Source organism: Paralichthys olivaceus, chromosome 6 (genome assembly GCF_024713975.1).
Source record: "Paralichthys olivaceus isolate ysfri-2021 chromosome 6, ASM2471397v2, whole genome shotgun sequence".
In the NCBI taxonomy this organism is placed as follows: domain Eukaryota; kingdom Metazoa; phylum Chordata; class Actinopteri; order Pleuronectiformes; family Paralichthyidae; genus Paralichthys; species Paralichthys olivaceus.
In genome coordinates, this window is record NC_091098.1 from 23,225,504 (window position 1) to 23,369,682 (window position 144,179).

Here is a 144,179-nt window from a genome sequence, read left to right on the forward strand (position 1 = left end):
CATGGAGCAGGATAAAGAGAATCTGAAGTGAATCTTTTCTCTGAACAACTTCAGTTTGTGTTGTCATACAGTTGTGTTAATAAATGTACAGTAGTCAGAAAGAAGAGCTGAAATAATAAGTGAGTGAAAGAAAACTAAGGTAAAGAACTTTGATAACTGATTTCTTTTATCAATTCCAGACATTTACACATTTTTTTCAAATAATGTATTGAAGAGTTATAAGTTCCAGCTTTTAACCTTAAATTATGATTATTATTATGATTATTATTATTATTATTGTCTATGTACATCTATTCAAGCCCTGAAGATATTATTATATTTGAGTATATCAGATATTATTATGATTGTTATTGTTCAACAAACAATGCACAAATACAAACAATACATAATATTAAAAACAATCAAACACCTTCCGAGGAAATTAAAAATCACCTTAACAGCACCAGCTACATTCATAATTATGAAAGTTGTCTGTTGAGCTCAAATCACTGGTTCTGTATTGTTTATAGAGTCTCACTTTTTTTAATTGTTGATTGTCAACCTTGTTTTTCCTTCTCTCTTCTTTCACGTAGAAACCTGAGCCACACCATCAGTGTCCCGACCATGAGGTAAAACACTGTGACTGCTTGTCCCCGCGTTTCCTTTCATTACTGTTACATGCTGTCAAACCATCAAGAAGTGTACTGTCTAATTGGTCTTTATATATTTCTCTGCAGACACTCTTCTACTTTCAAGTCCTTCGAGGAAATGGTCGGCAGTGTGAAGGTGAGTTTAATTAAAGCAGCAGCAGGCAACAAAGTTTTCTTTCCGTGTGAGTATTGATGTGTTGTTTTGTGTCTGAATCCCACAGGACAAGGTGACGAATAACGGAGACAATTCCGGGTTTGAAAGAAGATCCTCACGCCACAGCACATGAGAAACACACCACAGTTCATTATTTTTCATACCTTCAAGAAAACATTTTATTTTACCTTCTCGTCCGTGTTTAAATTGTCTGCTGTTATTTCTCAGTCTGGATTAACACACAATGACAGATAGAATGGATTAAATTTGTAATGTCACCTTGTTTTAACCTCAAACATCAAAATAATATTTGAATAGGTTTTTAATAGGTTTCAAAAATGCATTTTTGTGTATTTTGAGATTTGAGTACAGCAAACCAATATTCTGAAGTATCTGCAATATGCACCCACTGACATCAGTTGACATGTAATTAAATACAAGTATTTTTGTACTTGATTTTTAGTTAAAGTACATTGGATGGTATATGTGTGTGTGTGTTTTTTTTGTATTGAATGGTCTTAAGTATAATTTATGAATTGTATTATTATTCCTGAATTCCTCCAGGGGACCCAATGAAGTGATGAGCCTGACTGTCGTTCAATGCTTCGTGAAGTTTCATCACCACTGACGAGAAGTCAGGTTCAATAACAGGTTCATCACTTTTTTTGATGTCCCCTGGAACAGATGAAGTTGTTTTCTTAATTTGCAGTGAGTTGAGCTCGGACACAGAACGTTAGGGGGCGCTAGCGACGTCTTGATGAATCTGGACTGGTTTTGACTGTGTCATGAATCAAACCCAGAGATCATGTTTCTACCATAGACTTTACATAAAGAGGTTTCTACATGAGAGAAGGTGAAGTTCTGATCCTAAACCTGAAAACATAAAGAACTAAAGGAGAAAAAACAGAGTTCCCTGACCGGGAATCGAACCCGGGCCGCGGCGGTGAGAGCGCCGAATCCTAACCACTAGACCACCAAGGAAGGATGCGCAAAGAGAAATCTGAGTGTACAAAATGTCCCTTGTACGTCTTCTGCACAATTAAGTCACCAACCATGTAAAAACGAACTTGTCAGTAATAAAACATTGTGAAAAGAGATCATGTCTGATTGTTCCTCTTTCATTCAGTGTTTCATGAAGAAGCTAAAGATTTAACAGACACTAACAAGCTAATGGCTCTTTTTGGTTTTACACATGATGAACGTTCGCTCTCAAGTTTAACAACACAGTGTAAAAGAGAAATCGTCATCGTGGACCATCATGTGAAATACAGGGGAGAGAGGAAATGTGTGTGTGGCCCCGGGGCCCCGTGAGATGAGAGGAGTTCATGTCCACTAAGTGACTTTGTTGAAGGACAGTGTCTCTGTGTCCTCCTCGTCTCTGACACACTCATCAGTTGTCAGGACCTGATCGGGACATGAAGTAACTTGGTGTTTGTTTGATTCCAGAGTTTATGAAGCTGCGTTTAAACCTGATTCAAAGTGAATACTGATTTTGTGAACTGGCTCAGCACTGGACTGTAGAATGTAGGTGACAGGTCAACGTGACTCATGTTGTTACCAAAATAACCTGAATCTAAACTCTGACCTGAAACGTGGGTCTCCAATAATACTGCCACGTGATGGTGGTGTTCTTCAGAGGGTGAGCTAAAGCCTTCTTTTTATCAACATGTTCTATGTCTGTTCTATATGTTGTCTATGTGTGTTCTATGTCTGTTCTGTCTGTTCTATATGTGTTATATGTGTGTTCTATCTGTTCTATACGTGTTCTATACATGTTCTATGTCTATTCTACCTGTGAGCTATGTGTTCTATGTGTGTTCTGTCTGTTCTATATGTGTTCTATATGTTGTCTATCTCTGTTCTGTGTGTTCAATGTGTTCTATACATGTTCTATGTCTGTTCTACGTGTTCTATGTGTGTTCTGTTCAGTACACCACAGCACGTTCTGATTCCTAGGGCTGCCACAGGCCACACCCCCTGTTCAGTTGCTATTAAAGCGTCTCCGCAGTCTGAGCTGAGTCAGTGACACCAGCAGCTTGTTGACCAGCAGCTTGTTGACGGCTCCTCTCACAGAATTCATCCACAGATGAGACTCAGCCACGACCTGCAGCTTTTTCTTCATTCAAGCTCCCGAGAACCTGGTTCCATCAGCAGCATCTCACAGGTAAGAGAGAAACACTGTCACACACTCATTTCAACTCTCTGGTCTCGTTCGCCCTCGTCTGTTCTGCCTGTGGGTTGAATATGACAACTTCACTGGAAACACTTCAGTGCCTCAGGTTCATGTTCCTCACATTGGTGTCACAGCAGCTGAACGCAGAGGAAGTGTCTGCATCAGTGTTGTTTGTGTGTCAGTTACAGAATATCTGAAAGGTCACACATTCAGCTCATACATTTTATTCTAAGGTCTAATTCTCCTTCTGGCCACAGTGTGAGATGTTTGTGTTTATCTGGGCTGTGAAGTGCTTCTTGAAATCCTCTAACCCATCTGCTGTTCACCTGGAGTTAAGCTTTACAGCCTCCGACTGGTTCTCAGGCTCCGAACACACTCCACTTTCAAGTGGCTGATATGAAACCTGCACAAACACCAATCAGAAATTCGATTTGCTGCACTTTCAGTACAATTTCTTAGAATTTCAGAACTTATTTTTGGAAGACATGTGGAATATGAAATGCTGCACAAACACAAATACTATTTTTTTTGCGTTTGGCTCTGAACTCTGCCGTCTACAGTTTCCACCTGTTTGTCCCCCTGTTTGACTCTGTCACGGAGCCAACTCATGCACCATCTTATCTGAGTTTAGCTGGACAAGTGGTCACGTTCCCACACACGCACACTCGCACACACACACGGTCCAGTTATTTGAGCCATGGGAAACGAGATTCCCAGAGGCAGCTGTCTCCACTTTGTCACTCCGCTGAAGGAATGGAGGCAGCTTCCCTGAAATGCACCCTGAGTGACATGTACTTCTGTCAGTGCAGATGTGCTTCCTCATGTCTCAACAGGCCAAACACAGGGTGCATGCAACTCCTTTTGAAATAACATGGAAAAGAAAGGAAATGGAATAACATCATCCTTTTTCCTTCTCTTTTAGATCCATTCAAATAATCTACCTCTGCCATTTATTTCCCCTTGTCTCTTGTGCAGGTCACCATTTTCCAACTTTGAGCGGTTTCCACCTGAGGTCGGAGAAAATGGCAGCAATTCCATCAACCGGCTCTCTCATCGCCACCCATGATTACTACAGAAGTGAGTCAGACCTGTCTGCATTTATATTGTATTCATTTGAGTGGATGGTAAAAATACCAGATGCCTTGTTTGGGTGGTTGTGTTCTTTTCCTGTTTATGTCTTTGATAAGATTTCCTTGAGTTTATCATCTATTGTGTTGTCGCAGGACGGATCGGCTCCACGTCCAGCAACAGCTCCTGTGGCAGTGCTGAGCACACGGGAGAGGTCATCCCACACCACCCAGGTACGGGAGAGGAGGACGTTTCATTTTAAGTGTGAAAACGTGGCGAAAAACAACATCCTAAAATAAAGCTATGTTGTTCCCTTCAGGACTTCCAAGGCAAGACTCTGGCCACTGGTGGACTTCGTTTTTCTTTGCAAAGCAGAACCAGCCCGGCATGCAGAACGGACCTGAGAGTCAAAAGTGAGTGAACGACCACACTTTCTGTCTTTCTGTTTGTTTTGGTTTTGTGGGTTAAACTTTGAATCTTTCTCCGTGTTGCAGGAACAGAACCTACACAGTGGCTGACGGTCAGGTGACCTGCATCGCCAGGGAGATGGTTCTGAACAGACAACTCAGCGAAAGCAGTGAAAACGGAAAGTCTGAGTCAACGACTCCAACTTCCTCCTAGACTCCATTTTCCCACCCTGTGACCTCCGACCCCTCGTTTCCTTCACCCTCAGCGTTCCACCACATAGTCCAGAGCTGGAGATGATGCTGGCGATGATGAGGGTGTTTTTTTCTCTATTAAATAGAACTTATTTTTGCTTTTTGCCTCCGTATAGTATGTCTATGTTTTAATATGACCAAAAAAACAACTAAAGTGTATAAAAAGTTTATATTTCATTTTATTCCTCTCGTATCTTGACACTGTTGACAATGATAAATAAAATGCTTGACGTCAGGACTCGTGTTGGGTTTTATTGTTTCTTTATAACCGTAATAAACTTTACACACTGACTGTTTATGTAACAGCAGAGCAGCTGTTTCTTAACTATGAGAGCACATCCACCTTACTTAGGAAACACACCTAAGCTGATTAGCTGTGATATGATCAGCAGTGATTCATTCGGTTGACACATCACCTTCTCTCCAATGTGGGTCAACAGCTCCTGGAAAATAATCTGACTCATCCATATGGTTATTCGGTTCGTGGTTGTAGCCAAATGTCTCGTTCTACAAATTTAGAAACAACCGCCACAGTTAGCTGACCTTAACATGCCTTCCAAAAATAGTTTAGCACGGACCTGCTGCCAGTATATATGTGCACAGCATAAAAAAGAACCTGGACACTCCTTGCTATAAATCTTATCTATAAAAATATGTTTTGCAGCAGATTGTTTTCAAAGATTCAAGTTGTGCAAAGTCAACTTTTAAAGCTTCCCTGGAGTCTCTGGGTTTTTACTTCAGATGCAACATGGTGTGTTCACAGTTGTTGGACTGACAGAGAATTCTTACTACTTGTTTTTTCTAATGAAAATTGGAATCTTAGGTCTAAGGCCCTGGTTTGTTGTTTGAAAATAATAATTATATATATATCATTTCATATTGTATAATTTGATTTTACATTACTTTAATCATAATGTTCAGTTCAAAAATGTGCACATAACAAGTGCTTCAGAGTTTAAAGCTCTCCCCTGGAATCTGGGTGTTTTTCTTTATATGCAAAATGTTGTTTTCACAGTTTTTGGGCTGAACACTGTGCTAAGAATAACATTAATATACACGATAAACATATATGAATTTCAAGCATTGAATTATATTACATTCCAGGAATACATTTCTTATGTTGCTGCCCAGTATACACATAAAAAAATGTACTTTCACAGTAAATCAAAATGTCAGTGAGTAGAATAACTACTAATCCACTCACATGCATGCTCATTCAAGGACTGTTGATGTTTCATGTGTAAATATGGAAAAAATAATGTCACAGTGGTAGAACTGGGACAGATTTCCTGTAGAACTGCATTTCTTGGATCATTTTCATTCTTGAGCTTAAAATATCCAGATCTTTCTGCAGTAACTGTCAGAAAGATCACTGAACTCACTGATTATCTAATTCGACTGTTCTGTGAAATAACCTGCAGGGAACATTTTGTAATGTGCAAACACTGACATCTAAGAATAGACCGAACAAAGTCTGCGTTCAGTTCAGTCCGGCTGTAAAAGTCAGTGGGACAAAAGTCAAACCTCTCCAGTCTTCTGTGCTTGGAAAACATTCAGTGCCAAATACTGGGACAGATATTTTGGTGCTTACGGGGCCAGATTCAAGGTTTGTATTTCCCTAATACCTTCGGCTTCTCTATTTGAAAAATGTCAGCTCTGTCCTCCCCGTCCTCCAGAGCTGCACTATTTCTGGCAACGTATTTGAGAGGCGCTAGGGTCTAAAAATGTCCTGTGATCCCGGCCAAGTACCAATGATCCGACACTGACACGGGAGTTTCCCTTCATGCAGATCATGAGGGGCCCTCAGGTTGTCTCAGTGCAAACTTGTCAGGATGCAATCGAGGACATGAGAACGCATTTTTGCAAGAAACTGTTTTCTTTATATATGCTTTTGTGCTTCACGTGGTTTTTTTTGGTTTTATTGGACGTGTTTTGACGTTTTGAATCATCGGTTGGTTTATTAATATGAAGCCCAGTGAAAACAGTAACAGCAGTAGTGCAGGGATCATTGTGGGTGATGATGAGATGCCTCCTCTCACCTCCTCATTTAAACTGCTCCCATCTGGACAACGACTATCTCCCTCTGTTAACAAAGAACAAATTGTCCAGTTTGTGTTAGTTATGTCTACTTATGTGTGTTGTTATGTTTGTGTGTGAAAAAATGTCCATGAAGGTTTCCCTTCATGGACAAATTTAAAAAAAATCGATCAATCCCTAGAATATTTATTTTTGAAACAATCCAGCCTGGATGGAAATGAAAACGAACAAAAACATGAATGAGCTCTGAAGTCAAATTCCAACATATTGGTGCTATTTTCCAAAAATTAAAATATGTATTTTAAAAAAGGCAACTAAGATCTACTGCAGAGAAAGATCTTCAACCTGCTGCAGCTCAGGTCAACACGGTGCACCAAGTGTTCATGCTGTTTGCAGGCGGTCGGATGTTGTCTGGTTTTAGTTCTGTATTTGATCAGCAGCATGAGCAGACGTGGAACCCTGAGCTTGTGTGGGCCCACGTGACACCGAGCGACTCTCAGTGTCAACACACAGTCCCTGCGTGATCTATTGCAAACAGGACACTGTTGTTTACGAGGTGTTCTGTGTGAGTCATGTTGGAGTTTCACAAAGAAATACCCGGAAAAGAGATTTCCAATGAATCTGAACTGAATGTTTGCATGGGTGATTGTGTGAGTGGTTTTATCACATGGTGCAGATTTCGATTCATATTCATATTTCAGGGAATGTGCAAAGAGAATCTATCTCATGTAAAAAGTTGCATAAAATCAGGTTAAACTAATTTACAGCTGCAGGTTAGTAAGAAATCAGGAGAAAAACATGTAGAGAACAGTAGAGAACTCTGATGAAAAGTAATAAACTAGAATTAATTCTATGTATTAAAATAAAACAGGAATTATTCATTTAAACGTAATTATTACATTTACTGTAGAACCGGACCCCTCAAACAACCAAAGACGGTGGAAAGTACCAAATCACATTGACTCGAGTGCTGTAAGTATAAATCTGAGGTACTTATATATTTTATTTCCTTTTCAGGCTCCTTTCCGAGAAAAATATTTCACTTCACTCCACTACATTTTCCTGAAGGCTGTAGTTACTCACATACTTCTAAAGTCAATCAGCTTGTTTCAACATTTTTCTAAATTACTCACTGCAATAAAAACCTGTTTAAAATATCCTGATGTCTAAACTTTTAATGGCTTAATATGTATAAATATAGAGTAAACTCCTTTGGACTATTGTTCAGGTTATGAACTAACCCTAACTCTGCTCTGTAGCTCTGCTGCTCTCTTGTGGACACTAAAGATACAGTAAAAATGTGAGGATCCGCATGTGTTTGACTGATGTTTGCAGACGTGGAAACAATGACAGCACACAGGAAGTTTGAGTCTGATAGCTCATCGCACTATTTTATTCATTGACTGACATCTCAGGAGAAGAGGAGAGCCTTGAAACTCTGCTGTTGGTAAACCACTGGTGTATTTTTTTGTCATAGCGTCGATGCAACACTGAAAAAAGCGTCATTTCCAAACAAACACGAGTCCCTCATTAGTGATATGTAAGAGGCAGAGAGTCTCACCTCGACAGGTTTGCATGAAACATACAAATGAAACAGGTTCAACCTTTTCTTTTGTCTTTTTGTAGTTTCACATATAATAATAAATATTCATACCTATAAACACTCCAAAAGAAAAATCAAAAATCAAAATATTAAGTCACAGGTACTGGAAAAAGCTCCACTTTTAAATCACAATGATAAATGTACAAAACAATAGACATCTCATATAAATGTTAATGGTTTTCGTGAGAGACTTAAATCTCATTTCAGAAGAAATCAGAGGATAAAAACTAAACTTGGAGATTCAGTATTTCCTGAGGTTTATGGGTTCCCCTTAAAAGGCCAGAAGAGGGGAATGGCTTTCATGTTATCAAGGAGATCTTACAACAGGTCAAAGTGTACCTATCAGGGTATCAGGTTAAGGACAAGGAGTTTCCCCGACAACTCGGCCAGGATATTAAAAGATTACGAGCACTTAATGTAGAATAATAAATGAACCTACACCCACCGCTCTCCGCCTAGGCCACGATAGTATTTTAAAACAGCTGATTTAAGTCCTCTTGATCCTTAATAAATCATTTCTGGTCCACTTTGAGAAGTTGTGACGTTCCCTTTGTTTTTTTTTTCTTTACTTAAGATTAAAATGCTGGAAGCCACCACAACAGCGAGCCGACCACGTCACGGCACACAGACCGTGTGACCAAGTCCTCAAAGAGGTCACGTCTGCACTTGATGCAATGAAACAACAGAAAAAAGGAAAATATCTGGGCAAATGTACACAGATTAGGGGAATAGGTGAAGGGAGGGAGGGGGAGGGAGGGGGAGACAGCCTGAATAAGACGCAAAAAAGAAAAGTATTTTTAAAAACTGTACATGTAAACATCACACTTTCACTGAGTCCAAAACCAGAGGGGAAAATACAAAGCTTCACACAGGTTTACAGTACGACCCCCTGCACAGAGCTACAGTCTCTCATCAGTGCACGAAGGGCAACAATTCAAATGATATAAATAACAATAGAAGAAATACAGACCACCACCAAATTAAAAGTTAAAACAGGCAAGGGCTAAAACCACTTTGAAATTTTTTTAAACAGTGCTGTACCCACAGAGAAAAGAAAGGTTTAAAACATCTGTTATCACTCTTTGTACAGCTATACAGTACATTTATCTGACCACTTTAGCAATCCACAAGCTACCAGGGCATTTTAATCAACACCAATAGATTACATTGTCCAGTCAATACAAAGAGAAAATCCATTGGGCATTTATTAGAAGAAGAAGAAGAAGAAACGAAAAAACAACGACAACAACAACGTGACAACGAGCGTTTGTTGTTGATCACAGTAACTCCACCAAACAGCTAAAATGTTGCTCAGCGTTGACTTTTAAGACGGAATACGAATCTGCAAGCAAATTTCAGTTTGTGAACGAATGGGACGAGATTCAGTGGCATCACTGAAAAGTGAAGTGAAGCGGATCTGCGGCGGCTACGGTCACGAACGAGCAGGTTGGAGGAGACGAGGAAGACGTGACGTGTGAGGACTCGGGTCCCACGAACATCTATGATTACGTCCGTTTGAGTCCGGAGGTGGGGTGTTTCGTAAAAATCTGATTCGGTGATATTCTGCTTCATAAAGGAGGTTTTAAATCAGTCTGACCAGGAGCTTCAGGTTCTCTGTGTTTACAGGACTGAAACAAGGGTTCTCTATGATGTTCTGGACACATCAAGTCTTCAGCATGGGATGCACTTGAATGCATAGTTTAAAACCTGAGCTCACATCCTGCAACTAAAGTAAAGTTGATGAATAACTCTCGTCTCAGAGGAAGAAACTTTTTTTACTCAATAAAATTAAACCTGCAATTAGAAATACAGACTCTCTAATTGGAAGGACGTGATGTGGCTCAGGGAAGAACCCAGATCTTTAACACTGAGTCAGAGAATAATTTGTTTAAGGGACTAATATTTATTTTAGTTTGGTGCAGATGCAATAAATAAATCCAGATCTAGATTTTAAATCATGACTTCATGACAGCCGTCTTCTGAGTGACCTTCTCGTTTCTTGACGGCTAAGATCTGTGTTTAGACCTTTTGCGTTTGCTCCAACCAGCTTCATGAAACAGATTCAATCCTGGTTCCAGATTCCAGACAAACCCTGATTCTCCGGTGAGCCTCCTTTATGAAACATCCCTCACCACGCAAACCGATGACTTCAAACCGAGCAGTTTGTTTTAATCCATCAACGAAGCGGAATGAAAACCGCCTCTGTAAAATCCTCCTCTTTGATCTGAAGATGATTTTCCAAACGAGGCAAAGACACACTCACATCACTAAGTTATGTTTCCTTAATCCTGAGCTATAAAGTGCTTCCAAACTTGCAATAGATAATAGAATTTCAACGTAAATGTGATGTAGCCCGATCGTGAAGTGAGAGTAAAAACGTGTGTGAATCCAGCTCTGATGTAAGACCAGTCTGATGCATGATGCTGAAATAAACCGACTCGTGATAAATACGATAGATTTGTGATAAATACAGAAAAATATCTCTCTAAACTTTGACAAATCAATAAGTTGTGAGCCACGTGTGGCTGCTTGAAGAGTCATTGTCTTTGAGATGGAATGTTTCGGCCGACTGAATTAAATCGTCACAGATAGATGTTGTACAAACTGTGTCACTCCACTTATACACAAACAGAAGATTGACACCCTGACAACAACAACGCTTACATCAACGCAAAAAGAAAGGATTGAAAATGAGGAAAAACACACACAACACACACACACACACACACACACACACACACACACACTTACACAAGTGTTTTTGTGCCGAGTGACTCACCATTAAAAGTGTCTGTTGTGAGACTGTGCTCTAGATCTGCTCTGAGTACTCTTTGTGTGCCCTCAGACCACACACACACACATGCACGCACGCACGCACGCACGCACACACACACACACAATAGCAGAAAGCTGGGAGAGTAAACTGTGATGCGATTACATCTTTTTCAAAGATTGTCTCTTGCTTCTTTTCTTTTTTTTGAAACAGTATGTTATCAGTATCGATGAGAACTGAAGAGATGGGTTTGAAACAGCTGAGGTCAGAGGGGATGATTCAGACGGACGGACAGAGGAGTTTCTTTTGTCTGAGCAGCCTCCCCCCCCCACACACACACAAACACACACACTCTCTCACTCTCTCTCACTGCACCCAGTAAAGCCATATGGTCGTTATGGCGGGTTTTACCACTGCCTTCATCTGACTGTCAGTAACGGTGTGAGCTCTATGTGCACTTTTAACTTGAGAACACCCACATAACGATTTCCTTCACACAAAAAACGACCCCGAATCACTTGAAAGTAAAAAAAAAAAAGAAAGACGTGCAACATCAAGTCTTATTTTTCTGCCAGGTCCCGTTTCCTTTTTCATCACTATACGGAGGACTGATCCCAACACATGAAAGTGCCTCAGTAACGAGGTCAGCGATAAACGATTGGTGTTTCACGACAAACGACAACATTGAAAGTGGCTACAATGCTGCATGGGATACCGCTTCTTTTTTTTTTTCTCCTTTTTTTTTTTCCACAACGTGACAGTTACAGCAGGCAGGGGCTGTGGTTAAGTTCTCCCCCTCTTAACAACGCCTCAGCATTTCAGCGTTTCAGTAAACTCACCATTGCTGATTATCATCAATATTGCACCTTTTTCCACTTTTCCCGAAGCACTGGTTATAAACCAAGAGTCTAAACAATATATTCATTCTCCTCTTTGTCCCTGACAGGTGTCTGTGACCTCAATTTGCATACCAAGGCATCTCAAAAGCCTCCTACCTTTTAAGCTCAGAGAAATTGTCTGCCATAGAAATATTTATCATAAAATCACTGCAAATCAAGTCACGTGGGGTAATGAGTGTTTGCCTCTCAGTGACCACAAGCTTAAAAAATCTGGAAACTACTCCAGGACCGAGGTAAAGATTTGACCGAACCACTCGACTGATTTGTCGGTCAAAACTTACAGTTGTTTCTTTTCCTTTCTCTAAAGTTTTTTTTTTTTTTTGCACGTCATACAGAAGCTGTTGAGGTTCACAGGTCAGTGGATTTAGCAGCGATTAATCTACGGACTTCAACTAAGCAATGCTCCAAATTTTTCCATGAAACAAAGATGAATTTGTGTTGTTATCGTTAAGAAAAGACTCGACCCGACCAAATCATGCCACTGCACAGCATATGTTACTTCCGTGTAAAAATAGAGACAAAGTACTGACACTAACTCACTGATATTTAACTATTCATTTCAAAAAAATCTACACAAACGAGCCAATGTGGCGTCATGGTCACAGCTAGTTTAACACCTCTGGTACTCACTGTGTACCAATGCAGATTTTTTATTTTTTCACATAGATCATCGCTTCCTGAGACAAATGGAGGTTGAGGTGGTAAAAGGAACTGAATGGGATGGATGGCTACAGATAAGAGGGCACTAAGGTCAAAGTGAACCAAATGCATAAATAAACATTTTTCAGCCTGTGATATGTTCTGGCCTGTCCGAATACAGAGACGTGTGGGAGAAAAGTAAAGGTGCCATACCTACAGGACCCACCGTGTGCTGCAGCATCACTCGTCTACATTTGTGTCTTTGTATATGAAAGTCTGCCCAAACATGTGAGACTCAGAGCGGCGGAGATGGACAGGCGAGGGGAGGGTCTTGGCACGGTTTGGCTCATACTCAGTTCTGCTGCAGGATCAGGTTTTCCAGCTCGTCTGCTGAGCGGAGGAGGAAGGCTGCGGACTCCCGGTAGCCGGCGATGAGCTGCCTCACCGCCGTGACCTCCGGAGGGCTGAGCTGGGCCGAAGCTCCGCCTCCGCCACCACCCTGACCATGACTGTTGGAGCTGGAGGAGGAGTTTGGGCCGACGGACTTCATACTCAGATCTGTGGGACCTGTGGACACAAAACACAAGTCGTTTTCAGACATGAACAAGTTGACATCTTCATCTTCTACGTGTATGGATGACTCCTCTTTCTCATCTGGAGATATTTGTATTCTTTTTATTTCAGTTTTGTGTCTGTCGTGTGTTAGAAAAGTCTGGACGTGTACAAGCTCCTCACCATTGGTCTGTGCAGCTCCAGAGTTCTGCTGGTTGCTGCCGACCGTCCCGTATCCTCGCAGGTTGTAGTTGAGGCCTCCGTTGGTGTAGAGCTGGTCCTGGGCGAAAGCTGCGCTGGAAATGGAAAACGCTGTCGGGGCCACAGGGGCCGAGTCCCTCGAGTTGGACTTGTCACCGGAGGCTGGCTCATCCTACGAGACATTAGATAGTTTGAATGCCGAGCAGAATATTGGGGTTTATGTTGTGCAGTTGCAAACTCAATGATATGTTTCCATCTGTGTTTGTGTGTTAGTCAGAAGGTTTACGCTTTGTGGAGGGGTGGAGGATAACCCAAGGAACAACCCGTTAAATTTTAGACTGGATCCGGATAAATGGGCAGATCCAGGATTGTTTTCTACTTTCTTTAACATGGCGAGATGGGCTTTATCCTTGGTGGAGGCATGTTCTCTCTGAGTGCCCTTCTAGTTTTAAAAAATCATGTTGGAAAAGGCTCAACCAACCTGTTATAAAATCCTTTCTCTGAAACTTGATTTTTATATTTTATTGAGTCTCATCATACACCCTATTTTTTGCTGCCACTCTATTTGTATTTTCAATTTGCCAATGCCGCCACTGGACTCAATCTTTTCCCTCAGACCTTCGTGTGGCTCAGAAATGGCTGCTGATGGTCCCTCGATAGCAACGTTTGCAATCTCTATTTTTCACAGATCACCACCTCGGTTCAGAAAGCTCCATCTTTGGAGCTTCTCTGGGACTGTGGCCGGCGGGTCAGATTGATATGGCTCAGGACCACGATGGTGCTCCACCACACTAATGAAGGCTTCAGGGGATTCTGGAGAGCTCCACCTCTACACAGCCCTCTGGCAGAGGTGCCTTGTGATTCTGTGCTGCTCCAGATTTCTCTCTGGTCTGAGAATATAACCGAGCAACTCCCGCCTCACATTTCCATCCCCCTCTCTCAGCTCCCTGCCCAATTCTGTTTTGTTTTTTTAGCATTTTTCAAAATTATGAACTGGGCGGAGTAGAGCTCGGAGCTGGGGGGGGGGGGGTGAAGTTATGCTTTAATGATCCATGGCCATTCCAGTGCATTCCCAAATCCCTGCTGGGCAGATTCACAAACACCAACTGCCAAGACATTTACCGTCGCCTGGTAGACATCGAGCCGCATCCTCTTGGCAGCATTTCGGGTTTCGCTCTCACAGGCAGCGGCGAGGATGTTCTCAGCCATGGCAGAGGTGAGGTGAGGAGGTGTTGGTCGGATCTGGCAGCAGGAGGCAGTGAGATTTTTGCACTTTATAAATGTCACTGATTTCAGAGTGTGTTTTTCATTCATACAGACAATATTTTATATGGGGGGGGGGGTTTGTACCTCAAAACCGCCTTTTTTCATTCGGCGACAGGATTTGAGGTAGGTGCGGATGCGCTTGCGGGAGCGCTCCTGGAACTCTGGGAACTGGCGGCTACAGGATTCGATGATGGCCTGGATCTTCTCCTTGGGCTGTTTGGAGATGGGCACCATGCGGTCCAGATTCTCGTCCACGAACAGACGCACAAACATCTGACAGAGACAGAGAGTGGGGGGGAGGGGGAAGAGGAGAGGATGTAGAGCAGAAAAATGGAGTGGGGGTGCAGGGTGGGGAGAGAGGGGTGTGAGAGTTGAAAACAAAAGAGAGGAAAGGAAAGGCAGGGGATGGGGGAGCATTAGAGGTAGAGAGGATAAAGAGGGAGGGGGAGGTGATGAAAACAGGAGCCGTGAAAATGGAGTCACTGCTCATACGCAGGACGATATTTCTACTCCCAGCTTATTCACTCATGGCTGCATTTTTTAAACTCACATGCTCCTATATTTCCATTAGACTGAAAAAAAAATATTTGTTTTCAGAGAATAAACTGAATATTTGACGACACTGACTTTGGATGAGAGTTTTTTTTTTCTCATCTTTAATATTTATATGTATAATATCTCCACATAAACACTGTAATTCAAGAAGAGGGCAGAGCCACAGAGATCAGACAAGTACTGAGTTGTAGTCACTGTGTATAAATGTAATTATACTACATCAGTGAGACAGGATACTTACATTGAAAGCTTTAAGTCTCTCAGGGTCCATACCCTCAGCATCATTAATCTTGTCGCTGTCATCGTGGTCGTCATGATCATCGTCGTCATCATCGATTATCTGTGCCCGGCCAGAGGTCAAGTCCTCAGCACTCATGCTCAGTTCAGTCTTCACGGAGTCATAGCTTCCTGAGCTGTACGGAGGAGACTGGAAAGACCCAGAGTCAAACAAAAATATTCTTATTATACAGACCATTTGCTTTTAGACGAGCAACAAGGAAATCTGTGTATTTGCGATCATCAATTATCAGATCAAGTTTGTGCACTCACCTTGTTGGTGTACTCTGTTTTGACGGGGTACTTCCTGTTGGGGTCTGCGGAGTAGGGGTTTGTCGGCGAGCACCCCACAGGCAGCAGGCTGTCGCTCAGATTGACCGGCTGCTGATCCTCTGAGGAGGAAGAGGACGAGGTGGTGCTGAAGTCAAGGGGAGCGCTCAGACCGTTCTCCGTCACCTCCCCATAAGGGGCCCCACCATCTGGGGGGTTCCCACCCGCAGCCAGCACCTCCGGGGAGGTCAGGGCCGGCAGCCCGTTGGCACTGCCGCTCTCCGAGGAGTCGTCATCTGGCAGAGGGGAGGGAACAGGAGGACGGGGTGCAGACGCAGATATGCGGATGAGTGGATGTTTGTCATGAGCAGCATTTAGCATTAATGTGGGTTTGTTTACTACAAACAGCACTATTTCTACCGTGGGTGGTGACTGAGTGGGTGTGTTCCCACAGGGGGAGGAAACTTAGAGCCTCGTGTTGTGCTTTATGGAACTGTAATGGAAGTGGGTATTGGGGTCAACTGTCAGGATAAATAAAAGTTGGAGTAAAAAGAGGAGAATCTGAGGAGTTCTAAAGGCAAACAGAGAAAGAAATGGGGGTGAGGAGGGACTGGTGGGGGGAAGGGAGCCTTCACTCCCTGGTGTGTGCAAATTATAGCTTTTTAACCCAGTTTATTACCATGCACTGATTTCACATGATCATCTCTACGTGTGTCATGTGCACACCTCCGTTCACTGAAACACAGTAATTCGCTTTTAACGATTTGCCCCATTTCCCGTTTTTTCCATCGTGGTGTGTAATCTGTGAAGGTTAATATCGGCCTTTGTCCTACTTCTCTAAGCCCAGAACCCTGAGAGAGAGGGGTGCACAAAGGATTGGGGCTGCGGTGGTGTCCCACCCCCTGTAAGAGTGGATTTATTTGGATTAGTCCACTAAGAACAAGGCAAGCTGTTTACTGCCCCACGTTATACCTGTTTTAACGAGGATACCTTCAGGTTCCAGATGTAGATAAAATGTTGAAATAAAGCTAACACAAATTGTGCAGTTACTCAAGTCTTACCATCCTCCTCTTTAATGGTGGCTGCTGGGTTGCTGACTCGCTCTCCATTGGGGGGACTGGGCTCAGGCACTGGGGGCTGCTCCGCTGCGACCCATGCAGACTCAGTGCCGTTCATGTCCTCGCTGCTCACCGAACTGTCATCCTGAGGAGAGACGGGGAAAGAGGAGCAGAGCAATTGAAGTTTGTGCTCCGGTGAGTGTCATTCTAGTTCCTGTTGTGATGACTGAAAAATAAATCCCTTACTTCAGCAATTTCAGTGTAAGTGATGAGAGGAAACACACATTTATTTGAAATTCATGGATTTTGTGGACATATATGTCTACATATTGAAATTCCTTTAGAGTCTGACACAGTATTTTTTTATTTGGCTCTTAATAAAACATGCTGAACTCCGGCAGCAGCCTTTTCTTGGAGCACTTCTATTTATAACAGTGTTACGTAGAGACCTTAAAGATGCTTGCTGTAGCGTAACACAAATATGAGTGAACCACGGGGGTAAGGATTAGCAAAGGAGAGCGGAATAATCTCACAAACTATTCAGAGGCCGTGCTAAGCTTCACAGAGACCCGATGTATACGTTAAGCTAACATATATGGCGACTTCTCTTTGGCCTCCGTGCCGCACGCCGTCATGTGTCAGCTGGCATCTTAGTCACAGGAGGCAAGACTACGAGTATGTGACGGAGCAGAGCAGAATTACATCTCATTCCTCCACACACGAGCACACAAATAGGCCTAAACTCCTGGGAATATGCATCCGTCCCTCTGTAAGGGGTTTGAGGAAGACCAAAATGCTCAGTGACAGCTCTATTAGGTACCAAGTGAGCCATGTTGCATTAAAGAGGGAGAGAGAGACACACACATATGTGAGTCTCTAATTACAGTTTGTAAGTAGGTGGAAATGTCTACACTTCAAGAAGAGAACTAATTGATGGAATAGACACAATAGGAAGATATACTTTTAAAACCGAGACCTTAATGTGTACACAGTTTACCAAGAATTAAGGCGAAGATTAAAATCAAATTTAGTGTCTGACTATGAAGGCGATAATAATAATAAACTTATTTGAATAGCACCTTTCACACAAGAAATGCAGGTCGAAGTGATTTACATCTTATATAAACACAAATAAAACCATGTAAAAATGTAATTCAAATTAGACGAGGTTTTAAGAGACATAAGAAACCTAAACGTGTCACTTTGGACTGTAGGAAATACTTTAACACTGTTCGATGATACTGTGTGGACTGAGGATCATTAGTTTCAGTCCAGTCATGGTGGTGTTTCTACATCTGTGCCTGTATCCAACCTAAGGGACCAAAATAATAGTAAAAAAAAGTTCAGCAAAACAATATGCAAACAGATTTCATGTGCTTTTGTAAACAGAGCGAACGTGCGACACTGATGAACCAACTGCTGCTTTGAACTATAACAAGGAGCAGCTCAGATATGGAACAAATCACGACAACGTTGAACTAACCCCAGCTCACGGTTCATTATTAAATTATTGGTACTTTCATTCTCAGCCTGCACCCACACACACACACAGAGAGACACACACACACCCAACCACACACGGATGCGACAAACTGAGGAGCATTTGTTAATTTGTACTCACCCGCGAATCACAGCCTGGGTCATTGTTCCGGATAATCCTAATTATGCGTCAGTGAAGTCTACATTATCATCATCGAGCAGCGCTCCCTGCACTTTAGTGACAGGGGTTTCTGAGTGTTTGTGTCACAGCTACACATGGGAGTGGTCTCACACATGACGTCACTACATCTACTGAAGCTTCACTAATACACATTGGACACTGATCTCCTCCTACCCAGCAGGAGGACTGGTTAAAAAAGTTAAGGACAGGGCAACCCTCCCTACAGCCTCAAGGATACAACTTAAAGGACGATAAGAAGAAGACTTGTGCAGCTAACACAGTCAAAGTGAATAAGGAGAGATCAACAGGGGAAGACTCAAGACCTCGACTGATAAAGGGGCCGATGTGATACTGGTGCTAGGGAGTAATGCTTTTTCAATACTGACATATCAACCAATGTACACATTTAAAAAAAAAAAAAAAGTTTTTGTCATGATTTCTATTATCAAACACTTATGATAAAGTTATTTAATTGAAGTTTGATCATTTATGGTTTAACCATAAACTTTATTATAAATAACAATAAATTTAAAGAAAACACAAATTCAACCAAATATATAAAGTGAAAATAAACATGTTATGGAGAGGGGGTTTTGTGTTTTGTTTCTTTTCTTGTTATGTGTAATGCTGTGATTGTTATCCCGTCGTGGACACACTGAGGCAAACTCCAAACAACTGAGTTGTGTGGCAATCTTGAATTTTGAATCTCGTCAGCATTTTTTATCATGTAAAAATAATAGTTTTCATATCAGCGCATATCAACAAACATCAACGCAGGTCGACCAAACGACAGGTTGGACTGGGTTTAGCAGATTCTTCAAATTAATCCATCAGGACACTTTGTCTTTATGCTCATGCTTCATAAACATTCATTGTCCACTTGCAGAAAAAGACACTCACCCTTTCAGTGGCAGTCATGCACTGCAGTTTCATTTGTTTCAGGTAGGTGGCAGTAAGAGGCATGTTGTAATCAATGAGGTCCGGGACCAGTGAGGCTGGTCTGTCATTTTCTGACAAAAGGAAAAACACAGAAAACCCACAGAGATTATAAAAACAGTCCTCTGAGACACAAATGTATGAAAAATTAAGATGGTTTCAAATCAAATCAAGTTAAAAAATCTTTTAGATACTTATTGTGACCAGCTATTACCACTTAATCATACATAATAATGAACCATTAATATTATACTGAAACAATGCTGAGGGCCATAATTCATAATTGGACGTTTTAACTTTCATATTTCAAGTATAATTTGTTGCTGCTACTTTTAATGAAGTGTTTAATGCAGGGCTTCTACTTGGAATTGTATATTTATTATACATTTAATTGAGTCAATTATTTGATGAACGCAATGTTAAAAACTGTAAGACTATATTTGTGAATTTGTGAGAAAAAATATCAAACTCTTTTCACATTATACACCTGAAGCATATTCTCAAAAACTAACTGTGTCACATTAATGTCAACAGAAACTGAACATGAATAATTAACATAGCTTTATGGTTATGGCAGTTTCATTTGCACAGTATTAAACTGTACAGGTTTCGCTACACAGTTGACCCCAACACTCCCCTGAGACGAAATCAACACAACTGTGCCACCCCCTCACTTCTAAACCTTTAATTAGCTCCAGTACAACTATGCTAAATGAGCTATTATCAATCCCTGTTTGCAGTGCACCCATGGATGTGTACTCACATCACGGGAATACTTTAAAACTGACAAAAACTAAAACAAATGAAGAATCTCAAGCGAGTTCTGCAGTTTCTGTGAGAAGTGTCTTTTTTATATTCACAATAGACATCAGTGATAATTTGATCCTTTGAAAGTCACATCAAATCAAAAAATGTGTCGTGTGTGTGTGTTCTGATATGAAAGACATGGCTGTCCCTCAGCTCTCACAGTTTGAAAATCTCTGCTCTTCACTAACTCTAAAAAGATTTGGAATCAAACTGGAGACTTTCTATCTTTTTTTGTGGCTTTCCATCTTCACTGAACCCGTCTGTAAGGAAATTCTGAGCTATTGGCGTAAACAAACCCTTTGAGCGGTGCAGACTTTGCTGCAACATCCTGCAAAAACACTGAAATCCAGGTTGAAACACACATGGATTTGAACAATGTGGTTGAAAGCTGAATGCAGTCTCCACACCAGGCACTAGAGGGACTCTGTGATCATTTAGCAGATCTGAACAATCCCAGAGATCCTGGTCCTCTTGAGTCTTTGTTACATCATGTGGGTGATGGATACACACAATATGGTTTATTAATGATGGTTTGATTCAGAAAAAAAAAGTTCACATTCAATGTTTGATGGAGAATTCACCATGTTTGTCCTTCAGCTGCCAACAAACGGAACATCTCTAACAATTCTATGAATCTTTAATAATTTACAACACAGAATAATGTATTAAATAGGCTTATTAAATCTCAGCATGCATCTCAACACAGTAATTAACCCTTTTCCGTGTCAGTGTGTCAAACGGATCTGAGCACTAGCTGCTCTTAAAGGTTGATCTCAAAAATAGCATGCCGGTTAATGATGTCTGCGGAGCGAGCGAGATATCCACAGGTCAGATGTGTGCCATTACCTTTGAACTCTGCAGTGCTGGGGTTGATGTGCATCCTCTTCTGACACTCTCCACAGCTCATTAGGAACCGAGTCACCGCCTCTCTGGGCAGGAAGGCGTAGGTCTCTGCGATCTGTGCCAGGGGAGCGAACACATGACACTGAGTTACGGGAAAATAAAACATGGCTCAGGCTGTGGCCGAGCTCAAACTGTGTGGAGGTGTTTTTTTTTTTATTGCGCCACATGCACGTGTGAAAGTTAGGGGTCAGTGATTTTGTGTTGTCTTGACGTGGCATGAGGAGGAATCCTGCCTCTGGGCGATCGCTCTTGCTTCGGGATGGCCTCATTCTAGTTCCAGACCTCTGCACATTTCTGCTTTGGTGCTTTAAAACACAAGTGGTGTTCATCTTTTCCGTTTTCATTTCCCTCCATGCTCTCTCAGGTGCAGTTGACTCATATCTACACCTCTTTCTCTCCCTCTCTCATGCTCAGCCTTCCTTCTCTGTTTGTCTCCGCTGATATGCCACCCTCCCATCCTCACCCCCTCTGGCGTTTCCCTGTAAAATGCGACCTTCACGTGACCATGGAGAGGCAGCAGGGGTGCCCACCCCCACCGGCCCACCACCGCCACTGCCACTGCCACAGCTCCCCCATCCCCTTTGCCCCCACCCCTCACGGCCCCTTGAGGCAGCTGAGAGGGAAAGGCCACCCAGAGGAGCGTGCACCTCCCAGAAGGCCACAGTGACAGTTCCATATTATGCCCTGCCCCAGTGATGCTGCCTCCTCAAAAGGGTACACACTATGAGACGTGACAGGACCTCTCTACAGGGCAGGAGGAATTGGCTCTATGACTATTTTTCAATTCTGGGGGGAGGGAGGAGAAGAGGAGTACCAATGTCCTGCTAAACCCCCCTCAACACTGCCACCCTACATAGACACACACAAAGCCTCTCAGTTTGTCAGGACACCACACCCGACCCGAGAACACACCTCGGTTTCCCTCATTAACTAACAGACTGTGTTTCCTCAACAAACATCAATAGACTCCAAACTAAATCTGTGGTTTAAGTGCTTTGTTTTCCTGGTAGATGTGGTTAATTGTTCCAGAGTCCTGATGCTAAGAAGTAAACATTATTTTATCAGAGATGTCTTTTACAAAGTTGGTTTAAGTTTAGACCCCGGGACTTTACTCTGGTTCAAATGTTTTCAAATAACTGGGTTTCTTTAAAACCTCTTTTTCCGATGTTGTCTTCAGCAAACTGTAGTAAACTGTAGTAAATCTGCAAGCTCCCTCAATAATGTTTTTACTGATCATCAGGTAAATGTCACATAAATAATACCTGCTAATCATACAGAAAGATGAGATGGATTCTGAATCGCCACCTGGTGGCTGGCTGCAGTATAGGTCATAAGTTCCACACCTTGTATGTAAATGGTTGGGGAGATGGACCAAACAAAAAAGTAAAAGTACATGTTAAATGTATGTTCATGTCGTTATATGGTTTTAATTAGTTTATTTATGCTATAAAAATTGGGTTAACATCATGATTGACAGGTGAGACTGGCTTGTGACTGATCGCTACCGTGCAGACTCTAGCACCAAGAGTGCAAGATGGCAGAGTTAAATATTCCTGTTTTACATCATCCATCCTGCTAATCATCAACAATGGCATTGGTACTATGGGCATATTAGTTGTCTGGTGTAAGCATGTAGGCCAGAGCAGCTTGCATGGAGCAGTGTTAATGTTGTGTACAGTACATCAGTGAAGTGTACTCTGTTTTTATTCACATCCATCTTTTCCTGACAAAAAAAGGAGCTTTTGGGAGCTTTACATGTTTCATGTGCAGCCCTCTCCTCCTCCTTCCTCAGCACATGTGGGATTTGGATGTGCACAACATCCACCTGCTTTGCTTTTGCCACTTTTTCCCACTAGCTGCCCGTGGTGTTGATGTGGACAGAGGCAGGAACAAGAGGGAATACAATGTGTTTTCTGTTAGCATCACTGTCAGTGAGGAGCTACACTGGGAGCTACCTGGTTGTGTTTACTCACCGCTTTGTAGGTTTTCTTCTGGCCCGCGTGTTTGGGTGCTCTGCCAGGGTCAGCACCCATCTCCACATGCATGGCATAGATGATGTCAAAGAAGTCTTCAACAACAGCCACACGCTTCAGGGAGGAGTTGTCTTGGGCTGAATTACCGTCCGAACACTGAAACATAACAAAGAGTTAGGTTTAGCTCTATGTCCCACCTCAGGATTACAGAACTGACGTGTGTGTACCATCTACAGTGTTTGATATTACTGGTGCAAACACAGATTCCTGCATTCACGTGACATGAGCTGGATCTTTAAGGCAAATGAGTCATGGGGGTCATGTGGTAACAGAGAGCAGTGAAAACGACATGAAACTACCTGTTCTGTCCCGCTGTTGTTCAGTCTTTAAATTAGAATTGGAGTCTCGGCCCCGTCTGGGTCGGCAACCATCACCTAATCTCTGCCATGTTTAAAAATAACATCAACGACACTGTACAAGACCAACAGTCCCTCCTACCACCACCTCTGGCAGCCATTCTGCCTCCCGTACTGCTGACCCTGTCACCATAGAAACTACTGCTGATTTCTCTCGGGCAGGTGTGCTGGGCAAAGGGTCATGTGACACACCATAGAAGTGGGATCGCCAGGACAACAGCCTCCATCCGCTACACCACAAGGGGCTTCCCTCTCCTTTCTACCATCATCTCCTTCTCTAACTAACTCTTCCCTGCACCTGCTGATATGTTTTAACAGAAAATGCCCCAGCAAGCATGAAATGGAAGAAAAGGATTTGAGATCTTAATAAGGTTTTTATTTCCCAGTTTCCAAGTCCACCTCCTCCACGCAGATATGAGACACACTTTGACATTTTCTGGAGATTGGGTTCTAGGTGCGGAGTGATCTTTTAATGTTTGTGTGAGAGGAGGGTCCCGAGTTCAAAAAGTTGTCCCCCTGGCATTGAGGAATCACACTTTTTTCCCTGATCTCTCCTTGACATTTCTGCACAGTTCCTGATATCTGACATTTCATTTTTTCGTTTTTTCCCCCAATTGCGTCCTCTCTCCTGCTTCCATGTCTCCATCCCCTTCCTCCGTCCCTTCTTTCTTTCTTTCTCCCCCCCCCCCCCTCCTCCTCTTCCTTCTCCTTGCTCCTGCTCTCCCAAGTGCGAGGTAATGATCGTTGCCATGGCAACTAAAACCAGCTCACAGAGCGGGTTTGTTTTAATCCGGCCCTCTCTCTCTCCCTCACTCTCTCCAGCCACTCTCCCCTGTCAACATGGGCTAAATGTAATGATAATAAATGAAATAATAGCGATCCTCCACCTCATCATCACAGCTGTAATCTATCGCAGTATCATCATCATTCCCCGGCTGACATCACCACCGCCGCCGCCGCCACCGCCGCTGCTGCTTGGGACAATGGTGTCAGGTCCATTCACACTGGATTTAGATAATCTCATACAACTGTGGGGTGTGCAGTGCACCCACACGGCTGCTGCATCCTCCGCTGAATTCTACCCCAACAAAACCTCCAACATACACTGTGAGTATTCTGCAGAGGATTTTTTCTCTGACCTGGAATCCCACCGCCCAAAAAAAATAAACATATAAATTACAACACAAACTTGGCAGAATCAAAACTTGTAATGTTTTTGTCCAGGGTTGCAACTTTACATAATTTTCTCAATTAACTGATCAATCATTTGGTCCAAGAAATTTCAATCAATAGATTTTAGTTATTTAAACAGCCTAATATCACAAATCTGCTGCAGGGGACTTTATTCTGATAAAGTAAAACTCCCCTAAAAATATAATACGTAACAATTCTTCATTAAAATGTCTAAAATGTTTTAGACTTTGTTTACTTAGGTACTTATATTATCTATGTATTATCATCATAATGATTCCAACAATGTGACACTAACTTACATACTGAGCGAACAAGGGGCCGAATAAAATGATCATGAGGAGTTGAGTGAACTTTGACCCTCGATATTTGCTTTGTGATGATACTGCTTGTTGTAGGTTAAAGGTTTAGTGCGTAAGATTTAGTGAAATCCTGTAATAAAGTTGTATATTGCATCTCACTGAATACCTTTTGTCTCACACTCCATTTGCGAGCACGTAGGAGAATCTATTGTGGCCTTCCGGAAACGTAAGAAGGCAGAAGGCCTCCTCTGAATCCAGTGTTTGCTCTGTGTTGTGAGCTACTGTAGAAACATGGATTCTGTGGAAGAGGAAACGCTCCTGATGTAGATATAAAAGGCTCAAAACGACTCTTGGTTTCAGCTGATTACACGCTTAAGAAAACATAATTCTAAATATTACATTCACAAATAGTTTCTTCTAAATCCTACATACTGGACTTTGCAGACCCTGCAGAGCATGACTGTGTTTCTTCCATTAGCCACACATCAGTCCTGCTACCTAAAGGCCTCCTCGGGCTCCCCTGCAAAGATAAGCTCTAGTTTCCAAACACAAGCCGACGGGGAGTTAAACATTCACCTCTAAACACAACGCGCTGTGTGTTTGCGTGTGCATGTGTGTTTAAGTACGGTACATGTCTACCGGGCGGAGTTTGTAGATGAAGCATCTCAGAGGAGAACAGCTGTTGAATAGTGCTGTTGATATTCGGTCTCATCAGCAGCATGCCGTTTTAAAGAGCAAAGGAGACATGTCAGCATCACTAATCGCCAACAACACTGCAAAACTCTCGCTCTCCGTCTCCTCCTTTCCTCCTTCTCTCCATCTTTCTAATCCTGTAGGACTTTGCTCTCCCCAGCCACTGTACAACCAGCCCCCATCCCCTCTGCGCACTCTCCCTGTCCCGCACCAAACCGCTCTGTTGCTAGGAGACTGGAGGGGTTGAGTCGACTGCCCCCACCCCCGCTGGCAGTCATACACAGACACACACACACAGACACACACACACACACAGACACACACACACACACACACAGGGAGTCGCTAAAGGGGAGAGAGGAGCCGTCCTGCACACAGGCAGGTCAGGAGGAGGAAGAGGAGGAGGAAGAGGAGGAGGAGGAGGAGGAGGAGGAGGAGGAAGATGAGGGGATGGGTGGGGGTTCACAGGAAGCAGCTGGGTCACAAAGACAGGCCGGCAAAGACAGAGGAAGAGATGCAGCACACAAGAAATTAGATCCATGGATGAACGGATAAACATGAGTGGGACGTGCAAAAATCTAAAACATATATATGTTAAATATGGGTCTGAACTTGTACAATCAAACATAGGTACTTTCTGTGTGTGTGTGTGTGTGTGTGTGTGTGTGTACCAAGATGGCTGTGTCAACAGTACTCATGACTCAGATTATCTCACTGCAGATGTGACAACAGGTCATCTTTTAAAGCCCCATCTTCCCCCGTAAATCTATCAACTGGCTAATGGACACATAAATAGGACAACCCTTGTTTGTGTGTGTGTGTGCATGTGTGTGTTTGTCTGTGTGCACCAAGGGGACGACAGTGCAGACGACAGTACTGAAGATTTAAAAAACTGTGATTAAAAGAGGTTTTTTTGTTCTGCTACACCCGTCCCCTTACATTTCTTTTCCTTTCTCCATCATCTTTTCTTCTCTGCCTCAATTCATATAAAGCCCCATCATTAAATCCACATTAGGTGCACCTAGCTCTACCCCTCTGTCCGACATCTGTGTGCTTCTCTATCTGCTGCCCCCATGATGAACATTATTTGATAGAGTGTGTGACATCCACAATATCCCACAGAGCCGGAGACACAGACGGTCCCACTGGCCCTGCAGACTGACACTGTTGACGTTCCAGTCACTGACTAAAGTGGTATGTAAATGACTTGCACATACATCATCACATCCCAGGGTCCATTTTGTCAATTTTAGGCTATTAACTCACTGTCCCAGTTTGTAAAATGTTGGCCTTGCAAAGGTATTAAAAGTGACAGTAGCGGTGTGGTAGGATGATTATTGCCTTCTTAAAGACTCCCTCTCTCTCTTTCTGTGTGTGTGTGTGTGTGTGTGTGTGTGTGTGTGTGTGTGCACGTGTGGAGCAGAACTCAGACTATCTCCCACACAGGGGGGAGGCCCCCGGGCCAGTTAAAAATGGTGTTAATTTCTCCTCCTATGGGAAAGCAAAGAACGGTCTCTCCATGGCAACAGAGAGGGTGCTGAAGGGAGGAAACACAGAGCATGCGATCAGCAACCCCCTCTTTGTACCAGCACACATCCTCGTCCAAACTACCACATATGTGCACCATGGATTTCGTCACCCCACATCTGAAATGAACGCATATTGGCATAAACTCAGTGCATCTCAGTTTGTCTCTCGTCTAACAAAGAAATGTCCTGCGCACTCAAGCCAACACCTCTCCACCTTTAGCAGCTCAAATAAAAAAAAACCCCTGATGAAACCAAGTCACTCGGCATCACACATGAACAGGTAATTTCTCCGTTGCTCTGGTGACGGATGTGATAAGAAGGGGCCGGTGATTCCTGTCCGGGATGGTGATCGTTTGCTGTTTGAACCTGTGAGCACGAGTCCATGTGTTGCCCCTCATAAGCAGAGCCAGAGAGAGAGAGAGAGACGAAACAACAAAAGGACTGACAAAAGCACTGGAGATTCACTATGCAGAAATAGCATTAATGCAAATGCTGTTGAATAATAGGGGATAGTATTCTTTTGACTCTGTGGCCCCTCCACAAAAGATGAGCTCTCTGGGGAAATGTGGACTAATTAATCAGATAATAATGATGATGTTCCTCTTCCTAGTCGACGGTGAGGCAAGAAATAACATTTAGGGCCCATTTTACAAAATGCAGATTAGAAGGTGTCTATGATTTCTACATGAGGGGAGGACGTCCCAAGAAAGACCTTTGATAGCATTATTGAATCCTCTGAGGCTAACCCTGAAAAACCTTTTTCTGTGACACTAATGTCCAAATCTATCTTGTCCCGTCAGTGCAAAGGCTTCAAATCCTTCAATTAATTCGCCATTTATTTCCTGATTAATGAATTTACCACTTTTGTTTATAAAATTCCAGAAAATATTCAGAAAAATGCTGAATATTAACTCCAATCCCAATGACGTCTTTAAATTGATACAAATCTTACTAAGACAAAGAAAAACAGCTAAATCAGAGAATGTTTAAATTATTGTTGAGAAAATGGTAAATTTATTGATTAACTGATCAGAAAATATTTTTTTAAGACTTAATCTATGGTTCAATAACATCTCAGACTGTACAGTTCATATTTTCTTACGCGCCTAGTCTATAAAAAGTCTTGACTGGAATGTCGGACAAGTCTTGAGAAACTGTGATGGACATTTTCATTGTTTCCTGGCATTTTATTTGACAGATTAATCAATGGACAGTTGTAAGGTGCAGCCCTCCTTGCCAATTAATTTAATCTTCTCAGTTTTAGGACACTTCTCTGGCCGTTTTGGACTAATTGTACAAGTTAGGTGATAAAGGTGACACTGATGTCTGGGTTGATAATTTGTGGCAGCGCATTCAGAGAACATGATGTGTGCACACAAACATTTTCTGTGTGTGTGTTTGTAGCATGTCTATATACTGTGTGAGTGTGAATGAGAGACCATGTCCACCAAATCCTAGTTGAGATAAATGTACAGAGATATTTACAGATTTCTGTTGGCATGGCAACTAAGAGCAACAGCACGCAGTATTTCAAAATTTCCAGTTTAAGCATCTCTTTTGAAACTGGCTGCACTCTGACTCTCTCTGTCTCGGGAAGTGCTCCTGCTTATGTGGTGCTCAATTCTGTGGTGCATCTCCGTGTCTGTTTCTGGTCCTGTACCCCTCCTCCTCTGTAGCGTCCTCTAATCAGGACATAATGAGAGCCAAACGAGGTTGTATCTCCACTCGTAGGGCTGCTGGATTCTCTGAGCAAGGCGAGGGCCCTGAGTCGTGCGGAAAGAGGGCGAGATGACATGGGAAGGAGGGACAGAGACGGAAAGAAAACACAGAAAGGAAATCATTCTGTGCACGGCTTGAAAAGAGGCATCGACACTGAGTCTGTGCTACTGTGCCCGCTCCCTCTGTCCTGCCACATGACTGAAGCCTCCTTGTCTGCTTCACTGACACACAGAAGAGACCTTCTCTGTCTGCACATCAGCCACCATCCATCCCTACCCCCACCCAGCCTGCCCCCGTACAGAAACTTGGCACACCCTGGGAGCAGCTGCAGCGGGGGCTTCCAATGCTCAAGCTCCAGAGACACGCCCCCGGCCCTGCAGCCGTAGGAGGAGGCAGTGACCATTGTGTGTATGTGCGTCTGTGTGTTTATACGTCTGATTGTGTGCGCGTCACTTTTCCACCGGCCCAGGACGGCCTATTTATAAAACCCAGGAACGCACGCCGAATCAAGAATCATGCTTTCTAATCCAGTCACATGCATATAAATTGGTTGATTTGTGGCGTCTGACTCATCATTAGAAGCTGCTTGTGTTGGCTGATGTTTTGTTTGTTGTCTAAATTTCCCTGGTGGAGCTGAGTCAAGGGGAGGTTTCCCCCCCTGCCTCACGATATTAGCGACAAAGCATGTTCTCTCAGTGAGCTACACTTCCACTTTCTCTGCCTCTCCAGTGCGTTTTAACTTCAGGGAAAGATCTCAGCTCAGCAGATCTTCGGCCTCGTGGAGAAATACACTTGAAATTTTTCATATGGCAAAACTCACTCAGGTGCCGGTTTATTAGGTACACCTAGCTCAAGCGAATGCAGTCTTAACCAACATCCAACATCCATTTCAGTAATTTTACAGGTTATACTTCATGGATCATAATGGAAAAGAAATCTGACATAGATTGGGCATTGACATTTATAAGTGCAATTTGGTGCAGCTGAAATAAAGAAAAGTGTTGGGCCTTGGCAGGACGGATCACAACGAACCTTGGTGGAAGGATGTTGTATATAGATCAGAGAAGAACCCATTGAATTTCCGGATCCAGGAGTTTTCTTCTTCTCACTGTCTTTAACATTCTGAAATAGGGCATTTTATTGTGTTGTTGTTTTTTATGTTTTCTTTGATTTGTCAGAGGAAAACAAGAAAAATAAAATATTTCTGGATTTGATATCTATGAGCAATTTGGTGTGAATCTAGTGAATGTAAATGTGGTTTCATTGGGGGACTGTGGGGCCTTGGCGGGGGTATGCGATTTACTGAGTGACCCTCTACTAAAAAATGTTTTGATTCAAAAATACGGTCATTTTTGGAGGCTCCAGTTCGTGGTGTTGTTGAATTGTCATGTGTTACGTGAACAGGTGGTTTTATTATTTTGTCCACCTTGTTTATATATCGCCTAAAATGACCATGAGTCAGAATCTGAGCCTCTAAAAAACATTCACAGAACATCTGACCCTCCATGAAGGAAGGATTTATTGCAGGACAGTTATTACTATATAAACTACATTTGTTTTATCTAGGTCTAATAAATTGCAGAAGAGGACATCAAAGAATTTATGTGAACAAGGAATGACAAGAACCACAGACAAAAGCTAATCACCAACACATTTCAGTCAGCGCCTGCACCTGCGGACACAGATCACACCTGCCCTCTTGCCCAGAGGGAAACATAATATTGAGGAGAGATTACAGGATTTTGAAAAGGTATTTGGCCTAAATCTAAATACTCTCTCACACAGGTTTAACACCTGTGGAGGGCTCCGTGCTATTCATCTGAAATCAAAGGATTTAGTGTCTGATTGGTGCCAATATCTCCTGCAGTTTGCTCACAGAAAACGTGTTTTTGCTCTTTGTGGTCCAGAGAGACTCTGTCCCAGCAGGTCAGGTGTGGATGTGTGTGTGTGTGTGGGGAGGGGGCATCGTTCCCTGGAGACTCTTATTTTTAAAATGGTGGTTGTCTCCTTGCTGGCACAGCAGGCCCTAACATCACCATACACGGACATGGGCGCGGAGGGAGCCGCTGGGCCACTGCCTGACACTTCACCGTGCGCATGTTGATCTCCCGTTACAAAAGAGGAGCGTGCGGTTTAACCCTCCGTGCACCTGCAGCCCCGCTCGTGCACGGTGACACGCGACTTCTGCACATCACCCGCAGACATGTGCAGGTGAAGTGTGAGCGCTCACTCCGGGGCGTGTGTCGACATCAGTCCCCTTTTGTTTCCGCCACAACCCCTCACGTGGTCTCCAATTACGCACAGCCGCCTCCCTCTATCACATGCAGAAATTACTATATATAAAAAAAATTTTTAACAGTTGACAAAAATCCGAATGTGTTTCTCTCACAATGACATTCGTCTCGCAGAGCTTCGTGTGGGGATGCACACAAAAGGCTCAGATGCAGCAGAGACAGACTATCCTGGACTACACAGGTGTTGCCAGAGCAACGAGTGCCTGCGATCCGCATCCTGCCCAGGACAATGAGAAGTGCGGTGCAAACACTCACACTGACTGCCATCATGTTTCTCTGGAAAAGAAAACCCCTCATGTGCTGTTTGAGTATTTAGAAAACGCATATTTGCTATTCCTCAAAAGAGGGGGTGGGGGGCAATAAATGTTGGCGACGCACGGACACGGTTCGTTTTGCTCGGTTTAGATGGGACAGTGCGGGTGCGCGCGGTTCACTGACAATCACAAGCTGCTGATGTTCAGAAATGTTGGATCTGTCATGTGCTGAGTGGTTCGTCCCTCCATCAGGGGGCACACCGGACTGGAGGCTGTACCCTGACATACCAGACCCGTGCACAGACATGCCGTTGCATCCACGAGCACACACACACACACACACACACACACACACATACATACATACAGCATCGCCACACCGGACAACACGAGACCGTATAACGGCACGGTGTCTCAAACACACAAAATAATACCCTGTTATCTACATGCTTTACACCCTGACAGGACTTCACCCTCACCGGGGACACATGCGATGATGCAGCCCATACCTTTTACCATTTGCGATAGCCAGGAGGCACCGGCGTTGCTATGGCAGCAAGGGATGAGACGTAGGGGCTGTTCTGGTTGGGATGTGGACAAAGTGAATCTTTATCTGGGGAAGACGAGGGCGAGCCGGGACGATAAAACACCACAAGTTTGTCATTTTATTCACATGACAGGCGCATGTGTGTGTATGTGTGTGTGCAGCCTGAAATAATGACAACTTATATAGGCGGCAACGGGACATCTCGTGCACACACATACACACACACACAGAGAGACACACACATGCACACACACACACACACACACACACTTTACCGTTGACTTGACCGGCACATATAGGACGGGTTTCCCTGGAGCCCCTTTCTTGTTGTGCTCTCCCAGGACGTTGGTCCCGACCTGAAATCCTTTCGACTTCACCCAAAATTTGAATTTGGCGTTGATGTGGCTGTTGTCGACGTACACGCCGTCCGACTCGTCGCTCTGCAACAGTGTCTGCATGATTTTGTTGTATTTTCGCCGGGTGACGGTCTTTGTTTTACCGGAGTCCCCATAAGTCCGGAGACACCAGTCCTGAAATTCACTGAACATCTCCGCCTCCAACACGACCGGACTCCGGCTCCTCTTGGGCGCATCCACGCACGCCTTTTTCGTTGCCATCGCTCCCCCTCTCGCGCTCTCTCTCTCTCTCTCTTTCTGTGTGTGTGTGTGTGAGCCCGTTCAAACAGCCCTGGCTAATAAAGAAACACACTTGAACGGGTCGGTTTTTTCCTCCTCTGGTCCCCGCTCTGTCCCGCGTCCTGAAGGCTTGGATGTGGTGGTGGTGGTGGTGTTTTTTGGGGGGGGACGGCGCAGCCTCCCGGTGGTTTCCCGGCAGCAGAAGTGACCCGGACAGCAGCACACCTGTTTGCAGAGGAGGAGCAGTGCTGTCCCGACCCGCAGCGGTGAAAAAATGTCACTTCCTCACATCATCCGCTGAGGAGCAGAGAGAGGGGGGCTGTCCTATGCTGAGCGGGTATCTCCCACCTGTGCGTAAAACCCTCTCCACCGACAGAAAGAAAACCACAGTCCTCGCTTAACAACAAAGAACACAGACAAAAGCGTGAAAACAAACGTCGCCTTCAGTTCCTATCGACCTACTTTCTAACAGTCGACACTATTTTCGGATGCTGGGTTGCTCAACCCTTAAAAAAAAAAAAAAAAAAGCGCAAAGATGCTATCAATGTGCTCCTGTTTTGGCCACGTATCCGATCAACATGCGCCACCTGGGATTCTCCCTGCTCCTCACACCTGTTTGAATGGGATTTGCGCCGCTGGCACACTGCTCCTTCTATCCCATACAACACACTCACATCTGCATTTCACTGGAAACTGATCCATCTGCAGCAGAGCCCGAGGTGTATAAGTGAAGTGAGAGATGGTAAATGTAGAATTTATTCACAGGGTGTGATGGAAAAACTAAAAACAATTGTTTGCATTTACAGGTGGACTGCAGAAAAATAAAGATATATATTAAATAGTCTGATAAAAAGATAATATCCTCATATAATGAATATATTCAGACTTCATTGTTTCAAATATAGAGCTTGGATTTTTGTGCTTAAGTCAAGTCACCTCAGCAGATTGTGAAACTTTATTGTCTTAATGCAAATATGGATAAAATGTAGTTTGGCAAATAAACCACATGTGTTAAAACTAAATATAAAGGCTGTTAAAAGGCTTAATATTTACAAGTAATACAAATCATATAAACTGCATTTTTGAGCGAAGAACAATGTGAATCATTCTGTTCCATCACTTTCATGTTAAGAGATGAGAAAAGTTACATCCGTTGAACACTGAAATTAGTATTGAACAACCTAAATGTGTTTTGTTTTAGGAGGAAGCAACAGCACATATTAAGTAGCTGTATTAACTCTGAATGTGTATATTTGTGCCCGAGTGGTGTCTTTGTGTGTCTGTGAGTGCCTGCAGCCTGTGTGTGTGTGTATGTGTGTGTGTGTGACTCCTCCTGGCCTGTGCATTGTAGGCCCATGCCGGTGGTGGCTGCTGTTGCCATGACAGCAGCTCAGCAGTGTCTCCGGCCGTGCAGAGGGTGAGTGGGATGCCCCGTCCTCATCCTCTCCATCCTGACTCAAAGAACGGTACGCCGGACACAACCCCCCACTCCCTTAACTGAATGACAAACAGCCTAACACTTGGTCAAAAAAAGAAAAACTGAGTGCACGTGTGTTGTTTTTGCGTGTGTGAGCGTGTGCTGATGGCCGAGGCCTTGGCAAGCTATTTCATTTCATTTCATTTCATCATTTGGTCTCGTGTTGTGTCTCAGGACTGGACAGGAGGAGCTGCAGGGCTCCACGTGCATCCCTCAGGGGAGGAAACATGTCAGCACTTCTCTTATTTTGAAAGGTTTGGTTCCAGACACATGTTTCGTTATAACCTGTGTTCAGACGGCTGCCGATGGGATTCTTCTAGTTCAGGGGTAGAAGGACTTTTACGCATTGCACTTTTTGAGGATGTTGTGATGAATTGGAAGATCCTTGTATATGAAGAAAGAAATGAATTTTGAAGGCTCTTCATTAAACAGTTTAATAGATCTTGATAATAATTATCAGAGACATTTCAGAAAATCTAGGAAACGTGATTAACTTTAGTCTATGTTTATTCCATATAAAGGAAAAGCGCAATATCTTTCTATCAAACACTTCTTCTGCTTTCTTGTTCATTTGCAGTTTTTTCTAACGTGTTTTCAAGTTCTTGTGAATTTTTAATGCTGTTTTTTTTCTTTGGTATTATATATATATATATTTTACAGTAAAGTTAAACATCAAAAAGTCCGACTCTGGTCGAACCATGACTAAAAATGAAGTTGCATTTTGTCTTCACAGACCAGTATTGTGATTTTATTATACTTCACAAGGCAGCACCTAAAAATTACTTTTATTATTGATTATTCTGACATTTATGTTCATTACTGATCTATTTAAAATGCTCATTCACCTCTCTCTACACAATACTCCATTCAGTAACACAGAAATTAATCATTTTCTTTAAAGTAAACAATCGTATTACTATAAGTTGTTAACTGTATTTAATTTGTGTGTTTTTTTATGTTTGTACAACAGTTTTCTTTTCTCAGTGTAGATAACATCTTTAGATATGTTGCTTTGTCCAACCCAGACTCCAACATATAAGATATTTAGTTTTCTGTCATGTAAAGTTCTTACATTTGAGAACACAAAGCTTCAAGGAATTTGCCACTTTACCATAGAATTTTTGAATGATCAAATCATTGCGCTAGGGACCAAATCCAGTATCTCACTTAAAAAAACAATATTATAGAGAAAAGAGAGAAAAAGTAAATAAGACTCTTTTTTTTTTCTTCTTACAGTTTATCATCATAACGGTCAGATTTATGTTGGGGGCGTATAAAATTCATTAAACATTAATGATCCTTAATAATATTCTCACATTAGATATATCATTATAAAATTATATTAGATTTTTATCTTCAAATATTAGAAAATACTGCAGGGCACACACACACACCAAGAACAGATCATTTCTCAGCACCAGCAGGACCCGAGTGGTTCAGACCTGTAGGCAGGGTCACCCCCCCCCCCATCAGTCCTAATGAGGCAAAACCGCTGTAATTACGCTCCCAATCCCCCACTGAGCACTTTCCTTTCACCGTGAGGTGGACAACTCCTGTCCTAGAGGGCCACAGCGAGGGTCGTCTCACACTGAAATATCCCACATTCAAAAATAAAACTCTTCATATTAATAGCACAAGCCTTGTGGCAGCATTTACACCTGCACCTCACACCTGCACCTGACTAACCTCTGTGTCCAAATACGGTGTCATTTCCATCCCATAAATGAAATCTGTCTCTTCACAAAGAGAAAACATGCTCTAGTGCCTCATATCCAGTGGAAGTGTATATTTAGAGCATTTAATTCAGGGGATCAGTCAACACGTCTTGGTTCGTATTGATCAGCCACAGATAAACTGTTGGCATCTCTTTTGTGACACTAAAGGGAACTTTTTCGAGTCAGAGAAAACTTCACTGACATAGTGAGAGGAGTTCTTCGGACCTGGACTTCCTGCTGAAGTAAAAATACACATGGATTTTTATTAAAGTATGCTCAAAGTAAGTAATTTTCCCCTCAGGGGTATTTACACATGAGGATGTTTGCAGATCTTGTTATGGAGATAATGCTGTGGTGTAAACAAACAACGTGAACCTGAACAGGGTGTATTACAACCTGGTGAGAGGTTAAAGAAGGACGAGCAGGGGAGGCCTCGGGGTCAACTGAGTCAGACAAACTATGGGGGAGTGACGGTGAATCGGCCTTAGACAGGGTGACAAGTTTCTCCTGCTCGGCTGGTGTTGATCTCACTGTGTGATAAAGTCCCTGTGACAATTTGATAACTACTGCCTCCTAATGGTGGAGCTGAAAACTGCACCTCCTTTGTCTCACCTGTCCTGAACCGGACCGGTCCGATACAGGGACACAGCCGGTTAAGATCTATTGTGTGTGAATCAGCTGCATGATATTTGTATGTGCTGTAATGTTTTTATTTTAAGTTGAAATATTCTTACACATGTGAAGTACATAGACAGGTTATAACGTGTCCTTGTATCATAAAGGGTAATTTCACTCAGATTTTAAAACTTTAATTACTGAGGTTCTTGCTGCCACATAAGCATGATTTCTGATGAGTAGCTGCTTTTCAAATGTCATTTTGGGATGTTTTCCATTCACATCCATTATAATTAATCAATTAATCAATCAATTGAATTGTTATCATTTTATCAGCCTACCATTACCACTACTCTAAAGAGGTAGTTAAAATCCCACAGGGCTTTTTTTGATCAGGGATAAACGGGAAACATGTTGGTAATCAGGATTCAGCGACATACGTTTTGGAGATAAAGTAGAAGCAACTTTTTGCACCACTCTTCCAGAATATGATGTAACATACATGGGATGGATAACTTTTTAAATGTACTGAAACTAGCATCAAAAAACAAAACAAGACATCTTATTGCTTTTAGATTTAATGATGATGTGATACTTAAGAGATCAATTCCTAATATGTTTTGCCTTTAGAGCAGATCCCTTTACCACCACCCAAGGAGGTTATGTTTTTATCTGCATTTGTTTGTCTGTTAACAGGATTACACACCAACTACTGAACAGATTACCATATCACTTGGTGGAAGGATGTGTTATGGGTCAGAGAAGAATCCATTAACTTTGGGTGCAGATCCATGGATTTCTTTCACTTTCTTTAATATTGTGAGATAGATCCCCCCCTCAAAAAACACAAATCAGGCACATTTAATGGACTGACATTTATAAGTGTGTGCAATTTGATGCAGATCCAAATAAAACTATGAGTCCAGTGAATTTAAATGTGGTTTCATAAGGGGACTGTTGGGCCTTGCTGGAGTTATGTGCCCTCTGAGTGCCATTGTAGCTTTTGTTTTGAAAATTACTTTTCTGCTGGAAAACCCATGAACATGAAAAACTGATTATTTTGAAAAACAACAGTCCTGCAATACTGTACTGTTAGTGAGACTCTGACTCATAAAACATATAAAACTGACACATGGTGAAATTCAACTGTATTTTTATCTTGTTCAAACTTTGTAGACAATCCAATATGTATATATGTAGACATATTGGAATATACTATACACTATAGTGCCTCATGGCAGTTTATGTATATCCAAACATTCAGAGGGTCAACAGTTGAACCTTGAAACTACAGTCCTGGTTACTGGGTATACAACTGTACTCCTGGTGAATATTAAGATGATAAATCTTGAGATTTGATTTGGTGTAAAAATTGTTAAAACATGGTTGACTGGCTTTTTCCTGGGAGTTGGATCTGAGTTGAATAAGGTGAAGTTTATGTGGCGATTCTTGGAAACATGCTGAAAATGACCTCATGTAGACAAAATCAAGTAGCTCACGGTCTCTATTTGTAAAGAGCTGCGTAGGTTTCAGCCCCGATACCCAGTGTGTAGAAAATATGAACTGTGATCGAAAGCATTGCCAAACATCTCTTCATACACTGATGCTGTGTTTGATGTGTGACAAGCCGTGTAGAGGAGAGGGGGAGCATGCATTTTAGAGTCTATTATATCATATCTCTCATTGTCTGCTTGGTCGGCTACAGCACGGACCAGCCAGGAGTTGCATTACCAGTCTGGCGTGGTGAGGGGCTGCGGTGCGACGTGAACGCACACTGACAGCCTTATGGGACCATGAGGCAGGGACGCAGAGAGCTGTGGGTCAGGGCCCGGGGTGACTACAGGCCATCGGGACAGCACAGCCAAGAGGCAGCCAGGAGATGACAGAATGGGCACAGTCGCCATGGAAACACAGGCGGCCCAGGCAAATCGTGGCAACTGGTAACTAAGTAACAGGAAACGACGGACCATAGAAGGCGATGAGTCTGGTTAATCATGAAGAGAGGGGGTAGCAGAGAGAGGGAGGGACAATGACAGGGAGATAAGGGCCACACCGTTCTGGCTCAACGAAGACCCCTCTCCTTCACTCCACTCCCCACGTGCACTGGATTAGTGTGAGCTGGAGAGGCGGCCTACACCCTTCTTTCACCATCATTTCTTTTGTAAATCCATGAGGGGGTGTAAATGAGCACACACTGCCAGAGGAGGGGAAACAAGCTGGAGTACTGCCATTGTGTGTGTGTGTGTGTGTGTGTGTTGTGTGAGGGGGGAGGGTGCTCCAGGTATTATACATGTTGTAGGGACCTTAATCTGTTTGCCAAGTCACATTATGGGAACTTGTGTTCCTCATGAGGACATGAACAAACTCCCATTAATATAAAGGCTTACATTTTAAAGTGACATGTTTAAAAGTTGATGTTATGGTAAATGTACCTATAGTTTTTATTGTTGATCTGAGTAAAAACAGTAAATAAATAATGAACAATATTTGTGGTGGTGAATTAGAAAAAGCATAAAGTTGAAGAAAAAGAAAATACTCCAACATGAGTTCCTCAAATTTGTTTTTAAGTACAGTACTTTACTTTCCATCGTATATGTGATGTTTTATGGTTATTGTGCGTTTTGCATTTGTGTGTCTTTGTGGCCCAGGAGGTGGGTTGGCCAGAGCCTCGCTTCAAAGAGGAAGTTACTGTTAGAGCCCCGGAGGCAGAGTTTCCTTCCTCAGGTGTAGCAGCACATGTTTTTCCACAACTGTAACCACCTGCTGTTCAAAAAAATGCTTTCGTTGAGAAACACTTGTATTCTGATAATTTGCATGAATGAAGTAATCTGATCCTGTCACAAAATACCAGTACAACAATCAAAAAATAGTCCTGCTTTCCAAAATTCCACTTAGATATCATCAGCAAAATTTGGTTAGAATTTAAAAAAATGAAAGTATTTGATCTACAGAGAATTATCACGTGAAACTGCAGCTCCCCCTGTCTTTACAGAGGTTTCACTGTCTCACTGCTTTCATGGCATCATTTTCAGTCATAGCAACCAACCACTGTACCCTGACAGCTCAGCACCAAACTACAGGAGGACACAATCAATTCCTTCATGGTGAACATTGTGACGGATGAAGTTGCTCAGGAGCCAGATCATTCGTACAGGAGCTGGTAGAGACCAAAAGCAGAGCGAATAGTAGAATGAATATTGGATTTAAATCCATAAGGTGAAAATGAAATGACTAACAACTAATCATAATTTTACTTTGTACTTGCTAGCTGTTTGCTCACTATCTAACACTATCTAATCATTCCCCAAATCCTAATCTGTCTGTTTGCATATCTCGAGAACATTATCGAATTCCCATTTCTATTGTTAGGGGCCCAAGGAAGTGCAGTGTTGAATCTGGTGTGATTTAGACAATGAAAACAACTATAACAGGTTTTTCAGTTCGTGGTTCCACTTACCAAGTAGAGCTTCACTGAACAGATGAACAGCTCTTTGTGCAGCAGCACTGGTGCAGTTTCAGGGTTCTGCGGGCTCAGTCCAGAAGCAGGTCTTTACTCGCTGCAAGCCGCATCACCACAAGCCAAACAAACAGGCAGGTTTGGAAAGTGTACTGCTCTAGATATTGATAAGTCATTTCAAATTACATGTGATAAAAGCAAAAAAGTAAAAGGACCCCAACATTATTATAATCAACTTCATCACAACTACAGTGTCTGGGAGAAGTTGCATATCTCACAGTACAGCCCTCTTGAACGCTCCTCTGTGGTCTGAGGGGCTGCGAGGGGCCCAGAGGAAGCCTGTTACCGCCACACAAAGGCAGATTGTGTGTGTGACCCCAGCGACCCAACCACTCAACATGACTAAAGCTTTATCTTTGACACAGCATCTGTTTATTGGAGTGGCAGGCATGGACAAGTTAAGTGGCTTTGAATTCTGCGAGTCAAGTCAAACAAGAACAAGTCAACGGCTTCCATCGGTGAAACCTTAACACGATCGATTATCTGATCTGACTAGTCACAAACAGCTGATTTGTGGGCTAATGCCCCTAATCAAATACTCGCTCGCACAAGCTCGAGATCCGACAGTGCCACCTGTGTTTATGGCCTCGATCATGCCAATAGCACTTGGCCTCGACAGCTGTAATGGGCTCACCGTGGTGATACACAAACACTCCTTACTCTCCCTGAACACTCTACAGCTCTTATTCTACCTTCATGATTGGCTGTGACATGCTTATAGCGGCCCCCTGCAGCCGCACTGACATCCACTTTGCCATGGCTGTGTGATACATGATTGCACCTGTCAGGTTCTGTCCTCTAAGACTTATCCTCTAAATACTCCCACTGACCTTTGCCTCTGTTTTCTTCCCCCTTTTAAGATGTTTTTCCCAGTTTCAGACCACTTGTTGCAACGGACTTCTCTGCCCACACAACATGACACTACAAGACACTAAGTGGTCGAGTTAACTTATTTTTAGCCTCTCAATATCACATAGGTTTATATGAAATGATTGAAATTGTATTGACTGTTGATTTCATTGTTTTGTTCAATAAATGAACAGTGCTTTAGTCCCTTAATCTGTGATTATTAATACTTAACTAGAATGGTACACAACACACATTGCCCCCCAGTCCCCTTAAAATTTACTAGATCTGGATATTTATTTGGATTCACACCAAATTGCACCAACTCATACATATCAGTTCACTTCATGAAAAATTCTAAATCATTAAAAATCCATTCTAGCAATGTTGAATGACAATAATAACATTTAATGTGGTTTTCCAAACTGCATCCTTCCACCAAGTTTCATGGTCATTTTTTAAACATACAAACAAAAACATGTCCCTCTTGGCGGAAGTAATTAAAGGTTCAATGTGAATCATTTAATGTGATTTATTAGAAGAAATTGAATTTAATATCCATGATTATATTTTAATTAGTGTGTAATTACAACCATAAACCACTTTTTGTTACTTGAGAAAGTTGACTTATCTTTTTCATTGTAAAATCTGGACTTAAATAGTCAGTTAAATACACTGTTGCTCCATAACTGCAAAATGTATAGATAAGCTACTGTTTCCTAACAAATTCACACTTTAAGGTGGTTATAATATTGTTGTACTTGCAGTTTCTCTCTGTTGGTCGCAAGTGGCTAAAAGAAAATATGTTATTACAGATTTAAAGTCAGGTAGATTGTTTAGTTTGTTTGTAATTAAAGCTAAATTATTTAATGAAACACCTGAACACTCACAGTAGGTTTAAGCAAACAAGGACAAATAGTGGATCTGGGGAGTATTTTCAGAAGTGTATTTAGCGGGTGATTCCATTACAAATCCATATCTTTGTGTATAAAAATAAAGAATACATCTAACTACAAGGCTGGTTTCATTGTAAGATCCAAGTGTTTAACAGTTTATTATAACACATCACTACGATGATAACATTGTATCGTACATGAAAGTCAAAGATTAAAATGTCCTTCCCTACTCCTATCATTCAACTTAAAGTACAGTGACCACCATCTCAACTCTGTATAACGGGTCATCCCCCTTCAACCATCCAACCAGAAGTCCTGCATCAGTCGTCCAAACGTTCACCACCAACACTATCTAAAGGCTGCGGGGAAAAGTCCCCTTCTGTCCAAAGTGCCATATTCATGTGACTCTGTGATGTTCTACTTTCCACTGGGGTCTAAGCACGAGTATTCCAGGAGTATTAATTATTTTTTCTTATAATTATTCAAGAGTATTCCTCTGTTCACAATATTTGTTACTCTAGAAGTCTCTCCTGATTGAAATCGCATAGTAGGATTGTGTTGTGTCAAAAGCTGAGCCAGGTCAAACATTTTTTTCAGAGGACAACACTTTACACTGGCGCCCCTGCTGTGTCAGTGCAGCAGCTGCACCAAAAATAATGAGCGGCCTGCATTTTTTCACATGGTCAGTCTGACCACGTCCTCATACACGTGGTGCTTAAGTGAGAAATAACCGCAGCAGAAATACGTATGTGGGATTGACGGAAAAAACTATATGGCCCGTGTAAATAAAGGCACATATCGCCCAGTGCAGTGGTCAATGTCTTTAGTGCAGAGAATAAATACAGATAGGACAGAGTAAAATTGATTGGTGACTTTTGTATTTTCATTGGATTTCTGACAATTGAAATAGAAAAACCTGTATTGCATTTGCTAAGTCAATCAAACTATCTCATTATTCTCTTTTCTCTTTACTTTTCTTCTTCACTCTTTGACTCTTCCCTCTCTGCACATCACAAGATTTCTCTTCATACACGTTTCGTATCACATGATTAATGTATCTGTGTTTCTCATTTAGTTTCCATCACAGGGCTCACACCAGCAGTACATTTTTACAAGGCCAATATAAACTAGCGAGTGAATCATGTCTTCAAACATTCACACAGGATCAAATGGCATACGCAAATGAAAGCGCTATAATGTTTTGAGTTGGAGGAGATATGTTAATGATTTATACAAATGGCTAAACTGTGTCTGTCTTAATCCAATCACTGAACCCTGAGAACCTGCAATCCTAGACTAATACCCGTGTATTATTTAGAGAAGGGCTGCTAGATTGAATATTAGTTACATGCATTACAACAGGCAAGCAAATGTATCCACTAAAGCCATTTTTTCCACTTGAACAACTGTTTTCTTGTCGTATATTAGACTTCGTTAGACCGATTCTTCAAGCTTTCAACTAATGGAATTTATGGTGGGTTTTTCTCTCCTTTTGTAAGCGAAGCATTGTTATCATTAAGACTCCTGAATTCCTTTCTCTGACCCGTTAACCCAAGAAATCATTAAGATTGGTCCAAATTATGAATTTATTTTGTGGTGTTTTAACTCTAAACAGAACGCTCACATATTTTCCCTCATTTTGACGTCAGCCACATGAGTGAAAGTGAACATCCAACGTCTTTCTTTCTTCTCTAATTTGAAGACCCAGTCCTTTGGGAGGATGGGCTGCTTTGAGAGGTGGCTGGACAAACAAAGCCCACCCTGACCCCTGTGACCCCGCTGCAGGCTACCACTGGTGTGGCTCCACTCTTTTGCCCTCAGATGGCGTCACAAATGCCTGAAGTTACCCTCATAATGACATCATAAAGAGACTTTTCAGTATTAAAGCAATATTTCACAATGTGAGAGCATTTTCACATCAAGGGTTGCACACCCCTGCATCAGTCCATAAATACTGTGCCATGTGACATAAACATCAGCACCCCTGAGGACGGTGAGCCGTCAGTGGTCAGCCATTGTAGTCCCATCTCTACATTGATCCCACAGCTGAGTTTGGACATAAATTCAGATGCACACATTAACCCCTTGACCCACCCGGTTTCCTTATTTCTACAGCACATGTATGACATACTATAAAAATGGCCTAAATCATGTTAGTCATACAAACCAATTTCCAAGGCACACAGTGTCACTTGGACCCTTGACAGTCATACAACAACATTTGACTTATGTTTAATATTTTATTATGTTACATGCAAATGTTGTAATTGATTTAAATTTGAATATCTCCAAAAGACACTATAACATCTCACCTGACCCATCGCTAACACAGCTGTGATATTCTAGTAGCCAGTAGAGGCATTCTCAGTAATTACGTGTGTAAGATGTGTGCTCATGCAATGCATTAGCGTGTAACGCATTAGCAATCACAAACTAATGTGATTGCTAATGCAATACAGAAGCTTAAAGGGATAATAGCAGCCAATTTAGGCTAAAAACTTTTAGTGTTACTGTAACTCGACTCATACAATTAATGTTTTGTCTGACTGCAAATGCAATAAAGACGTTATCCACACTAAACAAACACTGAGGTCATGCAGTGATTCGTCACTGTAGATAAAGGTGTATTTCAATGTCTGAGATTCAGTTATTACATTTGTTGTGACACGTTTCTTGTGATTCACACAGGCCTGTTATTTAGTTTGGCTCTTCCCCAGGTTAGATAGTAATGGCTTTACCAGTGTTGTCATGATTTCACAAGATAGTGAGAGTACAGGCTTGATATTAACGGAGGTTGTGAAGCTGTCAGTCGTTTCCTCTGTCGGTTTACGTGTAATCTACCTTTTACCGTGTGCAGTCATCTCTCTGGCGGGTTGTTCAGAGTCTGGATACTGGCACCTGCTGAGCCGCCTTTACACAGTGGATACTCTGGAGGAAACAGGCCTGAAAGCAGCAGAGAGCAGCCGCCATTTTGAACCATGAAGGCTGAATTTAGCTTTTCGATGTTTTAATTACTGCAATCCACCAAAACAAAGCTGAAACTCATTGGGTGTTGTCACAACTAAGTTTACCCGTCGAATGCTGCTTCACAAATGAACGCTTGACATCCATCTTCCACTCAATCAATAGCCAATACACGATATAAGTGAGGTTCTGAGTTATCGCTTTGATCGATATTTACTGACGTCACAAAATGTGATCAATTAGTGCATTCTTTTGTGAGGGCTAAGCTAACGTCATGCTAGCAGCTGTGCTAGCTGGAGAAGGGTGACACACGGGGATTAGCTCGCGACGCGGCGCTAGCTTGTTAAGCTAGTTCTAGAAGCGGTCGTCACGGCTTTACCTTGGCAGGTGTAACTCGAGACCGACCCGGGTTAGCGGTGCGGCTGCCATATTTGTTAGCCGAGCGTTAGCCTAGTCTGTTAACTCGTGCTTTTAACGAAGTTAGCTTCACTCTTAATTGATTTTTAGAGGACGCGTCGTGGCGGCTAGCAGCCCACACACTTCGTTGGTTTTCTTGAGTGGGTTTCGCAGCCATGTTTGCTATTATGCTAATGATACGGCCTTTTATACTAGCGAACATGCTAGTGTCGCGCTAGCTTCTGGGCTACTTATTTAAAGGGGTATTCGTGGATCGGTCTGTTTTGAGATCGACCTACACACTGGTTCGTTTTCACACATTAAAAGTAGATAAGGTGACGGATACAGCCAGCTGAAAATCGCTAGCCATTTCTGCTCTTTGCACGTGCTAGCCGTATAAACTGATTATACGCGGTTCATTAGCTAGCAGTGCTACTACTGGACAGCCTCCCCGCACCGGTCGTCCAATGGACCGTTCCCGGTGAAGCAGACGTCACATGGGCCGGGCTGCCTGCGGGGAACTGAGCTCAGTGCTGAAGCTAAAGAGTCGAGGGGGGGTGTTGATCTGTGTCCACAGGGGAACGACAGAGGTAAGTCACCCACAATGGAGCCTCGTGGAAAACCTGTCGCTTTCACGTCCCGTCTGAACTTTCTCTTGTCGCTTTCCGGTATGAAGCAGCGCGTGGTTTATTGTCCGGGTTGGTTTGTTTCTCCGGTTTCCTGCAGCCTCGCAACACAAAGACCGGCTCGTACGCGGACCCACAGACTGGATCCTAATAGAAATGGCAGCAAACCTCATTTAGTTTCACGTCGCCCCTTTGCAGTAATAACGTGCATATGCGCGGGTGAGCAGCTGTTGTTACATGTGTGCCTCGGTGCTACTCGCTCCAGCGTGTAAACAGAACAGATGTGAAGCCTCCATCATAAAAAAAAAACCAGGCTGTCGCCGCAGCACCGTGCATGTGTTACGTTGAAGGCTGACTACAGATGTGTGTTTTGCCGGTCGACGTGTTCGTCGCTCCACCACGTTTGTGACCGTGCGAAGCGAAGCAACGCGGTCGAGAGCGAAAGCTCAAGTTTCGTTGTCAGCGAAAGTTGTGCAATAGGGACGTTCGCGGCAAAACGAAAAATGGGACAACGCGAGATTTCATTGACTCTTCCTATACATCGAGGAGGGAGGGAGGGAGGGAGGTGCAGGAGCGTGTGTGGCTCATGTGTTCAGCAGCTAACTCGGTTTCAGCAACATGCAAAACCATCACACACACAAACAAAACAGATGCAAATGCAAGAGTGTGGTGACACGAACCTCCAGGCTTCATTCTCCACCGTCAGACAAACAATAGAGGATTAGGCAGCCCACCCATTGGCCCTGTCTCACCCACCACCCCCATCCCTAGAAGTCAGCCATGGGATGGGGGCACACACAAGCCTGAACGCAAACAGATAGGCTTTTTGAAGGAGTAACAATGTGATGATACTCTAATAGGAAATAGATTTATGTGGGGGTGCATGTGAGAAATACTAAGCTGTAGATGGGAGCATGTAGTGTATGTAAGGCCCAACAAAGCTGTGTCACAAATGACTGCGTTTTAAACTTAAACTTCCTTTATTGATCCCACAAGGGGAAATTCTTTTCAAACTCATGTTTTTTCATTTTATACATGCATTAACCCACAATCCCACACACACAGAGGGCTCAAAGACATGCACATTTTTGGAGAGAGATGGTAGAGTGATGGGCAGCCCCAGGAAAAGCGCCCTATGAGCAATTGGGGGGTACGGTGCCTTGCTCAAGGGCACCTCAGCAGTGCCCAGGAGGTGAACTGACATATCCAAGTGCTAAAAACAGGTGAACTGGACTCGGTTGAGAAGCATACACATGTTACGACAGTTTAGAAAAACAGAGGAAAGGACGTGCTGTTGCTCGTGTCTGATGGTACTGACTGAGAGAATTGCACTGAGCTGAGCTTTGAGCAGTCAGGTCCAGTTAGCCTGTTTTCAAACCATCTCCACAGACAATACATTTTAATACAATAAATTAAAACACCTGCTGTGAATAAATGATTCAATTAGTAAACAAGGACAAGAATCCCCTCTTTACATCACTACATCCATCAGGCCCAATTCAATTAAATAAATGCAACACAGAACAATTAATTAAACACAATACAATGACAGGACGGGTAGGGAGGTAAAACAAAAGAAAGGCACCTGTGATTTAATGTCACCAAATCACCAAGAGGTTTTTCAGTGTCTTTCCCAAGGACACGTGAACTGGACGGTCAAAAACTGTTTACAACATATTTAGATTTTATGTTTGATATAGATGTAAATTGTAATTTAAAATATATTTAGATGTGAACAGGGATTATCTGTGATGTTTTTGATGAGGTAATCTGAATTCATAAAAATTTGATTATTGTTGTTTTCTTTCTTAGAGAGCTGCAAGATGGCAACGGCACTGATTTTGACTCCAAGCTACTCCCATGATAAATCCAGCCGCTTTCAGTTGGTGTCATGGTTCAACCACCTGCTCAAAACAGACTTCAAAGATGTGCGAGAGATGGGTTCAGGTGATGCATCAGTATGAACTAATGGAATTCTTTCTATATGCCTGCGTTAGTACACTTTAATCATGCACAGCTGCTACAAGCCATAAGTACATGGGTTTTGGGACCTGGACTTTTTTGTGGAAAGTTATGATGCCAGCAGAAAAGAGCCAGTGTGAGCTGTTAAGATCAGGTGTTGTGCGCCATGTCTCTGTTTTAACACTTTCTGAACCGTCGTCATATGTGTACGTTTCTACAGGAGCATGCCACTGTCAGATGCTGGACTGGGTTATTCGTGGCTCTGTTGACATGAAGAAGGTGAAGTTTGATGCACAGGGTGAGGATGAATATCAGCACAACTTCAGTCTGCTTCATGAGGCATTCAGAAAGAGCGGTATCACCAAGGTATGCACATTTTCTCAAGTTAAATAGCATTACAGTTTCTTTTTTTCTTCAACCTGTTATGTAACTTTTGTCAACACAGAAATGAGAAGCTTCAAAATGTGAACATATGTTTTTGCATGTGTTTGTGTATTATACTGTGTATTAGCCGTGATATTATTTTATACAATGAAAATGTAGTCAGGTGCAGAGACCTCCTGGAGTCTCAATTGGTCTGGTAACCAAACAGTGACCTGTGTATATGACCTAGTGAACTATGACCCTAGAAAGTCACTGTTCCTTTATTAAACTAGCTCAGTGAAGACAATGATTTGTTGTTATATTGTATTATATACAAGTTTTTTAAATGTTTACAAGTCTTCTTTGTCCTGTTTTAGCTCGTTCCAGTTATGGATCTCATAAAAGGGGATCTTAAAGGCAACATTGAGATCCTGAAGTGGTTCAAAGCTCTTTACACAGCAAATGTAAATATATGTAAAGAATACGACCCTGTGAAAGCCCGGGACAGCCAGGATATCAGCCCAATTGTTGCATCTCGACCCTCACGTAAATAAAACTTTTAATTTTTTTTCACTGTGTCAATGAAATATGGTAAAGTTTTGATTATAGAATTTACAGCGCTTGTGTAATAATGATGTTTCTCTTACTTTGTCAGTGAGCCTTGGATTGGAATCAGACAAAGAAGAGAAAGACACTGACATATATAAGAAGTTCCCATACAAAGAAGAGTGGAAGACCATGTTTGACTGGGCTGAACTGAGTAGTCTTGGAGAGCAATATACCTACTGCAGCACATGTGCTAGAAACCTCAAAACATTTACTAAAGGCTATTTAGAACTTCGGCGTCACATGGAGACAAGCACACACAAGAAACGGGAAGGAATTTCCAAGAGTGCCTGCCGGCAAAGCCAGCACTCTGAACTGCTGCCCTGCAGTGATGCAGCGATCCGCTTTATTCACAGACACTGTTATAATGGCTCAGCCAAAGGTGAACAGGCATCTATACGCTTTGCACGCAGCAAGCTGGGGCTGCAGTACCCCAAAGATATTACATCTGTTTGCCAGCACACTCCTTACTGTGTGTACATTTACGGAGGGGTAACAGCTGGAAAGGATGAAACCGCCTCTGTGGTCCTTGTTGGATTCTTTGACGTAGAAGCCTCCAGGCACTGCATCCGGTTTCTGGATGCTCTTCAGCCAGAGAATGGTGCAAAAGATCAAACAGCCGCAGCAGTGGGGGAGACCTTAAAGAAATTTATGTTACCCACAGATAACCTTGTTGCTGTTTACCTCGATGGTAATGGTGTGGCCTCAGAGCAGATCTGCTCACAGCTAAGGGAACTCAACCCGAACATAGCGGTCTTTGGAGGGCTGTACAGCATCAGTGATGCTGCTTGCCAGGCTGGAGTTAAGCAGCTCTCCAATCAGACTCAAGAGCTGATGGCAGACATTTATGCCCACTACTCCTCCTCTTCTAAGAAAGAGGATAACCTCAAGGCTCTCTTTGGCTCTATCTCCGTGGACTCTCCATCATTTTATATCAACGACTGCTGCCTTAACTTTTGCCTTTTAGTCACGAAAATGTTGGAAAAATGGACAGATCTTATATCGTACTTTAGCTCTTGTGACAAGGATGATGAGAAAGCCAAGTTAATCTGCTCCCGGCTGCAGGATCACAAAGTGAGGGCAACATTTATGTTTCTGGAACAGGCCTTAAAGCCGCTGCACAATTTCCAAATGCATCTGCAGACATCGGAAGGAGCTGCTCGGGCTGATTTGCTGCTCATTCTAGAAGAAGCCAGTAACCTGCTGAGCACCTACACCTCCTACTTCCTTCACCCTCAAGCTGCTGCTCGCTTCCTCAAGGAGCATGATGACCAAATCCTCAAGAAGAAGACATTCCACCTGTCAAGCCCTGAACTCAGTCTGGGTGGAAAAGCTGTTGAAGATTTCCTAAATGAGTCTGAGTCTGTAGAGGCACTCACACTGTTAACAGAAGAGGCGTTGTCTTTCTACATCGCACTGACTGGCTGTATTGCGGAGAAGCTGCCTCTAAATGATGGGTTTCTAAGGAGCATAGCTCAGCTGTTGAATCCCCAGAGCAGGCAGAAAGTGACACGAACAGCAGTCAGGGAGCTTGGGACCAAGCTGGGAATCTGCAGTTCCCCTGAAGAGGTCAACCAGCTCACGAGTGAATTCCTTCACTATCAGCTGGCTGAGGAGGGAGAGGAGAACCACTCAGCAGAGGTTTCACTGGAGAAACACTGGGCCGGGATACTGGGGGACAGCAAGCAGACAGTTTTCAGGAGGCTTGTTTTGACCCTATTGTCTCTTCCCTGTCCACCACTGGATGCTCAGTGTGTTTTTACTCAGGTAAGTAAATGCTACAGCTCCATCATCATCTTTGGTCTGTGTTAAGTTTTTGCTTGTTTAGCAAATTTTGTGCATGTGCTGTATTTCCTGTCGCAGGCCTTAGATAATGGAGACACTGCTCGGATCTCCGAGAACGAAGTCTCAACAGAAAGCAAGTGTGAGGCGAAATCCGACAGCACCGTGAAAAAATACAGTAAAGGTAAGAAGAACAACAGTTCATCGATCTTAACAAGTTAAATTTGTACCTAACTTAATCAAATAATCTGATAAATAACAAACCTTGCATTAGATGTTGACAATGATTTATATGATGTGCACATTAATGAGGAAAATACTTGTATAAGAAGCCACTGCATTTGATGATTTGATGTTATTTAATCTTTTATTTTATTTTATAGAAGTGAATGGTCATATTATTGGAGTGAAGCAATGTGAAGTCCGCCTCACAAAGATAAATAGTAAGATTTTCTTTTAAATTTTGTAATCTTTTTGTTTTGTGGCTTGGTGGCTGTCGTTCCCCACATTTTTAGTTCCAACCTGTCATAACATAATAATCACCTGTCTAAAGCAAAGCACTTTCTGCTTCCTTCCAAAGATCTAAACGAAGAATGTGATGATAAACCTGGAGAGAATGGCATCTTGAAAGAGGTGACAGGATTTTATCTCTGCCCTTCTTTTGCATTTCAGTCTCATACATTTACGTTGAAAAGAAGCAACTTGTTGCTAAGTTGCTTTTGTAAAGTGAATTCACCACTTTTCAGTCACTCTCATCTTCTCCATTCTTTCATTGGTATGATTAAGATGAAGGTGTGTGTGAGTGTTTTGGGGTATATCTGCATGTGCATGAGATTTGAGTGTGTAATGAGAGTGTGTTGTCTCTCAGGGGGCCGGTAGGGGAAGTTTTGGCTGTGGGAGCAGCTTGCGCCAGAAGCCACAGGCCCGTGCAGTGTTTCAAGCTGGTGCTAGCACCTGGTCCAAACCTGTAGATCTTGATAAGGACAGCAAAAATGGTCTGGAGTCCCAAGATGAGGTGGTAGGTATACTGAAGTATACTACCAGAGCACCTTTAACGGGTCTCTTTACCCTCTGAAATAATGATAGATTTGACAAAATAAATATTTGCTGGTTTACCCAACATATGACCATCCTGCACAAAGAGAAATAAAGGCATCTGACTACATGGTGGCAGACAGGGCTAAAGCTAATATTATATCTAATCTGTCGAGATTCAGCTTCAACAATTTCAGATAACAAACACTACCAGAGTGGACCTCTGGCATGAAACCACATTTGAATTCCCCCGATTTTTATTTAGATCTGCACCAACTGTCAGGTAGTCAGAAATATCAGTCCCTCAAACAAGCCTGATTTTTAAAATCAAGATCCATGAATTATTCTCTGAGATATCAACTAAAATATCTCACAAATTTCATTCCACCGTTTCGTGTTAATCAGTTTTCGCGTAACCTGATAACCTTGGCAGAGGTAGTAAATAGCAACAGTAAAGTCCAAATAAAATCCAAAGAATAATAAAATTGGCACATACATGTAAAAGAATTTGAAAATTATCTTTTACTGCAAATCCACATGTGCAGCACATACGTGTTGCTGAAGCATCCATCTGTTTATCAGGTAACTTGAAAAGACTTGAAAAACGCATTGAATTTATTTTCCACTTAAAGGTTGTGGAAGAGAATTCAGTCCTACATCTAACAAACCTCCATCTCATTGTTTGCTTTGTTCAGTTGGTGCTAAGTCTCTTTTTAAACTCATCCTCACAAGCACAATGCTGCACTGAAGTCCGTTCAAAGTAGAGCATTTGAAACTACAGTGAAGTTTTTTGTTTGTTTTGAACAAAGTAAATTTTGAAATCTTAACCCAAATGAATGCCCCCCCCTCGCATCTTCGTTTTAACAAATTAACTCCTCCACGTCATCTGAAATTACATATCAACAACAACAATAGCAATGTTTTTAATCCCTTTTTACCTTTGACAGCTGTTTATTCTAAATGTGGTTTACTTTCAGCCAAAAGAGTCACCGCCATCCAGTAAATCCACGCCAAGAGGACGAAGGAAGCACGTTTACCAGGTAAAAAACTGTTACAGGAAAAAGTTGGCTCTAACATCATGTCATAGAAAATATCTTTTTTTATCTTCCTTTATCTTCCTTTAAGAGGAAGATGCAATTTTAAATAATGTCTGTTTTTCCTTTTGTTTTTGACATCTGCAGGATGGGAAAGGGTTTCTGGCAGGAGAGCTGGTGTGGGGGAAAGTGAAGGGGTTTTCCTGGTGGCCTGGGTTGGTGACACCCTGGAAAACCAAGTCCGCTCCCTCTGGCATGCGGAGGGTGGAGTGGTTTGGAGACGGGATGTTCTCAGAGGTTAGAAATACAGTGCATGTGTCGTAGCTGGAGAAACATGCGTGGAGTTGGATTCTTAAGTCTTCATTGCTTTCTGTTGCAGATCTACACAGAGGGTCTACTGGCATTCAATAATTTCACTAAGTGCTTCTGTAAAAATTCCTTCGCCAGCTTGCCCCTCTACAAAGCAGCCATCTTCCAAATCATAGAGGTAGGAGAGCAAAACATTTTGTCCCACATGCTGTTCTTCAGATTTGATTTCCTCCCCCTGCACATCTTCATTTGATTTTTTTTTTTCTTGCTCACCAATTGAATTACCCCTCATGACACTGATTCTGTAGTTTGTTCTTCAAACGATTGTTTCATCAACTCAGAGTAGAAGATGAAGTCAGTTCTCATCAATACACACATCATTAGTCAGAGTGATTATTTCTACCATTTCTTTCATATTTGTGGTGAAAATGATTCCATCTCTTTTCTCTCTGCGGGGATTTTTAATCAGTCGACTGTGAAGAGGTTTGACGTGGATGTTTGTTATAATGATGTTCTGAACATTTAAAGGTGCTGTACATGTTTTGGCTATTGCAACATTAGCATCAACAGCTGTTTACTTAGCAAATTAGCAAGAAAATTAAGCACTGACCTTCGCTCCTTAATTCACCTAGAGCCGTCTCCATCAGTAAAAACCAATATGCCAACAATAGCTCTCTAGTTTAAGTTTCTATATATTTTTACTTTATTGAAATTAGCATGCTAACAAAGCAGCCTGACTCTCCATGTCACTTTCCGATTGATAGATTCACCACCACCAGCAAGAAACCACAGAGAATACTTAAATATAAAATATTCAATTCAATATCATCCCCCTTTTTTCCATTATTCTATCTGTTTCCATAAATTCAATCCAACATATATTTGACTTATTTTACTGTTCGCGTCAGCAGCCATTTGATTATTTAATGGTTTTAACCAGGATGAAATCAGAAGGTTTTCCGAAGACGACCAAATGATTAATAACTGTTTCACCAGCATTTCAGAGTCTGTTCACATCTGTATTCTGCAGTTGGCAGGTGAGCGATGTGGGAAGTCTTTTGCTGAGGCTGAAGGAGATAAAGACAAAGAGCTGAAGTTGATGCTGAACTGGGCTTTTGAAGGATTTCTGCCTTCGGGACCAGACGGATTCTTACCTCCTGGTATGAACACATTATAAACCCATCAACAAAAAAAACATTGTCCTCTAAAGAAATGATGCTTCATAAAATATTTTTAATCTTAAATTCATCAGGGAGGGGAGATTTGAAAGAAGACAGTACATAATATATCTTGCCAAGTTCTCTTCATGATGAGTTTTACAGTTTTGTAAGAAACGAAAGAAACAAGGCTGGTTAAGTGTTGCTGGTTAAGTGTTGCTGTAAAAAGATGCGTCTTTAAAACTTGTTTCCTTTTTTTTCTTTAAGATTCTGCTGCACATGCTGAGACTTCTGACTCTGCCCAGTCCGACTTCCAGCCCCCAGCAAAAAGGAAATACGTTTTTAAAAATAAGGCGAATGCAGTCGCCATCACTTATAACAGAGGTACGTATTATACGTGTCCACAAACAGAACAGAAAGTGTGAGGACACATTTAGTGAATCCAGGTGATTCAGATATTCTCATGTTATTATCATCATCATTTGTTTCCTATGTGTGATGTTGTTATATATTACTTTACAGAACTGATAACAGAAAAGGTCAAGGAAAAGGGAATAACCATTGAAGGTACGTTTTGAGTGAGAGTGCGGAAGAAGTTTGTGATTCTCTGATGCTTAGTTAAATCTCTCAATTCTAAAGGAACTGGCTTGTTATTTCAGATCTTTGTTTGTCTTGTGGATCATCTGACATTGAAGTTTCTCACCCACTGTTTCAAGGTGGTCTTTGTCATAAATGCAAGGTAATCTAACAACCCCAACGCTCTATTTCTGTCTACCTCGGTGTGGTTTGCTTTACTCCATTCCAGCCCAGTTTGTAAATGTGTAACCTCCATCCAAAAACACGGCTGCCATTAACATCCCAAATGCTGCAAAACAACATTGTCGCTGTTTGTAGGAGAACTTCACAGAGACACTGTATCGCTACGATGAAGATGGCTACCAGTCGTACTGCACCGTGTGCTGTGCTGGGCTCGAGGTCATTTTGTGTGGGATTGCCAGCTGCTGCAGGTAAGACAACTCTTGTCGCTGCTGTGAGCAATTTACATTTACAGAGAAGGGATCCATATGCTCCACGGTCTCTGGACTAAATGTGTAAATGTGGGAGGGGACTACTAATATTCATTAATTTCTTATTCTCATGTTTGTTATCTGTTGTTTTCTGTGTCTCCCAGATGTTTCTGTAAGGACTGTCTTGAAATCCTGGTGGGCCCGGGAACTTTTGACAAGCTGAAAGATGTCGATCCCTGGAGCTGCTTCATGTGTCAGCCGTCACAGTGCAAAGGAAACCTCAAGCTCAGGCCAGACTGGAGCGTTAAGGTTCAAGACTTCTTTGCCAACAACAGCGCCATGGAGTTTGTACGTGCCGCACTCGCTCCACACTACAGTTCACATGATGCACAGTTCAGCATAACATCTACACAATATGTACTGCCAGCACTGACTGAAATACTTGCAGTGTGATCATCCATGAGTTATCTGTATATTGGATACACCTATCAGCATTTAGGTCACATCTGGGTTCTTGTTCTTTGTGCTGCTGTTTAATTGCTTTTCATGATTTACTGTTTTAAAATAAAAAAACAAACACATGGACTGCTCAGTTACAAAGCTTTACTACTCTAAATATTCTACTATTGAAAAGGACAAATAATTATAGGTGTGTAGTGTTTCTTGCTGTGTATGCTGTTAAAAACCTAATTGTCGTAGTGGTGCTGAAAGTTGTTCACTTTTTAATCACAGGAGCCTCACAGAGTGTATCCCTCCATCCCTGCTGATCAGCGCAGACCAATCAAGGTGCTCTCACTGTTTGACGGCATTGCAACAGGTTGGTTCATCATGTTGTACTTTACTTTAAAATAAAAGATACAGTCTTTGTAGTGTTTTGTTCATACGTACTACTGAAGAGTGCTGGAGTTAATGTTTAATTTGAAAAAAGTAGTGAAGTTTATTGTGCATAAAATGTGTTAATTCTTTTACCATGTGACCTGGTTTTAACGTCTGCGGCATCGTGACAGGTTACCTGGTGCTCAGAGATCTGGGCGTCAAGATGGAGCGCTACATTGCTGCAGAGATTTGTGAGGATTCAATCGCTGTGGGGATGATCAAGCATCAGGGAAAGATCGAATATGTCAATGATGTTCGCACCATCACAAGGAAACATGTGAGTACAAACTCCAGTAAGATAACTTGTGTAGTTTGTGTAATCAAACTTCTCACCAAGAGGCTAAACAACATAGAGAAATATGAACTGAAGCTCTGGGGTTGTGTGTTGCAGCTGGCTGAATGGGGTCCATTTGATCTTCTGATTGGAGGCAGTCCATGTAACGACCTGTCAATGGTTAACCCTCTTCGAAAAGGATTATTTGGTATGAAGCTTCCACACTTCTCAAATCAGAGTCACGATAAAATACTGGAGAACATAATGTCACTGTAGGTTTCAGCCTCTACACGCGTGCACTCTTCATCTTTACTAACACTCTCTGTTTATATCTGTTTGTCCTGCAGAGGGCACTGGACGGCTCTTCTTTGAGTTTTACCGCATTCTGACCATGTTGAAGCCGAAGGAAGGCGACGACCGTCCGTTCTTCTGGTTGTTTGAGAATGTGGTTTTCATGAGTGCCAACGACAAATCAGACATTTGCAGATTCCTCGAGGTTAGCTCATATCTGATTGTTAGTTGTTGATTCAATGACAGGAATTAGGCTACATTGAATTTTACTGATCATTGTTTGAGGGCTTCCTTTTGTTTTTGCAGTGTAATCCCATTCTCATCGATGCAGTGAAAGTCAGTCCTGCTCACAGAGCACGCTACTTCTGGGGAAACCTCCCTGGCATGAACAGGTACAAACTGAGTCATATTCCTTTTTCATGCGGGTTCTCACTCTGAAAAGAAAAACTCCTTCCTTAAAAAATTGTGTCGGCTTTACATACCCGTTTGCATTTGTCTTCAGGCCTCTCGCTACATCTCTAGATCACAAAGTGGCTCTCCAGGATTGTTTGGAAATGGGACGCACGGCAAAGGTAGGAGCATAACGTTTGCTGTGTTGCTGACAGATGAGAACGTGAGGTTCTGTAGCAAACACGGTCATGAAAGGGCTTTAAAAAAGTATTTCATTTAAAATGAACTGGTCGTCTCTTCCTGCAGTTCGACAAAGTCCGCACTATCACCACAAAGTCTAACTCCATAAGGCAGGGGAAGATGGGACCGCTTCCTGTCAGCATGAATGGAAAAGAGGACTACCTGTGGTGCACTGAAATGGAACAGTACGTACTTTTCAAATCAGCATGCTGTTGTAAATATATTGTTTCTCGATGATGAATAGAGAACAAAATCGGTGGAGTTATTTTTCTACACATAACATTTAATAATTTGATGTTTTGTAAATTTCAGGATCTTTGGATTCCCCAAACATTACACGGATGTGAACAACATGGGTCGGATGCAGAGGCAGAAAGTCCTGGGTCGCTCCTGGAGTGTCCCCGTCATCCGCCACCTGTTCGCTCCACTGAAGGATTATTTTGAATGTGAATAACAACCCTGAAGTGAATCTTCATGTCAGAGCAGCAGCGGTAAACCTTACTGCCTTATCCTGCCCCACGTTTCTGGGTTCACACTTTTCAAACTCTCCAAACTTTTTTCTTTATTCTGAAAGACCTAATCTAGTGTTTACTATTTTAAATCTTAGAAACTCTTTTGATCCTGTGACTCTTCCAACATCCACTCTCACCAGCAGCCTCTGACACTTCCCGGTTCAGGTTCACTTTGATAAATGACGGTGCTGTGATCAAACAGTAATGATGCTGAACGTGGATCTGTATCATGAAGTGACATCAGACAGATAGCTGGTTATGTTTGGGCTTAAATCTGGTCGACCATTACTAGAGGCTGGCTCACTTTTAATCAGGGTAATTTATCAGAGTGACCTGACTTGAATTATTGAGAATCCTCAATAATGTGAATATTCACTGACCACTGTTTGTAGTTAGCCCAAATCATGAGTACAACTTTTTGCTCGGATGGACCCAAAAGTAACTATAATCAGTATTTTTACATGATCAGTGTATTGGAATAATATTTATAATATGTGGTTGCTTTTAGTGTTGAATCTGTAGTTGACTTGAACTGCACACTCCTTCAGCTGCTTTAGAATCTCTTAGCTGATTGTTTTGGTAACTTGCTAATGTTTTGGTTCTCTGTCGCCCCTCATTAAGAAAAAGCTCTAAAAACCCACTGTACTCTACCCATCCATCACTAAATGACAGACATGGTTAGACGTGAGCTGCTGATTAATGCGGAGGATTGTGCACCTAAGAGCCAGATGTTTCATTCAAAACTAATTAGAGCAAAAAGAAAGTGAACATTGGACTTAAACTTGTCACACTCAAAGTGCCAAAATATTACTATTTCAAACTGCTTAAAGGTCGATAAGTGTCATTAACACGTCATACACTTGAAAATATGGCCTTACTTTTAATTTGGGGATATTATTTCTAAAGTGATAACCAGCCTCATGATAATGTTACTGAGGATCATCAATTTTCGACTCTTTGAAGCCAGGTAACCCGACCGCTGATCTCGCTTCGTGATACAGGTCTCAGGTCTCTACCTCAACACGGATTTACTGCAGTTACACTTTTTATCTTTAATTATTTATGAAAAATGTTAGCTTGGTTTTCTGTGTGTATTTTATTTTGTTTTATCTTACAGAATCTTACCAGAGACTTTAGGTCTAATCCGGCCAGTTTTTATACAGTTTTAACCAAAGTACACGTCACATCCAGTGACGATGTGCTAACGTTTTATTTGATCTTTTTTAAGGACTGTTATTTATACTAGACCAAAAATATTTTGTGGCTAATCATTGAGAACAAACTGACAATTAATTTAACTGTATTCCAACTACAGTGTCTTTGAATATCCTAGTACTGCAGAGGGCTAACATCATGTTAACTGTCCTCTTATGGAAGATACTTGTACTTTAAAGGACAATAACATTGTTTTTGCACGTTTGATCCCTTTAATAACAAAATGTCTTTGTTAAGTACAAAAGCTTGAAAGCGTTTTTTTAGTTATTGTGGTTAAAACATTTTAAAACATCTTCCTCAGGATGAAACACAACGTTGAAATATACATGTGCTACACATAGGGATTTTATTGTTTGTTCTGTTTTGGAGTTTTAGTTCAATCAATGTAAATACCAGGGCTGCAACTACAACTATTTCCATTATCACTAGATCGTTTGATTCTTTTTCAATTAATTGTTTTGTCTTAATTGCCAGAAAACTGTGAAAATGGTCTGAAAATCTAAATCTTCTAAATCTAAACTAAATCTAGTCACATCCTCGCAAATAACAAACTGGAATATTTGACTTTCATACTTGAATTTACTTTATTGACTATCAACATAGTCGGCTGTTAATTTCCTCGGAACTTTCCTTTTGCAAAGCAATTTGACAAAAGCACTTCATTTGCTCTGTTTCTGATTATCAGTGTAGATGAATATTCATACCACCTCTGATGATGTCAGTCATTTGCAAATCGTTAAAGTAATTTATCAGTGAAAAATTGTTTCAGCTTCTTAAATGTAAGAAATTTTAGATTTTCATATAGGTAACACATATCGGTAATTTTAATATTTATCAGAGCTGAAATCCTCAATTGATCAAAAGATTATTCGCCTCAAAGTTAAATAATCAGTAAGTAAATCAATAAATGTTTCATTCAAGCAAATATTGTAAGATAAAAAGATATAATTTGAATTTAAATGACGTCACATACACTCATCCAAAGAAGACGTCACCTCAGATTATTTTTCAGTATATTTCACATTTCAAAAATAAATTAAATCATCAATTACTGTAAAAAAAACAACTGCAACAATAATTCACTGTTAAATTAATTCTAAACCCTGATTCAATTTCCAACATTAGTCTTTTATGATTGAGGACTTTGTCATGAGCGTCTTTCACTTTATTCTGATATGTTACTGGCATCGATTAATCGATAAATGATGTTAATCAGTGATGACAAAATAAGAGTTCGGTGCAGCCCTGCTATAACGTGAAAGAAAGAAGTTTTGGTTGTTAACTTTATTGTCAGCAGTAAAGTTTACTGTAACTCTGATCTCAGTCAGACATTAATATGCATCAGTGTAATATCTTCATTTTTCTTGATGTTTAGTTTTTAATTCTCATACAACATTGTCATGTGACCTTGAATTTTCAGATGAGGGATTTTTTACTTTTCTGAAAGTTACGACTGTGGTGCTGCCTCACGTGTGAATCACTGTTAGTTTTCCTGTGGTTGACCATTTATTTCTTTTCACTGTGTGTAATGTTCTCATCTGTGAATGCTGGACAGACCTGCAGTGAAAACAGACTGTTCAGACGTGGTCGACACTTTTACCTCATCGATCTTTCGGTTCATTCGGTTTCCTGATGGTGCTACGCTAACGGTGCTAACTCCACATGTACAGTTTTACTTCTTACCTGTGCCCTGATTGGCTCCTTATAAAAGTGAATGTTTGTTAGGTTTTTGTGATGCTGTGTGTTGGCTCTTCAATCGGGTGTTTAGTTTTATGTTAGTGACTTGTGGAAGTACTAACATTATATATTTCAAATTCCTCGCTGAGAGGAACAAGTGGCAAGTCAGGAAGTAATGATTAAATGTCTGTGGGATTTTTACTCTGGGCATCATTGAACAAGTGGGACTTGTTTTTTATGGCCAGACATGTTGTTTTTGTTTGTTTGCTTTTGTTTTGTTAGTTTCTTTTAATATTTTAATTAGATTTGAACTAATATTGTCCAAAAATGCCATTTCATGGACCAAAACATGTATATTTTCTTTTTGATTACCCTTGACTAATAAATAGATTTGGCCTTTTCGAAAATCAGTATTTAAATGTGGTGGACTCAAACCTTCTTGCTAATTATGGAAATAGTGCTGCAAAGCCAGTTGAGCTCAGTGTCGTAACATCTGCTGATTGAACTAAATCTATGTGTATATGTCTCTTGCTTTGTATAAATCCTTGTGATATTGAACATCTTTGAACTTTTACTGTGGAAATGACACGTTTCTCCACCAGAGGTCAAAAGTGTTCAAAGCTCCACTGCAGTAAATCATTTGGGACGTGCAGAGAGAGAATATCAGCAGTTTTATTTCATTGAGCTCATCAGCCTCCTGGGAGTCTGCGTCCTGTCACGGCTACAGCTGTTTAACATGAATCAGACTTTATTTTACTTCATTGGTTTAAATCCACACAGTTTCATTCTATGGAGCTCTGGGTTAATAAATACAAAATAAAGAAGATAAAACTAAAACGTCAAACATTTGCTACAGTCAAACAATCAAATGTACTGGTGTCTAGGATCCTGATGTGAAACTGATTCCACAAAGTGTCATAATGGCACTACTGGCTGATCTGGAATGGAGTGTTTTTTTAGATCTCCAGGAGACGTGGGTCCCACCAGTAGAACATATCACATCAGTCTATGGTTCCATTTCTATAACTTCAGACCTTGTGTGACCATTAAGTGTTGGTGGTGACAAATCACCCAATGAAAGATTGAGATGGGGGGGGGTAAGGCCACCAATTATATATTTTTAAAAAACATACATTGACTCATGTTCCTTCTAGACTCTAGAAAAATGGTAGAAGATTGATGGATACATTACCAATTTAAAATATAAATTAACTGGTTAATCACAATGACTGAATGAACTTCTGTGTCTCAACAGCTCAAAGTTATCACCAATGTTGTAAACTACAGCCATGTTCCATGTTTAGATTACAGACAACATGTCAGCATGTCATTTAGTTTAAAGTTTTTATTAGAAAATATTCTTGAATGCACAGTTCTGTAAAGGGGTGAGGGTCATTCGGAGGCTGAAGCTGTTTCCCAGGGTTTCCGTCTCCTCTCCATCTGAGAAGGACTTGGACTCTGGTTACTTGGTTTTATGTCCAGGTTTTTTGCTCCTGGCACCTCCTTCCCCTCCTGAACCAGTCGCATCACCTCAGCAAAAGAAAGCTGCTTCACCTCCAACTCTGCGGACGTTTGAACGACCTGGTTTTTTCTGAGATCAGAGTCTGAATCTGAAGGCGTCCGCTGCTCTGTCTGTGTCACATGAGGAGAAGCAGAGCTCCACTGTTTGTAGCTCGTTCGGTCTATGGGCTCAACAAACCTGGTGACAACCGAGAGGAAGAGTTGGTGGGATAAACATGTAGCAGATCGACAAACAGTGTAGAACGTGAAAACATTGTTTAACACTTGATACTTTCGGCTCTGATGGCTCTGAAACAGGCAAACCTTTATTTATATTCTGCTTATTAATCTTTTTATTTGTTTATATGTGTAATACATGGAATAAACTTGTACATTATATCATAATATATTTAACTGTACATGTATAATACAATACATGTACAGTTTAATATACATACAATATAATATAACACATGTACAATACAACATAAGTGTATAATTGTATACAATATCATACATGTATAATATTATACATCTATGTATGATACACATACTATAAAGTACATGTATAATATAAAGACTCTGTATAACATATTGTCTCTTCTTTATAATACATGTATAATATAACACAATATCTCTATGTATAATATATGTACACTATAATATAGTACATTTATAATATAGTTCCTCTATGTGTATAACACCATATAGTATCTCTATAATACAAGTATTATGTAATATAATACATGTCTAATAAAACATAATGTGATGTAACAGCAGCAGCGACCTGTTGTAGAAGAAGAGTTTCATGTCTTGCAGTTGACTTTTCTGTCTCTCGTTGTTGGACTCGGGTAAAACCTTCAGTCCGTCCTGAAACTTCTGATCAGACTCGAAGTCGTAGGATTGAAACCTGAAGAAAACCGACTCCATGTCTGCGCCGCCTGGTTCCTCCTCCACCCGAACTTCACTTCCGGGTTCTCAGCCTCTGTTTGGCGTCAACAAATGCGGTTTAAAGACGGAACAGCGCTGACCGAGAGAGCAGAGCTGAGGCTGCAGCGCCCCCTGTGGTCGTTTCTAGTGCTGCAATTTACCGCTTACTGTGGGCAGTGTGAAAAACATTACAGGGATTTTCTACCAGAACCCACAAACTCAAATGTACTTCTTTACACATTGTCCTAATCTTAGGAGGTAAAATTAAATTATAAATAGTTCTTTGTGTGTAAATATGCCAAAGAATATCAAATATATGAAAGATGAAATATCGCAAATCAATCAGTGAGTTAAATGAAATCTCAACAACACTTTGATTGAGGAACATTAGATTACTTGTGATTAAATAGAAATTTGAGTCACTTTTATTAACATCTGTCCTCTGTATAATACACGTGCAGTAGTTGTATTGAACGTAATTGTATGTGTCTGTGTTCAAAACAACGCAAATTCATCCCATTAAAATTAAAACAGGATTTAAAACTCACCTTAAAAGTTGAACATCTGAGTGACGTCAGCGAGAGAAGTTGAAAGTTCTGGTCACTTTGTGTTTCCTCGGTTAAAAGATTAAAACTCTTCTTTTTCTAAAGGCTGCGGAGAACTGATGGGAACATTTCACAGTTGGAACGGAACTCAGATCTTTGATGTATTTTTCTGCAGGTGAGGCCTTGAGGTGAGGCCTTTGCAGTTTCCCTCCAAAAGTGACTTCCTGATTTACTCCCTCATTTCATAAAAATGAATCTTTATCGTGTAAATCCAGAGAAGTTGAACGCATCACAGTGAAATTGTTCTTTATGTAAAATAAGTGTGTCCCCTTCTCCGACAACAGTTGTTCAGTTCTCATCAGGTTTAAAATGCAGTGCGAGCAGGCTGTCACACAATATTTAATACATGTTACCTCAATGTAAAAACTTGAACCTTACTGATTCAGTGGCTCTTTGTCAACATGTAGAAACTTTAGATTTTATGTTGAATCAACTTGAACCACAAAGAAACGCTCATGTTGGATTAACAAACATTTCGTTCTGTAAACAAACAATAACAATATAAAGTAGTATGGAAAGAAAAAGTCTGAATAATAATCAATAACAACAAAGAGTCCAGAGATGAACACACGAGAAAATAAGTGATTCAGTGACAAACAACAATCAATTTAAATCATTCGAGTTCTCAGACTTTGAGCAGAGTGAACCCTCTTTCAAATACTAATCCACAGAGGATCTCAGCTCATGTTTCACTTCTGTTCAGCTTTTCCTCCACCAGTGAACCATCTTCCCAAACAAAGGCATAGAAGAAGTAAAGTGAGGATCTTTGATTGTGCGGGACTCACCTCACGATCACGGGAGAGTCTGAGATCAGCTGTTTGTTTGGCTGCGGGACCAGATCCTGCGGGACTTCTCTCCACAGGGAGGCGCCATGATGACTTTTACTCCTCCGGATTTAAAGGTGGAAAGGCGGGATCAGTCCAGAGCAGGACACAATCTGATTGGCTGAACAGAGACAGGTGGCGGGTCGTCGGGGCGGGGCTTAAGTCATTTAGTAAGATGGAGTACTAGAGACACGATGAAGAAAAGAGTGAGACATTTGACTTCTGTCTGTCTGTCTATCTATCTGTCTGTCTGTCTGTCTATTTATCTATCTATCTATCTGTCTATCTTTCTGTCTGTCTGTCTGTCTGTCTGTCTGTCTATCTATCTATCTATCTATCTATCTATCTATCTATTTATCTATCTATTTGTCTGTCTGTCTGTCTTTATCTTAAACAATAGGAGACTTTATAAAGACATAACATTGTATGTGCCTTATAGTTCGATTAAATTTTTTGTATTTTAAAACAAAAAGCAAATAACCACTCATATTTTTTTAGTTTCCAAAGACCAAAAGATAAACAGACCATTGACCGTTAGTGTCAATATTTTTTCCAACAGTTAGATCAAACTGCAACATTTCATATCCCTTTAAAAAACCTAATATTTAAACTTGGTTTTAGTTCATTTTAAAACACTAAAGTTTGAATACTGTGTGAGGCCATGTGATACTCTCTACACCACTGATCAGATTTGACTTGTTATCTTATGTGATAATTGTTATGACACAGAGTCTTTAGCTCAACTGTAGAGAACATAAAGAGAATCTGTTCCTCCCCGTGAGACTGAGTGTCAGAGCACAGATAATGTGTTATAATTGTGTATTCTCTTTGTATTCTCTCAGGGTCAGACCTCCTGATACACTCTGGGTGTGACAGCTTTGTCCTTCTCCAGCTGGGAAACATTTTTCTCTGCAGCTCTTTATTTGTCTTTGGTAAAATACAAACAAATTTGGTTTCATCAGCTCAATTATTTCACTGCTCAACAAATTCCCAATTTCCGTCTAAACGTCTCGGTGCTTTAATCAACATTGAGTCTTTAAAGAGATTGTGCTGAAAAACTGTGTCTGTGCAGAACTTTCTTTAAGATGAGTTGTTAACTTCTATTGTATGTGTGTGAACCCACCTTCTCTCTGATTGAGTGAAACTGGGTTACAGTGAATGGAAGAGAGGCAGTAACTCACATTGTTGCCTGTGTGTGTGTCACATGTAACAGTAGAACCAACACATGTTCTGAGCAGAAACACGACACCGTGCGATTGTGTGACTCGGCCCGCTCTGTCCTTGACTGCAGGCCCTGTCTGCCGCCAGTCAGCTGATCGGCTCCTAGACAATCTGAGCCCCCATCTCCCACAGAGAATTCAAACCCGATGTCCAGGTGTAAACAAAGCGGAGCAGTTTAATATGCAGAGACAGTGAAAGTTTCAGTCACATAATAAGAGAGGGAGAGAGTGAGGGAGGAGGATCATGCTTCTCACAGGCGAGGAAATCTCATCTTATTAACTACTTTGCGGTCACTTTTTCTTTTTTAAGCATGTGATGTAACGCCTGGCTCTGAAGCAGCTTATTAGTGCTGAGTAAACACCTTTCTACAGCTTAAAGGTCCAGTGTGTAAGATTTAGGTGAAAGGGAACTATTGGCAGAAATTTAATGTAGAATAATCCTCATGATGTTTTCACTAGTTCATTTCATCTAAATTGTATGAATTGTAGTTTACCTCAGAAAAGGCCCTTTATAATCAAATACTTTATATTTACATGGACAAACTAAACACCTTTTCAGTTTTTATAATAACTGAAGCTACCACAGCTTCTTTTTCATGTTTGGAAGGGGGGTGGGAGGGGGAGGTCAGGGGGGTTCAGCTGCAACATGTAATTTCAACACTAGATATCATACAATTCTACACACTGTACCTTTACATATAACCAGGTTTGACTGTAAAGACGAGACGGAAACAGTTAAAGCCTTTTCATCAGGTCTTAGATGTTTATTCAGTAAAACATGAGGTTCATCTCTACATCTAAAGATAATATAAAATTAATTCAGCATATAAGTGCAAAAGTCATCTTGAAATTTTAAATGAATATTTTATATTTGCAAGATTGTGCTTTATGTAATGTCATAATGATTGATCTGTAAAAAGGAGATACGTGCTTTTGATTGCACCAAAAGAAAAAGTTTCACTTTACACCACAGTTCTCCTACTTACAGTCTACCACCTCAACCAGTTCAAGCCTCCTGCAGTGAAGCAGGTTTACATAAAAATATTATATGTTAAATTCCTCCTCTCAGCTGTCAGTGTCAGTGGAGCCGCTGCTGTTTCTCCTCGACTCTTCACTCACAGTTGGAGCCTGCGGCCGCGCTCACTGGCGGCGAGAGTCTGTGTCTGTGGAGCTTGCTCTGGTTTGACGTTTGTCTCTGGGTGCAGCGAGACGGACGAGAGAAGCAGAAGGTCAGGGTGCTGCTGGAGCTGCAGTCGTAGTTTCCGTCCTGAGCGGAGACAGAGAGGAAGCAGATTAAATATCAGGTCATGATAGATCTGTAACGACCTGCAACAGTTTGTCAATTAAACAATTTGTCAATCTTCAGAGGATCTGGTCGCAACTAGTTTGAGATTCGATTAATCACTTAACTAATTCTTATTTTAAAAAAGTCACTTCTAGCTCCTGAAATGAGTTGTTTTTCTTGTGTGTGTGTGTGTGTGTGTGTGTGTGTGGAGAGAAACTCTGTGTGCGTAATAAGATTTGTGATTGTGTAAAATAATCCATAGATACAGATAAATATTCACACAATTTACAAATCTGATTACCCACACATACAGTTTAACATACAGTTACACAACTCTCTACACAAATAATATTTTATAGGAGTTTTGATTCACTCACCTCTGCAGTGACGCTGCGTCTGACGCTGGGGTTCATGCTGCTGCCTTTCTCCTCCCTCTGCACTTTTCCAGCCTCCTCTCTCTGCTTCATGAACCTCTGGTTGACGATCCTCGTCACGCTGTCGGCCCTGTGCAGCGAGGCGGCCGGAGGCCTCGACGGAACGCGCTCCAGGTTCTTCAGGCCGTTCTTTGTCTTCGGTCCTGACACCGTCACTGGTTTCTCAGCCCGGCCGCTCACCCTGCGCAGAAACTCTGTGACCAGACCGTAACGGTTGGCGCCTGCAGATTTGGTGGGAGGCTTGGCGCTGCTCAGGGAGCTGTGGCTCTGTTGTCCTGTGCTTTGTCTCAGACTGCTTTGTCTGGTCCAAGAGAGGCCAGAGGCGCTTTGATGGTTCTGGTTCCACAGAGCTCGGTCTCTCGAGGTGGATACAGAGGAGGAGGAGGAGGAACTCAGACTGGGGGTTGAAGAAGATACACCTGAGTGTCTCCGGTAGAGTTTAGGTGAAGAGGTGGAGGCTCTGTTCCTCTCAACTCGACCTGGTACTCCGTCCAGTGAGGTGGAGATGTAATGAGAGCGTACAGAGACCAAGGAGGGGCTCAGGACTCGAGAGGGGCTGCTTCTCATGGCAGCCGGCCCCTGGGGGCCATCGGTCTGCAGACCAACACTCACCATCTTTGGCTTCATGTAGGTCTGAGTGCCTGAGCAGGCCACATCCACCCACCTCCCCGCTAATCTCCCTCTCTTCTCCTGTGAACCGCTGGGAGCTGACTGCCTCCAGCTGGCCGCCATCTCCTTCACGTCGTCACTCAGGTTGGCAGATGAGCCCAGACAGAGTGCAGAGAAGGAGGTCGGCGGCGTGCACCAGGGAGAGGAAGTGTTGACCGACTCTCCGTCTGCGACGGGGCTTTGCTTCATCTGAGCCAGCTGGACTCTGCGAGCAGACGGGGGGCTGTAGTAGATGCGGAACGCCGACTTCTCCGGGGCAGTGTGGCTTTTATCCATGGACATCTGCTCAAAATCAAGATCAGGGAAGCTAAGCGGCATGATTGGATGGTCCCACGTCTTAACGGGGTCCTCTCTGTCCATCTGGGCGACCTCCTGGCTCAGATAGCACCAGTTCTTCGTTTTAGGGCCTCGTGGAGAAAACTGTCGCCTCAGTCTTTTTTCTTTTGAGCTGCAGATCCTGTTCAAACAGCAGGAGACATGAGTCACGACTTCAGTGTCTTCAAAAACAAGATGGATCAGATAGAGGAAACACTGACCTGTCGTCTTCACAGGGACGTTCATCATGAAAGACACCACTGACGGCCCTCTGAGCAAAGAGAGGAGAGACACAAGAAGAAGACAACTTGTAAATCGTGTTATTTTTCTGACGGACGTCTTTGATCCAGACTCACTCAATATAAATTGGATGGATTGCCATGAAATTAAAGTACAGACATTAACGTTCCCCTCACCATGACTAACTTTCAAGATCTTTAAATGTTTCATCTAAGACCATCATCAGATTACAATTTCATTCATCCAATTGTGGATTATGACACTGATGTTAGTTATGTTGTCCTGCATGTCCATTTCTTTGGTTGGTTTGTATTTTTGGACGGGTTACCATGACACTTGGTGGAAGGATGTACAGATTGAGGGAACTGATTTCTATGAGGGTGTGAAATTTGCTGCAGCTTAACAAATTAACAGGCTAACACACCAAACTGAGAAGCTCAAAGTTATTCTGCAATAACGTAGGAGTGAAGTTACCAAAATGATATTTTAAATCTGTACACCACGTCCACATCTGCATCCAAGTCATAATTACACCTGGGAAAGTTTAATTTATCTGAAAAGATGGATGTGAGTGAACATCTAACATTTTGCTCAAACACGGTTGTGTTACTGCAGCAGCACAGACAAAGTTCCTCTGAGAGAAAGAAGGATTACAGTCTAGTCAGAGGAGTAAAGAAATAAATCTGCAGATGTTGAGTCAAGCTGTGCAAAGAGCCAGGAGCAACAACTCAAAAGTCAGATTTCATTTCTTATCTCGTGTACATCTAAACTGTCTCTCTGTGTGTCTGTGTTTGACCGAGGAGGTGGACACTGTGACCGTCTGGATGCTTTTAATGCAGCAGATTTGAACATGACTGTCCTGTTTGGCCGGAGCCCCTAAGAGAGATTGGCCTAAATACTCTGGCACGAGTCTCCTCGTGATGCCTACTGAGTGTGAGGAGGACGCACGGCCAAGGAGACGGATCATCAGCAGGACTTCCCGCTGTATCACACAGCCTCACACACAGCGGGGGGGCACACGCCTGAAGGGTAAACACCGTCCTTACCTTGGCTGCCTGGCCCTGCGTGGCCTTGGCTCCGCTGTCGAATTCAATCCGCTCATCCCGAAGCTCTGCACTGAGCTCCTGCAACAGCCCTCGCAGCACAGACACGGTTCTTTCTTTGCCCTGAATAAAAACAACCCGGATATATTTAGATATTCCAAATATATAACTTATCTCTAAAAAAACACGACATCGGCTGATTGAACAATTAGTTTTAGAGTTATACTTGACTTTTTTACCACCGCCAAGGGGGTTATGTTTTATCTGTTTATCTGTTTATTAGTCAGGATTACCCAAAAACTACCGGGTGGATTACCATCAAACTAAAAGAATGAAGTATGGGTCAGGAAATAAAGGATCTGGATCAGTGGGCGGATCGTTTTTTCACTTCTTTAACATTGAGAGATTGAGTGTTTTTCAACATTTTCATTGATTTCTCATAGAGTACTTTGTGAATCTTGATGAAGGGGACTGATACCTGCTGAGTGTGAGAAACTTGATTGAAGTTAAAGGGACTGTAGTGCCTTGTATGGGTGTATCGTCTGTACTGAGTGACGTTCAGGTTGGTTGGTTGGATGATGGTTAGTCAGCAGGATTAGGCCAAAGTACTGAACGGATTTAAACAACGTTTGATGGAAAGATGACGCATTTTGAGGCAGATCTGGACTAAGCAGCAGAATTCTCCTGGATCTAGTGGATTTAAATTTGGGACTGTTCGGTCTTTGTGGGGGTGTGCGCTCTACAACAGATCAATCTATTGATCGATCGAGAAAAGTTTGGGTCGAGCTGTTGAGTGCGATTCTAGTTTTATACAATTTTTTAAATCAAAAAAGACAAATATTTACTTGTTCCAGCTCCTCAATTGTGTAATTATGACAATAAACTGAATCCCTGGGTTCTTGAAGGTGGTGGAGTGTTGAGGGTCTGTAGTTACCTCTTTTCCCTCCAAGTCGGGTCCTTTAACTTGACACCACTGATGGAGGATCCACAGAATCTCTAATGAAAGCTGCATTTTGGGGTCCCTGCAGCTGTGGAGGAGGTCCCACTGAGCTGAGCATCCTTGTCTTGTTGCTCTCTCCTTCACCTCCGAGGTGCGGAGGTCTTCAACGCTATCCTGCTTACTTGGTGACTCTCTCGTGTTATGATTGGCCCCGTCATGATCTGCACAGTCTCCAGAGAGAAAGGACAAAGTGTAGGAATCCCAAACATGTCCATCCTTGCAAACAGAGTATTTACTGGAATCCTCTCCTGTTAAAAGCGTCTCCATTCTCTTTGTGAAAGACAACAGCATGTCCCGCAGAAGCTCCACGGCCTCATTCAAAGGTCCTGGGAGGAAAATCTTCTGGGCCTTACCATTTGAGTCCTCGTCCGTCAGAGACGAACAATACCCATTTTTGGGTGGTGCTGTCAGGAGCTGTATGGCTGAACTCAGAATGCAGGAATGATCTCTGAGAGCGAGAAGAGCTTCATAGTCTTTCACCGTCATTCCTTTCAGGCCTCTGTCAATTTTTTTGTTGTTGTCCAGCTCCTGGCCGTCTGAAGGGTCCCACTCTCCACCGACAGGACCCTCTCGAGTCACATGACAAGCAGCGATCAACCCTTCACTTTGTGTTTGGTTGCAAAGCTGCGACGTTTCCAGACCTTGTTCTGCTTCGTAAACATCGAATCCCATTTTCAAACTTTGCTCCCTTCCCGCTCTGTCCTGCGACGGCATAGAAGCCGACACTTTTTCCTCCAAAACATTCCGATTCTCTTCTTCTTCCTCTTCACCTCCTCCTCCTCCTCCTCCTACCACTCCTCCTCCAGTTTTCTCTCTCAAGTCGCTCATTTCCGCTCTCAGCCCACGATTCTCCACCTCCAGTTCCACGATGCGCCGGCTCAGGAGAGTGGCCTCCTCTTCCACCAGCTTCAAGTGAACTTTGACCTCTGCCTCCCTGGCGTGGGCGGAGTTGTGTTTGCCCTCAGGTGATTGAGTGGCGTCCACATCGCCGAAGGCCGAGTGGTATTTGGCCAGCTCCTCGCGCATGCCCTCGCTCTCTGATACCAGTTTGGAGAGCTTCTTGCACATGAGACCTAATTCCTCTTTGGCAAAGTGGAGTTGGCACCTGAGATCAGCGCTGTCATCCTTTAGGAATCAAACAGTGATCACTGTCAGCCAACAACAACACTGCGACCTGTCATTTTTAAATTAAACATGATTTATGAACAAATCAAACCTCGATCTGTTGAGAGATCCTCCTCTCAGCTTTAGTGGATGTTGATCTGATGCTTTTTTTCTTCACAGAGTTCTGATGGAGAAAAACATGACAAAGTTTTATTAAAGGTTCAGTAAAAACATTATTTTGGCTCAAAACTTTCACAGATAGAAAAAAAAAAACTGTTTATCGGGTTCAGCTGTGGCTCAGGAGGTAGAGCGGGTCATCAGTAGTTTAATCCCCTATTTGCATGCCGAAGTGGGCGAGACACTGAACCCCATATTTCCCCTGACAGCTGTGCTGCCAGTGTGTGAATGATGTATGATGGAAGAAGAGCTGCTCACAGAAGAGCTGAATGAACGTGTGTGTGAATGAGTAAATGTGACTGTGAGGTTGAAAAGCTCTTTAGATGTAAATTTTACATTTTCTACATTAACATACATTATAAGTTCTTTATATGTTTTTATATATATTTCGTAAACTGAACCACTGATCCAATCCGAGCATGCTGGTAGAAGAGGCCACAACTTGGACATAATGATGTAGTGGACGCATAGCAAGTACTTTTACTTTTAAAGCTTAAAATAGAATGTACAGTATATTTAAAAGCAAATACTTTTACTCGAGTAGAAAAGTGAATGTGCATGTTTGAAAACTTTTCACTGCCTTAAATGCACCAGTGTCCTTGGTGTGTTTGGATCCAAACTGTTACACGACTGAGTTTATTTGAAAGTCTGAGTATGAGAAGAATGTCAGCCTCTGCCTGGCGCCATTGTCCCGCTCTGAGACACTAGACAGGATGTCAGTGTTAATAATAGTCATCTTAGGGTCGGGCTGGAAGTAGGGTTAAGATCTATTCAATTCAAGGTCAGTGGGTTTGTGGACAACCTGTGACCTGATATGTGATATTAGAATGTTTTGTAGTTCTTTGTGGTTTCATCTGGGCATGTGCAGCTACGTGAGGACCAGACAGTGTTGTGTTATCACTCACAGGGTCATGGACAGTCCAGCAGCCGTGTGAGGCCCTGAAACGCTCATCCTCCTTCACATCTACCTCCCCTGTGTTTTGTGCTCCTCTAGATTAGGTAATCTAAGTGGATTTTCCTGCTGGGATCAAACGGGCTAGCAGCTGTCTCCCATGAGTGGACCAGATTGAGCTCATGCCAAAGCACAGAATCCAGGATTAAACCGAATACACATCACTTCAGTGCCGCCGAGGCAGCAGGGCCGCAGGAATGAAAGGTGGACTGAAAATCAGTGCCAGTGTGGCGGCTGCAGTTTGATGAAAGTCAGAGCTGTGACTGTTGTAGGTCAGTATGTCGGAGCACCAACACCCGTCTTTATGAAGGCCATAATACACACTGATCCAGATTTAGCCTCGCTTAATAGATGACAGAAAGAGCGAGAGAGAGAGAGAGAGAGAGAGAGAGAGGGAGCCTATTTCTGTAATCTCTCGCACCATCTCTCCCTTTTCTCCGTCCTCTCAGCTGAGATCAGCTATGCCTGGAGTTCAGTCCTCAGCATACCAGGCTGCTTCTCCCTGCCCTTGCACAGGGCAGCTGCAGGCCGAGCCCCGCGCTCATATCACTGATCTGCACCAGGGTCATGTGTCACCTGACATCAGGGGCGACAACTGGCTGGGATGGGTGCAGCTGTGTGGGAGAAACGGAGAGGAGGATTCCTGACCAGAGGGATGGAGGTTTGTGAGGGTGTCAGCGGTTGAAGCTTAAGTTTCTGCGAAGGTTTTATTTACGATCCTCCTCCAGACAGGCATTCTGTGCGGTAATAAAACGGTCTCTTTCTTATGATTTAACTTGAGCAATACTTTCCCACTTTCACACATACAAATCTTAGCCTGCAAAGCCCGGCCAGTGCTTTTATTCTGCGCCTGAGGTTTTTATGGGTTAACTTCTTTGAAATTCACATTTTTCAAACCACCCACATAAAACTTGAAAATCTAGGAATATGCAACGATAGGTGATTTCAACGTCACTGAAAGGTTCATCCTCAGTGTAGATTTTCACTTCACACTCATCTTTGATGCATCCCAGACCAATTGTGATTGGTGTGTGCAAAATCCTGCTCAGACCAGGGGCGGCTGCAGCTCAGGACGTGGAATTAAGAACATGAAGAACTAAATTTCATTGGTTTTTTAAAAATTGAAAATGTTGCACCTCTCTGGTTTTCTCCACCTCGGCCTGTAAAACCTGCTTGGCCACTTCCAGCTCTTGTGTCCTCTCTCGGAGCGTCTCATTGTCCCACTCCAACTGGGAATTCTTCTTCTTCACCGCCTCAAGCTCGTTGTACAAGCGCAGGGACACACTCTTTGCCACCTGTAAGCAAAGCAAAGATTGGGTTACTGTGGCTCCATTCATGGACCAGTTAGCAGAAAATGATCTCACGATCTGTTGAGGGGGACAGAGCTTCTGAAATAGGAGGAAAAAAACTGCAGGCAGAGTCAGTAGCTTCCTTTAAATCAAAGCTTTTAAAAAATTTTTGTGATTAATTCCCTGATTTTACCTCATTCTTGTCTTAATTATTGTAAGAGGTGGTCATGTTTAAACTTGTGTGTTTTTTATTTGTGAAGCACTTGGTTTTGAGGAGTGCTATTTAAAAAAAATACATTATCATTATATGTAAAACGGCTCCCACTGCCCCTACAGAAGACTCAGAGATTGAAAGAGGCAGAAAATACGTGTCTTTGTGGTTGTTTTTTTGTCTCTTTGATAATTTTACTTCACTTTATAGTATTTTTGATGAATCACTTTCAAAACAACAGGAGTTGAGTCACGGCAGAGGAAAAACAAAATAAGTGTGGATAAAACGAAACTAAAAACAGTGCAAGAGGAAGATGCAATTAGGCCAGACAAGAAAAAGTACATGAGATAATGAGAGAGACATAAGTAGAATCATAAGACAGAATCAGGCTGATTCAAAAGCTGAGTTTTTTAAATTAGATTTAAAATTATCAATAGCAGGATGTGGGACAGGAGATCAGAGCTCCAGAGCGACAGAGAAAAGCTCGTCCCCTTTAGCTCTCAGAGGAGAAAGGGGATTGAAAGGTGTTGTTGTGAGGAAGACCTAAGTGACCTGGGGGCAGAATATAGGACCCGGTGATCGGTGATATATGAGGGGGGAGATAATTGAGAGCTTAGCAACAGGCAGTAAGAAAATCTTTTCGTCCTGGTTGTACTCGTGAGCATTATTTTGAGAGTGCAGTGTGTGGTTTGCCTCAAGCTAAGACACTTCACAAGGAAATGCTTGCGACAGGAATTCGCCACATGTGTGGATGAGGGGGTGAAGCTGAGGCTGCTGGGAATCCAACACCACAATACAGAGTCTGGCTGCCACTGCACAGTCTCGTTTTAACAGGGGAGCGCGTGACCTGCCGTGATTCTGATGAAGAGTAATGGGCTTTCAGGTTTCTTACTCATGGAGAACAGCGCACCACATAATTACACCATCGTGTGTTAAAAATATAAACAGGATGCACGATGGAGACATTCTGACCTAATGACATATTTGTGGTGCGAGGAAACAGCAGGGAGAAGTTTACAACACAGCAAAGACTGGTGAGTCAGGGTTCTGTCAAATGGTTACAGTCCGTCAGAGTGTGTGAGCAAGAAGAGCACTGGTGAGTTTCATTGAAATGTGAAAACATTTAATGGGATGAAAATGATTCAGGCAACTGGAACGGCAGTGATTCAAAGATTTCCCAAAAAGAGCTTTCACTGTTTGATGGTGGTGAGTGAGTTTTAACAAGACCACACACACCACACCACACACACACCACACACACACAGAGAAAGAGTGGACTCCTGACCCTGATGTCGTGCTCCAGGCTCCTGACCAGCTCCCCGTCCACCTGTCCCGTCTGAGCCACTCGGATGCTGCGGCGCTCGGCCTTGCGGAGGCGGTAATGCAGGATGCGACACGACTTGTTGGCCTGCTCCAGCTGCAGCCGCAGCTCCTGCAGCTGATACACCTCCTCCTCCTGGAACATGTCGCGCATTTCCAGCATCTCACAGCGAAGCTCCTCCACCTCATCCTGGGACACAAATAAAGAAATACAGTGTTTACGGAAAAACATCATTCTGGATTTGAAACGACAAAGTTTTAATAAAGGTGAACGCCCGCCAACACGCAACCGGTGCAGGGTCACTGACTCGACCTGACATACAGTAAATCTTACAACAGGGTTTTGTCTATGGTGAGTGTTTATGATATCATTTACATTAGGATCAAATCGAGCAAATGGAGAAATTGAGACAAAATATGCAAAATGAACTGACCCACAATCTCAGATTTAAATTTAAACCTCTGGTGTTGGCTGATAATCCTTAAATTACCTGTTTAGTTCAGCTTCAGCTTTAACAAAGGGACAGGATGGAAACCAGACGAGCATTTCTGAATAAATAGCATCATCTAGTTTTAAACTGTCGTCTGAAGCTGCTTTCAGACACACACTGAACTCCGGACATTCTCCAGAGGGTGAGAACACAAATGCCAGTAATAGCCTGTGTCTGCAGTTTCTCCAACCAGCCCTCTTGTAGAAACTCTGGAAAAAATCCATTGGAGCTCATGTAAGAACACAGCAATGACTGGGTGTGTTGAATACGTTTATAATATGTGACAGACACAAAATTGTAAGATGTCAAGAGGGTTTGTGGTGATAGCAGCCGGTGTTGATGTGCTGTCAACAAAAACCTGTGATCTTTGCAGAGAATGCACACGTTGCCTCTGCCAGCTGCTCCATCCTTCACCTGAATGCTCTGGAGATTTCTGTGTTGCTGTGAAAGCGTCTCGCCAGAAAATCTCCTGCTGCGTCCGTGTAAGAAAGGCACATTCTCCTGAGCTCATGTTTGGAAACGGCTGAAGTGCTTTCTACTTACGTACTAGGTCCTAACCCACCTCTGTACAAAATGTAATGGAAATCGGTTCAGCGGCTCTCGTGTAATCCAACAGGAAACAAACGGTGATGAAAACATAATCTTCTCAGTGACGGTGATTAGTGAGCTTTACAGGCTCCACTCTTACTGTTTCCAGTCTTTGTATGAAGCAGAGACTGCGTATAAACTGATACAGAGACTGCTCCCATAATATGAAACCAAATCCTCTCAATCACTTCCTGCTGGCTGGCTGCGCCTCCTCCATGTTAGTAGACGGATGAGGCGCTGATTGAATTCTTCTGGAGGACTGTTTTCTGATTTTATCCAGTGTCCTGGGCCTGGTCTCATCTCTCTATTTTCTTTAAAATGAGATCCAGCACATTAACAAGCCCCCAGATTCAAGGCCGGCCTGAATTACAGAGAATGTTGGGTACACAAATATTATGTTTTGACCTCTGTCCGGTGGTTTGCTTGTTTGCTGGCAGGATTTTACAAACAATATTGAACAGATTTCCATGAAACTTGGTTGATGGATGACATATGGGCCAAGAGAGGAGCCATTCAATGTTCTTTAACATTTTCACCAATTGTCCAATGTATAATACATGGATCTTTAAAAATCTGGCATGTTTAGAGAACAGATATCTATTTGGTGCAGCTTGATTGAGTATAAAGGGACTGTTGGACCGACCAATCCACCGATGGACGGTTGTTTGGACGGTGGGTTGGTGATTTGTTAGCAGGATGTGGCAAAAACTACTACTACGAGGAATGACATTGATTATTTAACTGAGCGCAGACTCTTGACTTTTGATTCTTACATCAGATCTTCCTCTTACTTCTCCTGCAGACACTAACGAGGACTGACAGGAGCGTTGACAGGAAATCGGCTCTGGTGTTCAGAGTCTGGAGGGTCTGCACTAGGACTCACATACAGACTTCATAAAGAGGCGAAACCAAAATGGATCAAAATGGAAATTTAGACGCGTGACACCTGGATATCATGCAATCAAATTTAAAACAGAAATGTCATTAAAAACGGAATGAAGAATAATTAAATCAAACCTACTTTCAGATACTCGTTCTCTGATCTTAAATCCTCCACCTCCCTGACAAGATCCTCGGTTGTCTCCCCCATCATCAGCTCCATAAACGTCCCTGAGGAGTTGAACAAAGTGAGGCCCCCTCCGGCAGCATCGGGCTGCAGAGCGCAGGAATCCCTGGCTGCCTTTGCGCACGATTTGTTCGGATTCTCATAAGCTCTCCCGTCTATCCAGCTTAATTCGTTGTCGCTACTTGGAGAGTCGTGCTTGTTGCCCTCCGAGGGGCAGTCGGAGATTTCTGAGCTGCTGTCGGAGGAGGACAGTTTCCCGGAGACGCAGCCGGAGTCTTTGCTCAGGTCCTCTGAAGCGTTGCTGGCGTCGGACAATTTCCTCTGCGCGCGGGGACTCCTCTGGCACTCTGCTGCGGCGCTGGATGAAACTTTCCCCGCACGCCTTCCCTGCACTACCGCTTTTTTCACCTCCTTCTCGGGTTCACGGAGACCTGCCTGTGTCTCCCTATTGGAACATGAGCCAATCTGAGCATCTTTCTTCCTCTTCTGCAACAAAACCTGCTGCTGCTGCGTCCTCGGTTGTTTTTGGCTCCTGAGCGCAGTTTTTGCGCCCTTATCTCCGCCTCTGTTCATCCCGACTCCTTTCTTCTCTGTTTCAGGTGGAAAAGATAAACAGCTTTTTAATCCAAGGTGATCATGATGTTTCCAAATGTGTTAGAATTCTCCTCGTGTCCACTTCAGAGCTCAATGAATGAAGAGATGCGACTGGCTGCTCCCCATCCTGCAGACTGACACTGTGCCATTACGCACGTACAGACAGAGGACAGCATCTACAAAATAAAAGCTCAGCATCCACCCTTGATGAAAATTATCTGCAATTTCGTTTCTTTTCACCAACATTAAACAAAAAATCTGTACATGCTCCTTTTATATTAATCTGTCTCGATAAACACAACTTTTTCATCAGTTTCAACACTGGTAGCGTCAAAACATTTCCCTTCATAATGAATTATGAGTCAAAATACACTGCATGTTACACTGTCCTCACTTACTCCAGGTTTGTGATTATTGTTTTTTTCTCCATGGATGAGAAATAAATCTAATTTACAAACTTTTACTTTGCAAATCGCATCGTTTTCCGGTCTGATTCTGACTCTTATTGTGGATTTGACGCAGCTCAGTCGATGTTGCTGAAAAACTCATCTTCAACTTTCTGCTTAATAACTTTTAAACTGTTAAACATGTAACTCACATTATCCATCTGAGTATCAAACTATTTATTTACACTTTCAGGAGTTTGATCAAATATTTCCTTTACCATATTCAACTAACATAATTTTTCTGAAGATAAAATAGACAACGTGTTCACACATGTTCAACATTCACACACAATGTCACCTCTTGTTAGGTTTCAGATTTATTTATTCAAAATGTAAAATGATGTGATTCACTAACTTTGACTTATATATATAGACTTGAGGTATAAAGCTGCCACCTGGTGGATAAGTTGTTGTGTTGCATTTAGTTGTAGTTCTTTCCTCAACCTACTTTATCTGCTGCAATACGTACATTTATTTGATTTATTTTCCTTCATTTAAAGGATTCAACAGAGTATTTTCTTTTCATGCCAGTTTCAGTCTACAACATGTTCCACAAAGAAAAATATTGTTCTTCTTCTTACTAGACCACACTCCTTCAACTAACATAGGGTTAGAGGTTAGGGGTTAGGGTTTTCATCCCTAACCCTAACCCTGATTGCAACCCTAACCCTAATTGTAACCCTAACCCATATAATATTCAGTTTCAGGCACCGGGGCGGCATTTTTTCATGTCACGTGGGGGGGCGGCACAAGCACAAAAAATCATCTGCGCTGCAAAACGGTTTTCTATACTCTAACATGTCACAGTGTGTGGGAAATTGGCAAATTGTCGCCCACTGCAGCTGCTGCAGGTGCCACTGCTTGCTGAGAGGGTGCCACGCTGTGTACAGAAGTTGTGTGGAAGGGGAGGGGCGGGCGGGGGACAGTAGAGAGCTTGTGAAATCAAGAACTTCCCTGACCTGCCATCAAAAAACATGAGCCTCCTTGAGCTTATCAGTTTTATGCATGATAAGGATCTATCGGAGATATAAACTAAAGTTGATAAAGACGTACCTGAGGTCAACCAAGTCTCAGGAACGGCTCACTGGCCTTGCTGTCATCAGTATCAATCACTCAATAGGAAAGAAGATTTCATATGATGACATTATTGATGATTTTGCAGCAAGAAAGGACAGGTTTTAGATTGTGTTTGTGTTTTCTGTTCTTAGTGCAATAGTGTAATAATTATATTTTCTTTAGTATGTTTTAAAAATTGTGTGATGAAGGATTTGTGCTATTTAGACTATTTATTCTATATTTTATTTGTTTATTGTTTATTCTTAATATTTTACATTATTGTTGTTCTATGCTCTTGTAAAAATTTCTTAATATATCCGATTGTATATATTTTACACTCGGAGGAGCTCGGAGGGGAACTAGCCCGGGGAGTAACTCAATGTAGAACCGCCACTGACCATAGAGTGAATAACTCTGCGCTGCTTGCTCAAAACGTGCTGAAATTCTGTGTGGTTGCGTGGAAGGCTACCCTTTCTTAATCCCGAAATGCGCAAGTCTCTATGACTTTCAGAAAAAAAGATATTCAAAAATATCTCATACTTTTTTCATTAGATTTGGTGGTTTCACCATTTCTGACCTTCAGAAAGAAAGTTATTGAAGAATATCTTGATCTCCAATGGGTTTTCATTCCTAACCCTAACCCTAATCACAACCCAAAAATCAAACACTGATCACAACCTTAACCCTAACCCTTCCAAAGGTCGTAGGAGCTCGGGGGTGGTACCAATGGATCGGGCATACCCACATTAGTGGAGATGGAACCAACTTCCAAGTCTCTATGACCTTCAGAAAGAAAGTTATTGAAGAATATCTTGATCTCCAATGGGCATTCTTCCCTAACCCTAATCACAACCCTAACCCTAACCCTCATTGCAAGCCTAACCCTTATTCACCATAGGGTGAATAACTTCGTGCTGCTTGCTCGAAACGTGCTGAAATTCGGTGTGGTTGCGTGGCAGGCTACCCTTCATTAATCCCGAAATGCCCAAGTCTCTATGACTTTCAGAACAAAAGTTATTCAAAAATATCTCGTACTTTTTTTGGGAGATTTGGTGGTTTCACCATTTCCGAAGGTCGTAGAAGCTCGGGGATGGTCCCAATGGATCGGGCATAGCCACATTAGTGGAGATGGAACCAACTTCCAAGTCTCTATGACCTTCAGAAAGAAAGTTATTGAAGAATATCTTGATCTCCAATGGGTTTTCATTCCTAACCCTAACCCTAATCACAACCCAAAAATCAAACACTGATCACAACCTTAACCCTAACCCTTCCAAAGGTCGTAGGAGCTCGGGGGTGGTACCAATGGATCGGGCATACCCACATTTGTGGAGATGGAACCAACTTCCAAGTCTCTATGACCTTCAGAAAGAAAGTTATTGAAGAATATCTTGATCTCCAATGGGCATTCTTCCCTAACCCTAATCACAACCCTAACCCTAACCCTAACCACAACCCTAACCCTAACCCTAACCCTCATTGCAAGCCTAACCCTTATTCACCATAGGGTGAATAACTTCGTGCTGCTTGCTCGAAACGTGCTGAAATTCGGTGTGGTTGCGTGGCAGGCTACCCTTCATTAATCCCGAAATGCCCAAGTCTCTATGACTTTCAGAACAAAAGTTATTCAAAAATATCTCGTACTTTTTTTGGGAGATTTGGTGGTTTCACCATTTTCGAAGGTCGTAGAAGCTCGGGGATGGTCCCAATGGATCGGGCATAGCCACATTAGTGGAGATGGAACCAACTTCCAAGTCTCTATGACCTTCAGAAAGAAAGTTATTGAAGAATATCTTGATCTCCAATGGGCATTCATCCCTAACCCTAATCACAACCCTAACCCTAACCCTCATTGCAAGCCTAACCCTTATTCACCATAGGGTGAATAACTTCGCGCTGCTTGCTCGAAACGTGCTGAAATTCGGTGTGGTCGCGTGGCAGGCTACCCTTCATTAATCCCGAAATGCCCAAGTCTCTATGACTTTCAGAAAAAAAGTTATTCAAAAATATCTCGTACTTTTTTGGGGAGATTTGGTGGTTTCACCATTTCCGACGGTCGTAGAAGCTTGGGGATGGTCCCAATGGATCGGGCATAGCCACATTAGTGGAGATGGAACCAACTTCCAAGTCTCTATGACCTTCAGAAAAAAAGTTATTGAAGAATATCTTGATCTCCAATGGGTTTTCATTCCTAACCCTAACCCTAATCACAACCCAAAAATCAAACACTGATCACAACCTTAACCCTAACCCTTCCAAAGGTCGTAGGAGCTCGGGGGTGGTACCAATGGATCGGGCATATCCACATTAGTGGAGATGGAACCAACTTCCAAGTCTCTATGACCTTCAGAAAGAAAGTTATTGAAGAATATCTTGATCTCCAATGGGCATTCTTCCCTAACCCTAATCACAACCCTAACCCTAACCACAACCCTAACCCTAACCCTAACCCTCATTGCAAGCCTAACCCTTATTCACCATAGGGTGAATAACTTCACGCTGCTTGCTCGAAACGTGCTGAAATTCGGTGTGGTCGCGTGGCAGGCTACCCTTCATTAATCCCGAAATGCCCAAGTCTCTATGACTTTCAGAAAAAAATTTATTCAAAAATATCTCGTACTTTTTTTGGGAGATTTGGTGGTTTCACCATTTCCGAAGGTCGTAGAAGCCCGGGGATGGTCCCAATGGATCGGGCATAGCCACATTAGTGGAGATGGAACCAACTTCCAAGTCTCTATGACCTTCAGAAAAAAAGTTATTGAAGAATATCTTGATCTCCAATGGGTTTTCATTCCTAACCCTAACCCTAATCACAACCCAAAAATCAAACACTAATCACAACCCTAACCCTAACCCTTCCAAAGGTCGTAGGAGCTCGGGGGTGGTACCAATGGATCGGGCATACCCACATTAGTGGAGATGGAACCAACTTCCAAGTCTCTATGACCTTCAGAAAGAAAGTTATTGAAGAATATCTTGATCTCCAATGGGCATTCTTCCCTAACCCTAATCACAACCCTAACCCTAACCCTCATTGCAAGCCTAACCCTTATTCACCATAGGGTGAATAACTTTGCGCTGCTTGCTCGAAACGTGCTGAAATTTGGTGTGGTCGCGTGGCAGGCTACCCTTCATTAATCCCGAAATGCCCAAGTCTCTATGACTTTCAAAAAAAAAGTTATTCAAAAATATCTCGTACTTTTTTGGGGAGATTTGGTGGTTTCACCATTTCCGAAGGTCGTAGAAGCTCGGGGATGGTCCCAATGGATCGGGCATAGCCACATTAGTGGAGATGGAACCAACTTCCAAGTCTCTATGACCTTCAGAAAAAAAGTTATTGAAGAATATCTTGATCTCCAATGGGTTTTCATTCCTAACCCTAACCCTAATCACAACCCAAAAATCAAACACTGATCACAACCTTAACCCTAACCCTTCCAAAGGTCGTAGGAGCTCGGGGGTGGTACCAATGGATCGGGCATACCCACATTAGTGGAGATGGAACCAACTTCCAAGTCTCTATGACCTTCAGAAAGAAAGTTATTGAAGAATATCTTGATCTCCAATGGGCATTCTTCCCTAACCCTAATCACAACCCTAACCCTAACCCTAACCACAACCCTAACCCTAACCCTAACCCTCATTGCAAGCCTAACCCTTATTCACCATAGGGTGAATAACTTTGCGCTGCTTGCTCGAAATGTGCTGAAATTCGGTGTGGTCGCGTGGCAGGCTACCCTTCATTAATCCCGAAATGCCCAAGTCTCTATGACTTTCAGAAAAAAAGTTATTCAAAAATATCTCGTACTTTTTTGGGGAGATTTGGTGGTTTCACCATTTCCGAAGGTCGTAGAAGCTCGGGGATGGTCCCAATGGATCGGGCATAGCCACATTAGTGGAGATGGAACCAACTTCCAAGTCTCTATGACCTTCAGAAAAAAAGTTATTGAAGAATATCTTGATCTCCAATGGGTTTTCATTCCTAACCCTAACCCTAATCACAACCCAAAAATCAAACACTGATCACAACCTTAACCCTAACCCTTCCAAAGGTCGTAGGAGCTCGGGGGTGGTACCAATGGATCGGGCATACCCACATTAGTGGAGATGGAACCAACTTCCAAGTCTCTATGACCTTCAGAAAGAAAGTTATTGAAGAATATCTTGATCTCCAATGGGCATTCTTCCCTAACCCTAATCACAACCCTAACCCTAACCCTAACCACAACCCTAACCCTAACCCTAACCCTCATTGCAAGCCTAACCCTTATTCACCATAGGGTGAATAACTTCGTGCTGCTTGCTCGAAACGTGCTGAAATTCGGTGTGGTTGCGTGGCAGGCTACCCTTCATTAATCCCGAAATGCCCAAGTCTCTATGACTTTCAGAACAAAAGTTATTCAAAAATATCTCGTACTTTTTTTGGGAGATTTGGTGGTTTCACCATTTTCGAAGGTCGTAGAAGCTCGGGGATGGTCCCAATGGATCGGGCATAGCCACATTAGTGGAGATGGAACCAACTTCCAAGTCTCTATGACCTTCAGAAAGAAAGTTATTGAAGAATATCTTGATCTCCAATGGGCATTCATCCCTAACCCTAATCACAACCCTAACCCTAATCACAACCCTAACCCTAACCCTCATTGCAAGCCTAACCCTTATTCACCATAGGGTGAATAACTTTGCGCTGCTTGCTCGAAATGTGCTGAAATTCGGTGTGGTCGCGTGGCAGGCTACCCTTCATTAATCCCGAAATGCCCAAGTCTCTATGACTTTCAGAAAAAAAGTTATTCAAAAATATCTCGTACTTTTTTGGGGAGATTTGGTGGTTTCACCATTTCCGAAGGTCGTAGAAGCTCGGGGATGGTCCCAATGGATCGGGCATAGCCACATTAGTGGAGATGGAACCAACTTCCAAGTCTCTATGACCTTCAGAAAAAAAGTTATTGAAGAATATCTTGATCTCCAATGGGTTTTCATTCCTAACCCTAACCCTAATCACAACCCAAAAATCAAACACTGATCACAACCTTAACCCTAACCCTTCCAAAGGTCGTAGGAGCTCGGGGGTGGTACCAATGGATCGGGCATACCCACATTAGTGGAGATGGAACCAACTTCCAAGTCTCTATGACCTTCAGAAAGAAAGTTATTGAAGAATATCTTGATCTCCAATGGGCATTCTTCCCTAACCCTAATCACAACCCTAACCCTAACCCTCATTGCAAGCCTAACCCTTATTCACCATAGGGTGAATAACTTCGTGCTGCTTGCTCGAAACGTGCTGAAATTCGGTGTGGTTGCGTGGCAGGCTACCCTTCATTAATCCCGAAATGCCCAAGTCTCTATGACTTTCAGAACAAAAGTTATTCAAAAATATCTCGTACTTTTTTTGGGAGATTTGGTGGTTTCACCATTTCCGAAGGTCGTAGAAGCTCGGGGATGGTCCCAATGGATCGGGCATAGCCACATTAGTGGAGATGGAACCAACTTCCAAGTCTCTATGACCTTCAGAAAGAAAGTTATTGAAGAATATCTTGATCTCCAATGGGTTTTCATTCCTAACCCTAACCCTAATCACAACCCAAAAATCAAACACTGATCACAACCTTAACCCTAACCCTTCCAAAGGTCGTAGGAGCTCGGGGGTGGTACCAATGGATCGGGCATACCCACATTTGTGGAGATGGAACCAACTTCCAAGTCTCTATGACCTTCAGAAAGAAAGTTATTGAAGAATATCTTGATCTCCAATGGGCATTCTTCCCTAACCCTAATCACAACCCTAACCCTAACCCTAACCACAACCCTAACCCTAACCCTAACCCTCATTGCAAGCCTAACCCTTATTCACCATAGGGTGAATAACTTCGTGCTGCTTGCTCGAAACGTGCTGAAATTCGGTGTGGTTGCGTGGCAGGCTACCCTTCATTAATCCCGAAATGCCCAAGTCTCTATGACTTTCAGAACAAAAGTTATTCAAAAATATCTCGTACTTTTTTTGGGAGATTTGGTGGTTTCACCATTTTCGAAGGTCGTAGAAGCTCGGGGATGGTCCCAATGGATCGGGCATAGCCACATTAGTGGAGATGGAACCAACTTCCAAGTCTCTATGACCTTCAGAAAAAAAGTTATTGAAGAATATCTTGATCTCCAATGGGTTTTCATTCCTAACCCTAACCCTAATCACAACCCAAAAATCAAACACTGATCACAACCTTAACCCTAACCCTTCCAAAGGTCGTAGGAGCTCGGGGGTGGTACCAATGGATCGGGCATAGCCACATTAGTGGAGATGGAACCAACTTCCAAGTCTCTATGACCTTCAGAAAGAAAGTTATTGAAGAATATCTTGATCTCCAATGGGCATTCATCCCTAACCCTAATCACAACCCTAACCCTAATCACAACCCTAACCCTAACCCTCATTGCAAGCCTAACCCTTATTCACCATAGGGTGAATAACTTTGCGCTGCTTGCTCGAAATGTGCTGAAATTCGGTGTGGTCGCGTGGCAGGCTACCCTTCATTAATCCCGAAATGCCCAAGTCTCTATGACTTTCAGAAAAAAAGTTATTCAAAAATATCTCGTACTTTTTTGGGGAGATTTGGTGGTTTCACCATTTCCGAAGGTCGTAGAAGCTCGGGGATGGTCCCAATGGATCGGGCATAGCCACATTAGTGGAGATGGAACCAACTTCCAAGTCTCTATGACCTTCAGAAAAAAAGTTATTGAAGAATATCTTGATCTCCAATGGGTTTTCATTCCTAACCCTAACCCTAATCACAACCCAAAAATCAAACACTGATCACAACCTTAACCCTAACCCTTCCAAAGGTCGTAGGAGCTCGGGGGTGGTACCAATGGATCGGGCATACCCACATTAGTGGAGATGGAACCAACTTCCAAGTCTCTATGACCTTCAGAAAGAAAGTTATTGAAGAATATCTTGATCTCCAATGGGCATTCTTCCCTAACCCTAATCACAACCCTAACCCTAACCCTAACCCTCATTGCAAGCCTAACCCTTATTCACCATAGGGTGAATAACTTCACGCTGCTTGCTCGAAACGTGCTGAAATTCGGTGTGGTCGCGTGGCAGGCTACCCTTCATTAATCCCGAAATGCCCAAGTCTCTATGACTTTCAGAAAAAAATTTATTCAAAAATATCTCGTACTTTTTTGGGGAGATTTGGTGGTTTCACCATTTCCGAAGGTCGTAGAAGCTCGGGGATGGTCCCAATGGATCGGGCATAGCCACATTAGTGGAGATGGAACCAACTTCCAAGTCTCTATGACCTTCAGAAAGAAAGTTATTGAAGAATATCTTGATCTCCAATGGGTTTTCATTCCTAACCCTAACCCTAATCACAACCCAAAAATCAAACACTGATCACAACCTTAACCCTAACCCTTCCAAAGGTCGTAGGAGCTCGGGGGTGGTACCAATGGATCGGGCATACCCACATTTGTGGAGATGGAACCAACTTCCAAGTCTCTATGACCTTCAGAAAGAAAGTTATTGAAGAATATCTTGATCTCCAATGGGCATTCTTCCCTAACCCTAATCACAACCCTAACCCTAACCCTAACCACAACCCTAACCCTAACCCTCATTGCAAGCCTAACCCTTATTCACCATAGGGTGAATAACTTCGTGCTGCTTGCTCGAAACGTGCTGAAATTCGGTGTGGTTGCGTGGCAGGCTACCCTTCATTAATCCCGAAATGCCCAAGTCTCTATGACTTTCAGAACAAAAGTTATTCAAAAATATCTCGTACTTTTTTTGGGAGATTTGGTGGTTTCACCATTTTCGAAGGTCGTAGAAGCTCGGGGATGGTCCCAATGGATCGGGCATAGCCACATTAGTGGAGATGGAACCAACTTCCAAGTCTCTATGACCTTCAGAAAGAAAGTTATTGAAGAATATCTTGATCTCCAATGGGCATTCATCCCTAACCCTAATCACAACCCTAACCCTAATCACAACCCTAACCCTAACCCTCATTGCAAGCCTAACCCTTATTCACCATAGGGTGAATAACTTCGCGCTGCTTGCTCGAAACGTGCTGAAATTCGGTGTGGTCGCGTGGCAGGCTACCCTTCATTAATCCCGAAATGCCCAAGTCTCTATGACTTTCAGAAAAAAAGTTATTCAAAAATATCTCGTACTTTTTTGGGGAGATTTGGTGGTTTCACCATTTCCGACGGTCGTAGAAGCTTGGGGATGGTCCCAATGGATCGGGCATAGCCACATTAGTGGAGATGGAACCAACTTCCAAGTCTCTATGACCTTCAGAAAAAAAGTTATTGAAGAATATCTTGATCTCCAATGGGTTTTCATTCCTAACCCTAACCCTAATCACAACCCAAAAATCAAACACTGATCACAACCTTAACCCTAACCCTTCCAAAGGTCGTAGGAGCTCGGGGGTGGTACCAATGGATCGGGCATATCCACATTAGTGGAGATGGAACCAACTTCCAAGTCTCTATGACCTTCAGAAAGAAAGTTATTGAAGAATATCTTGATCTCCAATGGGCATTCTTCCCTAACCCTAATCACAACCCTAACCCTAACCACAACCCTAACCCTAACCCTAACCCTAACCCTAACCCTCATTGCAAGCCTAACCCTTATTCACCATAGGGTGAATAACTTCACGCTGCTTGCTCGAAACGTGCTGAAATTCGGTGTGGTCGCGTGGCAGGCTACCCTTCATTAATCCCGAAATGCCCAAGTCTCTATGACTTTCAGAAAAAAATTTATTCAAAAATATCTCGTACTTTTTTTGGGAGATTTGGTGGTTTCACCATTTCCGAAGGTCGTAGAAGCCCGGGGATGGTCCCAATGGATCGGGCATAGCCACATTAGTGGAGATGGAACCAACTTCCAAGTCTCTATGACCTTCAGAAAAAAAGTTATTGAAGTATATCTTGATCTCCAATGGGTTTTCATTCCTAACCCTAACCCTAATCACAACCCAAAAATCAAACACTAATCACAACCCTAACCCTAACCCTTCCAAAGGTCGTAGGAGCTCGGGGGTGGTACCAATGGATCGGGCATACCCACATTTGTGGAGATGGAACCAACTTCCAAGTCTCTATGACCTTCAGAAAGAAAGTTATTGAAGAATATCTTGATCTCCAATGGGCATTCTTCCCTAACCCTAATCACAACCCTAACCCTAACCCTAACCACAACCCTAACCCTAACCCTAACCCTCATTGCAAGCCTAACCCTTATTCACCATAGGGTGAATAACTTCGTGCTGCTTGCTCGAAACGTGCTGAAATTCGGTGTGGTTGCGTGGCAGGCTACCCTTCATTAATCCCGAAATGCCCAAGTCTCTATGACTTTCAGAACAAAAGTTATTCAAAAATATCTCGTACTTTTTTTGGGAGATTTGGTGGTTTCACCATTTTCGAAGGTCGTAGAAGCTCGGGGATGGTCCCAATGGATCGGGCATAGCCACATTAGTGGAGATGGAACCAACTTCCAAGTCTCTATGACCTTCAGAAAGAAAGTTATTGAAGAATATCTTGATCTCCAATGGGCATTCATCCCTAACCCTAATCACAACCCTAACCCTAATCACAACCCTAACCCTAACCCTCATTGCAAGCCTAACCCTTATTCACCATAGGGTGAATAACTTCGCGCTGCTTGCTCGAAACGTGCTGAAATTCGGTGTGGTCGCGTGGCAGGCTACCCTTCATTAATCCCGAAATGCCCAAGTCTCTATGACTTTCAGAAAAAAAGTTATTCAAAAATATCTCGTACTTTTTTGGGGAGATTTGGTGGTTTCACCATTTCCGACGGTCGTAGAAGCTTGGGGATGGTCCCAATGGATCGGGCATAGCCACATTAGTGGAGATGGAACCAACTTCCAAGTCTCTATGACCTTCAGAAAGAAAGTTATTGAAGAATATCTTGATCTCCAATGGGCATTCTTCCCTAACCCTAATCACAACCCTAACCCTAACCCTAACCACAACCCTAACCCTAACCCTAACCCTCATTGCAAGCCTAACCCTTATTCACCATAGGGTGAATAACTTCGTGCTGCTTGCTCGAAACGTGCTGAAATTCGGTGTGGTTGCGTGGCAGGCTACCCTTCATTAATCCCGAAATGCCCAAGTCTCTATGACTTTCAGAACAAAAGTTATTCAAAAATATCTCGTACTTTTTTTGGGAGATTTGGTGGTTTCACCATTTTCGAAGGTCGTAGAAGCTCGGGGATGGTCCCAATGGATCGGGCATAGCCACATTAGTGGAGATGGAACCAACTTCCAAGTCTCTATGACCTTCAGAAAGAAAGTTATTGAAGAATATCTTGATCTCCAATGGGCATTCATCCCTAACCCTAATCACAACCCTAACCCTAATCACAACCCTAACCCTAACCCTCATTGCAAGCCTAACCCTTATTCACCATAGGGTGAATAACTTCGCGCTGCTTGCTCGAAACGTGCTGAAATTCGGTGTGGTCGCGTGGCAGGCTACCCTTCATTAATCCCGAAATGCCCAAGTCTCTATGACTTTCAGAAAAAAAGTTATTCAAAAATATCTCGTACTTTTTTGGGGAGATTTGGTGGTTTCACCATTTCCGACGGTCGTAGAAGCTTGGGGATGGTCCCAATGGATCGGGCATAGCCACATTAGTGGAGATGGAACCAACTTCCAAGTCTCTATGACCTTCAGAAAAAAAGTTATTGAAGAATATCTTGATCTCCAATGGGTTTTCATTCCTAACCCTAACCCTAATCACAACCCAAAAATCAAACACTGATCACAACCTTAACCCTAACCCTTCCAAAGGTCGTAGGAGCTCGGGGGTGGTACCAATGGATCGGGCATATCCACATTAGTGGAGATGGAACCAACTTCCAAGTCTCTATGACCTTCAGAAAGAAAGTTATTGAAGAATATCTTGATCTCCAATGGGCATTCTTCCCTAACCCTAATCACAACCCTAACCCTAACCCTAATCACAACCCTAACCCTAACCCTAACCCTCATTGCAAGCCTAACCCTTATTCACCATAGGGTGAATAACTTCGCGCTGCTTGCTCGAAACGTGCTGAAATTCGGTGTGGTCGCGTGGCAGGCTACCCTTCATTAATCCCGAAATGCCCAAGTCTCTATGACTTTCAGAAAAAAATTTATTCAAAAATATCTCGTACTTTTTTTGGGAGATTTGGTGGTTTCACCATTTCCGAAGGTCGTAGAAGCCCGGGGATGGTCCCAATGGATCGGGCATAGCCACATTAGTGGAGATGGAACCAACTTCCAAGTCTCTATGACCTTCAGAAAAAAAGTTATTGAAGTATATCTTGATCTCCAATGGGTTTTCATTCCTAACCCTAACCCTAATCACAACCCAAAAATCAAACACTAATCACAACCCTAACCCTAACCCTTCCAAAGGTCGTAGGAGCTCGGGGGTGGTACCAATGGATCGGGCATACCCACATTAGTGGAGATGGAACCAACTTCCAAGTCTCTATGACCTTCAGAAAGAAAGTTATTGAAGAATATCTTGATCTCCAATGGGCATTCATCCCTAACCCTAATCACAACCCTAACCCTAACCCTAACCACAACCCTAACCCTAACCCTAACCCTCATTGCAAGCCTAACCCTTATTCACCATAGGGTGAATAACTTCGCGCTGCTTGCTCGAAACGTGCTGAAATTCGGTGTGGTCGCGTGGCAGGCTACCCTTCATTAATCCCGAAATGCCCAAGTCTCTATGACTTTCAGAAAAAAAGTTATTCAAAAATATCTCGTACTTTTTTGGGGAGATTTGGTGGTTTCACCATTTCCGAAGGTCGTAGAAGCTCGGGGATGGTCCCAATGGATCGGGCATAGCCACATTAGTGGAGATGGAACCAACTTCCAAGTCTCTATGACCTTCAGAAAAAAAGTTATTGAAGAATATCTTGATCTCCAATGGGTTTTCATTCCTAACCCTAACCCTAATCACAACCCAAAAATCAAACACTGATCACAACCCAAACCCTAACCCTTCCAAAGGTCGTAGGAGCTCGGGGTAGGTACCAATGGATCGGGCATACCCACATTAGTGGAGATGGAACCAACTTCCAAGTCTCTATGACCTTCAGAAAGAAAGTTATTGAAGAATATCTTGATCTCCAATGGGCATTCTTCCCTAACCCTAATCACAACCCTAACCCTAACCCTAACCACAACCCTAACCCTAACCCTCATTGCAAGCCTAACCCTTATTCACCATAGGGTGAATAACTTTGCGCTGCTTGCTCAAAACGTGCTGAAATTCGGTGTGGTCGCGTGGCAGACTACCCTTTCATTAATCCCGAAATGCCCAAGTCTCTATGACTTTCAGAAAAAAAGTTATTCAAAAATATCTCGTACTTTTTTGGGGAGATTTGGTGGTTTCACCATTTCCGAAGGTCGTAGAAGCTCGGGGATGGTCCCAATGGATCGGGCATAGCCACATTAGTGGAGATGGAACCAACTTCCAAGTCTCTATGACCTTCAGAAAAAAAGTTATTGAAGTATATCTTGATCTCCAATGGGTTTTCATTCCTAACCCTAACCCTAATCACAACCCAAAAATCAAACACTAATCACAACCCTAACCCTAACCCTTCCAAAGGTCGTAGGAGCTCGGGGGTGGTACCAATGGATCGGGCATACCCACATTAGTGGAGATGGAACCAACTTCCAAGTCTCTATGACCTTCAGAAAGAAAGTTATTGAAGAATATCTTGATCTCCAATGGGCATTCATCCCTAACCCTAATCACAACCCTAACCCTAACCCTAACCACAACCCTAACCCTAACCCTAACCCTCATTGCAAGCCTAACCCTTATTCACCATAGGGTGAATAACTTCGCGCTGCTTGCTCGAAACGTGCTGAAATTCGGTGTGGTCGCGTGGCAGGCTACCCTTCATTAATCCCGAAATGCCCAAGTCTCTATGACTTTCAGAAAAAAAGTTATTCAAAAATATCTCGTACTTTTTTGGGGAGATTTGGTGGTTTCACCATTTCCGAAGGTCGTAGAGGCTTGGGGATGGTCCCAATGGATCGGGCATAGCCACATTAGTGGAGATGGAACCAACTTCCAAGTCTCTATGACCTTCAGAAAAAAAGTTATTGAAGAATATCTTGATCTCCAATGGGTTTTCATTCCTAACCCTAACCCTAATCACAACCCAAAAATCAAACACTGATCACAACCTTAACCCTAACCCTTCCAAAGGTCGTAGGAGCTCGGGGGTGGTACCAATGGATCGGGCATACCCACATTAGTGGAGATGGAACCAACTTCCAAGTCTCTATGACCTTCAGAAAGAAAGTTATTGAAGAATGTCTTGATCTCCAATGGGCATTCTTCCCTAACCCTAATCACAACCCTAACCCTAACCCTAACCACAACCCTAACCCTAACCCTAACCCTCATTGCAAGCCTAACCCTTATTCACCATAGGGTGAATAACTTTGCGCTGCTTGCTCGAAACGTGCTGAAATTCGGTGTGGTCGCGTGGCAGGCTACCCTTCATTAATCCCGAAATGCCCAAGTCTCTATGACTTTCAGAAAAAAAGTTATTCAAAAATATCTCGTACTTTTTTGGGGAGATTTGGTGGTTTCACCATTTCCGAAGGTCGTAGAAGCTCGGGGATGGTCCCAATGGATCGGGCATAGCCACATTAGTGGAGATGGAACCAACTTCCAAGTCTCTATGACCTTCAGAAAAAAAGTTATTGAAGAATATCTTGATCTCCAATGGGTTTTCATTCCTAACCCTAACCCTAATCACAACCCAAAAATCAAACACTGATCACAACCCAAACCCTAACCCTTCCAAAGGTCGTAGGAGCTCGGGGTAGGTACCAATGGATCGGGCATACCCACATTAGTGGAGATGGAACCAACTTCCAAGTCTCTATGACCTTCAGAAAGAAAGTTATTGAAGAATATCTTGATCTCCAATGGGCATTCTTCCCTAACCCTAATCACAACCCTAACCCTAACCCTAACCACAACCCTAACCCTAACCCTCATTGCAAGCCTAACCCTTATTCACCATAGGGTGAATAACTTTGCGCTGCTTGCTCAAAACGTGCTGAAATTCGGTGTGGTCGCGTGGCAGACTACCCTTTCATTAATCCCGAAATGCCCAAGTCTCTATGACTTTCAGAAAAAAAGTTATTCAAAAATATCTCGTACTTTTTTGGGGAGATTTGGTGGTTTCACCATTTCCGAAGGTCGTAGAAGCTCGGGGATGGTCCCAATGGATCGGGCATAGCCACATTAGTGGAGATGGAACCAACTTCCAAGTCTCTATGACCTTCAGAAAAAAAGTTATTGAAGAATATCTTGATCTCCAATGGGTTTTCATTCCTAACCCTAACCCTAATCACAACCCAAAAATCAAACACTGATCACAACCCTAACCCTAACCCTTCCAAAGGTCGTAGGAGCTCGGGGGTGGTACCAATGGATCGGGCATACCCACATTAGTGGAGATGGAACCAACTTCCAAGTCTCTATGACCTTCAGAAAGAAAGTTATTGAAGAATATCTTGATCTCCAATGGGCATTCTTCCCTAACCCTAATCACAACCCTAACCCTAACCCTAACCACAACCCTAACCCTAACCCTAACCCTCATTGCAAGCCTAACCCTTATTCACCATAGGGTGAATAACTTTGCGCTGCTTGCTCGAAACGTGCTGAAATTCGGTGTGGTCGCGTGGCAGTCTACCCTTCATTAATCCCGAAATGCCCAAGTCTCTATGACTTTCAGAAAAAAAGTTATTCAAAAATATCTCGTACTTTTTTGGGGAGATTTGGTGGTTTCACCATTTCCGAAGGTCGTAGAAGCTCGTGGATGGTCCCAATGGATCGGGCATAGCCACATTAGTGGAGATGGAACCAACTTCCAAGTCTCTATGACCTTCAGAAAAAAAGTTATTGAAGAATATCTTGATCTCCAATGGGTTTTCATTCCTAACCCTAACCCTAATCACAACCCAAAAATCAAACACTGATCACAACCTTAACCCTAACCCTTCCAAAGGTCGTAGGAGCTCGGGGGTGGTACCAATGGATCGGGCATACCCACATTAGTGGAGATGGAACCAACTTCCAAGTCTCTATGACCTTCAGAAAGAAAGTTATTGAAGAATATCTTGATCTCCAATGGGCATTCTTCCCTAACCCTAATCACAACCCTAACCCTAACCCTAACCACAACCCTAACCCTAACCCTAACCCTCATTGCAAGCCTAACCCTTATTCACCATAGGGTGAATAACTTTGCGCTGCTTGCTCGAAACGTGCTGAAATTTGGTGTGGTCGCGTGGCAGGCTACCCTTCATTAATCCCGAAATGCCCAAGTCTCTATGACTTTCAGAAAAAAAGTTATTCAAAAATATCTCGTACTTTTTTGGGGAGATTTGGTGGTTTCACCATTTCCGAAGGTCGTAGAAGCTCGGGGATGGTCCCAATGGATCGGGCATAGCCACATTAGTGGAGATGGAACCAACTTCCAAGTCTCTATGACCTTCAGAAAAAAAGTTATTGAAGAATATCTTGATCTCCAATGGGTTTTCATTCCTAACCCTAACCCTAATCACAACCCAAAAATCAAACACTGATCACAACCAAAACCCTAACCCTTCCAAAGGTCGTAGGAGCTCGGGGGTGGTACCAATGGATCGGGCATACCCACATTAGTGGAGATGGAACCAACTTCCAAGTCTCTATGACCTTCAGAAAGAAAGTTATTGAAGAATATCTTGATCTCCAATGGGCATTCTTCCCTAACCCTAATCACAACCCTAACCCTAACCCTAACCACAACCCTAACCCTAACCCTCATTGCAAGCCTAACCCTTATTCACCATAGGGTGAATAACTTTGCGCTGCTTGCTCAAAACGTGCTGAAATTCGGTGTGGTCGCGTGGCAGACTACCCTTTCATTAATCCCGAAATGCCCAAGTCTCTATGACTTTCAGAAAAAAAGTTATTCAAAAATATCTCGTACTTTTTTGGGGAGATTTGGTGGTTTCACCATTTCCGAAGGTCGTAGAAGCTCGGGGATGGTCCCAATGGATCGGGCATAGCCACATTAGTGGAGATGGAACCAACTTCCAAGTCTCTATGACCTTCAGAAAAAAAGTTATTGAAGAATATCTTGATCTCCAATGGGTTTTCATTCCTAACCCTAACCCTAATCACAACCCGAAAATCAAACACTGATCACAACCCTAACCCTAACCCTTCCAAAGGTCGTAGGAGCTCGGGGGTGGTACCAATGGATCGGGCATACCCACATTAGTGGAGATGGAACCAACTTCCAAGTCTCTATGACCTTCAGAAAGAAAGTTATTGAAGAATATCTTGATCTCCAATGGGCATTCTTCCCTAACCCTAATCACAACCCTAACCCTAACCCTAACCACAACCCTAACCCTAACCCTAACCCTCATTGCAAGCCTAACCCTTATTCACCATAGGGTGAATAACTTTGCGCTGCTTGCTCGAAACGTGCTGAAATTCGGTGTGGTCGCGTGGCAGTCTACCCTTCATTAATCCCGAAATGCCCAAGTCTCTATGACTTTCAGAAAAAAAGTTATTCAAAAATATCTCGTACTTTTTTGGGGAGATTTGGTGGTTTCACCATTTCCGAAGGTCGTAGAAGCTCGTGGATGGTCCCAATGGATCGGGCATAGCCACATTAGTGGAGATGGAACCAACTTCCAAGTCTCTATGACCTTCAGAAAAAAAGTTATTGAAGAATATCTTGATCTCCAATGGGTTTTCATTCCTAACCCTAACCCTAATCACAACCCAAAAATCAAACACTGATCACAACCTTAACCCTAACCCTTCCAAAGGTCGTAGGAGCTCGGGGGTGGTACCAATGGATCGGGCATACCCACATTAGTGGAGATGGAACCAACTTCCAAGTCTCTATGACCTTCAGAAAGAAAGTTATTGAAGAATATCTTGATCTCCAATGGGCATTCTTCCCTAACCCTAATCACAACCCTAACCCTAACCCTAACCACAACCCTAACCCTAACCCTAACCCTCATTGCAAGCCTAACCCTTATTCACCATAGGGTGAATAACTTTGCGCTGCTTGCTCGAAACGTGCTGAAATTTGGTGTGGTCGCGTGGCAGGCTACCCTTCATTAATCCCGAAATGCCCAAGTCTCTATGACTTTCAGAAAAAAAGTTATTCAAAAATATCTCGTACTTTTTTGGGGAGATTTGGTGGTTTCACCATTTCCGAAGGTCGTAGAAGCTCGGGGATGGTCCCAATGGATCGGGCATAGCCACATTAGTGGAGATGGAACCAACTTCCAAGTCTCTATGACCTTCAGAAAAAAAGTTATTGAAGAATATCTTGATCTCCAATGGGTTTTTATTCCTAACCCTAACCCTAATCACAACCCAAAAATCAAACACTGATCACAACCAAAACCCTAACCCTTCCAAAGGTCGTAGGAGCTCGGGGGTGGTACCAATGGATCGGGCATACCCACATTAGTGGAGATGGAACCAACTTCCAAGTCTCTATGACCTTCAGAAAGAAAGTTATTGAAGAATATCTTGATCTCCAATGGGCATTCTTCCCTAACCCTAATCACAACCCTAACCCTAACCCTAACCACAACCCTAACCCTAACCCTAACCCTCATTGCAAGCCTAACCCTTATTCACCATAGGGTGAATAACTTTGCGCTGCTTGCTCGAAACGTGCTGAAATTCGGTGTGGTCGCGTGGCAGGCTACCCTTCATTAATCCCGAAATGCCCAAGTCTCTATGACTTTCAGAAAAAAAGTTATTCAAAAATATCTCGTACTTTTTTGGGGAGATTTGGTGGTTTCACCATTTCCGAAGGTCGTAGAAGCTCGGGGATGGTCCCAATGGATCGGGCATAGCCACATTAGTGGAGATGGAACCAACTTCCAAGTCTCTATGACCTTCAGAAAAAAAGTTATTGAAGAATATCTTGATCTCCAATGGGTTTTCATTCCTAACCCTAACCCTAATCACAACCCAAAAATCAAACACTGATCACAACCTTAACCCTAACCCTTCCAAAGGTCGTAGGAGCTCGGGGGTGGTACCAATGGATCGGGCATACCCACATTAGTGAAGATGGAACCAACTTCCAAGTCTCTATGACCTTCAGAAAGAAAGTTATTGAAGAATATCTTGATCTCCAATGGGTTTTCATTCCTAACCCTAACCCTAATCACAACCCCAAAATCAAACACTGATCACAACCTTAACCCTAACCCTTCCAAAGGTCGTAGGAGCTCGGGGGTGGTACCAATGGATCGGGCATACCCACATTAGTGGAGATGGAACCAACTTCCAAGTCTCTATGACCTTCAGAAAGAAAGTTATTGAAGAATATCTTGATCTCCAATGGGCATTCTTCCCTAACCCTAATCACAACCCTAACCCTAACCACAACCCTAACCCTAACCCTAACCCTCATTGCAAGCCTAACCCTTATTCACCATAGGGTGAATAACTTTGCGCTGCTTGCTCGAAACGTGCTGAAATTCGGTGTGGTTGCGTGGCAGCCTACCCTTCATTAATCCCGAAATGCCCAAGTCTCTATGACTTTCAGAAAAAAAGTTATTCAAAAATATCTCGTACTTTTTTGGGGAGATTTGGTGGTTTCACCATTTCCGACGGTCGTAGAAGCTTGGGGATGGTCCCAATGGATCGGGCATAGCCACATTAGTGGAGATGGAACCAACTTCCAAGTCTCTATGACCTTCAGAAAGAAAGTTATTGAAGAATATCTTGATCTCCAATGGGTTTTCATTCCTAACCCTAACCCTAATCACAACCCAAAAATCAAACACTGATTACAACCAAAACCCTAACCCTTCCAAAGGTCGTAGGAGCTCGGGGGTGGTACCAATGGATCGGGCATACCCACATTAGTGGAGATGGAACCAACTTCCAAGTCTCTATGACCTTCAGAAAGAAAGTTATTGAAGAATATCTTGATCTCCAATGGGCATTCTTCCCTAACCCTAATCACAACCCTAACCCTAACCCTAACCACAACCCTAACCCTAACCCTAACCCTCATTGCAAGCCTAACCCTTATTCACCATAGGGTGAATAACTTTGCGCTGCTTGCTCGAAACGTGCTGAAATTCGGTGTGGTCGCGTGGCAGGCTACCCTTCATTAATCCCGAAATGCCCAAGTCTCTATGACTTTCAGAAAAAAAGTTATTCAAAAATATCTCGTACTTTTTTGGGGAGATTTGGTGGTTTCACCATTTCCGAAGGTCGTAGAAGCTCGGGGATGGTCCCAATGGATCGGGCATAGCCACATTAGTGGAGATGGAACCAACTTCCAAGTCTCTATGACCTTCAGAAAAAAAGTTATTGAAGAATATCTTGATCTCCAATGGGTTTTCATTCCTAACCCTAACCCTAATCACAACCCAAAAATCAAACACTGATCACAACCTTAACCCTAACCCTTCCAAAGGTCGTAGGAGCTCGGGGGTGGTACCAATGGATCGGGCATACCCACATTAGTGGAGATGGAACCAACTTCCAAGTCTCTATGACCTTCAGAAAGAAAGTTATTGAAGAATATCTTGATCTCCAATGGGCATTCTTCCCTAACCCTAATCACAACCCTAACCCTAACCCTAACCACAACCCTAACCCTAACCCTAACCCTCATTGCAAGCCTAACCCTTATTCACCATAGGGTGAATAACTTTGCGCTGCTTGCTCGAAACGTGCTGAAATTCGGTGTGGTCGCGTGGCAGGCTACCCTTCATTAATCCCGAAATGCCCAAGTCTCTATGACCTTCAGAAAAAAAGTTATTCAAAAATATCTCGTACTTTTTTGGGGAGATTTGGTGGTTTCACCATTTCCGAAGGTCGTAGAAGCTCGGGGATGGTCCCAATGGATCGGGCATAGCCACATTAGTGGAGATGGAACCAACTTCCAAGTCTCTATGACCTTCAGAAAGAAAGTTATTGAAGAATATTTTGATCTCCAATGGGTTTTCATTCCTAACCCTAACCCTAATCACAACCCAAAAATCAAACACTGATCACAACCTTAACCCTAACCCTTCCAAAGGTCGTAGGAGCTCGGGGGTGGTACCAATGGATCGGGCATACCCACATTAGTGGAGATGGAACCAACTTCCAAGTCTCTATGACCTTCAGAAAGAAAGTTATTGAAGAATATCTTGATCTCCAATGGGCATTCTTCCCTAACCCTAATCACAACCCTAACCCTAACCACAACCCTAACCCTAACCCTAACCCTCATTGCAAGCCTAACCCTTATTCACCATAGGGTGAATAACTTTGCGCTGCTTGCTCGAAACGTGCTGAAATTCGGTGTGGTCGCGTGGCAGGCTACCCTTCATTTATTCCGAAATGCCCAAGTCTCTATGACTTTCAGAAAAAAAGTTATTCAAAAATATCTCGTACTTTTTTGGGGAGATTTGGTGGTTTCACCATTTCCGAAGGTCGTAGAAGCTCGGGGATGGTCCCAATGGATCGGGCATAGCCACATTAGTGGAGATGGAACCAACTTCCAAGTCTCTATGACCTTCAGAAAAAAAGTTATTGAAGAATATCTTGATCTCCAATGGGTTTTCATTCCTAACCCTAACCCTAATCACAACCCAAAAATCAAACACTGATCACAACCTTAACCCTAACCCTTCCAAAGGTCGTAGGAGCTCGGGGGTGGTACCAATGGATCGGGCATACCCACATTAGTGGAGATGGAACCAACTTCCAAGTCTCTATGACCTTCAGAAAGAAAGTTATTGAAGAATATCTTGATCTCCAATGGGCATTCTTCCCTAACCCTAATCACAACCCTAACCCTAACCCTAACCACAACCCTAACCCTAACCCTAACCCTCATTGCAAGCCTAACCCTTATTCACCATAGGGTGAATAACTTTGCGCTGCTTGCTCGAAACGTGCTGAAATTCGGTGTGGTCGCGTGGCAGGCTACCCTTCATTAATCCCGAAATGCCCAAGTCTCTATGACCTTCAGAAAAAAAGTTATTCAAAAATATCTCGTACTTTTTTGGGGAGATTTGGTGGTTTCACCATTTCCGAAGGTCGTAGAAGCTCGGGGATGGTCCCAATGGATCGGGCATAGCCACATTAGTGGAGATGGAACCAACTTCCAAGTCTCTATGACCTTCAGAAAGAAAGTTATTGAAGAATATCTTGATCTCCAATGGGTTTTCATTCCTAACCCTAACCCTAATCACAACCCAAAAATCAAACACTGATCACAACCTTAACCCTAACCCTTCCAAAGGTCGTAGGAGCTCGGGGGTGGTACCAATGGATCGGGCATACCCACATTAGTGGAGATGGAACCAACTTCCAAGTCTCTATGACCTTCAGAAAGAAAGTTATTGAAGAATATCTTGATCTCCAATGGGCATTCTTCCCTAACCCTAATCACAACCCTAACCCTAACCCTAATCACAACCCTAACCCTAACCCTAACCCTCATTGCAAGCCTAACCCTTATTCACCATAGGGTGAATAACTTTGCGCTGCTTGCTCGAAACGTGCTGAAATTTGGTGTGGTCGCGTGGCAGGCTACCCTTCATTAATCCCGAAATGCCCAAGTCTCTATGACTTTCAGAAAAAAAGTTATTCAAAAATATCTCGTACTTTTTTGGGGAGATTTGGTGGTTTCACCATTTCCGAAGGTCGAAGAAGCTCGGGGATGGTCCCAATGGATCGGGCATAGCCACATTAGTGGAGATGGAACCAACTTCCAAGTCTCTATGACCTTCAGAAAGAAAGTTATTGAAGAATATTTTGATCTCCAATGGGTTTTCATTCCTAACCCTAACCCTAATCACAACCCAAAAATCAAACACTGATCACAACCTTAACCCTAACCCTTCCAAAGGTCGTAGGAGCTCGGGGGTGGTACCAATGGATCGGGCATACCCACATTAGTGGAGATGGAACCAACTTCCAAGTCTCTATGACCTTCAGAAAGAAAGTTATTGAAGAATATCTTGATCTCCAATGGGCATTCTTCCCTAACCCTAATCACAACCCTAACCCTAACCACAACCCTAACCCTAACCCTAACCCTCATTGCAAGCCTAACCCTTATTCACCATAGGGTGAATAACTTTGCGCTGCTTGCTCGAAACGTGCTGAAATTCGGTGTGGTCGCGTGGCAGGCTACCCTTCATTTATTCCGAAATGCCCAAGTCTCTATGACTTTCAGAAAAAAAGTTATTCAAAAATATCTCGTACTTTTTTGGGGAGATTTGGTGGTTTCACCATTTCCGAAGGTCGTAGAAGCTCGGGGATGGTCCCAATGGATCGGGCATAGCCACATTAGTGGAGATGGAACCAACTTCCAAGTCTCTATGACCTTCAGAAAAAAAGTTATTGAAGAATATCTTGATCTCCAATGGGTTTTCATTCCTAACCCTAACCCTAATCACAACCCAAAAATCAAACACTGATCACAACCTTAACCCTAACCCTTCCAAAGGTCGTAGGAGCTCGGGGGTGGTACCAATGGATCGGGCATACCCACATTAGTGGAGATGGAACCAACTTCCAAGTCTCTATGACCTTCAGAAAGAAAGTTATTGAAGAATATCTTGATCTCCAATGGGCATTCTTCCCTAACCCTAATCACAACCCTAACCCTAACCACAACCCTAACCCTAACCCTAACCCTCATTGCAAGCCTAACCCTTATTCACCATAGGGTGAATAACTTTGCGCTGCTTGCTCGAAACGTGCTGAAATTCGGTGTGGTTGCGTGGCAGCCTACCCTTCATTAATCCCGAAATGCCCAAGTCTCTATGACTTTCAGAAAAAAAGTTATTCAAAAATATCTCGTACTTTTTTGGGGAGATTTGGTGGTTTCACCATTTCCGAAGGTCATAGAAGCTCGGGGATGGTCCCAATGGATCGGGCATAGCCACATTAGTGGAGATGGAACCAACTTCCAAGTCTCTATGACCTTCAGAAAAAAAGTTATTGAAGAATATCTTGATCTCCAATGGGTTTTCATTCCTAACCCTAACCCTAATCACAACCCAAAAATCAAACACTGATCACAACCTTAACCCTAACCCTTCCAAAGGTCGTAGGAGCTCAGGGGTGGTACCAATGGATCGGGCATACCCACATTAGTGGAGATGGAACCAACTTCCAAGTCTCTATGACCTTCAGAAAGAAAGTTATTGAAGAATATCTTGATCTCCAATGGGCATTCTTCCCTAACCCTAATCACAACCCTAACCCTAACCCTAACCACAACCCTAACCCTAACCCTAACCCTCATTGCAAGCCTAACCCTTATTCACCATAGGGTGAATAACTTTGCGCTGCTTGCTCGAAACGTGCTGAAATTCGGTGTGGTCGCGTGGCAGGCTACCCTTCATTAATCCCGAAATGCCCAAGTCTCTATGACTTTCAGAAAAAAAGTTATTCAAAAATATCTCGTACTTTTTTGGGGAGATTTGGTGGTTTCACCATTTCCGAAGGTCGTAGAAGCTCGGGGATGGTCCCAATGGATCGGGCATAGCCACATTAGTGGAGATGGAACCAACTTCCAAGTCTCTATGACCTTCAGAAAAAAAGTTATTGAAGAATATCTTGATCTCCAATGGGTTTTCATTCCTAACCCTAACCCTAATCACAACCCAAAAATCAAACACTGATCACAACCTTAACCCTAACCCTTCCAAAGGTCGTAGGAGCTCGGGGGTGGTACCAATGGATCGGGCATACCCACATTAGTGGAGATGGAACCAACTTCCAAGTCTCTATGACCTTCAGAAAGAAAGTTATTGAAGAATATCTTGATCTCCAATGGGCATTCTTCCCTAACCCTAATCACAACCCTAACCCTAACCACAACCCTAACCCTAACCCTAACCCTCATTGCAAGCCTAACCCTTATTCACCATAGGGTGAATAACTTTGCGCTGCTTGCTCGAAACGTGCTGAAATTCGGTGTGGTCGCGTGGCAGGCTACCCTTCATTTATTCCGAAATGCCCAAGTCTCTATGACTTTCAGAAAAAAAGTTATTCAAAAATATCTCGTACTTTTTTGGGGAGATTTGGTGGTTTCACCATTTCCGAAGGTCGTAGAAGCTCGGGGATGGTCCCAATGGATCGGGCATAGCCACATTAGTGGAGATGGAACCAACTTCCAAGTCTCTATGACCTTCAGAAAAAAAGTTATTGAAGAATATCTTGATCTCCAATGGGTTTTCATTCCTAACCCTAACCCTAATCACAACCCAAAAATCAAACACTGATCACAACCTTAACCCTAACCCTTCCAAAGGTCGTAGGAGCTCGGGGGTGGTACCAATGGATCGGGCATACCCACATTAGTGGAGATGGAACCAACTTCCAAGTCTCTATGACCTTCAGAAAGAAAGTTATTGAAGAATATCTTGATCTCCAATGGGCATTCTTCCCTAACCCTAATCACAACCCTAACCCTAACCCTAACCACAACCCTAACCCTAACCCTAACCCTCATTGCAAGCCTAACCCTTATTCACCATAGGGTGAATAACTTTGCGCTGCTTGCTCGAAACGTGCTGAAATTCGGTGTGGTCGCGTGGCAGGCTACCCTTCATTAATCCCGAAATGCCCAAGTCTCTATGACCTTCAGAAAAAAAGTTATTCAAAAATATCTCGTACTTTTTTGGGGAGATTTGGTGGTTTCACCATTTCCGAAGGTCGTAGAAGCTCGGGGATGGTCCCAATGGATCGGGCATAGCCACATTAGTGGAGATGGAACCAACTTCCAAGTCTCTATGACCTTCAGAAAGAAAGTTATTGAAGAATATCTTGATCTCCAATGGGTTTTCATTCCTAACCCTAACCCTAATCACAACCCAAAAATCAAACACTGATCACAACCTTAACCCTAACCCTTCCAAAGGTCGTAGGAGCTCGGGGGTGGTACCAATGGATCGGGCATACCCACATTAGTGGAGATGGAACCAACTTCCAAGTCTCTATGACCTTCAGAAAGAAAGTTATTGAAGAATATCTTGATCTCCAATGGGCATTCTTCCCTAACCCTAATCACAACCCTAACCCTAACCCTAATCACAACCCTAACCCTAACCCTAACCCTCATTGCAAGCCTAACCCTTATTCACCATAGGGTGAATAACTTTGCGCTGCTTGCTCGAAACGTGCTGAAATTCGGTGTGGTCACGTGGCAGGCTACCCTTCATTAATCCCGAAATGCCCAAGTCTCTATGACTTTCAGAAAAAAAGTTATTCAAAAATATCTCGTACTTTTTTGGGGAGATTTGGTGGTTTCACCATTTCCGAAGGTCGAAGAAGCTCGGGGATGGTCCCAATGGATCGGGCATAGCCACATTAGTGGAGATGGAACCAACTTCCAAGTCTCTATGACCTTCAGAAAGAAAGTTATTGAAGAATATTTTGATCTCCAATGGGTTTTCATTCCTAACCCTAACCCTAATCACAACCCAAAAATCAAACACTGATCACAACCTTAACCCTAACCCTTCCAAAGGTCGTAGGAGCTCGGGGGTGGTACCAATGGATCGGGCATACCCACATTAGTGGAGATGGAACCAACTTCCAAGTCTCTATGACCTTCAGAAAGAAAGTTATTGAAGAATATCTTGATCTCCAATGGGCATTCTTCCCTAACCCTAATCACAACCCTAACCCTAACCACAACCCTAACCCTAACCCTAACCCTCATTGCAAGACTAACCCTTATTCACCATAGGGTGAATAACTTTGCGCTGCTTGCTCGAAACGTGCTGAAATTCGGTGTGGTCGCGTGGCAGGCTACCCTTCATTTATTCCGAAATGCCCAAGTCTCTATGACTTTCAGAAAAAAAGTTATTCAAAAATATCTCGTACTTTTTTGGGGAGATTTGGTGGTTTCACCATTTCCGAAGGTCGTAGAAGCTCGGGGATGGTCCCAATGGATCGGGCATAGCCACATTAGTGGAGATGGAACCAACTTCCAAGTCTCTATGACCTTCAGAAAAAAAGTTATTGAAGAATATCTTGATCTCCAATGGGTTTTCATTTCTAACCCTAACCCTAATCACAACCCAAAAATCAAACACTGATCACAACCTTAACCCTAACCCTTCCAAAGGTCGTAGGAGCTCGGGGGTGGTACCAATGGATCGGGCATACCCACATTAGTGGAGATGGAACCAACTTCCAAGTCTCTATGACCTTCAGAAAGAAAGTTATTGAAGAATATCTTGATCTCCAATGGGCATTCTTCCCTAACCCTAATCACAACCCTAACCCTAACCACAACCCTAACCCTAACCCTAACCCTCATTGCAAGCCTAACCCTTATTCACCATAGGGTGAATAACTTTGCGCTGCTTGCTCGAAACGTGCTGAAATTCGGTGTGGTCGCGTGGCAGGCTACCCTTCATTTATCCCGAAATGCCCAAGTCTCTATGACTTTCAGAAAAAAAGTTATTCAAAAATATCTCGTACTTTTTTGGGGAGATTTGGTGGTTTCACCATTTCCGAAGGTCGTAGAAGCTCGGGGATGGTCCCAATGGATCGGGCATAGCCACATTAGTGGAGATGGAACCAACTTCCAAGTCTCTATGACCTTCAGAAAAAAAGTTATTGAAGAATATCTTGATCTCCAATGGGTTTTCATTCCTAACCCTAACCCTAATCACAACCCAAAAATCAAACACTGATCACAACCTTAACCCTAACCCTTCCAAAGGTCGTAGGAGCTCGGGGGTGGTACCAATGGATCGGGCATACCCACATTAGTGGAGATGGAACCAACTTCCAAGTCTCTATGACCTTCAGAAAGAAAGTTATTGAAGAATATCTTGATCTCCAATGGGCATTCTTCCCTAACCCTAATCACAACCCTAACCCTAACCACAACCCTAACCCTAACCCTAACCCTCATTGCAAGCCTAACCCTTATTCACCATAGGGTGAATAACTTTGCGCTGCTTGCTCGAAACGTGCTGAAATTCGGTGTGGTTGCGTGGCAGCCTACCCTTCATTAATCCCGAAATGCCCAAGTCTCTATGACTTTCAGAAAAAAAGTTATTCAAAAATATCTCGTACTTTTTTGGGGAGATTTGGTGGTTTCACCATTTCCGAAGGTCGTAGAAGCTCGGGGATGGTCCCAATGGATCGGGCATAGCCACATTAGTGGAGATGGAACCAACTTCCAAGTCTCTATGACCTTCAGAAAAAAAGTTATTGAAGAATATCTTGATCTCCAATGGGTTTTCATTCCTAACCCTAACCCTAATCACAACCCAAAAATCAAACACTGATCACAACCTTAACCCTACCCCTTCCAAAGGTCGTAGGAGCTCAGGGGTGGTACCAATGGATCGGGCATACCCACATTAGTGGAGATGGAACCAACTTCCAAGTCTCTATGACCTTCAGAAAGAAAGTTATTGAAGAATATCTTGATCTCCAATGGGCATTCTTCCCTAACCCTAATCACAACCCTAACCCTAACCCTAACCACAACCCTAACCCTAACCCTAACCCTCATTGCAAGCCTAACCCTTATTCACCATAGGGTGAATAACTTTGCGCTGCTTGCTCGAAACGTGCTGAAATTCGGTGTGGTCGCGTGGCAGGCTACCCTTCATTAATCCCGAAATGCCCAAGTCTCTATGACCTTCAGAAAAAAAGTTATTCAAAAATATCTCGTACTTTTTTGGGGAGATTTGGTGGTTTCACCATTTCCGAAGGTCGAAGAAGCTCGGGGATGGTCCCAATGGATCGGGCATAGCCACATTAGTGGAGATGGAACCAACTTCCAAGTCTCTATGACCTTCAGAAAGAAAGTTATTGAAGAATATTTTGATCTCCAATGGGTTTTCATTCCTAACCCTAACCCTAATCACAACCCAAAAATCAAACACTGATCACAACCTTAACCCTAACCCTTCCAAAGGTCGTAGGAGCTCGGGGGTGGTACCAATGGATCGGGCATACCCACATTAGTGGAGATGGAACCAACTTCCAAGTCTCTATGACCTTCAGAAAGAAAGTTATTGAAGAATATCTTGATCTCCAATGGGCATTCTTCCCTAACCCTAATCACAACCCTAACCCTAACCACAACCCTAACCCTAACCCTAACCCTCATTGCAAGCCTAACCCTTATTCACCATAGGGTGAATAACTTTGCGCTGCTTGCTCGAAACGTGCTGAAATTCGGTGTGGTCGCGTGGCAGGCTACCCTTCATTTATTCCGAAATGCCCAAGTCTCTATGACTTTCAGAAAAAAAGTTATTCAAAAATATCTCGTACTTTTTTGGGGAGATTTGGTGGTTTCACCATTTCCGAAGGTCGTAGAAGCTCGGGGATGGTCCCAATGGATCGGGCATAGCCACATTAGTGGAGATGGAACCAACTTCCAAGTCTCTATGACCTTCAGAAAAAAAGTTATTGAAGAATATCTTGATCTCCAATGGGTTTTCATTCCTAACCCTAACCCTAATCACAACCCAAAAATCAAACACTGATCACAACCTTAACCCTAACCCTTCCAAAGGTCGTAGGAGCTCGGGGGTGGTACCAATGGATCGGGCATACCCACATTAGTGGAGATGGAACCAACTTCCAAGTCTCTATGACCTTCAGAAAGAAAGTTATTGAAGAATATCTTGATCTCCAATGGGCATTCTTCCCTAACCCTAATCACAACCCTAACCCTAACCACAACCCTAACCCTAACCCTAACCCTCATTGCAAGCCTAACCCTTATTCACCATAGGGTGAATAACTTTGCGCTGCTTGCTCGAAACGTGCTGAAATTCGGTGTGGTCGCGTGGCAGGCTACCCTTCATTTATCCCGAAATGCCCAAGTCTCTATGACTTTCAGAAAAAAAGTTATTCAAAAATATCTCGTACTTTTTTGGGGAGATTTGGTGGTTTCACCATTTCCGAAGGTCGTAGAAGCTCGGGGATGGTCCCAATGGATCGGGCATAGCCACATTAGTGGAGATGGAACCAACTTCCAAGTCTCTATGACCTTCAGAAAAAAAGTTATTGAAGAATATCTTGATCTCCAATGGGTTTTCATTCCTAACCCTAAACCTAATCACAACCCAAAAATCAAACACTGATCACAACCTTAACCCTAACCCTTCCAAAGGTCGTAGGAGCTCGGGGGTGGTACCAATGGATCGGGCATACCCACATTAGTGGAGATGGAACCAACTTCCAAGTCTCTATGACCTTCAGAAAGAAAGTTATTGAAGAATATCTTGATCTCCAATGGGCATTCTTCCCTAACCCTAATCACAACCCTAACCCTAACCACAACCCTAACCCTAACCCTAACCCTCATTGCAAGCCTAACCCTTATTCACCATAGGGTGAATAACTTTGCGCTGCTTGCTCGAAACGTGCTGAAATTCGGTGTGGTTGCGTGGCAGCCTACCCTTCATTAATCCCGAAATGCCCAAGTCTCTATGACTTTCAGAAAAAAAGTTATTCAAAAATATCTCGTACTTTTTTGGGGAGATTTGGTGGTTTCACCATTTCCGAAGGTCGTAGAAGCTCGGGGATGGTCCCAATGGATCGGGCATAGCCACATTAGTGGAGATGGAACCAACTTCCAAGTCTCTATGACCTTCAGAAAAAAAGTTATTGAAGAATATCTTGATCTCCAATGGGTTTTCATTCCTAACCCTAACCCTAATCACAACCCAAAAATCAAACACTGATCACAACCTTAACCCTAACCCTTCCAAAGGTCGTAGGAGCTCGGGGGTGGTACCAATGGATCGGGCATACCCACATTAGTGGAGATGGAACCAACTTCCAAGTCTCTATGACCTTCAGAAAGAAAGTTATTGAAGAATATCTTGATCTCCAATGGGCATTCTTCCCTAACCCTAATCACAACCCTAACCCTAACCCTAACCACAACCCTAACCCTAACCCTAACCCTCATTGCAAGCCTAACCCTTATTCACCATAGGGTGAATAACTTTGCGCTGCTTGCTCGAAACGTGCTGAAATTCGGTGTGGTCGCGTGGCAGGCTACCCTTCATTTATCCCGAAATGCCCAAGTCTCTATGACTTTCAGAAAAAAAGTTATTCAAAAATATCTCGTACTTTTTTGGGGAGATTTGGTGGTTTCACCATTTCCGAAGGTCGTAGAAGCTCGGGGATGGTCCCAATGGATCGGGCATAGCCACATTAGTGGAGATGGAACCAACTTCCAAGTCTCTATGACCTTCAGAAAAAAAGTTATTGAAGAATATCTTGATCTCCAATGGGTTTTCATTCCTAACCCTAACCCTAATCACAACCCAAAAATCAAACACTGATCACAACCTTAACCCTAACCCTTCCAAAGGTCGTAGGAGCTCGGGGGTGGTACCAATGGATCGGGCATACCCACATTAGTGGAGATGGAACCAACTTCCAAGTCTCTATGACCTTCAGAAAGAAAGTTATTGAAGAATATCTTGATCTCCAATGGGCATTCTTCCCTAACCCTAATCACAACCCTAACCCTAACCCTAACCACAACCCTAACCCTAACCCTAACCCTCATTGCAAGCCTAACCCTTATTCACCATAGGGTGAATAACTTTGCGCTGCTTGCTCGAAACGTGCTGAAATTCGGTGTAGTCGCGTGGCAGGCTACCCTTCATTAATCCCGAAATGCCCAAGTCTCTATGACCTTCAGAAAAAAAGTTATTCAAAAATATCTCGTACTTTTTTGGGGAGATTTGGTGGTTTCACCATTTCCGAAGGTCGTAGAAGCTCGGGGATGGTCCCAATGGATCGGGCATAGCCACATTAGTGGAGATGGAACCAACTTCCAAGTCTCTATGACCTTCAGAAAGAAAGTTATTGAAGAATATCTTGATCTCCAATGGGTTTTCATTCCTAACCCTAACCCTAATCACAACCCAAAAATCAAACACTGATCACAACCTTAACCCTAACCCTTCCAAAGGTCATAGGAGCTCGGGGGTGGTACCAATGGATCGGGCATACCCACATTAGTGGAGATGGAACCAACTTCCAAGTCTCTATGACCTTCAGAAAGAAAGTTATTGAAGAATATCTTGATCTCCAATGGGCATTCTTCCCTAACCCTAATCACAACCCTAACCCTAACCCTAATCACAACCCTAACCCTAACCCTAACCCTCATTGCAAGCCTAACCCTTATTCACCATAGGGTGAATAACTTTGCGCTGCTTGCTCGAAACGTGCTGAAATTCGGTGTGGTCGCGTGGCAGGCTACCCTTCATTAATCCCGAAATGCCCAAGTCTCTATGACTTTCAGAAAAAAAGTTATTCAAAAATATCTCGTACTTTTTTGGGGAGATTTGGTGGTTTCACCATTTCCGAAGGTCGAAGAAGCTCGGGGATGGTCCCAATGGATCGGGCATAGCCACATTAGTGGAGATGGAACCAACTTCCAAGTCTCTATGACCTTCAGAAAGAAAGTTATTGAAGAATATTTTGATCTCCAATGGGTTTTCATTCCTAACCCTAACCCTAATCACAACCCAAAAATCAAACACTGATCACAACCTTAACCCTAACCCTTCCAAAGGTCGTAGGAGCTCGGGGGTGGTACCAATGGATCGGGCATACCCACATTAGTGGAGATGGAACCAACTTCCAAGTCTCTATGACCTTCAGAAAGAAAGTTATTGAAGAATATCTTGATCTCCAATGGGCATTCTTCCCTAACCCTAATCACAACCCTAACCCTAACCACAACCCTAACCCTAACCCTAACCCTCATTGCAAGCCTAACCCTTATTCACCATAGGGTGAATAACTTTGCGCTGCTTGCTCGAAACGTGCTGAAATTCGGTGTGGTCGCGTGGCAGGCTACCCTTCATTTATCCCGAAATGCCCAAGTCTCTATGACTTTCAGAAAAAAAGTTATTCAAAAATATCTCGTACTTTTTTGGGGAGATTTGGTGGTTTCACCATTTCCGAAGGTCGTAGAAGCTCGGGGATGGTCCCAATGGATCGGGCATAGCCACATTAGTGGAGATGGAACCAACTTCCAAGTCTCTATGACCTTCAGAAAGAAAGTTATTGAAGAATATCTTGATCTCCAATGGGCATTCTTCCCTAACCCTAATCACAACCCTAACCCTAACCACAACCCTAACCCTAACCCTAACCCTCATTGCAAGCCTAACCCTTATTCACCATAGGGTGAATAACTTTGCGCTGCTTGCTCGAAACGTGCTGAAATTCGGTGTGGTTGCGTGGCAGCCTACCCTTCATTAATCCCGAAATGCCCAAGTCTCTATGACTTTCAGAAAAAAAGTTATTCAAAAATATCTCGTACTTTTTTGGGGAGATTTGGTGGTTTCACCATTTCCGAAGGTCGTAGAAGCTCGGGGATGGTCCCAATGGATCGGGCATAGCCACATTAGTGGAGATGGAACCAACTTCCAAGTCTCTATGACCTTCAGAAAAAAAGTTATTGAAGAATATCTTGATCTCCAATGGGTTTTCATTCCTAACCCTAACCCTAATCACAACCCAAAAATCAAACACTGATCACAACCTTAACCCTAACCCTTCCAAAGGTCGTAGGAGCTCAGGGGTGGTACCAATGGATCGGGCATACCCACATTAGTGGAGATGGAACCAACTTCCAAGTCTCTATGACCTTCAGAAAGAAAGTTATTGAAGAATATCTTGATCTCCAATGGGCATTCTTCCCTAACCCTAATCACAACCCTAACCCTAACCCTAACCACAACCCTAACCCTAACCCTAACCCTCATTGCAAGCCTAACCCTTATTCACCATAGGGTGAATAACTTTGCGCTGCTTGCTCGAAACGTGCTGAAATTCGGTGTGGTCACGTGGCAGGCTACCCTTCATTAATCCCGAAATGCCCAAGTCTCTATGACTTTCAGAAAAAAAGTTATTCAAAAATATCTCGTACTTTTTTGGGGAGATTTGGTGGTTTCACCATTTCCGAAGGTCGAAGAAGCTCGGGGATGGTCCCAATGGATCGGGCATAGCCACATTAGTGGAGATGGAACCAACTTCCAAGTCTCTATGACCTTCAGAAAGAAAGTTATTGAAGAATATTTTGATCTCCAATGGGTTTTCATTCCTAACCCTAACCCTAATCACAACCCAAAAATCAAACACTGATCACAACCTTAACCCTAACCCTTCCAAAGGTCGTAGGAGCTCGGGGGTGGTACCAATGGATCGGGCATACCCACATTAGTGGAGATGGAACCAACTTCCAAGTCTCTATGACCTTCAGAAAGAAAGTTATTGAAGAATATCTTGATCTCCAATGGGCATTCTTCCCTAACCCTAATCACAACCCTAACCCTAACCCTAACCACAACCCTAACCCTAACCCTAACCCTCATTGCAAGCCTAACCCTTATTCACCATAGGGTGAATAACTTTGCGCTGCTTGCTCGAAACGTGCTGAAATTCGGTGTGGTCACGTGGCAGGCTACCCTTCATTAATCCCGAAATGCCCAAGTCTCTATGACTTTCAGAAAAAAAGTTATTCAAAAATATCTCGTACTTTTTTGGGGAGATTTGGTGGTTTCACCATTTCCGAAGGTCGAAGAAGCTCGGGGATGGTCCCAATGGATCGGGCATAGCCACATTAGTGGAGATGGAACCAACTTCCAAGTCTCTATGACCTTCAGAAAGAAAGTTATTGAAGAATATTTTGATCTCCAATGGGTTTTCATTCCTAACCCTAACCCTAATCACAACCCAAAAATCAAACACTGATCACAACCTTAACCCTAACCCTTCCAAAGGTCGTAGGAGCTCGGGGGTGGTACCAATGGATCGGGCATACCCACATTAGTGGAGATGGAACCAACTTCCAAGTCTCTATGACCTTCAGAAAGAAAGTTATTGAAGAATATCTTGATCTCCAATGGGCATTCTTCCCTAACCCTAATCACAACCCTAACCCTAACCACAACCCTAACCCTAACCCTAACCCTAACCCTCATTGCAAGCCTAACCCTTATTCACCATAGGGTGAATAACTTTGCGCTGCTTGCTCGAAACGTGCTGAAATTCGGTGTGGTCGCGTGGCAGGCTACCCTTCATTAATCCCGAAATGCCCAAGTCTCTATGACCTTCAGAAAAAAAGTTATTCAAAAATATCTCGTACTTTTTTGGGGAGATTTGGTGGTTTCACCATTTCCGAAGGTCGTAGAAGCTCGGGGATGGTCCCAATGGATCGGGCATAGCCACATTAGTGGAGATGGAACCAACTTCCAAGTCTCTATGACCTTCAGAAAGAAAGTTATTGAAGAATATCTTGATCTCCAATGGGTTTTCATTCCTAACCCTAACCCTAATCACAACCCAAAAATCAAACACTGATCACAACCTTAACCCTAACCCTTCCAAAGGTCGTAGGAGCTCGGGGGTGGTACCAATGGATCGGGCATACCCACATTAGTGGAGATGGAACCAACTTCCAAGTCTCTATGACCTTCAGAAAGAAAGTTATTGAAGAATATCTTGATCTCCAATGGGCATTCTTCCCTAACCCTAATCACAACCCTAACCCTAACCCTAACCACAACCCTAACCCTAACCCTAACCCTCATTGCAAGCCTAACCCTTATTCACCATAGGGTGAATAACTTTGCGCTGCTTGCTCGAAACGTGCTGAAATTCGGTGTGGTTGCGTGGCAGGCTACCCTTCATTAATCCCGAAATGCCCAAGTCTCTATGACCTTCAGAAAAAAAGTTATTCAAAAATATCTCGTACTTTTTTGGGGAGATTTGGTGGTTTCACCATTTCCGAAGGTCGTAGAAGCTCGGGGATGGTCCCAATGGATCGGGCATAGCCACATTAGTGGAGATGGAACCAACTTCCAAGTCTCTATGACCTTCAGAAAGAAAGTTATTGAAGAATATCTTGATCTCCAATGGGTTTTCATTCCTAACCCTAACCCTAATCACAACCCAAAAATCAAACACTGATCACAACCTTAACCCTAACCCTTCCAAAGGTCGTAGGAGCTCGGGGGTGGTACCAATGGATCGGGCATACCCACATTAGTGGAGATGGAACCAACTTCCAAGTCTCTATGACCTTCAGAAAGAAAGTTATTGAAGAATATCTTGATCTCCAATGGGCATTCTTCCCTAACCCTAATCACAACCCTAACCCTAACCCTAACCACAACCCTAACCCTAACCCTAACCCTCATTGCAAGCCTAACCCTTATTCACCATAGGGTGAATAACTTTGCGCTGCTTGCTCGAAACGTGCTGAAATTCGGTGTGGTTGCGTGGCAGGCTACCCTTCATTTATCCCGAAATGCCCAAGTCTCTATGACTTTCATAAAAAAAGTTATTCAAAAATATCTCGTACTTTTTTGGGGAGATTTGGTGGTTTCACAATTTCCGAAGGTCGTAGAAGCTCGGGGATGGTCCCAATGGATCGGGCATAGCCACATTAGTGGAGATGGAACCAACTTCCAAGTCTCTATGACCTTCAGAAAAAAAGTTATTGAAGAATATCTTGATCTCCAATGGGTTTTCATTCCTAACCCTAACCCTAATCACAACCCAAAAATCAAACACTGATCACAACCTTAACCCTAACCCTTCCAAAGGTCGTAGGAGCTCGGGGGTGGTACCAATGGATCGGGCATACCCACATTAGTGGAGATGGAACCAACTTCCAAGTCTCTATGACCTTCAGAAAGAAAGTTATTGAAGAATATCTTGATCTCCAATGGGCATTCTTCCCTAACCCTAATCACAACCCTAACCCTAACCACAACCCTAACCCTAACCACAACCCTAACCCTAACCCTAACCCTCATTGCAAGCCTAACCCTTATTCACCATAGGGTGAATAACTTTGCGCTGCTTGCTCGAAACGTGCTGAAATTCGGTGTGGTTGCGTGGCAGCCTACCCTTCATTAATCCCGAAATGCCCAAGTCTCTATGACTTTCAGAAAAAAAGTTATTCAAAAATATCTCGTACTTTTTTGGGGAGATTTGGTGGTTTCACCATTTCCGAAGGACGTAGAAGCTCGGGGATGGTCCCAATGGATCGGGCATAGCCACATTAGTGGAGATGGAACCAACTTCCAAGTCTCTATGACCTTCAGAAAAAAAGTTATTGAAGAATATCTTGATCTCCAATGGGTTTTCATTCCTAACCCTAACCCTAATCACAACCCAAAAATCAAACACTGATCACAACCTTAACCCTAACCCTTCCAAAGGTCGTAGGAGCTCAGGGGTGGTACCAATGGATCGGGCATACCCACATTAGTGGAGATGGAACCAACTTCCAAGTCTCTATGACCTTCAGAAAGAAAGTTATTGAAGAATATCTTGATCTCCAATGGGCATTCTTCCCTAACCCTAATCACAACCCTAACCCTAACCCTAACCACAACCCTAACCCTAACCCTAACCCTCATTGCAAGCCTAACCCTTATTCACCATAGGGTGAATAACTTTGCGCTGCTTGCTCGAAACGTGCTGAAATTCGGTGTGGTCGCGTGGCAGGCTACCCTTCATTAATCCCGAAATGCCCAAGTCTCTATGACTTTCAGAAAAAAAGTTATTCAAAAATATCTCGTACTTTTTTGGGGAGATTTGGTGGTTTCACCATTTCCGAAGGTCGTAGAAGCTCAGGGATGGTCCCAATGGATCGGGCATAGCCACATTAGTGGAGATGGAACCAACTTCCAAGTCTCTATGACCTTCAGAAAAAAAGTTATTGAAGAATATCTTGATCTCCAATGGGTTTTCATTCCTAACCCTAACCCTAATCACAACCCAAAAATCAAACACTGATCACAACCCTAACCCTAACCCTTCCAAAGGTCGTAGGAGCTCGGGGGTGGTACCAATGGATCGGGCATACCCACATTAGTGGAGATGGAACCAACTTCCAAGTCTCTATGACCTTCAGAAAGAAAGTTATTGAAGAATATCTTGATCTCCAATGGGCATTCTTCCCTAACCCTAATCACGACCCTAACCCTAACCCTAACCACAACCCTAACCCTAACCCTAACCCTCATTGCAAGCCTAACCCTTATTCACCATAGGGTGAATAACTTTGCGCTGCTTGCTCGAAACGTGCTGAAATTCGGTGTGGTCACGTGGCAGGCTACCCTTCATTAATCCCGAAATGCCCAAGTCTCTATGACTTTCAGAAAAAAAGTTATTCAAAAATATCTCGTACTTTTTTGGGGAGATTTGGTGGTTTCACCATTTCCGAAGGTCGAAGAAGCTCGGGGATGGTCCCAATGGATCGGGCATAGCCACATTAGTGGAGATGGAACCAACTTCCAAGTCTCTATGACCTTCAGAAAGAAAGTTATTGAAGAATATTTTGATCTCCAATGGGTTTTCATTCCTAACCCTAACCCTAATCACAACCCAAAAATCAAACACTGATCACAACCTTAACCCTAACCCTTCCAAAGGTCGTAGGAGCTCGGGGGTGGTACCAATGGATCGGGCATACCCACATTAGTGGAGATGGAACCAACTTCCAAGTCTCTATGACCTTCAGAAAGAAAGTTATTGAAGAATATCTTGATCTCCAATGGGCATTCTTCCCTAACCCTAATCACAACCCTAACCCTAACCACAACCCTAACCCTAACCCTAACCCTAACCCTCATTGCAAGCCTAACCCTTATTCACCATAGGGTGAATAACTTTGCGCTGCTTGCTCGAAACGTGCTGAAATTCGGTGTGGTCGCGTGGCAGGCTACCCTTCATTAATCCCGAAATGCCCAAGTCTCTATGACCTTCAGAAAAAAAGTTATTCAAAAATATCTCGTACTTTTTTGGGGAGATTTGGTGGTTTCACCATTTCCGAAGGTCGTAGAAGCTCGGGGATGGTCCCAATGGATCGGGCATAGCCACATTAGTGGAGATGGAACCAACTTCCAAGTCTCTATGACCTTCAGAAAGAAAGTTATTGAAGAATATCTTGATCTCCAATGGGTTTTCATTCCTAACCCTAACCCTAATCACAACCCAAAAATCAAACACTGATCACAACCTTAACCCTAACCCTTCCAAAGGTCGTAGGAGCTCGGGGGTGGTACCAATGGATCGGGCATACCCACATTAGTGGAGATGGAACCAACTTCCAAGTCTCTATGACCTTCAGAAAGAAAGTTATTGAAGAATATCTTGATCTCCAATGGGCATTCTTCCCTAACCCTAATCACAACCCTAACCCTAACCCTAACCACAACCCTAACCCTAACCCTAACCCTCATTGCAAGCCTAACCCTTATTCACCATAGGGTGAATAACTTTGCGCTGCTTGCTCGAAACGTGCTGAAATTCGGTGTGGTTGCGTGGCAGGCTACCCTTCATTTATCCCGAAATGCCCAAGTCTCTATGACTTTCATAAAAAAAGTTATTCAAAAATATCTCGTACTTTTTTGGGGAGATTTGGTGGTTTCACAATTTCCGAAGGTCGTAGAAGCTCGGGGATGGTCCCAATGGATCGGGCATAGCCACATTAGTGGAGATGGAACCAACTTCCAAGTCTCTATGACCTTCAGAAAAAAAGTTATTGAAGAATATCTTGATCTCCAATGGGTTTTCATTCCTAACCCTAACCCTAATCACAACCCAAAAATCAAACACTGATCACAACCTTAACCCTAACCCTTCCAAAGGTCGTAGGAGCTCGGGGGTGGTACCAATGGATCGGGCATACCCACATTAGTGGAGATGGAACCAACTTCCAAGTCTCTATGACCTTCAGAAAGAAAGTTATTGAAGAATATCTTGATCTCCAATGGGCATTCTTCCCTAACCCTAATCACAACCCTAACCCTAACCACAACCCTAACCCTAACCACAACCCTAACCCTAACCCTAACCCTCATTGCAAGCCTAACCCTTATTCACCATAGGGTGAATAACTTTGCGCTGCTTGCTCGAAACGTGCTGAAATTCGGTGTGGTTGCGTGGCAGCCTACCCTTCATTAATCCCGAAATGCCCAAGTCTCTATGACTTTCAGAAAAAAAGTTATTCAAAAATATCTCGTACTTTTTTGGGGAGATTTGGTGGTTTCACCATTTCCGAAGGACGTAGAAGCTCGGGGATGGTCCCAATGGATCGGGCATAGCCACATTAGTGGAGATGGAACCAACTTCCAAGTCTCTATGACCTTCAGAAAAAAAGTTATTGAAGAATATCTTGATCTCCAATGGGTTTTCATTCCTAACCCTAACCCTAATCACAACCCAAAAATCAAACACTGATCACAACCTTAACCCTAACCCTTCCAAAGGTCGTAGGAGCTCAGGGGTGGTACCAATGGATCGGGCATACCCACATTAGTGGAGATGGAACCAACTTCCAAGTCTCTATGACCTTCAGAAAGAAAGTTATTGAAGAATATCTTGATCTCCAATGGGCATTCTTCCCTAACCCTAATCACAACCCTAACCCTAACCCTAACCACAACCCTAACCCTAACCCTAACCCTCATTGCAAGCCTAACCCTTATTCACCATAGGGTGAATAACTTTGCGCTGCTTGCTCGAAACGTGCTGAAATTCGGTGTGGTCGCGTGGCAGGCTACCCTTCATTAATCCCGAAATGCCCAAGTCTCTATGACTTTCAGAAAAAAAGTTATTCAAAAATATCTCGTACTTTTTTGGGGAGATTTGGTGGTTTCACCATTTCCGAAGGTCGTAGAAGCTCAGGGATGGTCCCAATGGATCGGGCATAGCCACATTAGTGGAGATGGAACCAACTTCCAAGTCTCTATGACCTTCAGAAAAAAAGTTATTGAAGAATATCTTGATCTCCAATGGGTTTTCATTCCTAACCCTAACCCTAATCACAACCCAAAAATCAAACACTGATCACAACCCTAACCCTAACCCTTCCAAAGGTCGTAGGAGCTCGGGGGTGGTACCAATGGATCGGGCATACCCACATTAGTGGAGATGGAACCAACTTCCAAGTCTCTATGACCTTCAGAAAGAAAGTTATTGAAGAATATCTTGATCTCCAATGGGCATTCTTCCCTAACCCTAATCACGACCCTAACCCTAACCCTAACCACAACCCTAACCCTAACCCTAACCCTCATTGCAAGCCTAACCCTTATTCACCATAGGGTGAATAACTTTGCGCTGCTTGCTCGAAACGTGCTGAAATTCGGTGTGGTCGCGTGGCAGGCTACCCTTCATTAATCCCGAAATGCCCAAGTCTCTATGACTTTCAGAAAAAAAGTTATTCAAAAATATCTCGTACTTTTTTGGGGAGATTTGGTGGTTTCACCATTTCCGAAGGACGTAGAAGCTCGGGGATGGTCCCAATGGATCGGGCATAGCCACATTAGTGGAGATGGAACCAACTTCCAAGTCTCTATGACCTTCAGAAAGAAAGTTATTGAAGAATATCTTGATCTCCAATGGGTTTTCATTCCTAACCCTAACCCTAATCACAACCCAAAAATCAAACACTGATCACAACCTTAACCCTAACCCTTCCAAAGGTCGTAGGAGCTCAGGGGTGGTACCAATGGATCGGGCATACCCACATTAGTGGAGATGGAACCAACTTCCAAGTCTCTATGACCTTCAGAAAGAAAGTTATTGAAGAATATCTTGATCTCCAATGGGCATTCTTCCCTAACCCTAATCACAACCCTAACCCTAACCCTAACCCTAACCCTAACCCTAACCCTAACCACAACCCTAACCCTAACCCTAACCCTCATTGCAAGCCTAACCCTTATTCACCATAGGGTGAATAACTTTGCGCTGCTTGCTCGAAACGTGCTGAAATTCGGTGTGGTCGCGTGGCAGGCTACCCTTCATTAATCCCGAAATGCCCAAGTCTCTATGACTTTCAGAAAAAAAGTTATTCAAAAATATCTCGTACTTTTTTGGGGAGATTTGGTGGTTTCACCATTTCCGAAGGTCGTAGAAGCTCGGGGATGGTCCCAATGGATCGGGCATAGCCACATTAGTGGAGATGGAACCAACTTCCAAGTCTCTATGACCTTCAGAAAGAAAGTTATTGAAGAATATCTTGATCTCCAATGGGTTTTCATTCCTAACCCTAACCCTAATCACAACCCAAAAATCAAACACTGATCACAACCTTAACCCTAACCCTTCCAAAGGTCGTAGGAGCTCAGGGGTGGTACCAATGGATCGGGCATACCCACATTAGTGGAGATGGAACCAACTTCCAAGTCTCTATGACCTTCAGAAAGAAAGTTATTGAAGAATATCTTGATCTCCAATGGGCATTCTTCCCTAACCCTAATCACAACCCTAACCCTAACCACAACCCTAACCCTAACCCTAACCCTAACCCTCATTGCAAGCCTAACCCTTATTCACCATAGGGTGAATAACTTTGCGCTGCTTGCTCGAAACGTGCTGAAATTCGGTGTGGTTGCGTGGCAGCCTACCCTTCATTAATCCCGAAATGCCCAAGTCTCTATGACTTTCAGAAAAAAAGTTATTCAAAAATATCTCGTACTTTTTTGGGGAGATTTGGTGGTTTCACCATTTCCGAAGGTCGTAGAAGCTCGGGGATGGTCCCAATGGATCGGGCATAGCCACATTAGTGGAGATGGAACCAACTTCCAAGTCTCTATGACCTTCAGAAAAAAAGTTATTGAAGAATATCTTGATCTCCAATGGGTTTTCATTCCTAACCCTAACCCTAATCACAACCCAAAAATCAAACACTGATCACAACCCAAACCCTAACCCTTCCAAAGGTCGTAGGAGCTCGGGGGTGGTACCAATGGATCGGGCATACCCACATTAGTGGAGATGGAACCAACTTCCAAGTCTCTATGACCTTCAGAAAGAAAGTTATTGAAGAATATCTTGATCTCCAATGGGCATTCTTCCCTAACCCTAATCACAACCCTAACCCTAACCCTAACCACAACCCTAACCCTAACCCTAACCCTCATTGCAAGCCTAACCCTTATTCACCATAGGGTGAATAACTTTGCGCTGCTTGCTCGAAACGTGCTGAAATTCGGTGTGGTCGCGTGGCAGCCTACCCTTCATTAATCCCGAAATGCCCAAGTCTCTATGACTTTCAGATAAAAAGTTATTCAAAAATATCTCGTACTTTTTTGGGGAGATTTGGTGGTTTCACCATTTCCGAAGGTCGTAGAAGCTCAGGGATGGTCCCAATGGATCGGGCATAGCCACATTAGTGGAGATGGAACCAACTTCCAAGTCTCTATGACCTTCAGAAAAAAAGTTATTGAAGAATATCTTGATCTCCAATGGGTTTTCATTCCTAACCCTAACCCTAATCACAACCCAAAAATCAAACACTGATCACAACCCTAACCCTAACCCTTCCAAAGGTCGTAGGAGCTCGGGGGTGGTACCAATGGATCGGGCATACCCACATTAGTGGAGATGGAACCAACTTCCAAGTCTCTATGACCTTCAGAAAGAAAGTTATTGAAGAATATCTTGATCTCCAATGGGCATTCTTCCCTAACCCTAATCACGACCCTAACCCTAACCCTAACCACAACCCTAACCCTAACCCTAACCCTCATTGCAAGCCTAACCCTTATTCACCATAGGGTGAATAACTTTGCGCTGCTTGCTCGAAACGTGCTGAAATTCGGTGTGGTCGCGTGGCAGGCTACCCTTCATTAATCCCGAAATGCCCAAGTCTCTATGACTTTCAGAAAAAAAGTTATTCAAAAATATCTCGTACTTTTTTGGGGAGATTTGGTGGTTTCACCATTTCCGAAGGACGTAGAAGCTCGGGGATGGTCCCAATGGATCGGGCATAGCCACATTAGTGGAGATGGAACCAACTTCCAAGTCTCTATGACCTTCAGAAAGAAAGTTATTGAAGAATATCTTGATCTCCAATGGGTTTTCATTCCTAACCCTAACCCTAATCACAACCCAAAAATCAAACACTGATCACAACCTTAACCCTAACCCTTCCAAAGGTCGTAGGAGCTCAGGGGTGGTACCAATGGATCGGGCATACCCACATTAGTGGAGATGGAACCAACTTCCAAGTCTCTATGACCTTCAGAAAGAAAGTTATTGAAGAATATCTTGATCTCCAATGGGCATTCTTCCCTAACCCTAATCACAACCCTAACCCTAACCCTAACCACAACCCTAACCCTAACCCTAACCCTCATTGCAAGCCTAACCCTTATTCACCATAGGGTGAATAACTTTGCGCTGCTTGCTCGAAACGTGCTGAAATTCGGTGTGGTCGCGTGGCAGGCTACCCTTCATTAATCCCGAAATGCCCAAGTCTCTATGACTTTCAGAAAAAAAGTTATTCAAAAATATCTCGTACTTTTTTGGGGAGATTTGGTGGTTTCACCATTTCCGAAGGTCGTAGAAGCTCGGGGATGGTCCCAATGGATCGGGCATAGCCACATTAGTGGAGATGGAACCAACTTCCAAGTCTCTATGACCTTCAGAAAGAAAGTTATTGAAGAATATCTTGATCTCCAATGGGTTTTCATTCCTAACCCTAACCCTAATCACAACCCAAAAATCAAACACTGATCACAACCTTAACCCTAACCCTTCCAAAGGTCGTAGGAGCTCAGGGGTGGTACCAATGGATCGGGCATACCCACATTAGTGGAGATGGAACCAACTTCCAAGTCTCTATGACCTTCAGAAAGAAAGTTATTGAAGAATATCTTGATCTCCAATGGGCATTCTTCCCTAACCCTAATCACAACCCTAACCCTAACCACAACCCTAACCCTAACCCTAACCCTAACCCTCATTGCAAGCCTAACCCTTATTCACCATAGGGTGAATAACTTTGCGCTGCTTGCTCGAAACGTGCTGAAATTCGGTGTGGTTGCGTGGCAGCCTACCCTTCATTAATCCCGAAATGCCCAAGTCTCTATGACTTTCAGAAAAAAAGTTATTCAAAAATATCTCGTACTTTTTTGGGGAGATTTGGTGGTTTCACCATTTCCGAAGGTCGTAGAAGCTCGGGGATGGTCCCAATGGATCGGGCATAGCCACATTAGTGGAGATGGAACCAACTTCCAAGTCTCTATGACCTTCAGAAAAAAAGTTATTGAAGAATATCTTGATCTCCAATGGGTTTTCATTCCTAACCCTAACCCTAATCACAACCCAAAAATCAAACACTGATCACAACCCAAACCCTAACCCTTCCAAAGGTCGTAGGAGCTCGGGGGTGGTACCAATGGATCGGGCATACCCACATTAGTGGAGATGGAACCAACTTCCAAGTCTCTATGACCTTCAGAAAGAAAGTTATTGAAGAATATCTTGATCTCCAATGGGCATTCTTCCCTAACCCTAATCACAACCCTAACCCTAACCCTAACCACAACCCTAACCCTAACCCTAACCCTCATTGCAAGCCTAACCCTTATTCACCATAGGGTGAATAACTTTGCGCTGCTTGCTCGAAACGTGCTGAAATTCGGTGTGGTCGCGTGGCAGCCTACCCTTCATTAATCCCGAAATGCCCAAGTCTCTATGACTTTCAGAAAAAAAGTTATTCAAAAATATCTCGTACTTTTTTGGGGAGATTTGGTGGTTTCACCATTTCCGAAGGTCGTAGAAGCTCGGGGATGGTCCCAATGGATCGGGCATAGCCACATTAGTGGAGATGGAACCAACTTCCAAGTCTCTATGACCTTCAGAAAAAAAGTTATTGAAGAATATCTTGATCTCCAATGGGTTTTCATTCCTAACCCTAACCCTAATCACAACCCAAAAATCAAACACTGATCACAACCCAAACCCTAACCCTTCCAAAGGTCGTAGGAGCTCGGGGGTGGTACCAATGGATCGGGCATACCCACATTAGTGGAGATGGAACCAACTTCCAAGTCTCTATGACCTTCAGAAAGAAAGTTATTGAAGAATATCTTGATCTCCAATGGGCATTCTTCCCTAACCCTAATCACAACCCTAACCCTAACCCTAACCACAACCCTAACCCTAACCCTAACCCTCATTGCAAGCCTAACCCTTATTCACCATAGGGTGAATAACTTTGCGCTGCTTGCTCGAAACGTGCTGAAATTCGGTGTGGTCGCGTGGCAGGCTACCCTTCATTAATCCCGAAATGCCCAAGTCTCTATGACTTTCAGAAAAAAAGTTATTCAAAAATATCTCGTACTTTTTTGGGGAGATTTGGTGGTTTCACCATTTCCGAAGGACGTAGAAGCTCGGGGATGGTCCCAATGGATCGGGCATAGCCACATTAGTGGAGATGGAACCAACTTCCAAGTCTCTATGACCTTCAGAAAGAAAGTTATTGAAGAATATCTTGATCTCCAATGGGTTTTCATTCCTAACCCTAACCCTAATCACAACCCAAAAATCAAACACTGATCACAACCTTAACCCTAACCCTTCCAAAGGTCGTAGGAGCTCAGGGGTGGTACCAATGGATCGGGCATACCCACATTAGTGGAGATGGAACCAACTTCCAAGTCTCTATGACCTTCAGAAAGAAAGTTATTGAAGAATATCTTGATCTCCAATGGGCATTCTTCCCTAACCCTAATCACAACCCTAACCCTAACCCTAACCACAACCCTAACCCTAACCCTAACCCTCATTGCAAGCCTAACCCTTATTCACCATAGGGTGAATAACTTTGCGCTGCTTGCTCGAAACGTGCTGAAATTCGGTGTGGTCGCGTGGCAGGCTACCCTTCATTAATCCCGAAATGCCCAAGTCTCTATGACTTTCAGAAAAAAAGTTATTCAAAAATATCTCGTACTTTTTTGGGGAGATTTGGTGGTTTCACCATTTCCGAAGGTCGTAGAAGCTCGGGGATGGTCCCAATGGATCGGGCATAGCCACATTAGTGGAGATGGAACCAACTTCCAAGTCTCTATGACCTTCAGAAAAAAAGTTATTGAAGAATATCTTGATCTCCAATGGGTTTTCATTCCTAACCCTAACCCTAATCACAACCCAAAAATCAAACACTGATCACAACCCTAACCCTAACCCTTCCAAAGGTCGTAGGAGCTCGGGGGTGGTACCAATGGATCGGGCATACCCACATTAGTGGAGATGGAACCAACTTCCAAGTCTCTATGACCTTCAGAAAGAAAGTTATTGAAGAATATCTTGATCTCCAATGGGCATTCTTCCCTAACCCTAATCACGACCCTAACCCTAACCCTAACCACAACCCTAACCCTAACCCTAACCCTCATTGCAAGCCTAACCCTTATTCACCATAGGGTGAATAACTTTGCGCTGCTTGCTCGAAACGTGCTGAAATTCGGTGTGGTCGCGTGGCAGGCTACCCTTCATTAATCCCGAAATGCCCAAGTCTCTATGACTTTCAGAAAAAAAGTTATTCAAAAATATCTCGTACTTTTTTGGGGAGATTTGGTGGTTTCACCATTTCCGAAGGACGTAGAAGCTCGGGGATGGTCCCAATGGATCGGGCATAGCCACATTAGTGGAGATGGAACCAACTTCCAAGTCTCTATGACCTTCAGAAAGAAAGTTATTGAAGAATATCTTGATCTCCAATGGGTTTTCATTCCTAACCCTAACCCTAATCACAACCCAAAAATCAAACACTGATCACAACCTTAACCCTAACCCTTCCAAAGGTCGTAGGAGCTCAGGGGTGGTACCAATGGATCGGGCATACCCACATTAGTGGAGATGGAACCAACTTCCAAGTCTCTATGACCTTCAGAAAGAAAGTTATTGAAGAATATCTTGATCTCCAATGGGCATTCTTCCCTAACCCTAATCACAACCCTAACCCTAACCCTAACCACAACCCTAACCCTAACCCTAACCCTCATTGCAAGCCTAACCCTTATTCACCATAGGGTGAATAACTTTGCGCTGCTTGCTCGAAACGTGCTGAAATTCGGTGTGGTCGCGTGGCAGGCTACCCTTCATTAATCCCGAAATGCCCAAGTCTCTATGACTTTCAGAAAAAAAGTTATTCAAAAATATCTCGTACTTTTTTGGGGAGATTTGGTGGTTTCACCATTTCCGAAGGTCGTAGAAGCTCGGGGATGGTCCCAATGGATCGGGCATAGCCACATTAGTGGAGATGGAACCAACTTCCAAGTCTCTATGACCTTCAGAAAGAAAGTTATTGAAGAATATCTTGATCTCCAATGGGTTTTCATTCCTAACCCTAACCCTAATCACAACCCAAAAATCAAACACTGATCACAACCTTAACCCTAACCCTTCCAAAGGTCGTAGGAGCTCAGGGGTGGTACCAATGGATCGGGCATACCCACATTAGTGGAGATGGAACCAACTTCCAAGTCTCTATGACCTTCAGAAAGAAAGTTATTGAAGAATATCTTGATCTCCAATGGGCATTCTTCCCTAACCCTAATCACAACCCTAACCCTAACCCTAACCACAACCCTAACCCTAACCCTAACCCTCATTGCAAGCCTAACCCTTATTCACCATAGGGTGAATAACTTTGCGCTGCTTGCTCGAAACGTGCTGAAATTCGGTGTGGTCGCGTGGCAGGCTACCCTTCATTTATTCCGAAATGCCCAAGTCTCTATGACTTTCAGAAAAAAAGTTATTCAAAAATATCTCGTACTTTTTTGGGGAGATTTGGTGGTTTCACCATTTCCGAAGGTCGTAGAAGCTCGGGGATGGTCCCAATGGATCGGGCATAGCCACATTAGTGGAGATGGAACCAACTTCCAAGTCTCTATGACCTTCAGAAAGAAAGTTATTGAAGAATATCTTGATCTCCAATGGGTTTTCATTCCTAACCCTAACCCTAATCACAACCCAAAAATCAAACACTGATCACAACCTTAACCCTAACCCTTCCAAAGGTCGTAGGAGCTCAGGGGTGGTACCAATGGATCGGGCATACCCACATTAGTGGAGATGGAACCAACTTCCAAGTCTCTATGACCTTCAGAAAGAAAGTTATTGAAGAATATCTTGATCTCCAATGGGCATTCTTCCCTAACCCTAATCACAACCCTAACCCTAACCACAACCCTAACCCTAACCCTAACCCTCATTGCAAGCCTAACCCTTATTCACCATAGGGTGAATAACTTTGCGCTGCTTGCTCGAAACGTGCTGAAATTCGGTGTGGTTGCGTGGCAGCCTACCCTTCATTAATCCCGAAATGCCCAAGTCTCTATGACTTTCAGAAAAAAAGTTATTCAAAAATATCTCGTACTTTTTTGGGGAGATTTGGTGGTTTCACCATTTCCGAAGGTCGTAGAAGCTCGGGGATGGTCCCAATGGATCGGGCATAGCCACATTAGTGGAGATGGAACCAACTTCCAAGTCTCTATGACCTTCAGAAAAAAAGTTATTGAAGAATATCTTGATCTCCAATGGGTTTTCATTCCTAACCCTAACCCTAATCACAACCCAAAAATCAAACACTGATCACAACCCAAACCCTAACCCTTCCAAAGGTCGTAGGAGCTCGGGGGTGGTACCAATGGATCGGGCATACCCACATTAGTGGAGATGGAACCAACTTCCAAGTCTCTATGACCTTCAGAAAGAAAGTTATTGAAGAATATCTTGATCTCCAATGGGCATTCTTCCCTAACCCTAATCACAACCCTAACCCTAACCCTAACCACAACCCTAACCCTAACCCTAACCCTCATTGCAAGCCTAACCCTTATTCACCATAGGGTGAATAACTTTGCGCTGCTTGCTCGAAACGTGCTGAAATTCGGTGTGGTTGCGTGGCAGCCTACCCTTCATTAATCCCGAAATGCCCAAGTCTCTATGACTTTCAGAAAAAAAGTTATTCAAAAATATCTCGTACTTTTTTGGGGAGATTTGGTGGTTTCACCATTTCCGAAGGTCGTAGAAGCTCGGGGATGGTCCCAATGGATCGGGCATAGCCACATTAGTGGAGATGGAACCAACTTCAAAGTCTCTATGACCTTCAGAAAAAAAGTTATTGAAGAATATCTTGATCTCCAATGGGTTTTCATTCCTAACCCTAACCCTAATCACAACCCAAAAATCAAACACTGATCACAACCCAAACCCTAACCCTTCCAAAGGTCGTAGGAGCTCGGGGGTGGTACCAATGGATCGGGCATACCCACATTAGTGGAGATGGAACCAACTTCCAAGTCTCTATGACCTTCAGAAAGAAAGTTATTGAAGAATATCTTGATCTCCAATGGGCATTCTTCCCTAACCCTAATCACAACCCTAACCCTAACCCTAACCACAACCCTAACCCTAACCCTAACCCTCATTGCAAGCCTAACCCTTATTCACCATAGGGTGAATAACTTTGCGCTGCTTGCTCGAAACGTGCTGAAATTCGGTGTGGTCGCGTGGCAGGCTACCCTTCATTAATCCCGAAATGCCCAAGTCTCTATGACTTTCAGAAAAAAAGTTATTCAAAAATATCTCGTACTTTTTTGGGGAGATTTGGTGGTTTCACCATTTCCGAAGGACGTAGAAGCTCGGGGATGGTCCCAATGGATCGGGCATAGCCACATTAGTGGAGATGGAACCAACTTCCAAGTCTCTATGACCTTCAGAAAGAAAGTTATTGAAGAATATCTTGATCTCCAATGGGTTTTCATTCCTAACCCTAACCCTAATCACAACCCAAAAATCAAACACTGATCACAACCTTAACCCTAACCCTTCCAAAGGTCGTAGGAGCTCAGGGGTGGTACCAATGGATCGGGCATACCCACATTAGTGGAGATGGAACCAACTTCCAAGTCTCTATGACCTTCAGAAAGAAAGTTATTGAAGAATATCTTGATCTCCAATGGGCATTCTTCCCTAACCCTAATCACAACCCTAACCCTAACCCTAACCACAACCCTAACCCTAACCCTAACCCTCATTGCAAGCCTAACCCTTATTCACCATAGGGTGAATAACTTTGCGCTGCTTGCTCGAAACGTGCTGAAATTCGGTGTGGTCGCGTGGCAGGCTACCCTTCATTAATCCCGAAATGCCCAAGTCTCTATGACTTTCAGAAAAAAAGTTATTCAAAAATATCTCGTACTTTTTTGGGGAGATTTGGTGGTTTCACCATTTCCGAAGGTCGTAGAAGCTCGGGGATGGTCCCAATGGATCGGGCATAGCCACATTAGTGGAGATGGAACCAACTTCCAAGTCTCTATGACCTTCAGAAAGAAAGTTATTGAAGAATATCTTGATCTCCAATGGGTTTTCATTCCTAACCCTAACCCTAATCACAACCCAAAAATCAAACACTGATCACAACCCTAACCCTAACCCTTCCAAAGGTCGTAGGAGCTCGGGGGTGGTACCAATGGATCGGGCATACCCACATTAGTGGAGATGGAACCAACTTCCAAGTCTCTATGACCTTCAGAAAGAAAGTTATTGAAGAATATCTTGATCTCCAATGGGCATTCTTCCCTAACCCTAATCACAACCCTAACCCTAACCACAACCCTAACCCTAACCCTAACCCTCATTGCAAGCCTAACCCTTATTCACCATAGGGTGAATAACTTTGCGCTGCTTGCTCGAAACGTGCTGAAATTCGGTGTGGTTGCGTGGCAGCCTACCCTTCATTAATCCCGAAATGCCCAAGTCTCTATGACTTTCAGAAAAAAAGTTATTCAAAAATATCTCGTACTTTTTTGGGGAGATTTGGTGGTTTCACCATTTCCGAAGGTCGTAGAAGCTCGGGGATGGTCCCAATGGATCGGGCATAGCCACATTAGTGGAGATGGAACCAACTTCCAAGTCTCTATGACCTTCAGAAAAAAAGTTATTGAAGAATATCTTGATCTCCAATGGGTTTTCATTCCTAACCCTAACCCTAATCACAACCCAAAAATCAAACACTGATCACAACCCAAACCCTAACCCTTCCAAAGGTCGTAGGAGCTCGGGGGTGGTACCAATGGATCGGGCATACCCACATTAGTGGAGATGGAACCAACTTCCAAGTCTCTATGACCTTCAGAAAGAAAGTTATTGAAGAATATCTTGATCTCCAATGGGCATTCTTCCCTAACCCTAATCACAACCCTAACCCTAACCCTAACCACAACCCTAACCCTAACCCTAACCCTCATTGCAAGCCTAACCCTTATTCACCATAGGGTGAATAACTTTGCGCTGCTTGCTCGAAACGTGCTGAAATTCGGTGTGGTCGCGTGGCAGGCTACCCTTCATTAATCCCGAAATGCCCAAGTCTCTATGACTTTCAGAAAAAAAGTTATTCAAAAATATCTCGTACTTTTTTGGGGAGATTTGGTGGTTTCACCATTTCCGAAGGTCGTAGAAGCTCGGGGATGGTCCCAATGGATCGGGCATAGCCACATTAGTGGAGATGGAACCAACTTCCAAGTCTCTATGACCTTCAGAAAGAAAGTTATTGAAGAATATCTTGATCTCCAATGGGTTTTCATTCCTAACCCTAACCCTAATCACAACCCAAAAATCAAACACTGATCACAACCTTAACCCTAACCCTTCCAAAGGTCGTAGGAGCTCAGGGGTGGTACCAATGGATCGGGCATACCCACATTAGTGGAGATGGAACCAACTTCCAAGTCTCTATGACCTTCAGAAAGAAAGTTATTGAAGAATATCTTGATCTCCAATGGGCATTCTTCCCTAACCCTAATCACAACCCTAACCCTAACCCTAACCACAACCCTAACCCTAACCCTAACCCTCATTGCAAGCCTAACCCTTATTCACCATAGGGTGAATAACTTTGCGCTGCTTGCTCGAAACGTGCTGAAATTCGGTGTGGTTGCGTGGCAGCCTACCCTTCATTAATCCCGAAATGCCCAAGTCTCTATGACTTTCAGAAAAAAAGTTATTCAAAAATATCTCGTACTTTTTTGGGGAGATTTGGTGGTTTCACCATTTCCGAAGGTCGTAGAAGCTCGGGGATGGTCCCAATGGATCGGGCATAGCCACATTAGTGGAGATGGAACCAACTTCAAAGTCTCTATGACCTTCAGAAAAAAAGTTATTGAAGAATATCTTGATCTCCAATGGGTTTTCATTCCTAACCCTAACCCTAATCACAACCCAAAAATCAAACACTGATCACAACCCAAACCCTAACCCTTCCAAAGGTCGTAGGAGCTCGGGGGTGGTACCAATGGATCGGGCATACCCACATTAGTGGAGATGGAACCAACTTCCAAGTCTCTATGACCTTCAGAAAGAAAGTTATTGAAGAATATCTTGATCTCCAATGGGCATTCTTCCCTAACCCTAATCACAACCCTAACCCTAACCCTAACCACAACCCTAACCCTAACCCTAACCCTCATTGCAAGCCTAACCCTTATTCACCATAGGGTGAATAACTTTGCGCTGCTTGCTCGAAACGTGCTGAAATTCGGTGTGGTCGCGTGGCAGGCTACCCTTCATTAATCCCGAAATGCCCAAGTCTCTATGACTTTCAGAAAAAAAGTTATTCAAAAATATCTCGTACTTTTTTGGGGAGATTTGGTGGTTTCACCATTTCCGAAGGACGTAGAAGCTCGGGGATGGTCCCAATGGATCGGGCATAGCCACATTAGTGGAGATGGAACCAACTTCCAAGTCTCTATGACCTTCAGAAAGAAAGTTATTGAAGAATATCTTGATCTCCAATGGGTTTTCATTCCTAACCCTAACCCTAATCACAACCCAAAAATCAAACACTGATCACAACCTTAACCCTAACCCTTCCAAAGGTCGTAGGAGCTCAGGGGTGGTACCAATGGATCGGGCATACCCACATTAGTGGAGATGGAACCAACTTCCAAGTCTCTATGACCTTCAGAAAGAAAGTTATTGAAGAATATCTTGATCTCCAATGGGCATTCTTCCCTAACCCTAATCACAACCCTAACCCTAACCCTAACCACAACCCTAACCCTAACCCTAACCCTCATTGCAAGCCTAACCCTTATTCACCATAGGGTGAATAACTTTGCGCTGCTTGCTCGAAACGTGCTGAAATTCGGTGTGGTCGCGTGGCAGGCTACCCTTCATTAATCCCGAAATGCCCAAGTCTCTATGACTTTCAGAAAAAAAGTTATTCAAAAATATCTCGTACTTTTTTGGGGAGATTTGGTGGTTTCACCATTTCCGAAGGTCGTAGAAGCTCGGGGATGGTCCCAATGGATCGGGCATAGCCACATTAGTGGAGATGGAACCAACTTCCAAGTCTCTATGACCTTCAGAAAGAAAGTTATTGAAGAATATCTTGATCTCCAATGGGTTTTCATTCCTAACCCTAACCCTAATCACAACCCAAAAATCAAACACTGATCACAACCCTAACCCTAACCCTTCCAAAGGTCGTAGGAGCTCGGGGGTGGTACCAATGGATCGGGCATACCCACATTAGTGGAGATGGAACCAACTTCCAAGTCTCTATGACCTTCAGAAAGAAAGTTATTGAAGAATATCTTGATCTCCAATGGGCATTCTTCCCTAACCCTAATCACAACCCTAACCCTAACCACAACCCTAACCCTAACCCTAACCCTCATTGCAAGCCTAACCCTTATTCACCATAGGGTGAATAACTTTGCGCTGCTTGCTCGAAACGTGCTGAAATTCGGTGTGGTCGCGTGGCAGGCTACCCTTCATTAATCCCGAAATGCCCAAGTCTCTATGACTTTCAGAAAAAAAGTTATTCAAAAATATCTCGTACTTTTTGGGGGAGATTTGGTGGTTTCACCATTTCCGAAGGACGTAGAAGCTCGGGGATGGTCCCAATGGATCGGGCATAGCCACATTAGTGGAGATGGAACCAACTTCCAAGTCTCTATGACCTTCAGAAAGAAAGTTATTGAAGAATATCTTGATCTCCAATGGGTTTTCATTCCTAACCCTAACCCTAATCACAACCCAAAAATCAAACACTGATCACAACCTTAACCCTAACCCTTCCAAAGGTCGTAGGAGCTCAGGGGTGGTACCAATGGATCGGGCATACCCACATTAGTGGAGATGGAACCAACTTCCAAGTCTCTATGACCTTCAGAAAGAAAGTTATTGAAGAATATCTTGATCTCCAATGGGCATTCTTCCCTAACCCTAATCACAACCCTAACCCTAACCCTAACCACAACCCTAACCCTAACCCTAACCCTCATTGCAAGCCTAACCCTTATTCACCATAGGGTGAATAACTTTGCGCTGCTTGCTCGAAACGTGCTGAAATTCGGTGTGGTCGCGTGGCAGGCTACCCTTCATTAATCGCGAAATGCCCAAGTCTCTATGACTTTCAGAAAAAAAGTTATTCAAAAATATCTCGTACTTTTTTGGGGAGATTTGGTGGTTTCACCATTTCCGAAGGTCGTAGAAGCTCGGGGATGGTCCCAATGGATCGGGCATAGCCACATTAGTGGAGATGGAACCAACTTCCAAGTCTCTATGACCTTCAGAAAGAAAGTTATTGAAGAATATCTTGATCTCCAATGGGTTTTCATTCCTAACCCTAACCCTAATCACAACCCAAAAATCAAACACTGATCACAACCCTAACCCTAACCCTTCCAAAGGTCGTAGGAGCTCGGGGGTGGTACCAATGGATCGGGCATACCCACATTAGTGGAGATGGAACCAACTTCCAAGTCTCTATGACCTTCAGAAAGAAAGTTATTGAAGAATATCTTGATCTCCAATGGGCATTCTTCCCTAACCCTAATCACAACCCTAACCCTAACCCTAACCACAACCCTAACCCTAACCCTAACCCTCATTGCAAGCCTAACCCTTATTCACCATAGGGTGAATAACTTTGCGCTGCTTGCTCGAAACGTGCTGAAATTCGGTGTGGTTGCGTGGCAGCCTACCCTTCATTAATCCCGAAATGCCCAAGTCTCTATGACTTTCAGAAAAAAAGTTATTCAAAAATATCTCGTACTTTTTTGGGGAGATTTGGTGGTTTCACCATTTCCAAAGGTCGTAGAAGCTCGGGGATGGTCCCAATGGATCGGGCATAGCCACATTAGTGGAGATGGAACCAACTTCCAAGTCTCTATGACCTTCAGAAAAAAAGTTATTGAAGAATATCTTGATCTCCAATGGGTTTTCATTCCTAACCCTAACCCTAATCACAACCCAAAAATCAAACACTGATCACAACCCAAACCCTAACCCTTCCAAAGGTCGTAGGAGCTCAGGGGTGGTACCAATGGATCGGGCATACCCACATTAGTGGAGATGGAACCAACTTCCAAGTCTCTATGACCTTCAGAAAGAAAGTTATTGAAGAATATCTTGATCTCCAATGGGCATTCTTCCCTAACCCTAATCACAACCCTAACCCTAACCCTAACCACAACCCTAACCCTAACCCTAACCCTCATTGCAAGCCTAACCCTTATTCACCATAGGGTGAATAACTTTGCACTGCTTGCTCGAAACGTGCTGAAATTCGGTGTGGTCGCGTGGCAGGCTACCCTTCATTAATCCCGAAATGCCCAAGTCTCTATGACTTTCAGAAAAAAAGTTATTCAAAAATATCTCGTACTTTTTTGGGGAGATTTGGTGGTTTCACCATTTCCGAAGGTCGAAGAAGCTCGGGGATGGTCCCAATGGATCGGGCATAGCCACATTAGTGGAGATGGAACCAACTTCCAAGTCTCTATGACCTTCAGAAAGAAAGTTATTGAAGAATATTTTGATCTCCAATGGGTTTTCATTCCTAACCCTAACCCTAATCACAACCCAAAAATCAAACACTGATCACAACCTTAACCCTAACCCTTCCAAAGGTCGTAGGAGCTCGGGGGTGGTACCAATGGATCGGGCATACCCACATTAGTGGAGATGGAACCAACTTCCAAGTCTCTATGACCTTCAGAAAGAAAGTTATTGAAGAATATCTTGATCTCCAATGGGCATTCTTCCCTAACCCTAATCACAACCCTAACCCTAACCCTAACCACAACCCTAACCCTAACCCTAACCCTCATTGCAAGCCTAACCCTTATTCACCATAGGGTGAATAACTTTGCGCTGCTTGCTCGAAACGTGCTGAAATTCGGTGTGGTCGCGTGGCAGGCTACCCTTCATTAATCCCGAAATGCCCAAGTCTCTATGACTTTCAGAAAAAAAGTTATTCAAAAATATCTCGTACTTTTTTGGGGAGATTTGGTGGTTTCACCATTTCCGAAGGTCGTAGAAGCTCGGGGATGGTCCCAATGGATCGGGCATAGCCACATTAGTGGAGATGGAACCAACTTCCAAGTCTCTATGACCTTCAGAAAAAAAGTTATTGAAGAATATCTTGATCTCCAATGGGTTTTCATTCCTAACCCTAACCCTAATCACAACCCAAAAATCAAACACTGATCACAACCTTAACCCTAACCCTTCCAAAGGTCGTAGGAGCTCGGGGGTGGTACCAATGGATCGGGCATACCCACATTAGTGGAGATGGAACCAACTTCCAAGTCTCTATGACCTTCAGAAAGAAAGTTATTGAAGAATATCTTGATCTCCAATGGGCATTCTTCCCTAACCCTAATCACAACCCTAACCCTAACCCTAACCACAACCCTAACCCTAACCCTAACCCTCATTGCAAGCCTAACCCTTATTCACCATAGGGTGAATAACTTTGCGCTGCTTGCTCGAAACGTGCTGAAATTCGGTGTGGTCGCGTGGCAGGCTACCCTTCATTAATCCCGAAATGCCCAAGTCTCTATGACTTTCAGAAAAAAAGTTATTCAAAAATATCTCGTACTTTTTTGGGGAGATTTGGTGGTTTCACCATTTCCGAAGGTCGTAGAAGCTCGGGGATGGTCCCAATGGATCGGGCATAGCCACATTAGTGGAGATGGAACCAACTTCCAAGTCTCTATGACCTTCAGAAAAAAAGTTATTGAAGAATATCTTGATCTCCAATGGGTTTTCAGTCCTAACCCTAACCCTAATCACAACCCAAAAATCAAACACTGATCACAACCCAAACCCTAACCCTTCCAAAGGTCGTAGGAGCTCGGGGGTGGTACCAATGGATCGGGCATACCCACATTAGTGGAGATGGAACCAACTTCCAAGTCTCTATGACCTTCAGAAAGAAAGTTATTGAAGAATATCTTGATCTCCAATGGGCATTCTTCCCTAACCCTAATCACAACCCTAACCCTAACCCTAACCACAACCCTAACCCTAACCCTAACCCTCATTGCAAGCCTAACCCTTATTCACCATAGGGTGAATAACTTTGCGCTGCTTGCTCGAAACGTGCTGAAATTCGGTGTGGTCGCGTGGCAGGCTACCCTTCATTAATCCCGAAATGCCCAAGTCTCTATGACTTTCAGAAAAAAAGTTATTCAAAAATATCTCGTACTTTTTTGGGGAGATTTGGTGGTTTCACCATTTCCGAAGGTCGTAGAAGCTCGGGGATGGTCCCAATGGATCGGGCATAGCCACATTAGTGGAGATGGAACCAACTTCCAAGTCTCTATGACCTTCAGAAAAAAAGTTATTGAAGAATATCTTGATCTCCAATGGGTTTTCATTCCTAACCCTAACCCTAATCACAACCCAAAAATCAAACACTGATCACAACCTTAACCCTAACCCTTCCAAAGGTCGTAGGAGCTCGGGGGTGGTACCAATGGATCGGGCATACCCACATTAGTGGAGATGGAACCAACTTCCAAGTCTCTATGACCTTCAGAAAGAAAGTTATTGAAGAATATCTTGATCTCCAATGGGCATTCTTCCCTAACCCTAATCACAACCCTAACCCTAACCCTAACCACAACCCTAACCCTAACCCTAACCCTCATTGCAAGCCTAACCCTTATTCACCATAGGGTGAATAACTTTGCGCTGCTTGCTCGAAACGTGCTGAAATTCGGTGTGGTCGCGTGGCAGGCTACCCTTCATTAATCCCGAAATGCCCAAGTCTCTATGACTTTCAGAAAAAAAGTTATTCAAAAATATCTCGTACTTTTTTGGGGAGATTTGGTGGTTTCACCATTTCCGAAGGTCGTAGAAGCTCGGGGATGGTCCCAATGGATCGGGCATAGCCACATTAGTGGAGATGGAACCAACTTCCAAGTCTCTATGACCTTCAGAAAAAAAGTTATTGAAGAATATCTTGATCTCCAATGGGTTTTCAGTCCTAACCCTAACCCTAATCACAACCCAAAAATCAAACACTGATCACAACCCAAACCCTAACCCTTCCAAAGGTCGTAGGAGCTCGGGGGTGGTACCAATGGATCGGGCATACCCACATTAGTGGAGATGGAACCAACTTCCAAGTCTCTATGACCTTCAGAAAGAAAGTTATTGAAGAATATCTTGATCTCCAATGGGCATTCTTCCCTAACCCTAATCACAACCCTAACCCTAACCCTAACCACAACCCTAACCCTAACCCTAACCCTCATTGCAAGCCTAACCCTTATTCACCATAGGGTGAATAACTTTGCGCTGCTTGCTCGAAACGTGCTGAAATTCGGTGTGGTCGCGTGGCAGGCTACCCTTCATTAATCCCGAAATGCCCAAGTCTCTATGACTTTCAGAAAAAAAGTTATTCAAAAATATCTCGTACTTTTTTGGGGAGATTTGGTGGTTTCACCATTTCCGAAGGTCGTAGAAGCTCGGGGATGGTCCCAATGGATCGGGCATAGCCACATTAGTGGAGATGGAACCAACTTCCAAGTCTCTATGACCTTCAGAAAAAAAGTTATTGAAGAATATCTTGATCTCCAATGGGTTTTCATTCCTAACCCTAACCCTAATCACAACCCAAAAATCAAACACTGATCACAACCTTAACCCTAACCCTTCCAAAGGTCGTAGGAGCTCGGGGGTGGTACCAATGGATCGGGCATACCCACATTAGTGGAGATGGAACCAACTTCCAAGTCTCTATGACCTTCAGAAAGAAAGTTATTGAAGAATATCTTGATCTCCAATGGGCATTCTTCCCTAACCCTAATCACAACCCTAACCCTAACCCTAACCACAACCCTAACCCTAACCCTAACCCTCATTGCAAGCCTAACCCTTATTCACCATAGGGTGAATAACTTTGCGCTGCTTGCTCGAAACGTGCTGAAATTCGGTGTGGTCGCGTGGCAGGCTACCCTTCATTAATCCCGAAATGCCCAAGTCTCTATGACCTTCAGAAAAAAAGTTAATCAAAAATATCTCGTACTTTTTTGGGGAGATTTGGTGGTTTCACCATTTCCGAAGGTCGAAGAAGCTCGGGGATGGTCCCAATGGATCGGGCATAGCCACATTAGTGGAGATGGAACCAACTTCCATGTCTCTATGACCTTCAGAAAGAAAGTTATTGAAGAATATTTTGATCTCCAATGGGTTTTCATTCCTAACCCTAACCCTAATCACAACCCAAAAATCAAACACTGATCACAACCTTAACCCTAACCCTTCCAAAGGTCGTAGGAGCTCGGGGGTGGTACCAATGGATCGGGCATACCCACATTAGTGGAGATGGAACCAACTTCCAAGTCTCTATGACCTTCAGAAAGAAAGTTATTGAAGAATATCTTGATCTCCAATGGGCATTCTTCCCTAACCCTAATCACAACCCTAACCCTAACCACAACCCTAACCCTAACCCTAACCCTCATTGCAAGCCTAACCCTTATTCACCATAGGGTGAATAACTTTGCGCTGCTTGCTCGAAACGTGCTGAAATTCGGTGTGGTCGCGTGGCAGGCTACCCTTCATTTATCCCGAAATGCCCAAGTCTCTATGACTTTCAGAAAAAAAGTTATTCAAAAATATCTCGTACTTTTTTGGGGAGATTTGGTGGTTTCACCATTTCCGAAGGTCGTAGAAGCTCGGGGATGGTCCCAATGGATCGGGCATAGCCACATTAGTGGAGATGGAACCAACTTCCAAGTCTCTATGACCTTCAGAAAAAAAGTTATTGAAGAATATCTTGATCTCCAATGGGTTTTCATTCCTAACCCTAACCCTAATCACAACCCAAAAATCAAACACTGATCACAACCTTAACCCTAACCCTTCCAAAGGTCGTAGGAGCTCGGGGGTGGTACCAATGGATCGGGCATACCCACATTAGTGGAGATGGAACCAACTTCCAAGTCTCTATGACCTTCAGAAAGAAAGTTATTGAAGAATATCTTGATCTCCAATGGGCATTCTTCCCTAACCCTAATCACAACCCTAACCCTAACCACAACCCTAACCCTAACCCTAACCCTCATTGCAAGCCTAACCCTTATTCACCATAGGGTGAATAACTTTGCGCTGCTTGCTCGAAACGTGCTGAAATTCGGTGTGGTTGCGTGGCAGCCTACCCTTCATTAATCCCGAAATGCCCAAGTCTCTATGACTTTCAGAAAAAAAGTTATTCAAAAATATCTCGTACTTTTTTGGGGAGATTTGGTGGTTTCACCATTTCCGAAGGACGTAGAAGCTCGGGGATGGTCCCAATGGATCGGGCATAGCCACATTAGTGGAGATGGAACCAACTTCCAAGTCTCTATGACCTTCAGAAAGAAAGTTATTGAAGAATATCTTGATCTCCAATGGGTTTTCATTCCTAACCCTAACCCTAATCACAACCCAAAAATCAAACACTGATCACAACCTTAACCCTAACCCTTCCAAAGGTCGTAGGAGCTCAGGGGTGGTACCAATGGATCGGGCATACCCACATTAGTGGAGATGGAACCAACTTCCAAGTCTCTATGACCTTCAGAAAGAAAGTTATTGAAGAATATCTTGATCTCCAATGGGCATTCTTCCCTAACCCTAATCACAACCCTAACCCTAACCCTAACCACAACCCTAACCCTAACCCTAACCCTCATTGCAAGCCTAACCCTTATTCACCATAGGGTGAATAACTTTGCGCTGCTTGCTCGAAACGTGCTGAAATTCGGTGTGGTCGCGTGGCAGGCTACCCTTCATTAATCCCGAAATGCCCAAGTCTCTATGACTTTCAGAAAAAAAGTTATTCAAAAATATCTCGTACTTTTTTGGGTAGATTTGGTGGTTTCACCATTTCCGAAGGTTGTAGAAGCTCGGGGATGGTCCCAATGGATCGGGCATAGCCACATTAGTGGAGATGGAACCAACTTCCAAGTCTCTATGACCTTCAGAAAAAAAGTTATTGAAGAATATCTTGATCTCCAATGGGTTTTCATTCCTAACCCTAACCCTAATCACAACCCAAAAATCAAACACTGATCACAACCCTAACCCTAACCCTTCCAAAGGTCGTAGGAGCTCGGGGGTGGTACCAATGGATCGGGCATACCCACATTAGTGGAGATGGAACCAACTTCCAAGTCTCTATGACCTTCAGAAAGAAAGTTATTGAAGAATATCTTGATCTCCAATGGGCATTCTTCCCTAACCCTAATCACAACCCTAACCCTAACCCTAACCACAACCCTAACCCTAACCCTAACCCTCATTGCAAGCCTAACCCTTATTCACCATAGGGTGAATAACTTTGCGCTGCTTGCTCGAAACGTGCTGAAATTCGGTGTGGTCGCGTGGCAGGCTACCCTTCATTAATCCCGAAATGCCCAAGTCTCTATGACTTTCAGAAAAAAAGTTATTCAAAAATATCTCGTACTTTTTAGGGGAGATTTGGTGGTTTCACCATTTCCGAAGGACGTAGAAGCTCGGGGATGGTCCCAATGGATCGGGCATAGCCACATTAGTGGAGATGGAACCAACTTCCAAGTCTCTATGACCTTCAGAAAAAAAGTTATTGAAGAATATCTTGATCTCCAATGGGTTTTCATTCCTAACCCTAACCCTAATCACAACCCAAAAATCAAACACTGATCACAACCCTAACCCTAACCCTTCCAAAGGTCGTAGGAGCTCGGGGGTGGTACCAATGGATCGGGCATACCCACATTAGTGGAGATGGAACCAACTTCCAAGTCTCTATGACCTTCAGAAAGAAAGTTATTGAAGAATATCTTGATCTCCAATGGGCATTCTTCCCTAACCCTAATCACAACCCTAACCCTAACCCTAACCACAACCCTAACCCTAACCCTAACCCTCATTGCAAGCCTAACCCTTATTCACCATAGGGTGAATAACTTTGCGCTGCTTGCTCGAAACGTGCTGAAATTCGGTGTGGTCGCGTGGCAGCCTACCCTTCATTAATCCCGAAATGCCCAAGTCTCTATGACTTTCAGAAAAAAAGTTATTCAAAAATATCTCGTACTTTTTTGGGGAGATTTGGTGGTTTCACCATTTCCGAAGGTTGTAGAAGCTCGGGGATGGTCCCAATGGATCGGGCATAGCCACATTAGTGGAGATGGAACCAACTTCCAAGTCTCTATGACCTTCAGAAAAAAAGTTATTGAAGAATATCTTGATCTCCAATGGGTTTTCATTCCTAACCCTAACCCTAATCACAACCCAAAAATCAAACACTGATCACAACCCTAACCCTAACCCTTCCAAAGGTCGTAGGAGCTCGGGGGTGGTACCAATGGATCGGGCATACCCACATTAGTGGAGATGGAACCAACTTCCAAGTCTCTATGACCTTCAGAAAGAAAGTTATTGAAGAATATCTTGATCTCCAATGGGCATTCTTCCCTAACCCTAATCACAACCCTAACCCTAACCCTAACCACAACCCTAACCCTAACCCTAACCCTCATTGCAAGCCTAACCCTTATTCACCATAGGGTGAATAACTTTGCGCTGCTTGCTCGAAACGTGCTGAAATTCGGTGTGGTCGCGTGGCAGGCTACCCTTCATTAATCCCGAAATGCCCAAGTCTCTATGACTTTCAGAAAAAAAGTTATTCAAAAATATCTCGTACTTTTTAGGGGAGATTTGGTGGTTTCACCATTTCCGAAGGACGTAGAAGCTCGGGGATGGTCCCAATGGATCGGGCATAGCCACATTAGTGGAGATGGAACCAACTTCCAAGTCTCTATGACCTTCAGAAAAAAAGTTATTGAAGAATATCTTGATCTCCAATGGGTTTTCATTCCTAACCCTAACCCTAATCACAACCCAAAAATCAAACACTGATCACAACCCTAACCCTAACCCTTCCAAAGGTCGTAGGAGCTCGGGGGTGGTACCAATGGATCGGGCATACCCACATTAGTGGAGATGGAACCAACTTCCAAGTCTCTATGACCTTCAGAAAGAAAGTTATTGAAGAATATCTTGATCTCCAATGGGCATTCTTCCCTAACCCTAATCACAACCCTAACCCTAACCCTAACCACAACCCTAACCCTAACCCTAACCCTCATTGCAAGCCTAACCCTTATTCACCATAGGGTGAATAACTTTGCGCTGCTTGCTCGAAACGTGCTGAAATTCGGTGTGGTCGCGTGGCAGCCTACCCTTCATTAATCCCGAAATGCCCAAGTCTCTATGACTTTCAGAAAAAAAGTTATTCAAAAATATCTCGTACTTTTTTGGGGAGATTTGGTGGTTTCACCATTTCCGAAGGTCGTAGAAGCTCGGGGATGGTCCCAATGGATCGGGCATAGCCACATTAGTGGAGATGGAACCAACTTCCAAGTCTCTATGACCTTCAGAAAAAAAGTTATTGAAGAATATCTTGATCTCCAATGGGTTTTCATTCCTAACCCTAACCCTAATCACAACCCAAAAATCAAACACTGATCACAACCCTAACCCTAACCCTTCCAAAGGTCGTAGGAGCTCGGGGGTGGTACCAATGGATCGGGCATACCCACATTAGTGGAGATGGAACCAACTTCCAAGTCTCTATGACCTTCAGAAAGAAAGTTATTGAAGAATATCTTGATCTCCAATGGGCATTCTTCCCTAACCCTAATCACAACCCTAACCCTAACCCTAACCACAACCCTAACCCTAACCCTAACCCTCATTGCAAGCCTAACCCTTATTCACCATAGGGTGAATAACTTTGCGCTGCTTGCTCGAAACGTGCTGAAATTCGGTGTGGTCGCGTGGCAGGCTACCCTTCATTAATCCCGAAATGCCCAAGTCTCTATGACTTTCAGAAAAAAAGTTATTCAAAAATATCTCGTACTTTTTTGGGGAGATTTGGTGGTTTCACCATTTCCGAAGGTCGTAGAAGCTCGGGGATGGTCCCAATGGATCGGGCATAGCCACATTAGTGGAGATGGAACCAACTTCCAAGTCTCTATGACCTTCAGAAAAAAAGTTATTGAAGAATATCTTGATCTCCAATGGGTTTTCATTCCTAACCCTAACCCTAATCACAACCCAAAAATCAAACACTGATCACAACCCTAACCCTAACCCTTCCAAAGGTCGTAGGAGCTCGGGGGTGGTACC

At 43.1% G+C, this 144,179-nt stretch overlaps 5 protein-coding genes, 1 long non-coding RNA gene and 1 other non-coding gene across 12 annotated transcripts in view; 3 read left to right on the forward strand and 4 right to left on the reverse strand.

Moving 5' to 3' along the window:
* LOC109635105 (tumor protein D54-like) overlaps positions 1–1,266 on the forward strand; it is a 5,184-nt gene extending 3,918 nt beyond the window's left edge. For all 3 annotated transcript variants that reach the window (XM_020096035.2, XM_020096036.2, XM_069527162.1), the window contains 3 exons: positions 573–608; positions 717–765; positions 851–1,266. In XM_020096035.2, coding sequence (XP_019951594.2) covers positions 573–608; positions 717–765; positions 851–916 — 151 coding nt within the window. In that variant the 3' untranslated portion in view covers positions 917–1,266. The remainder of the gene's footprint in view (positions 1–572; positions 609–716; positions 766–850) is intronic.
* A 426-nt stretch (positions 1,267–1,692) lies between these two features.
* On the reverse strand, positions 1,693–1,764 carry trnae-cuc (transfer RNA glutamic acid (anticodon CUC)). Its single transcript has one exon. It is a non-coding gene; the product is annotated as a tRNA-Glu (tRNA).
* Positions 1,765–2,799: 1,035 nt separating this feature from the next.
* Positions 2,800–4,918, forward strand: ppdpfa (pancreatic progenitor cell differentiation and proliferation factor a). The gene is made up of 5 exons (XM_020095917.2): positions 2,800–2,947; positions 3,932–4,033; positions 4,180–4,257; positions 4,344–4,437; positions 4,519–4,918. The coding sequence occupies exons 2-5, from the start codon at positions 3,979–3,981 to the stop codon at positions 4,643–4,645; spliced, it is 354 nt and encodes a 117-aa protein (XP_019951476.2). The 5' UTR covers positions 2,800–2,947; positions 3,932–3,978; the 3' UTR covers positions 4,646–4,918.
* A 3,166-nt stretch (positions 4,919–8,084) lies between these two features.
* nol4la (nucleolar protein 4-like a) lies at positions 8,085–39,957 on the reverse strand. Of its 3 annotated transcripts, none has more exons than XM_069526603.1 (11): positions 39,936–39,957; positions 23,092–23,247; positions 21,062–21,173; positions 19,373–19,482; positions 16,816–16,957; positions 15,758–16,050; positions 15,450–15,635; positions 14,738–14,926; positions 14,510–14,629; positions 13,370–13,559; positions 8,085–13,201 (listed from the first exon to the last, which is right to left on the reverse strand). In XM_069526603.1, the coding sequence occupies exons 2-11, from the start codon at positions 23,161–23,163 to the stop codon at positions 12,987–12,989; spliced, it is 1,629 nt and encodes a 542-aa protein (XP_069382704.1). In that variant the 5' UTR covers positions 23,164–23,247; positions 39,936–39,957; the 3' UTR covers positions 8,085–12,986. The 3 variants fall into 3 exon arrangements, with proteins under 3 accessions (XP_069382704.1, XP_019951432.1, XP_069382705.1); XM_020095873.2 differs by lacking the exon at positions 39,936–39,957 and adding an exon at positions 32,312–33,134; XM_069526604.1 differs by lacking the exons at positions 19,373–19,482; positions 21,062–21,173; positions 23,092–23,247; positions 39,936–39,957 and adding an exon at positions 18,434–18,580.
* A 5,124-nt stretch (positions 39,958–45,081) lies between these two features.
* On the forward strand, positions 45,082–61,290 carry dnmt3ba (DNA (cytosine-5-)-methyltransferase 3 beta, duplicate a). 2 transcript variants are annotated; one of them, XM_020096381.2, is made up of 27 exons: positions 45,082–45,687; positions 47,536–47,670; positions 47,906–48,051; positions 48,426–48,594; positions 48,704–50,421; positions 50,518–50,620; positions 50,820–50,879; positions 51,017–51,069; positions 51,305–51,454; positions 52,449–52,511; positions 52,653–52,802; positions 52,885–52,992; positions 53,845–53,974; positions 54,239–54,355; positions 54,494–54,538; positions 54,631–54,710; positions 54,866–54,978; positions 55,143–55,326; positions 55,711–55,795; positions 55,986–56,131; positions 56,246–56,336; positions 56,476–56,624; positions 56,726–56,811; positions 56,922–56,991; positions 57,116–57,234; positions 57,362–57,540; positions 57,657–61,290. In XM_020096381.2, the coding sequence occupies exons 2-26, from the start codon at positions 47,547–47,549 to the stop codon at positions 57,501–57,503; spliced, it is 4,401 nt and encodes a 1,466-aa protein (XP_019951940.1). In that variant the 5' UTR covers positions 45,082–45,687; positions 47,536–47,546; the 3' UTR covers positions 57,504–57,540; positions 57,657–61,290. The 2 variants fall into 2 exon arrangements, with proteins under 2 accessions (XP_019951940.1, XP_019951941.1); XM_020096382.2 differs by lacking the exon at positions 51,305–51,454 and having other exon boundaries at positions 45,084–45,687; positions 57,362–61,290.
* Positions 61,291–62,911: 1,621 nt separating this feature from the next.
* Positions 62,912–64,376, reverse strand: LOC138410478 (uncharacterized). The gene is made up of 3 exons (XR_011243185.1): positions 64,274–64,376; positions 63,432–63,544; positions 62,912–62,938 (listed from the first exon to the last, which is right to left on the reverse strand). It is a non-coding gene; the product is annotated as an uncharacterized lncRNA (long non-coding RNA).
* Positions 64,377–66,241: 1,865 nt separating this feature from the next.
* Positions 66,242–78,681, reverse strand: LOC109645146 (myosin-3-like). The gene is made up of 9 exons (XM_069527245.1): positions 77,672–78,681; positions 75,537–75,761; positions 73,888–74,046; positions 71,735–71,806; positions 70,453–71,643; positions 69,522–69,641; positions 68,457–68,506; positions 67,195–68,377; positions 66,242–66,799 (listed from the first exon to the last, which is right to left on the reverse strand). Exons 1-9 carry the CDS (start codon positions 78,287–78,289, stop codon positions 66,644–66,646), a joined length of 3,774 nt encoding a protein of 1,257 aa, XP_069383346.1. The 5' UTR covers positions 78,290–78,681; the 3' UTR covers positions 66,242–66,643.
* Between the last annotated feature and the right edge of the window lie 65,498 nt (positions 78,682–144,179).

Coding starts and splice junctions, on each gene's coding strand:
- LOC109645146 (XM_069527245.1), bottom strand. CDS start 78,289: ATGAACAGAGGCGGAGATAAGGGCGCAAAAACTGCGCTCAGGAGCCAA. Junction 71,807..73,887: donor AGGTGGAGAAAACCAGAGAG/GTGCAACATTTT, acceptor TTTCTCCATCAG/AACTCTGTGAAGAAAAAAAG. Junction 66,800..67,194: donor GACGCAGCGTCACTGCAGAG/GTGAGTGAATCA, acceptor GTCTCCGCTCAG/GACGGAAACTACGACTGCAG.
- nol4la (XM_020095873.2), bottom strand. CDS start 32,653: ATGGCAACGAAAAAGGCGTGCGTGGATGCGCCCAAGAGGAGCCGGAGT. Junction 21,174..23,091: donor AGAAGAAAACCTACAAAGCG/GTGAGTAAACAC, acceptor CCCCTGGCACAG/ATCGCAGAGACCTACGCCTT. Junction 19,483..21,061: donor CAGCACTGCAGAGTTCAAAG/GTAATGGCACAC, acceptor TCCTTTTGTCAG/AAAATGACAGACCAGCCTCA.
- ppdpfa (XM_020095917.2), top strand. CDS start 3,979: ATGGCAGCAATTCCATCAACCGGCTCTCTCATCGCCACCCATGATTAC. Junction 4,034..4,179: donor CACCCATGATTACTACAGAA/GTGAGTCAGACC, acceptor GTGTTGTCGCAG/GACGGATCGGCTCCACGTCC. Junction 4,438..4,518: donor AACGGACCTGAGAGTCAAAA/GTGAGTGAACGA, acceptor TCCGTGTTGCAG/GAACAGAACCTACACAGTGG.
- dnmt3ba (XM_020096381.2), top strand. CDS start 47,547: ATGGCAACGGCACTGATTTTGACTCCAAGCTACTCCCATGATAAATCC. Junction 50,422..50,517: donor CTCAGTGTGTTTTTACTCAG/GTAAGTAAATGC, acceptor TTCCTGTCGCAG/GCCTTAGATAATGGAGACAC. Junction 50,621..50,819: donor CGTGAAAAAATACAGTAAAG/GTAAGAAGAACA, acceptor TTTATTTTATAG/AAGTGAATGGTCATATTATT.